Source organism: Dryobates pubescens, chromosome 11 (genome assembly GCF_014839835.1).
Source record: "Dryobates pubescens isolate bDryPub1 chromosome 11, bDryPub1.pri, whole genome shotgun sequence".
Lineage (NCBI taxonomy): Eukaryota > Metazoa > Chordata > Aves > Piciformes > Picidae > Dryobates > Dryobates pubescens.
Genome location: NC_071622.1, coordinates 25,194,556 through 25,338,734, shown reverse-complemented (window position 1 = coordinate 25,338,734; position 144,179 = coordinate 25,194,556). Strand labels below are relative to the sequence as shown.

The 144,179-nt window shown below is 40.5% G+C and overlaps 1 protein-coding gene across 3 annotated transcripts; it reads left to right on the top strand.

The window, feature by feature from the left end:
* Positions 1-41,833: 41,833 nt before the first annotated feature.
* Positions 41,834-137,101, top strand: NR5A2 (nuclear receptor subfamily 5 group A member 2). 3 transcript variants are annotated; one of them, XM_054165099.1, is made up of 8 exons: positions 41,834-41,905; positions 51,932-52,069; positions 54,435-54,553; positions 55,747-55,888; positions 58,513-59,159; positions 97,656-97,775; positions 110,855-111,002; positions 135,933-137,101. In XM_054165099.1, the coding sequence occupies exons 1-8, from the start codon at positions 41,842-41,844 to the stop codon at positions 136,178-136,180; spliced, it is 1,626 nt and encodes a 541-aa protein (XP_054021074.1). In that variant the 5' UTR covers positions 41,834-41,841; the 3' UTR covers positions 136,181-137,101. The 3 variants fall into 3 exon arrangements, with proteins under 3 accessions (XP_054021074.1, XP_009899185.2, XP_054021075.1); XM_054165100.1 differs by lacking the exon at positions 41,834-41,905 and adding an exon at positions 51,233-51,254; XM_009900883.2 differs by lacking the exon at positions 51,932-52,069.
* The last annotated feature ends 7,078 nt before the right edge of the window (positions 137,102-144,179 follow it).

Genomic DNA, 144,179 nt, shown 5'->3' with positions numbered 1-144,179 from the left:
AGGTTATCTTGACTCCACCTACCCTAACAGCTGTTCTACTGCTGTTCTAATTCCAGTCTATTCTACTGCCAGTCTTGAAGAAGTGAAAGACTGCATGGGATGGAGACAGCTCCACTACCGCCAGGAGTGGGTTAGGAGCTGCAGTCTGTAAGGGCTCTTCATAACACATTGCTTGCATCTGAGTGCTAAGCCTACAGCATAATGCTCCTCTCTGTATGCAAGCATGAAAATGCAATTTTTTTACTTTTGGGGGGGTTTGGGGTTGTCTGTTTGTTTGGGTTTTAGGGTTGGTTTGTTGGGTTTGGGGTTTGTTTTGTTTTTTGAATAGGGCTCATTCTTGTCATGAATTTCAGATACAGATTCCAGTACAACAAGTTCAAAATTGGCCATCTCTATCAATACTGTTCGTAACTTGTTTACATATAACAAGTGTTGTATATTGATATATTATTGATTTTCATGTAGTCATATTGTGATGTCAGTATGATTTCCTAGAAATGCTTCCTTACATGGGACCTAATGACTAGGCTCCACACAGAAATAAGGGGGAAAAAAGGTTTATTTCTTAAGCAAGGGATCTATGGTATGCAAACATAGCAATTTCTTTTTCCTTGCAGATCTGCACCAGAGCAATTTCTTTTCCCCTGCAGATCTGCACAACACTGGGATCGATTGTTTCGCTAATTACTGTGCTTGCCTCTTTCTGTTCCTGTGTCAATAATGAAGATAGAGTTGGTGTTGAAGTTTATCAACATGATTGACATTTTTATTAAAATCTGCTTGCATAATATTCCTCTTACAGACCTATGGATGTACCGAAAATGGTCAGAAAATGTGTTGAAAGTAACTCATGTGTACAATAGAAATCAATGCTTGGGAAAGAGCATCCCTCTATGGATACACATGAGTGAGTCTACCAGAAAGTGATTAATGCAGATTGCTTATTAGAACAATGCATGGGCATCACTTCATCTCTTGTTAGGCAAGTTGCAGCCTTGTACTTCTGCTTTCCACTCTGCCCACTGCCTGGCCTCGGCAACTCCCAGGAATTTGTCCTGTTGACTTGTTAAAAACACCTAAACAACCAACCAACAAAAAAGAAAAGGAAAATAAAAAAAAGGGGGGGGAGTGCCAAAACACAACCAAAAGTAGTCCACACCCAAAACACACACATATGAAAGGGAATTTCTTCTAGCAGTACTTGTTCATTCCTAGGTATTAAAACAAATACAGTAGAAAGATTCATCTAGGTGTGATTTTTCCTGACCATTCTGTTCAGCATTTTGTGATACAAAACAGGAGTGAATCTGCTCTTCTGTCTCCATCATACACCATACCTGCCTATCCTCATCACAGAAAATACCTAGTGTCTTCTTATCTAGACTCCAAACAGCTTGAGACAAAATCATTCCTTCGCCTGCAAATGTTCCACTTCACATTTGTTCTGATAAATTTAGTGACATTTCTAAGATTAATTGTAAGACAAAAATATGGTGATTTTTTTAATTATAAATTTGATATTGCTATTAGGTAGAGTCAGAAGACCTTTAACCCATTACACAAATGACAGAGGTTTTCTTTAAAGAGGGTATAAATGTCTCTCATTAGAATAAAAACCCCACACCATCACTCAGGAAGAGTACCTGCTAGTTTTTGAAAGTTCAAACAGAAATCAGAAGCTTCTAGGGAAGATCACAAGCAAACTAACTCCATGAAAGCTGGACTTCTATTGCTTTAAGAGAACTGATCGTGTGCCAACCTGTGTCAGTTTTTCTCTCTCTTTCTAGGTTGCATTTCTCTAAGAGAGATATCAACAGATCACAGAGCTCCCTTTTTAAAAAAAAAAGTTTACTGAGTCATAATCCAATATATATATTCTGTACCTTCTAGTCATCAATAAAATCTTGAGAATGTTTTTCATATACATTATTCTAAATACACTGTTTCTATATTTGGAAGCAAATATAGCTATGAGCACTGAGCTCATGTAAGAGGAAGTATCTTTTTCACAATAAAAACTTTATTGTGAAATAACTTGGCCACAACTAGCATTTCCTATCATTCTCTGGTGATAGTGACACACATTTGCTTTATTAAAAGGAAATGCACCAGGCAACAAAGAAAGGTCTACAAAAAGTACCAACTGTGCTGCAATTTAAACATACCTTGTGTTAGTGAAAGCAGGCCTTGAATCCAGAAGCCCTCATCTGGACTTTAAACAGTGGTACACATTACAGTGCACACAGATGAAACAAGCAGTACCAATCATAACACATCTGTCACTGCTCCATGTTTGACAGCTATTTACTTTGGGGCCTAAGCCTTCAAATGACCCAGGTTTCACAGATCCTGGGACATCAGAGACATTTGGCTGCAACGGGACTAATTGAAATGAAGAAATACAATACAGGTTACAACTGCCTTTTTTTTTTCCCCTTCTTCCCCCTTTTTTTGTTCTTCACTTCTGTGGGCTGTAATCCAACTTACAATTTGCACCTCGTCTTGTCAAGAGACACCATCTGTCTAGAGGGATCCTTCTATCACCTCTCAGGGCAAAAGCAATCTTACCCTTTGCTATGAAAACTACTGGCTAGAACTACCTTACCCTTCCTGAATTTAACTCTCTCATGAGGTTAGAAAACTGCTCACATTACTTAAAATTACCTTCCCTGACAGCCTCTTTATGCCTATCTTCTTCTTGACTGCTTATATTTTTAACGCATAGTTTCCAAGATATTAAAACCAGAGGAAAGTGTGATGAGCATCCAGGGATGCCTTTACATACACACAGCTCTTAAGATAACATTCAGCAACTTCCACACCTTGCTGCAACCCTTCTCTTTTTGTGTTAAAGATTTCCTAAAGATTCAGAGGGGACAAATTCTTTTTTGTATTAATATTATTGTATGTCAGTTTGAAAGTGGTATTTTATCTTTAAAGATATTTTCATTATTATTATTAGTTGTTATTCCTACAGCAAGCTGAAGTTTAGTTCACTAAATTGTGGAGATTTCTTAGAATGAGCAGAATTTAAACCTGCTGCCCAGAGTTGAAGCATTGCTCCTGAGGGCAAAGTGGGAGTCTCTGCTGCTGTACCTCAGGACAGAGCAGGATGAGGAGCAAATGCACAACTCCTCACCTCTGCAGCACATCAGGGAAGTGGAGGAAAAGGAGAAGCCAGAGACAGAGTTCTGACAGATCCAAGCCCGTGTGCAGGCTAACACTGCGCAAAGAAGCAGTGGCAATGAGTTGAGCTTCCTGAGGCAAAGCTGCTCCCTAAGATGTCCTCTAAGAATGCCCAGGGTTTATTGCAGTCTTCAGTGCAAGGAAGAGAGCAGAGGAACATCAGCCCTATAAACAACTCTGCCAAAGCCAGCCCTGGGCTACAACAGGGAAGGTAAAACCCAAGAAACATGGCCAGAGGCCTGAGAAGCACTTGCAGCAAGAGCAAGACCCCGGTTATGGAGAACACACAGCAGCCTGCAGTGCTGCTGCAGCAAGGAAGACAGCAGTCATGCCAGTAAGCCAAAACCAGAATACCAATGGCTATAAGAAAAATAAAATAAAAAGGCAGTAACCATGCAGGAAGCGTAAGCTTCCCGAGTCCACCTGGTATGTGGGAAACTAATGATAGCTGATAAAGGAATGTGTCAGATTCCTTTATAAAAGCAATGGTGGTTGAAATTCTGCTTTCAGGCAATGCAGAAAATTGTTCTACATAGTTTAAAAGAGTGCTCTGGATAAGTATCAAGCTCTGCCTTGAATCTCTCATCAAAAGCTTTATTTCAAATACAAACTGGAAAGACTCAGTTAGTCTTAACCTAAGGCATTATCTGAACATGGGCATTTCCATTAGAAAAGGGAGGAGGAGCAGGGGCCAGTTTAGGCACACTGTTGTTCCAGAAATGTAAGACTGAATTTTATATTACATAGGCTGAACCCAGGCTACAAAAAGAAGACAAATATTAGTTATAGATGTGATCTCTCAAAAGAATTATGGAAAGTCCAAATGGCTGAGTGGTCACTCTCATATCTGTAGTTTTATTAGCAATCTTTCATTTCCTCTCCAACACACCAATTGGTTTATTTGTACCTGGAAACCGTGTCCAAACAACAAATGGGAATACCTTTGGAGAAATAGAGAAATCTTTCAGAATTACGTGAAGACAGATTTAACATCCACATCCCTTTAGCAACTTCTGAATTAGGCATTTCATTCATGCTACCAGCCAAACCCTTTCAATAGTTCTAGGGAGTCAGAAGTCCTATGCCTCAGTGATTCATCCCACCTATCTTAGTGAAGATCTGGATTACTATAATTCATTTCCTGGAGGTGCCCTTTCTTCTCCATTGGTTAGAGAGGGAGTGTAACTGCTGAGTGCAGACCACATGCTCAACTTGAAATTGCTAAAACTAGGCAAAATAGGTCTCTGCACATCCTTTAACCTACTAAATATACAAATATCTGAGGGATGTGAGTCAAGAAGGAAGGGACAGCCTCTGCTCGCTTGTGCCCTGAGATAGGACAAGGAGCAATGGATGTAAACACCTTCTTTGCCTCAATTTTTAACAGCAAGGCAGAAGTTCAGGACAAGTGGCCTCCTAAGCTGGGTGATGGGTTCAGGGAGCAGTGTAATGCCCCGGTAATCAATGAGGAATTAGTTAGGGACCTGCTGAGCCACTTGGACACTCACAAGTCCATGGGACCGGATGGGATCCATCCTAGGGTGCTGAGTGAGCTGGCAGATGAGCTGGCAAAGCGGGTCTCCATCATTTTCCTCCAGTCCTGGCTCACTGGTGAGGTCCCAGATGACTGGAAACTGGCTAATGTGGTCCCCATCCACAAGAAGGGTCAGATGGAGGAACCTGGAAACTCCAGGCCAGTCAGCCTGACCTCAGTGCCAGGGAAAGCGATGGAGCAGATTATCCTGGCGGCAATAACTGTGCACCTGAAGGATGGCCAAGGGCTCAGATCCAGCCAGCATGGATTTAGGAAGGGCAGGTCCTGCCTCTCCAACCTGATCTCCTTCTATGATCAGGTGACCCGTCTGGTGGATGTGGGGAGGATGTGGTCTACCTGGACTTCAGCAAGGCTTTTGACACTATCCCCACAGTAAATTACTGTCTAACCTGTCAGCTCATGGCTTGGACAGCAGCACTTTGTGCTGGGTTAGGAACTGGCTGGAGGGCCGAGCCCAGAGAGTGGTGGTGAATGGTGCCACATCCAGCTGGCGGCCAGTCACCGGTGGCATCCCCCAGGGATCAGTACTGAGCCCCGTCCTCTTTAACATCTTCATTGATGATCTGGATGAGGGGATGGAGTCAGTCATCAGCAAATTTGCAGATGACACCAAGTTAGGAGCAGATGTTGGTCAGTTAGAGGACAGAAGGGCTCTGCAGAGGGACCTTGACCGACTGGACAGATGGGCAGAGTCCAATGGGATGGCATTTAACAAGTCCAAGTGCCAGGTGCTGCACTTTGGCCACAGCAACCCCATGCAGAGCTACAGGCTGGGGTCAGAGTGGCTGGAGAGCTCCCAAACAGAGAGGGACCTGGGGGTGCTGATTGACACCCGCCTAAACATGAGCCAGCAGTGTGCCCAGGTGGCCAAGAGGGCTAATGGCACCCTGGCCTGCATTAGGAATAGTGTGGCCAGCAGGAGCAGGGAAGTCATTGTGCCCCTGTACTCTGCATTGGTTAGGCTGCACCTTGAGTATTGTGTCCAGTTCTGGGCCCCTCAGTTTAAGAAGAATGTTGAGACACTTGAATGTGTCCAGAGAAGGGCAACAAGGCTCGGGAGAGGCCTTAAGTACAAGCCCTATGAGGAGAGGCTGAGGGAGCTGGGATTGTTTAGCCTGGAGAAGAGGAGGCTCAGGGTTGACTTCATTGCCTTCTACAACTACCTGAAAGGTGGTTGTAGCCAGGAAGCGGTTGGTCTCTTCTCCCAGGCAACCAGCACCAGAACAAGGGGACACAGTCTCAAGCTGCACCAGGGGAAGTTTAGGCTCGAGGTGAGGAGGAAGTTCTTCACCGAGTGAGTCATTCATCATTGGAATGGGCTGCCCAGAGAGGTGGTGGAGTCACCATCCCTGGAGGTGTTCAAGAGGAGATTGGACATGGCACTTGGTGCCGTGGTCTAGTCATGAGGTCTGTGGAGACAGGTTGGACTCAATGATCCTCGAGGTCTCTTCCAACCTTAGTGATACTGTGATACTGTAACTTCTTTACTGTAAGGGTCATGGAGCACTGGAACAAGTTCCCCAGAGTTTGTGGAGTCTCCTTCTCCGGAGACATTCAAGACCTGTCTGGATGCATTCCTGTGCCACCTGTCATATATGGTCCTGCTCTAGGAGGGGGGTTGGACTTGAAGATTTCCATAAGTCCCTTCCAACTCCTAACATCCTGTGATCCTGTAAATTATGTGCAAGGTAGGCAACAAGAGAGCTTCTGCAGAACTGACATTCCCTGCTACAGGGGAAAGCCAACACACAAAGAAAATTAAGCTCACTTTTAAAAAATACAATAAAATTAATAACAGTACAAATTAATTGCACTTCACCTGATGAGCTTTAAACAGTAATGAACACAATTTAGAACATGAACTGGGTTTGTTCAACCTTGAGAAAAGAAAGTTCAGGGGAGACCTCATAACCATGCACAATTATATAAAGGGCAGCTATCACAAGGAAGGAGACTCCCATAGTAAAGACAAGGGGCAATAGGTACAAGTTGCTAACAGGGAGATTCAAAGTGGATGCCAGAAAAAAAGTTTCCACCGTTTGAACTATTAGACTTTGGAATAAACTCCCAGGGGAGATGGTAGATTCCCCATACATTAGACAATTTGAAGGCCCAGCTTGCCAGGGTGCTGGGCCAGCTCATTTAAACTATATTCTTACCCTGAAAGGTTGGACTAGATGACCTCCTCTCCAACTTGGTGTTCTATGAATACGAATCCAAAACTTAGCATTAACAGCAGTAAATACGTCTTAAGTACAGTTTCAACCATAGCAGTAAACCTCTACTAAAACTAACCCCACCAGAAAAGTTTTCCTCATCATCAGAGCTGCTCTTTCCATCTCATCTTCTCCCTTGTTGTGTAGAAGGAGGGGGGGAAAAAAAAAAAAAAAAAGAAAGAAAAAGTTTGTTTTCAACTTTCTGGTATCAGCAGGGAAACAAAGCCATGATAAAAAGGACAAACAGGAACCCCACACCTGACAACAATGAAGAATCTTGCTTTCAAACATCACACAATTGGCTGACACTAATTATTATTTTTTTTTATGGGCTAGCAGCTGCGTGACTCATTTATGTATGTTTTGCCTGCCTTAGCACTAAGTGGACTGATGTAAATAGGAAGTGATGAGGAAAATCAATTCAGGGCAAACACATTTTTTTCAAGGCTGTAACAGGAAGAGATAGGAAGCCCAGGAAGATACTTGATAGATATTCAACTCTGTAGAAAAGAGGAAGCAGCATGTTGAAGCACTAAGCTGGTTATTTTGAGTTGTTGAACGGAAACGGGATACGGCACAGAAAGGATGCAGATAGGATGCATTTTGTTGCGTAGCAACCCAGGGAATAGAAGCTCCTGCATATAACTGGAGACCATCTGCTAGTATGAGAGGGAGAGAAAAAACATGTGTTGAAAAGGGAAAAGGAAAAAAAAAAAAAAAAATGTGCAATACTGAAGAAGGAAGTTTAACTATGCTGCAGGAGTCCTGGCCAAATCACCCTTGGTAGAAGTTGAAGAGATAGAAGAACTTAAGTCATTGTGTGCAGTTTCCTACTATAGGATCTTTGTGTTGAGTCTCTTCTTACAGAACCAAATCAGGCTTTAGGGTAAAGGGGGCCAACTGCCAGGGAAGATACTGCCAGTTAGTTCATTTCCACTAAAGGCAGATTGCAACTTTTTTATTTTCCAACAATAGTTACAGTAAAACTGCATCAACTTTTAATGCCTGCATTTTCCACATTGTTTTAGTATACTAGCTACCCACAGAGTCATCAGCTTCCACAGGAATGTTATTCAGTATAACAGCTCCAGCTCTGTGCACATCACAATTTCATTCACGGGATTAAATGTGACACATAAATAAAACTGACATATATTCAAATAAATAAGTTCTAGACTGATTTTGCTAGTTTCCTGAGTTAAACTTGAGTCAGGATTTCCTTTCTTGTTGAACTGATGAAAAATTTAGAGGAAAGGATTTACTAAGAAAAGGAAGAAAAAAAAAAAATGGTCACCATTAATTTGTGAGTTTGAAGAGAACTAGGAAGCAAACAGGAGCCTGAGCCCTGCCAGATACTGTTGGAGCTACTTGTTTTACCTGAGACACCTCTGGTCCTGGAGCAGATGACACCCATAACTGTTGAACACTGGAGGAAGCCTGAAGGGGACAGGGTGCAGGACATAAAAGTGAGGCTCCATTGCAGAAGCATGACAGTTACCAAATGCACATGTGCCTGGCTAACCTGAAGCACCTCAGCATCCAGACTTTACTGTTGTGTTCTGTTCCTCTTGGCACACGCTTTGTGTATGTGTGGCTGCAGCCATGAGGAATGAAATTCTCACTTATGCCCCTCATTGTATGAGGTCATGGTTCACCCTCATATGTGGTTCTCTGACACTCCAAGAGAAGGCAAAATACAAAAAGCTCTCCTTGTTTTTCCTCATTCCCACTTTCTTTTTATAATATTTTATTATAAAGACATCTCAGATGGGCTTCCTGTCATTTTTGGAGTCAGAAAACATAACTATTGAGGTGAAAAGAGTTATAATGTTCATATTAAATTTCTGGCTGTATAAAAAGCTGCACTGAGTAACTTGTAGTAACATTGGCTTCCTTGGATTGCGTTGCTCCTTCTCCAATAGTTTTTCACATGGTACTAGCAGTGCTTTTTCATGAACACACAGGCTCTCTTCTGCTTATTGTGTACACCAGCCTGAAATTTCAGCATGCTCCCTGACCTGCTAGAAGCCTCTGATTCTCCAACAGAGGCAAATTTCTCTATCCTAAAGGAAAACATTCTCTTCTTGCTTGTGTGGTGACTATAAAGCACAAGGCACCTAGACCAGCACCTAATCTAGCAGTGAGAAGGAAGCAGAGGATCCTGAGTAACACTAGGCTTGTGTCAGGAAGCCTGTGCTGCTCTTCTGCTGCATTACAAATTGAGAGCTCTGCCCATTTCTCTCCTCACCCTTTCTTGGGTGACAGACTTGGGGCTTGACTTTCTAACACATGAGCTTTCCAAAGCAGAGAGAATTTCCCATTAAGGTTTGGTCTAGCAGCCCATGTCTTATATGTTCCTTAATATATGTCATCTCTATTTACAGCATGTGAGATTATGCTTCAGCATATGTCCAAGTAAGTGCTGCTGCTTATGTCACCAACAGAATTCATCCCTGAGGTTGCACAAGCTGATTATTGTATGCAGGTGGCAGCATAAGCATCTGCTTTTGAACAGAGACACAGCAGCACATACTAGCAAAGTGATCAAGTAACAGCAATTAAAAGTCAAAAGTACTCATTAAACTTAGCACCAAAACTCACACTGACTTTATTTGAAAAGTTTCTCTCTACTGCACATGCACCAGAAAACACAAGAAGTTCTGAAATGGGTTTATTGCTTTATTTCAGGAAAGAACACCCTGAAAGCATCCCAGAGCTGCTTGACAGGAAGGACAAACAAGCTCCCATTGGATGATTAGATTCCCATCAAGCCTTTAAACTGAATTGCTTTACTTCACAAAGGTTTTCTCCAACACACATAAAACAACAGAAGTCTTCTGATGCTTTCAGAGGCAGGATGACTTCACACCTCCTACCATACTGTAGTAGTTTTAGGCTGATGCCTAGGAAATTTTCCACAGATCTTGAGTAAAAGAGGTGGGATGTAAATAAAATTACCATTGCGCACAAAAGAAAAATAATGATAAGGTCTAAGTAATCCCATTGGTTTCTTGTGTTTATAAATTGTAAATAAATGTAAATAGTGTATATTTTGTACATACTCATTGCATTACATACTTCTCAATTTTAGTGTGCTTGTAAATAAAGCTTCATTTGCTTCCAACTAAGATAGTCTGGCAAAATTATATTTTGGGGGTAATTCTCTCAAATGAGTTGGGGTGTAACTTCAACCCACCACACATACTCTGAAATGCCAAGCCAAACCAAATCTGCAGTAAGGCTCCACATAGATGTATAACCTCTGCGAGCGCAAGCTGATCCTCAGACTTCTCCATAACAGAACGGCAGAAAAACCGTGACATGTTTCTATAGTATTATCAGATTCAAGCTGCTATTTCCAAGAGAAAGGTCTCCCCTGGGCTCATTCTTTCATTCATTTTTATTACTGCATTTGCATTGGTGGTCAGTTTATAAAATGCCTTTGTCCTACCTGCATGCAGCACAGCTAGGCTACAAAGTACAACTTCCCAGATGTGAGGCTGAGTTAGCAAAGAGGAAAGTTACACCAAAATTTGCACTGAAGCAACAAGAAAAATAAAGAGGTTTATTAACTTATTCAAAGAAATGTAGAAAAAAAAAATGTCAATAGTTCAATGCTTAAAATATCTGGGACTTGTCCTCCTGCAAGTGGTTTTTGTCAGACAGCACTACCCAAGAGCACTCACAGAAACCAGCTGGCAGGTCTAGAGACAGAAGCACCTACACTCAGCAAGCCTGAGCACTCTTGTAACATGCTGCTTTTCACTCTCCCACTACCTATCGCCCTACACTCACATCTCTCCCGCCCCCCACACACAAGCACTGCATGACAAGAGGAAATCGTTATATTCCTGATGATGCTCCCAGGGTTCACATTCAGTTGAGAAAATCTTTGGTAGAGCTCGGTAATGACTCTTTGTAATGCTCATCCGCCCTTGGGCAGTAAAATGTTTCCTAAGTAACTTCTCCTTGCCATGTGCTAATTATGTAATATCAGTATATATTTTTTCTTCTCTAGCACACCATCGGACTGCAAATTATTCTAGCATGACTAATAGTAGGAATCACCCTCTTGGCCAGCAGGGTATGCAATCCCTAGTGGCCCTCAAGAAAAACCTTTACCTGAAGCAGCAGAAACTCATAACTGGCCAGGGTAGAGTTTTTTGCAATTCTTTCAGGAGAAACAGGTCCTTCTCAAAAACCAACCAACCAACCAAACAAAAACACCCAACCAGCCAAAGCAAAACACACAACCCCCTCCCTCCCCAACAAAACACACACACACCAAACCCACCTACAGCTGAAAACTCACAGCAAACAAAGCAGTAACAGTGAAGAAAAGTGTTGTTCTGTCTGACATTTGAAAAACATGGGAAGTGAACTGTACCACTGATCAGGCAATGATATATCAGTCTTTCCATGTGCACTCTCCCATGACACTGGCCTGATAAAGGAGCTAATTTAGAGAAGAAGAAATTCATCAGTGCTGTAGCAACACACCAACACACTGGTCCTACAGAACGAATAGTTAGCTCGACTTGTAAGGAAAAGGTTTTTCTCCTTCAGAGCTCCCATAGGATGTACAGTGTGTTCAGAAAAGCTTTATTCATCATGAACCACTGCCATGTAGTCTCTATGCTACCAATCCCTAGTTCTGTACATTGCTCATCAGCGGAGGACTTCAGCTCTTCCCTGGAGGACCATGGAAAACCCTGCTGTATGAAGTTGTGGATAAAATTCTTTTACCTGAATAAAGACCATAAAGCAAGTAAAATGCTCACTGAAAATCAAGTCACACCAAAAGAGTGACAAGACTTTACAATGGGCGTGGAGATTTGATTAGCTTTAATTGCTTTGCATTTAAAGCATGGGCTCCTTGTACTCAAGACTTTTAAGGTTCAGCACAGGGTTAGTGCTTTTTTTTTATATATATCAACCATTTAAAAGAAGCAGATAGAAGTAACTTTCTTCTTAGAAACCACATCACAAGAGAACTCAAGCAGCCACAGGAAAATGATACCCTTCAAGCTACACTTCTTTGTGAGGTAGGTATTACTCCAAGCTGGCACAATAACAGTGCAGAAGGAACATATTTTTAAATAGAAAAGGTGGCACTTGAGTGATGAAAAGCCAATGAGTTTTAGTGAAGTTTAACAGAAAAAAAATTCCTCCTGAAAAAGAGTGAAATATTTAAGCTGTTGTGAAAAGGACTGCATTAAAATAAGACATGGCATGCTAATGGGGACAGTGTGGTAAACACATTCTGAGGAGCCTTCAGAGTTTAAATAAGGAGAATTCTCATCTCCAGCAATCTCCAAAGCACATCAAAGAAACAAGAATGTGTAATTATTTTTGTAGCATACACATAATAGCTTCATATGGGAACTCTGTGTGAAATCACTTGGAAATTGTGACCAGTTTTATGGTAGCAGCAAAACAGAACCTCAGTACAACTCAAGCAATGCCACCAACTCTGATCTCTCTCTAATCAGTTCCAATTAACACTTGATAACATCTTAGACTGATAGAGACATTTCAGCTTAAGAGTGCCCACGCTTCATGTCGCATTTTCATTAATAGGCAATGATTTAACATTCAGCCTGATCAGGGCAAGTCTCCTAATCCTCTGCAACAGCTACTAAGAGAATCACAGACTGTTAGGGGTTGGAAGGGACCTCAAAAGCTCATCCAGACCACCCCCATCCCCCCGCCAGAGCAGGATCACCTATACCAGATCACACAGGAACACATCCAGGCAGGTTTTGAATATCTCCAGAGAGGGAGACTCCACAACCCCCCTGGGCAGCCTGTTCCGGTGTTCCATCTCCCTCAGCGAAAATAAAGTTTTGTCATGTTTCCATAGAACTTCCTATGCTTCATCTTCCACCATTGCCCCTTGTGCTGTCATTGGCATCACCCAGCAGAGCCTGGCTCTATCCTCTCTGCACTCAGCCTTTACATATTTATAAACATTAATGAGGTCACCCCTTAGTCTCCTCTCCTCCAAGCTAGAGAGACCCAGCACTTCATAAGGAAGATGCTCCACTCCCCTAATCTCTGCATAACACAGGTGTCCACTACATTTTTTAAAACCTTTAGAATATTCCACATGTTGAGAGAATACAACTGCAAAAATTATTCCTCTTTTGGCTTAACGAGCAAATGCATTAAACACTTATCTGCTCAAAGTGCAGTTGGATGGGGGGGGGAAATCTAAAAAAGAAGAGAGTAGTATTCACAGCAGAAATGGGGCCTGGTGGATGATTGATGTTCCCTAGATTGTATTGCTTTTCCGTGTGTGTAGAATGAATAGGAAAAAACATAACCAGCCCTAGGATAGCTTGAAATATTTTCTTGCTACTACGAATCAATCTTAACTGGAAATTCAAATGCTTTGAGCGCAGCTGGTTTTGTGGGCTTTTGCTAACTGTTCTCTTGTAAGGAAAGTCCGAAAAGCTGCATCAGTTGCATCATAAACAATAAAAAAAAGTACATACTGCAGCTTTTGGTTGTTTTTAACTGAAAGCTGAAGCTCTGCTAATAATTTATTGCATCACAGGATAGGAACTTAGGCATCCTGTTCCATGCTTCTCTAAGGCAAAGCCTGAGCTAATTGTTGAGTACATCCATTTGATATGTGAGAACTACATTGCATGGATTCCAGCAAGAAAGTGCCAGGGTGGCTTTTGTTGGGGTTTTGTGTTGTTTTTTTGTTGGGTTTTGTTTGTTTGTTTGTGTTGGTTTCTTGATTTTGTTTTATTTGGGGCAGCAAGAGCGAGTGGGTTGTTGCTTTGGTTTCTGTTTGTTTGAGGTACGTTGTTTCTTGTTTTTTTAATTTGGGGGGTGGTGTTGATTGTTGGTTTTTTTATGTGGTTTTGTGTGTTTCTGGTTTTTTGGTGTTGTCATCATTTTTTTTTTGTCCTTTTAATATTTTTCAATACTATAACACTTTATCTTAGGAAAAACAAAAAAAGCCACATTATACATTTCTCCACCATAATTAGAAACATAATTAATTTAAAATATTCTCCCTGATTAATATTAAGAAAAATTAGTTCTCTGTCACAAACTGTGGTTTTCTGACATTGTTTTCTGTCAAACAAGTGCTATTTCTTGCAAAAAAAAAAAATCTGCACAACTGAATGACAAACTTCCCTTGAATTTTTTGATAGATCTCTTAATTGTTTCTGAACTCCCATTCTCTCAAAAGATCACTAACAAGTGGCTATAGCATTTGTACACTTTATACACATACATTTATAAGCACATAAAAATAGATGCATGCTCCTGAACTTTATAGGCATTAAATGCATTTTAATGTATATGCATACACAAATATGCACAGAGCAAATGGTCTCAGGCATTGCAATTTAGGTTATTTTATTCAGGACAAAATACAGTTAACAAAATTCCCTTTATTAAATTCTATGGCTATAAGAAGAGTAGGTAAATAAAGAAAATTAAACAGTTAAGATTTTACCTAAAGCTCATGACAAAGATTTCTTGAGTTAAAGAATGAGTAGGAGCAAGTCCTAAACTTGTTTTGAAACTGTCTCATGCAGATATTTATTGCCTATTTATCAAACATATTAAGCCTTACCAATATATATCAGGGATGAGAAGTACTTTTCTTTATTTTTTTATCCTATTAGCTTGAGGAGATAAGTCTTACACCTTCATTTTATGTAAGCTTGTCAAATGCATAAGAACAAGATCAGCTCCTTTATTAAAATGGACAACACTGGCCACATCCCTTTTAAAATAATGGGTGGCAGAGAGATCATTAGCTGCAGTAATTTCTCTTACATTGGTTTACTTGCACATTTAGGCTTTTGGATTTGGTCTCAAAAATGTGTGTGTGAATGGTTGGGATTGTCCAGCTTCCTTCCACCTCCTTCTTAATGGCCCCTCCTGTCGCAGGACATCCTGCATTTTAGGAATTTCAGTTTGTTATCTCAGTAGCTTTAAAAGCATTGTCTGAGTCAGGAGTTTTCTCTTTTGTCTTGAGCGTTTGGTATGCAGCTGTCATCTAACCTCATACATATGTGTCCTCTCCGATCTTTCAAGCTGGGATTTGACATGGGCACAGTGTGCACTAGAGAGCCAAACAGGACATTACTCCATAACATGCAGAGTGCCTAGGATGCTCCATGAGTTTTTCTTTTTCCTAGGAGCAGGAGCACTATAGATTTCTTCTCAGCATCTTCTAAAGGATTTGGAGCTGGGGCTAAAAAGGGAAATAAGAGAGACATTGCCTGGCAGCATGACCTTTTTTTGTCTTTAAATATATTGTCAAAAGACTGTCTACCTACCATGTCTCATAAAAGTTTTATGTTTGTTCATTGAGACTACAACAACAATGTTTCTAGGAACAGGTCAGTGGATCAGGAGCCAGTACTTCAGCTTTATTTTTGGCTCTGCCACAGGATCACTGTACTATCTTAGGAAAGTCATTAAAACACTTCACACCCTATTACACCATTATGTACATGACCTCCATACCACAGTAACTTGGGGGCTCTGTATGATAACTGCTCCTTTCATATTTACTTTAGAACAAACAAAGCTCTTTTTCTAAATTAATGAAGCCATAAGAAATATTTTATCCTCATTTTGAATAAATGGCAATTCCTAAATAACAATGTAGGTTTGCAAGTCAAGATCTTGCTCTGCAAAATGGTCCAAAAAAACTAGTGGGAGGCAGGAAAACACTAGATGATCACCAAGATACTTCCACTCATGTCCTTTCAAACCAGAGCTGCTATGACATGTGACAGCCCAAGTAAGCCATGACTATAAACTTTTGTTGAAGGAAACTAAAAGCCATGCATTTGCAGCATTCACAGATAGAGATGCAAGAGGAAACAGTGATTTGAAAGCTGAGCCTTCACAGCAAGAATCCCATGTGCTAGGAAGGAAGGCTGGAAATGACAAACTGATGTCTTAGACACCCTGAGGCTTGCCTCTTGAAAAATGTACAAAAACACTGGTTCTGGGCTATGACTTCCTGTGGATATAAGAGTGCTCGAAGTCTGTGGGAAGGACACAGGAAGACTGGCAGGACAAGAGTTCTACTAAGATTAAAATGTACTCCAGGATATTAAATATTCAAGTGGGTTGCCTCTGGTAAGTTTTAGGTATTGCTGAGCTCCATCCATGATTTTCAAAAAACCAGTGAGCATCTATGACCACCTTAGGCTGGCTCCACTGAAAATCAGGTCCCATTTAGGAGTCTTAAATGAATTGAAGCACATCAATTACTAATCTTTGCCATGAGGCAACAGATTAGAGAGAGATCTATGCACTTTTCTTCATTTTATTTCACTTATAGCATGCCTTGTGAGCATAACATTAATACAAGTTGGTGTTCCAGTACTTCTATTTTTGTAATGATCTTCATATCTGGAGAGTTGTTTTTGTTGGGGATTTTTGGGGGGTGGGTGGGAGGTGCTTGAGTTTTTTCTGTTGTTTTTTTAGAGGGAGGGGCGTTTAGGGCTTTTTCATCCTTGCAGGCTGCCTTGTTTGAGATGTCTGGGGGAAGCTAAACTGTAATAGTAGTTATTAGATCTCTACCTCTTCTCTAGTTCCCCATAATAGTTTGGTTAAAGTTTTGTTCCCCTCCTGAATAGGCACATCTCATCTTACTGATGACCCACACAGCAAACATCTCCACACCCTTCTGGTGATAGTTTTGCACCTGTGTAACATTTAAGTGCAGAGCTCCTGAGATCCAGGTAACAGAGATAGGATTGCCAACATTGTTTGTTGCTATAGTGTTTCTCTGCACTCCTTTATTTCAAAGTAATTATTACATTTATTTGAATATCTCCAAAATAAGACTTCTCTGGTTACTGTATAACCTCCCTTCCATGTAACATAACAAACAAGCAAGGGGAATATAGATAATTAGAACAAACATTTTTACAACATGAGCGAGCCAGCTCCAGAATGTCCTTCCAGAGAGGCACCAGGACCAGGACCAGCTAAAGAGCTCCTGCTTCACCACCACCATTACTGCACCCATCCCAGAGCTGGGGGCAAGATGCTCAACTAGCCAAGATACCACACAAAGGATACTGGAGGGAACATCAACCCTCTTCCTACCTAACAGGGGGGCCACTAGGCCCCCCAGCCTTTGTCACCACCACCACCACCCAGTGTGCACCACAGGGACTCACCAGTGATGAGAGGAGGATCCCTCAGCCCAAATGGACTCATCTTGGGACTTCTGCCTTTCCTGGGGGGGATTAAAAAGGAGAGTGGGCAGGGAAGGCAAAGTGGCCACACCTGGGGTGGGTGGAGACTCAAACAGAGCCCAGGTGCTTTGGGATTTGAGGGAAAATGGGGCCGGTGGGGTGGAAAAGGGGCAGACTGTGAACCCAGTGTTATTGAGAACGAATGGCTATTTAATTAATATTCAAACATAAATTATTGACTTTTAGTGATTAATAGATGCTTAATATGGCTAGTTTCAGGATGTTCCACTACTCTTGGATATTAGATAATTTATTGACAAGGTGGTGGGGTCAACGTCCCTGGAGGTGTTTAAGAAAAGCCTGGATGAGGCACTTAGCGCCATGGTCTAGTTGATTAGTTAGGTTTGGGTGATCGGTTGCACTTGATGATCTTGGAGGCCTCTTCCAACCTGGTTGATTCTGTGACCTTGTTTAGAAAGTTCTATCCCAGTTGTGGCTCTTCAACTTCAGAGTCCTAAGCACAGGGGTATGCAGTCTGAGACAGGAGAAGGAAATACTAGTTCATGTGTTAAAACGCAAAGGGTTTGAAAAGGAAGCATGCAGTATTACTCATAGACTCTTCTTTGGGGAATCAGGATACTGTTCCTCTCCACTACCCTGACCAGCCATGCCCTGCTGTAAATGTTATGTAATCAGAGCCATGTGAAACCAGGCACTGGGAGGCTGCAATCTATTTTGCTGAACATTATCAGTCTTTCTTAACAAAATATCAGAATTATGTTGCTTTTTAATAAAAAGGTCTCTGTTAGGAAGGATACTTTGCAGCTAAATCAGCACTGGTACAGGAAGATCAGAGTGACCATGCAAAACAACAGAAGGGCATCAGAATACCATGTCCACTGGTAGATTCCAGACAAAAACACTAGTCTATAGATAAGATTTTTTTCCATTGTGGTGCCTCCTCTGCATAGCACTGAGGAACACTTAGTTGTCTTCACTTTACATTGTAGTTTTCCTCAAGGATACAGCTAAAATGGCATTTAATTTTGACTGAAAGCTGCAGGCCAAGAAGCTTCCATTGTACCACTTGTAATGTCTTGGGTTTATGTTATCAGAGTAGTCACATCTTCTCAATCTATATTGTAGTTATAGGAAACTTGATCATGTCTTCCTTGTTCCCACATGCCTTTTGCCCTGATCACTCTAGCCCAAAGTGGAGTTTTCTACAGATTTTAACATCTTTCACTGCAATTGCCTCACTGGTGACTTCATGTTCTACACTGCCATCAAATGGCAGAGTACTTGCTTTAGTTATATTTTCATGAGTTTGCTAGAATCACTAAAACCCCTTTGATAAATGAGCTAGTGGCAAGAGCAGATTCCCAAGAGCACAGCCCTCTGTACCTATTTGCCTTTGAGAAACAGCCCAGTCAGGCTTCATACCCATTTGCATGTATCTTAAGAGTCATCTCGGAGGATACAGATCCCCTGGACAGTCTGAAAGACTCAACATCTAATCCTGGCAGGTAAAAAATAAAATCACAGAATCAATCCAGCTGGAAGGGATCTCAGAGCAACTCTGTCCAGCTTCCCATTCAAAGCAGCTTTAGCACTGAATGCAGAACACATTTTCTAGGACTTTTTCCAGTTCCAGAAAACCTCCATCTTCCGCAAAACCCCTGTTCCACTCATAGTTTCTTTTTCCTTTTTGCCCACCCTTCTTGATCCCATCAATGACCAGTCTTTTATTTTCCTGCTGTGCACCTAGTGGGAGTTTGGTTCCATCTTTCTTTCCTTCCAGGCAGAACAAGTGGGGACTCTCTCCCTCTTCACCGGGCCACAGATTCAGCCCCCTCAGCTAAGCTCACCTCAATTTAGTCCATTCTTTCCTGTACTGAGGGACCCAAAACTAGATGAAGTAATCAGTTGCTCATTGGCATAGCAATGTCTGCTATTATACTCAAACAGTGCACACTGCACACGCTTACCAGCAAGAATATCACCATTCAAAGACAGCCACATCTCAATATACCACCTGCAGTTATGCATTTCTTATTTCATCTCCACAGTAGTTTTCAAACCTTCAAATTGCATTGCAACTGAGTTATAGTATGGAACTGAAACACTTCAGGACCAGTGAAGCAGGCCAAAAATTAATTGAAGTGTCTTAGCTGAGTATTTCTTGATGCTTAATGGACAATGGCTCAAGACTCCATTGTGCTGAAGTTTATTCAGACTTTTAGATCAGCGTAACATGAGTACAAGCTGCCTGGTAAGTGCTGCCATTTTGACTTGATTCTATTTTTACATCCCTCTGTTGTAAATGACACTGCAAGGTGATGGTCAATAGCAATTCAGGCCCAGTGCCCCTTTTGTTTTAGAAGCATCTTTTGTTCATTGCACTTGATGGCATGCAGTCTGCATGCTCTCAAAATATGTACAAATTTAATCCAAGCGTTGATCGACAGCTTTAAAAGAAATATTGGCTTTGTGTTTGTGGCTTGGTCATAAAAACATTATTCAGTGACAAAGATTCTAAAAGCCCCATAAAAAACAATCCCCTTGTATAAATCAAAGAGGGTAAACCTTGCAAGGCAATATCACTGATGTCTATTATCCAGATATGATTGATTAGCTGCTTACTCCAACTTCATTTAAGTGCCAGTCTATGGTGCACAATACAAGCACACTTGTTTCTAAAAATAGCAAGAAAATAAGTAGGCCAGACAAAATCTGCCACCTTTGTACTAAGAATACATCACATTTGAATCAGGAAGTGTCCAAAAAGCAACATGGTGAAAATTAACATCTATGTTTCCTGCTGGGCACACCAAAGCCAAAAAGATGCAAGGAAAATTTAGAATTTGACTGGCAAGTAGGAACAAAACATCAATAGTGTGTTGTAGACATCATTAATTCCAGAGGAGGGCCATGAAAATGATCAGGAGGTTGGAGCACCTCTGCTACAAGGACAGGCTTAGGGAGCTGGTGTTGTTTAGCCTCGAGAAGAGGCTCAGGGAGACCTAATAGCAGCCTTCTAGTACCTGAAGGGGGCCTACATGAAGGATGGAGAGAGACTGTTTGCAAAGGCCTGCAGTGACAGGCTGAGGGGCAATGGCTTCAAACTAGAAAAGAGCAGATTTAGATTGGATGTTAGGAACAAGTTCCCTACAAGTGCAGTGGAACATTGGAACAGGTTGCCAAAGGAGGTGGTTTGGCCCCATAACCAGAGACATTTAAGGTGAGGCTCGACAGGGCAGTCTGATCTAATTGAGGATGTCCCTGCTGACTGCCTCAGATGACCTTTGGAGGCCCCTTCCAACCCACACCATTCTATGATTCTAAGGGACTTCTGTATTAACAGGATCTGGAGAAATCAGACCACTTGACATTTTATCTAGATAAGCAAAAAAGTTTCCAGTTAATAATTTTTTCATATGTATTAGTATTATGCATTAGGAAGAAGTTCTTCACCATGAGAGTAGTGAGACACTGGAACAGGTTGCCCAGGGAGGTGGTAGAAAAACCCTCAGGGATCAGGCTTGAGGCCAGGCTGGATGTGGCTCTAAGCAACCTCTGATCTAGTGTGAGGTGTCCCTGCCCATGGCAGGGAGGTTGGAACTAGATGATCCTTGAGGTCCCTTCCAACCCTAACAATTCTCTATTTCTATGACTCACCTATATATATATATTTGGAAGGAAGAAATTAGCCATACCTTTGACAATAATTTAATGTCCAAATTGTTTTGATCCTAGATTATGCATCAAAGTTGTCCATGCTCTCTTCATTCATAAATCCTGTATTTTATGCCTCCTCAATCTCAGCTATGATTCTCAGGGATGAGCAAGCCAAAAAGTGCATTATACTCTTAGATGAAAAGAGGCTTCAGCACTAAGTTTTATACTCTTATAAAAAATAGAAATGTTCCAACTTTCAGTGTGTAAAGATATATCTCCTTACAGTTGCTGCCTACTGCTGCTATAACCTCATGGCAAATTCAATATCTTGCCACTTTCTGAAATGTAAACTTTATGCTTAAGGAAAACTTGAAGCAGACAAAAGTGCAATAGATCTTTACTAAAACTGATACAAACTGCGTCTCACAGAGAGAACAATTTCTTAGAGGGTCTCATGTGACATTTCCAGACAAACCTTCCTCAAATCCATTCCAAACATCACAGAAAACAGCTGTATTTACAGTGAAAGCACAGAATCCTTTTTCACAGGTATCTTGTCTACTTGTGCATTTCTTCACTATTGCCATTTTTGCACATAGTTGTTTTTTTAATGATGTGATTAAAAAACAAATATTAAGGTTTTGAGAAGGGAAGCCATAGTTTCAGCACAGGAATAATTTTATGTCATAGATCTGTTTCCTTGGAAGTTGGCTTGGATTTTTTTCAGTCTTTCTGTTGGTCTTCCTGAATTTTTGTTTTGGTTTGTTTGGTTTTTTTGTTTGTTTTTTTTTAATAATTATTATTATATTTTAATAGAATCTAGTTTCAATTGAATTTGAAAGAGGGATGAAAACCTGAAAGATAATGAAATCAGTATCAAAGGAGGGAAGAAAACAGGCATTACTAGGTAAGTGGAGGGGTAAGGAAAGAGTAGAATAGAATAGAATAATAATAATAAAAAAACAGGTTGGAAGAGGCCTTCAAGATCATCGCATCCAACCCATCAACCAATCCAACCCACCTAAACAACTAACCCATGGCACCAAGCACCCCATCAAGTCTCCTCCTGAACACCTCCAATGATGGTGACTCCACTACCTCCCTGGGCAGCCCATTCCAATGGGCAATCACTCTCTCTGTATAGAACTTCTTCCTAACATCCAGCCTAAACCTCCCCTGGTACAGCCTGAGACTGCATCCTCTTGTTCTGGTACTGGCTGCCTGGGAGAAGAGACCAACATCCACCTGTCTACAACTTCCCTTCAGGTAGTTGTAAAGAGCAATAAGGTCACCCCTGAGTCTCCTCCTCTCCAGGCAAAGCAACCCCAGCTCCCTCAATCTCTCCTCATAGGGCTTGTGTTCCAAACCCCTCACCAACTTCGTTGCCCTTCTCTGGACTCGTTCCAGCAAGTCATAGAATAGAATAGGTCAGCTTTTTGCTGGAAAGGGGAGTAAAATACATAAAGAAACACTCTTACAGGACTCTATGTTCTTTCATAAAATAGCTTGATTTTTGTCCTAAACATATTTTTTTTTTAACTTTTGGCTTCTTGCTTCCATAGCCTAGCAAGTAGTCATTATCATGGTGGTTTACTGTGTTGCATGGTTTCTCTTGGTTAGAGTGAAGTAAGCTGTGAAAGCTGAATAGAGTCTCCCTTTGAGTGTGCTGAGAGGTGGACTAGATGCCTCACTCCTGGTAGCCTAGTCCTAAACCTCAAAGGAAATCAGAATGACCTAGTTCAAACACATGAAACCTACACTCACACTTTTTAGCATAATATTAAGGCTGGAAATAACAAAAAAGATGCCAGATTAAGTCCATATTTTTATATGCTATTACCCTTACACAAGAAATCTAACCTATGTGTTTACATCTTTACTCATCTTTAGCCATGTGCTAAATCAGATACAAATTTAAGGACCAGATTTAGGGAAAAAAGCCTTCATATATCTTCAGACTAATAAATTTCAGCCAGAATGTTTCATAATTTAGTTGAATGAGGTTTTTCTAGATTCAAAACCCAGAATTTGCCACCCAAACATTAAAAGAAACCTTTTAAAACTATTTATATATCTACAAAGGTTTTAACAAAAGTAAAAATAAAATATATATAAAATATAAAAATTGAAAATAGATTAAAGCTTTTCTGGAAATCTGACCTCAGTTCATTTATCACTAGACAGATTGTTATTTATTTTTTTTTAGGACTGAATTTCAGATGGAATAGAGTTAAATCAGTTTTTAACTGAATGTAAATCTGACATGGAGACTAATCTAGTTCATTGTGTGGGTATGCATCAAATACAAGAGCAACACATTTCTGAGCACAAGGGCACAAGCACACACTTGCAAAATTTGGTCCTAGGACTTAAAGTAGAAATTGAATAAAATATGTTTGTGACATATTAGTGACAGAACTTTTTTCTCATTTCCCTTTTGAAAAGGAGTAGGGGGAAAGTAATCATATGATCAGGACGAAAAAACGCTTTCAGCATTCTCAGGAAGGAGTGACATGAAAATGTTGCTATCTAGTATTTTCCAGGGTAATTTGGCTGACTTCTGATAGCAAAGGAATTGATGAATAAAATCCTAATCTTTCTGAATCATGAGTCATGAAACTTCAACTAAGTGCTTTCAGTCCAGTCATAGAACCACAGAAACATTCAGGTTGGAAAAGACCCTCAGGATCACCAAGTCCAACTGATAACCCTACTCTACAAGGTTCACCCCTAAACCATATCCCCAAGCATCACATCCAAACCACCTTTAAACACATCCAGGGTTGGTGACTCGACCACATCCCTGGCCAGCACATTCCAATGCCTGACCACTCTTGCTGGGAAACTTTGTTCCTAATGTCCAGTCTAAACCTACCCAGTTGTAGCTTGAGGCCATTCCCTCTTGTTCCACATCATTCATTACCTGTGAGAAGAGACCAGCACCACGCCCTCCATAGTGTCCTTTCAGATAGTTGTAGACAGCAATGAGGTCTCCCCACAGTCTCTTTTCCAAACTAAACATCCCCAGCTCCTTCAGTCACTTCTCATAAGATTTATTCTCCAGGCCCTTCACATCTTCCTTGCCCTCCTCTGCACTGGCTCCAGCACCTCCATATTGCTCTTGTATTGAGGTGTCCAAAACTGGACAGAATACTCAAGGCATGGCCTCCCCAGAGCTGAGTACATGGTCCTATGCAGGGGTAATATTGGACAGGCCACTTTGGTATGGAGTAACACCGGCTTTTGACACTGCCATGTATTAAAGTCTGAATAAATCAACAGAATTTATGGTTTAAATTGTGCAACAGTGATTTTCTTAATAAAGCCACAATGAACAAAGTATTATCAGTGTGCATTAAAAAGACAGCTTGTATTGTAAATTAATATTTTACCGTGGTCATGATTTTTATCTTATTGTCTTGATGATGCATTGAAAGGGTGAAGTACTGTAATCAGCCTTGATATATTAAAATGCCCTTGTAAATTGTATTAAAATAGCTTTGTTAAGCATTCCCAACGTAGTGCAGTACTGGTAATGTCTACTGGTAGGTGATAGCCTGAGTCATAAACGCTTCTCTAAACATGTTAGGATTGTTTTTTAGCATTGGATGTTCTCGTCTGATAAGACAATCCTGCACTAAGGCAATCAACAGAAATTAGCAATTGGCATGAAAATTACTGTGCAAGGAATTGTGCTGCTTTTCCATGTGCACACTCTCCTTTCATAATGCCCTTGCAAACTCTATAAAAACAGATTAAAGTGAAAATTCACAACTAGGAGAGACTGAATGGCAGGAAGAATATTTTCAGAATTAATGAGAAGTATTTTAAATTCTGAGAAAGAGTTCATACTTAAGAATAATGACATAAAAAGAACTCATCATTTCTGTTTTTTTCATTTCAAAACATGTTCAGCTGATATTCCATGCAAGTCAGACTTGAACTGACTTGAACATATCTTGTGCGATTAACGCAATCTCCGCCAGCCTCATTTGTGGTGCTGAACTTGTTCTGCTATTAATTTTTCCTTGTAAGACATATGGGAAAGTGAGTACATATAGGATAACGTGAAAATGGATGATGGCTGAGTAAGAAAGAAGTTTGGGAGTTTATTTTTTTTTAACCAAAACCAGTTTGGGACTACTACTTTCAATCAATGTAACTACATATCCCAAATGAGTTCTGAGACATTCTGATGTGCCACATGCAGTATTAGACAGTAATGCTACCGCCACAGCATTATGCTGTTCTTTATTTATTGTTTTCACCCTCCTGGGGAGTTTGGTTTGATACTTACTTTTGTACCACTGCAGAATGTATACAGGCTGCTAAAGTCATCTGTACTAAGATGCAGTTTTGAATTAAACCATGCCAAATCTAAAATGTATTTAATTTAAAGCTGCCAAATTAAACAAATTCTCTCTCATTCTCTTTTTAAGAGTAGATGTGCAGTGCACTTGCTCTGCATGCTGACAGGTTTTTGGCTGCTTGCAAATCCTGAAACTATTGATCAGTTAAAAATATTCGGATGCTTGCATCCCTCAATTCTGCTTACCACAGCCTTTCTTCCTGGTCAGCTAGGAGAGCACCAGCAATTTTGTTATAATGATAAATGACCCTCATAGACAGGTCACTCTTTTTTACCTAAAGCCACAATTTGCTCTTTCCTTTAGGTCACAACCTGATTTTTTCTGGGTGACAGATTTATTACTTTCTTTGTGTGCTAAAAAACAAATCACCAACAATTGCTCAAAATACAGTCCTGTCACAATAACTTTGAGCACTTCCCAGCCAGAATGATGCAACACAAGAGGGTTGGTTTTTTGGTGTTTTGTTGGTTTTTTTTTTTTCCTGTTTTCAAGGCAGCAAAATCACTTGTACGTTTACCACAGCTGTGGTGAAGAACCATTTGGCTCATTTTTTATACACATGTCCAGGCTACACCACAAAGAGTAAGATATTTAAAACATTATTAAAAGCACCATTAAGTCTTTCATAATAAGAGATGTCACTTTACGTGAGGATCATAAAAGAGTAAGTCAGATTGTTCTGAGTGTCTTGAAAAGGACACTTTTGGGTGGAAGTGGTAAAAACAGCATAAAATCAAGTGAGTTCTATGGGCACTGTATCATATACCAAATATCTGGACCACTGGGAAAACTCAAGATTATTCCCCAGTAAAAGCTGTATTTTTAGTTTCCTCATCTCTCCAGGAAGACTTTTTTGTTGTTGGGTTTGTTTGAGGTTTGGGGGGTTTTTTCTCTTCTTTTGTTTTTGGTGGTACTGTATAACACAATGGTCTCAGGATTCTGGTCCTCTACAATGCCACGGAAACTAAGATCTCCTTTGGATTTGAGTAAAATCCAAATTTTCATGCAGGAAGCAAACTATTTCATCTAGAAGCTAATGCATCCTTTGGAATAACTGCCAAATAACATCATTGAAGTAGCTGAAACTTATGTAAAAAGAGACTTTACAGGAACAAGTGATAAAAGACAGAAAGAAGCAAGCACTGAGAAGTCCAGAGATAAAGCAACAAAATGAGGACAATAAAATACATTAAATAAATAAAGGTAAGTTTCTTGGTCTGAGACACTTGTTTCTGTATGTCAATTTGAATGCTATTAAAGTCCAAATATACCGAGTCCCAATTTTCAGTGAATAATTGACATTATGCCTCAGCCTTCTGGGCACAAACACAGAAGACACTTTGGTCCTGTACATTTATTTTCTTTTTTTATCTATCTCTGCTTAAAATGCACATGGGGATCCCAAAGTGTCTCAGGAGATCTGGATATAGTACCCACTTTGTCCTAGTACTTCTTTAAAATGTAGTGGTATGCAAACATGATCCTTTTCTTGTAATTTCACAACAGATTTCCTTGCTCCTGAGCTTTACCTTGCACATAGTTTCCAATAAATGCAAGTACCATCTAGTTGCTTTTAAAGAATTTAGATTACCCTTCCAACTGCACTCTTGTACCTACATATGCCTGCCTCCAGCTGGCAGTCCTGTTTCAGAAGAGCCACATAAAGAACACAAGTTATTTCCATTTCTCCCTGATGTTTCTAATCAGTTTGTCTTCTCCAAGATGTCTTCAGTAAAAACAACACAATTACTCGATCCTAAGACAAGCAAGACTTCTACTACCTTCCATAGATCTGCATAAGAGATAGAAATACTCAGGAAAAGATCAAACTTTACATGAAAATACAGGTGGTAAGTAGCCTCAAAAATGGCTACTTATCTTTACTGATACGTAATGAAGACTATTTTCTCCCAGATGCTTTTTGTATTGTTGAGCCTATGCCCTGAAAGAAAAGGGCATAAAGCTGGTGATCATTAGCCAGCTTTATTCTATTTGCTGAGATAACCTTTATAGCTCTGATACAAGACAAAATTCTCTCAAGACAGCTCACACTAGCCTTTTAGCACAGAAGTACCAATATACTAAAAGATGCTTTCCTATCATGACAGCCTCTAGAGAGAGAGAGAGAGACTAACTTAATGCAGGATACAGACTGACCAAACAAGCAAAGAGTAACTGAATTGTGCTGTTGTATCAGGTTATTGTCACTGGGTCACAAAATACTCCACTTGGCAGACAGCTGTTTTGTAAGCCATAACAAGATGTGAAGTTAAATCTGCTGCTTTGCTTTAACCTCTCTTGCCCATATTTCTACAGGTCACATTCTGTCTGCCTTTCATTTCTCACAAACCAGAAAACTGGCTAAAAGGAAACAGTTTATTAAACTTCAGATTTGTCCTTTCCTTCTCATCAGGTTAATATGTGAACACACAGACAAGGTGCTTTAAACTAGTAAGTAAACAAGCTTTCCTGCATGGAGTTGCCAGAACGAGAAAAATCTGACTTACAAGCCAGTTTAAACACAAAACTGTAGGGAGTTTTGAAGGAGCATCTCAAAAGCTCATCTGCCAGACCCTGTCATGATTACAAGCCGGAACGTGCCCATTAGGCTCAGAGCAAAATAAAAATCATACTGTTGTACCAATACAGTGGGAAATGCTAAATTTCCTTGCATGGGTGCCAGCCAACACAGCTGCTAGAACAAAAGTTAACGTTCAGAACAAAATCACGGTGCTGTGACCTCATTCTGAACATTGCTGTTTCCGAGTTGCAGGGATAGACAGACAAGAAATAAGGAGAAGACTAGCCATGGGTGTCTACCCTGCTCCTACCTTTGCTCTACGTGAAGCAAAACTGTGCCTGCAAATCCAGATTAAAGAAATTAATGCTGCTACACATATGGACCAATTTTTAAACCAATTTCCTTCAGCTACACTTGTCTCTGTAAAATTTCAGGAGTAGCAAAATACTGTAAGTAGAAATAACCCTAAGGAATCACCTATACCAGTTTAACTTGCCTAGGTGGAAACCTTGGGAATTATTGAGGCATTTACCTAGAGACAAGAAAAATTCTGTTGGCACAATTGCATCTGTGTTTACTCCCAATGAGCCTCCCCCAATTTTGCAGTTTTTCTCCTGTTGACTCTCATTGAGATCACTCCCTTGTAAAGGTGGCTTTATGCCTTTTTTCCTTTAGGAACATAAGACAAGGAAATCACTGGTTAGGGAAATCTGGCAGACAGAATCATGAGCTTCCCTCCCTGACTTGACTTACACATTATTAAATTGATGATAGTCTTGCTCAGTGCTTCCCTTCCTATTACAAAGCTTTTTGCAGTTTAATTACATATTTACCAAGCTGTTTGCACTCTTCAAATCAAGACCCAGAGAATATTACTCAGTTAGCAACTCCTGAGACCGGATATGACAAGGATTTCTCTCACTTTATCCAATTCAACCAAAAATCAATACTGGTCATAAGAAAGATGAAGTTCTACTCACCTGGATGGAGCCATCATATTAATACCACGTTTCTAAAGCATGTTTGTAAGTACATGTTTTGTTGCAATTAAAATAGTCAGTTCTGTGTTTCTTCAACCGCCCTTAGAGCAGACTCAATCCTGAGTGATTTTCTCTCACATTCTCATTTTGTTTGTGTGCTCAGAGCTACTTAATGCTTGATTCACAACAGCTGTGATAATGCCCAAGAACAACAGCTCAGCTGCAGAGAATGAACTAAAGACATTTGAACCTATGAATATCAGCTGCTACTTTCACCTAAAGCACACGGTTTTGGCACTGTCAATCACCAGGACCAGGCAGAACACAGACACATTATCTGATTGCACAAGACACCTGCATATGCCCTGTGGAGCCTGAATAGTGAAATCCCAGCAGAGAGATAACCTACCAGATGGAAACAGTAGCAGATTTAAATGCCTGCATGCATAAGATGAGGCAACTTTATCAGGGAAGAGAAAGGTTTTGGCAGAACATTTCAGAGAACATTGCTTCCCCTCCTTCCATTTAACTTTTGGATGCCCACTCTAAGAACCACAGTAAAGGAAAAACAAAACAAATTGAACCAAAGCAAAACCACACATACAAAAAAACCCAAAGAAAACCACAAACCAAAAAAATAGTGTCAATAAACTTTGATGCAGAGAATAACTTTTCCACAGAAGATCAAATCTCACCAGCTATTGAACCATGCCATATTTGCTGTTGGCTTCTTGCACACATGAGACAGTTATCATGGGTCAGTAGCCACAGTTGCTTATTCATGGGAAATTGTAGTAATAGGGAGGTGGTAGAAACCCCATCCCTGGAGGTTTGTAAGGCCAGGCTGGATGTGGCTCTGAGCAACCTGATCTAGTGTGAGGTGTCCCTGCCCATGACAGTGGGCAGCAGGGTTGGAACTAGGTGATCCTTGAGGTCCCTTCCAACTCTAACAATTCTATGATTCTATGTATTAGAAATGCAAGTCTTGGCTTTTATTAAATAATCTAAAATTCAAGTTCTCTGCATATAACTATTTCCTGAGATGCAGCCCAACTAAATCAGCCTGCTCTTTCTGTACCTAAAGCACCAGTCTGGCACGGGCTCCTTTCACCTGAGCTCTTTCTGGCTTTCACTGTCTCCTCACGAGTTTCTGAGGGCTTGGCCTCCCTTTACCCAGGCAGCTGTAGCAGGCAATATTTACCCCTTCCAAAATAACCCTCTCAGCCTGCTCTTGCTATAGTGTGTGTGTTGATATAGATAATACAGCAAGCAAGCTTTACTGGAATTGCCAAACAGATAAAATGGACAAATTACTTAATTGAACAAAATATCCAGACAACACTTTTCCATACCTTGAGTAGCACTAGTTCAGATCACAATAATATGCCAGGTTTTAGTCTTGGGTCCTTCCCACCCTCCACATCAGACCAGTAAGCACTGATAAACTTCACTTTGGTAGCCCTCTTTATAAATTTTACCTCCTTAAATCTTCAGTTCTCATCCCTTGGCAAAATCCATTTAAACAGGGCTCACAAGTTAATGGTTAAACTTGTTGTTTGTAGTACCATTAATATAGGTCAAGCAGCACAATAGTTACAACTGCTGAGAGGGAAGGTACATAAAGACACAGTAAGCAGTTCAAGACCTTATTACAACACGTCTATCAAATGCAGGGGTACAAACAATGTGCCTGATTCATCAAAAAGATAACTTCTGCTGACAGTACAGAGTGTTCCCTGGAGTCTCTTACGCATGGCTCAAAAATTAAAATTGGAAATGTAAACTACACAGACATTCTTGCAACTGTGAGTATGTTTCAGCACAGTGAGCATTTCTATGCAAAATACCACATCTAGGCAGAGGGACAAATTCAGCCCTCATTTGCATTGCTGAGCGCTGAAGAAATCAGCAACAGCTAGGACTTTACTCTGCATTTTCTCTCATGTAACCAAGAGAAGCGTTTGTCCCATCAGGCCCAAGGACACACATTTTTCACTGTGGGATGCACATGCAGAACGCCTACAAGAAAGATTACCTTATACTATATTCAAGAATATTCAAAAGGACAGATATCTATGCCTCAGAAAGTTAGTATTTCAGAAACACTGACACTAAGTACTTTTTCGAAACTAATTGCAACTCAAAGCTTCACAACATGGATTACTTATGCTCAGCGCCAGTCACTCACTGTCTGCCAGTGAAAATAGACATCATTCCTGATTTGGCTCCCAAGTTCCCTGGCCAAGATTCCCAAACTAGAGTAAATTCCTAGATACACTGCTGGAGCAAAAGCAGAAAGAATAGCCAGACCTCAAGACCGACAGAACCTAGCACTGAAACACCTTCCTCTTGTATCATGAGAGCATGTAGAAACATCAATCAAGTTTGTGATGTGAAGTGGATCCCCCGCCTCCCCCTCTCCCAGTAGAACCAACCATGATAAAGCTGGCTTTTCTCACCAATCATTTTGAAGGTAAAAACAGCATTTCAGTTTCTCCTTCTTAAACTGAAATTCTTCCAAAATCTTTTACTTCAGACTATTTATAGACAACTCTGATCATGTCCAAGGATCTACCAACTTCTCCAATTCCAAGGAGAGCATTTTTGACTAGTGTTAATCTGGGATGAAGGGATGATGATGTTGAGTCAATCGGGATATTTTACTATGTATAACAAAATACAGAGTCGATACCAGAAAACCAGAAGTCATTGCAAATTGAAGTTATGATGTGTCCAAGACTTTATTTCAGACTTCTGTAGTTTCTAGTTGGTAAAAGTCAAAGACTGTTTTCTTCCACTGATATAATAGTTTGTATTTCTGTGGTACCCGTTAGCTCTTATTTCAATATGCTTTATGAACACTGGAATAGATCTTCAGCAAGTGTGAACTATCAAACTTAATAGTGACTTTAAGAAAAATCTTTTGAATCATAGTACCTGAAGAGTGACCAACTGATATTGCACAGTCCTGTAGACAGAGAAGTGACACATAACAGTAACATAACATTAAAATACAGTAGATCTCAGGAGTAACACTACTAATCTTTTCTGATAAAAACCATCCTGTGGAATCATGGGTTTAAACACTGCTTAGAGATCACTAAAAGCATTCTAACCACCTGTGCATTTTATACACCCCTATGCATGTCTCATTTGAGGTTTTCCAGTAAAACAAATCATGTCACAATTAAAATGCACTTTTGGCACTTCTCATATTAACTCCAGTGCACTTTCTATGTACTACATTATAATGACAGTAGAATACTCTGCCTTCTCATTGTCCTCATCCTGGAAGGGCAGACACTTGTGACAGCTCAGATTATAAAATAGCTACTTCAACACAAATACCAGCAAAATAAAGGGATTTTTATGCATTCATGTATCATTTTTCTCTTCCATATTACTGGTTGCATCCAATAGCTTCATATGTTGCACTTTCCTCACTAGGATGAGATGTACTCCACTTTAGCACAGATGTACAGGAAACCCTGGTACAGAATAGTTCCTCCCTGCTAACAGGGCTGAATCTTTTTTGACCATAAACTGCTTGTATCAATTATATCAGCATTGCCTTACACTGTTGGTTTTCATGAACATCCATAGATGTAATTCATTTGATAATTACAAAGAAGAAAGAGAAATAATGTAACAGTAAAAAAAATATATTAATAAGAAAAGCAGAGTCCAAGAATGTGATGTAATTGCCTGTAAAAGCACGTATGACAGTGAGAGTAAGGCTGCTTCCTTAGGTACTTGAGGGATCTCTCTGCCCAGTCAGCCAGGAAGCATGAGGTAGTGTTGTGCCCTGCTGATGATCAGGTTTCTAAAGAGAAGAGGAGTGGTCTTCTCTTACCCACCACCACCATTTCACCCTAAGAAGATCTCTGCTGACTTTCAGCTAATAACTCAGAATCATAGAATTGTTTGGGCTGGGTTTCCCTGTGCACACAGGTCTTGCAAGGAAGGCTCAGTTTTCTTGGAGGATTGATTTTAACATGTTTTACTTGTATTCTTTATTCATCTCATCTCAAAAATGGTTTAGCAGAATCACAAACATAGCTGTGGAAATTCTGGGATGTTTAGGTTTTGGACAGTTTGGCTAAACTGTAGGATCATAGTTGTTTTTACAGCAATCAAGGCATAGAAGCTCCTTCACAGATAAGATGGGATACCTTCTCATAAAGATTGCCTAGACCTCAGCCCATAGACTACTTCTAGACACGATAAACATGTATTCACTTTTGAAGTTATCAATACAATTACCTTCCATACATAAGGCAGTCAGACATATTGACATGGCTGTCAGATCTGAAGCCTTTCTCAACAAACAACCTTTTGCAACAGCATAAGAATTGGCTTCAAATCCCATAACAATCTACTATAAAGCCAGAGAACTAAAGCTTTTTAGCAATTTTCTGTGGTGTTTGAGGGCTTGTTTAGTTTTGTTTTAACAGAATAGGGTCTTTTTATGTGGCAGAACCACTGAGGTTATAGCTTCACAAACTTTTCTGCTTAGGGAAAAGTCGCTGAAGACAGATCTTCACTGTGCAGCTGCTTTCAGCATAGACCAAATCAGGAATGGGGTCCCAACAGCTCCCAGCATCCACTGTAGTCAGAGTGACTTGGGAATGGAACCAGCATTGTCTATTGCAATTTTCCAGCTAAACAAAACCACAAGTATCCAAATGGCATGCTGTAATTGAGGACAACACTATCAAAGAAGGTAAAAAAACTACAGTACAAGCTCAAAGGTTAAAAGCAGTCCTTATTCTTCCAAATATTGCCGTGCAAGAGTACAGCCTTAGGCTACTATTTTAATGTTCCACAGATAGAATGGTTACTGTAACCCTTTTTTTATATATAAAGGAAGAATTTCTAGTAACAGCAGCAGTACTATTACTCAGAGTAGCCCAAAAGCCTAACTTAGGAACATACTGAACATCTGCATTTCAGAAGGTTCACAGTGCAGGTACCAAGAGTTCAGATATACACGGGAAGCAGCAGCCAGAGGAATGCTGTCTACTACAGAAGACAGTGAAGGACCTGGCATAGAGAAACATGAGATCTAAAGTCAAAAGGGAGGAAGAATAAGATCAGACAGAAAGAGAAAGAAGAAGTAGATTTAAAAGTTTGTTTGAAAACAAAATGAGTTTTTATTCATGCTGTAGAAATATTTTCAGCTGCAAAAGTTTTACTTGAATTCTGCTAGTTTAAGTCTGCTGACACTATAGGAGAAATTACATAGAAGTGCTTCATTTCCTGCCAAAATCCTAGAGGTTGCTGAAAAATTACAGAACAATTTCCAAACTTCTGGAACTTCAAAATAAAATCTCATCTCTTCTCCCTTATAACTACAGTATCACTAACTTGACCAAAACAGTTCTCACCAAGATAAATTAAGAAAGAATTCTGTTTTGTTATTTCTTTGTAAAAAGAAAGTGCAAGAGCTGGTTGGAATCTCCACAAACTGAAATCAGTATCTCTCAACGTTTGCCTGAGCACTGATCTTGAATCAAAAAGAACTTCTGCCCCATTTCATCCCTCTTCTGTCATTCAGTGTTTGTTATTTGTCTCCATGTGCTTTGGGTAAATAATTTATACACTACATTTATTTTAATCAGATTCTTACAGATATTTGTCCCGAGACTGAAATTTAACACAAAACTGTATATATTTTTCACTTTGTGAAACTGATGCCTTGATGGGAGAATTCTATCAGCTTCTTGAGACACAAGGTAAGAATCCAGGAAAGGCAGGAGAGTTTTACAGCCAAATAAGAATGTCTACACTGGCATCCTACCCTTGTTATCAGATTCAGAAGTTGCCATGCTGTTAATATGAAAAGAAAAGTCAATAGCTATTGTTCAGTCATTACCTCTCATCAACAGACACAGGAGTGCCAAACATGGCAGCAAGTTATGGTAACACAAGGCACAAAGGTCTTTTTTTTTTTAAACAAAAAAAAAAAAAGGAGGCTTGAACCAATCATTCCTCATGTCCTGGACCAAAATTCTCACCTAGGCAAGCATTCTGTCCCCTCTCAAGGCACTAGTGGGCAAATTACAAGGGCTGTGTGACCATACAGCTAAAGCTGATTTGCATCCAATGCAAGGTTTTCACAAGCAAGATATTGTGAAAGTCCTACCCAGACACTACCAAAGGGAAAGATCAGGTTCATCTTAGATGCCCTTCATTGTGAACTGTATGAACAAAATTGCTCCCTGCTGTATATAAGAGAAAGAAAAGAAAAGGAAAAAAAAGGAAGAAAAAAAAATAAACAAAAAAAAAGCAGAACTATATACCTACAAGGAGAATCCCAAGACAATCAAACTTGATATTTGAAAAGTCTCCACATTCTAACTGAAAAGGACATACAAGGCCCCAGCAAGTCCCTATGCTTCATTATAGGAGTTAATACTCATTCTTCAGAAGGGATGAGGAAAATACAGAAGCTCTCAGGAAACAGTGAGGGCCATCTGCACTATAAAAGAAGGGAAATTGGGAGCTAAGAGAAGCAACAAGGTAGACTGGATAGGGAACTTGCTGAGAGTGCAGTCCCATACCACAGGAGCTAGTCAAGAGTAATGGTAAGTCCTACCAGTGCTCCAGTAATCATTAGGTAAAAGCAGTAAAATCAGATGGGTCTGAGGCCAAGACAAGAAATCCAAGGCCCTAGTTCAAGACAGCCTGATCTAGGCAAAATATGAACAGAATGGTTGAAGAGGAGCTAAAGATTTGGATGCAACTGCAGATGCATTAACAGTCTCATTAAAAGCTGCCCCTAGAAAGTCAGGACTCCTCAGACATCCCAGGTGCTACTGCTCTCCCCAGAAATATGGACACTCTAATTCCAGAGTCATCTGCATTTTTCACCATGGTCTAAGCATATAAAATAAAATAAGTAAGCTGTCTAACAAACTGTGGGCACATTGTATAAAAAGTTATAAAAATATTAATTAGCATGTTATACTAATCTATTATTCATGTAACTGCACTAGGGAGACTATGTTCTTGAAGGAATGAAGTTTTTCTCAGATCTTAAGTCTGCTTGTTCTGGTTTTTAAGAACTGCAATATTTGCCAGGAGTGGTGCCTAGATGACTTGGAAAAGAGTGAAAAAACCCTGTGTTTCTTCAGTGCTGTAAATGCTTATGAAATACATCCATTGAACCCCATATGAGGTTTTATTATGAGGCTTACGTCTAGACCAGTTACTGTTGATCACATTTCAGCATATACCTGCAGAAGACAGCCACCTTAAATTTTAAACTGCCAGGAGAAAGACTAGTGTTCTGTTTAATTATTAGTGCCATAAACCAGAGCAATATTTACCTGCTTATAACACAGCTTAGGAAAATCCACTTATCTCTCCTGCCAGGTGCTACATTTCTCACAGTTACTCATAAAATTATCAGAAATCCTTAGTTCTGAAAGGCTTTTACCCCACTTTTCTCTCCTCTCTAGTGTACTTCCCGATGAAAGTCATCTTTGAAATTGAAACAAATTCTACACTTGCTCATTGAGAAGACAGAAAGAAGTGGAAGCACTTGTCTGTACCAGATCTGGCCCATCACTTGAGCACTAAGCCTTGATTTCTCTCCTCCCTCTGGTTGGAAGATGGCCCATTAAATATACTTTACATGCAGTTCTGCAGTTAATCAGCCTCCAGACACAAATAAGCTTCAGTAAGGAGACATCTTCTGCTTACACATGAAACATCACTCTGAGCTGCTTTCTCTTATCAACTTATCACCTTACACTAGCATTTGTCTTGCACTTACTCCATGGTCTCAAGCAAAGCTGAGTCCAAGTGCAGTGTAGCACACATGCAGCTTCCTTCTGGAGGAGAAATTAGTCAAGAGACTCATCAGAGCACTCATAGTCTTTCAGGATTTCATTTTCTGAGGTAAGACTTGATATTTCTATTGTGCCCCAAGCTAAGGTGTTGACAGGGGTGATGTTGAAGGGGCAGGGACAGCAACAATATCATCCCTGCAAATATGTACATATCTTGAAGAGACAGAGAAGGTAGCTACCAAGTTCAAAAAGTTTTAAGTTCCACTTGAATTCCACTTTGTCTCTTTCTCCTCTCCTTCCTCCAAAGTAATATATTCCTGATATTTTATTAATAGTGCTCTAAGAAGAAACTGCTTTCTGCTCCTGAGTGCTATGTGAGATGATGGATGAGTTCACAACACCTGTTACTGCTACGTACATGGATGTAATTTGCCCCTGTCTGTTTCAGGGAAAGCTGTTATTTTCTCACAAAGGCAAACACTCTACTGTTATTTCTAGTAAATATCTCCTAGATAAGCTTTGAAAAGGTTCCACAAGTAACTGATTAATATCATTCCTCTTTGCATGCCAATAAATTAGATTATTGAAGAAAAAGGAGGTGTGCCAGAAATTAAAATTGAAGCTACTTATGTAGAGAGACAGGCAGAAAAAACTTCCCGGGTTAGCTCTTCTCACATGAAGAAAATGTTCTATTTCTCTACTGCAGAGAGCTAGCACTAAATCTGTGTCCCACCGTAGTTCATGCTATGGCAAAAGAAAGGACTTCTGTGATCCATAACTGTATGCTTCCTTCTACAAAGAACTGAGTTTTCCTTCTAAAGAATCCTAAAAGTTTCCTGATTGCTCATTTCACCTAAGAAAGTGCTTATCAATGTCCACATTTACTTTCTTCTCCAGATATTCATAGAAATATTCACAGAAAGAATTTTTTGTAAGCAATTATTTGGGGGGGGGGGGGGGGGGGGGAAGTCACAGGAAGGAATTTTAAAATTCCAACAAGTCCTTATTAATTTCCAAGTATGTTTTTATTAAACTGTGTTCATCCAAACAGAGACCATAAATACATGAGAGAGTAAAATATTAATCCTATTAATGTAATCAGGGAAAACAGTTTGCATTTTGATCACCCACAAAGAACTTGCCATGCTTCTGCTCATAAGAGTCGCATTTTAATATGCTGAAAATCACAAGTAAGAAGCATATGCTGAAGTGTATTTTAATGACAATACATTCTATTACTGAGGTGGTAAATATAATATGTTTCTTTTATATAATATGTGTGTGTGTGTGTGTGTGTGTGTGTGTGTGTGTGAGAAAAAAACTAAGCGGATGTTTAATAGTGCAGTCATACTGTGAGACCAAACAGGAATGGAGAATCCACTGGTGGAAACAACTTTAAAAGTTAGAACTTTACATTTCAGTACTGCAATTACTTCACTGGGGGGAAGAAAAAAAAAAAAAAAAAAAAAAAAAAAAAGGTGAAGATCACCAGATATATCAACTTCTCTTAATTTCTTTTACAGAACTACTGGGGGAAAGGCATAAAAACTGTATTTTTAATGCCTTGGGTTTGCACATGCAAAATAATATAAAATTCATGAAGGTGGAGAAAATACACTGAAGCATCCAAAAGAATTTTAAATGTCTGTGATAGATCAGGAGGAATGTTGGAATGACTGAAATGAATAAAAGTTTTTAAATAGTGATTTCCAGATCAAAGAGTAGAGTTTGCAAATCTCTTTCCACCTAAGCAAACCTCCAGCTGAAACCAACTGGAGTACTCTCAGGAGCAGACAACTCATGCCTGGTAGGCACCATGCCAGGGTCAATGCCACGTTCACCCTGGACTTTCAGTACAGAGAGGATGATGTCCCTCATTTGATGTGTGCTGTGCTGAATACTTGCCTTTTCTGAGATGTATTGATAATGAAAGTGACAATACCTTGAGATGACATAGAAAGACACTAAGCAATGTACTGGATTCAGAGGCGCAACATCCAAAATGTTACAGGAAAATTACAAAATCCTGACTGACCTAAGTAAATTTGCACCAACATATACAAGTCAGGGATTAAAACTCTTTGAAAATGTCACTGCTCATTCATCAGACTCTTTCTAGAGCTTGCTTCTTAACATCCTTGCATGCCCAAATGAAATATCACTTGTGAAAATGCCTATGAGAGGAGAAATTCTTTCTGACTCCATTTTTGTGGTAAATAGTTGCAAAATAATTTAATGTGCAAGAGTCAAAGGAGGGATTGTTGCCAAGCTTTTGAAATCAGGTACACGTTCTTTGAGGGACATTTGTCTGAGGGACAAACAAGGGACAATTTCATCATACAGGAACTGGTAACAAGGAGGGAGGGGGGAAAAAAGAATTTAAAAAAAAAAAAAAAAAAGGAAGACACTAAATGCTTTTCAATTAATTTTATTCCTGAAAGACCTGAGATAAGAAAGCATGTTTGAAATGATAAAATTATCTTTCAAAAGCCTTGCCTTACCTTCGCAGGCTGAAAAGAGAAGAAAAGAAGGGTGGGAAAAAACGATAGGAGAACTGAAAAGCACCAGGATACAAACTGAGTTTATGATGTTTCAATCACAGTTACTAAAAGCTGTTCTGCATAAGGTCAGTGGCTGCTTTATCAGAGACTTCCATGTGAAAAGATGCAATTCAAAATTCCTGATCAAGCAAGCTATTCAGCCACAAACTCAGGTACTTAGCCTCAGTGGTATAACTCACATGCCTCGTTACACACACCCTTACATACTTTTCTTCAGCTAGAGCCCAAACACAGGACTGCTAAACATATTGAGCTGTTGGATCACAGGGTGATATAGATTGTCCTGGAGTTTCCCTGTGAATTGCTTTTCCCTCGCTGGACTAGGTATAAAGAAAGGCAAAGAAAAGTCTGTCTGGTTATGCACCTGGCGTGCATTCCTCTATCCATGGAGACAAAGTATCAGAAAGCAAAAAAGAAAAAAAGGGGGAAAAAAAAAGAAAAGAACATTTTTCAGTGACCCTGACATTTGATACTGATGCAAAAAAGGAAAGGAATGACAGCCTTTGAAGCCAAAAGCATGAAAAAGCATGAAGTTTCTGTATATTTCCTATGATTTAGTATCTCTCTCCTCCACATACAGCAGATTCCTTTACAGAGACTCTTGTAGATGGGCCAAGAGTACTTCAGCAATGTCTCTGATGACACAGGGGAAACTTTCTAACCACAGGATCATTTGCAGCATTTCTCATTTATTTTAACTCCAGCCCCCAAAGATATTTTTTTCTGATCAAATACATTATTATTTTCTTTTTTTTTTTTTTATGAGTAGAATTGAAAATGGATTAGATGAATTAGAATAGACAGAGGATCAAATTCTTTAGGGTTGTACAAAATCTGTTGTAAAAACTGGCTTCCAGCTTTCACTCAATCTAAACAGATAAAATATATCAGTGACCCTGAAAAAACACTTGTCGTATGTTTGATCAGGCTTGTAGATTGGTAGCTTGGTACAGTTTGCTCACTTTACAGCTGTAATTACAACTATTTTTTAAAAAGAAGAAGAAGAAGAGGAGAAACCTGATTGCTGGAAGATTCTGATGTACAAATCTGTATGATTTAATTTGCTGCATGTACCATAGGCCAGATGACTATTTTTAAGGGTGACATTAATTGGATGAACAAATTTACAATCTATACACTCCAGCATAGTAAATAAAGCATACAAAATGCACACGCAGTTGTTTAATAAGAATTTGAAAAAGCCAGGTCTTTCCTCTACAGTCTGCTGTCCTTGCTATGAGGGGCTCTAGATGGGGACAGTGCCGCACAGACCAAGAGATAATTCAAGGTTCCTGCCTGTAAGGCCAAATCACTGCATGGTTTGCCACATCAACCTCATTTTTAGACTAGCTCTCTAACTCTCATCCTGGCCAACACAAGCTTGAAAAGCAGTTCAGTTTCAGCATGAGGTAACCTGTCCACCAATTCATCTTCAAAGTCTAACCATCATGACAAAGTATATAAAAGAGCATATGCTGCTTTACAGCCCTCTACAAATTTAAAGAGAAAAAAACTCCTGCTGACTTCAAGAGGCTTCAGATGTAGCCCACAGTGGAATAACTTCAGTCTATTTTTCACAAGACTTGAAATATCAAATATCTTATTATTCAGGCTTGAGCCTGATCTCACAAAGTGTATGCAGACTTAAGCTACAGCTGCAAAGGCTGCCAGTGGCACTGCAGTGCAAGAAGCCACACAGCCCTATGAAGGCTATAACTGCAGTATGGCATCACCCAGGGAGCCATTCTGCCCCTGGTTTTCCTCCAGTGGGTATGAAAGCAGAACCTGACCCACTCACAGCTGAAAATCTTCAGGGCATCTACACAGGTACCCACCATTGTGATGTTTCCATGAAAACATTTGACAGCCATCTGACATGCTGAGAATGGGTATTGTGCCTGGCAGCCTCCAAGGTGAGCACAATGCTGTCTGTGTATCACAATCCCAGGATATCAATGTTTAACCACGCTGCAAAGCCCTTAGCTGAGAAAGTATAGTGTGTGCTTTCAACTAAATTGCTACAACTCCAAGCTAGGCTCCAGCCTGAGGACTGAGGCAATAAAATGGCTCTGTCTGACAAACCACCACCACAGATTTACTGGTGCTGTTACTCAGAGTGCCAAAACCCAAGCACATTCAGAAGCCTCCTTTAAGGAATTAGCGCTTGCTTGTTTTGCCATCCAGAGAGTGTTGACAGAAGCCAAAGCAGCCATGCTTGCTGTCCACTGTGCAAAGAGATGATGACATCAAGAAGACAGGTCACAAGTCTGAGTTTATAGTCATTACACTTACGTTGGTATGTCTTTTCATCCACTCAGTATGATCTTATGACCCCACAACTTTACAACCTCCCACTCTCTAGGCTTCATAGCACCTCTCCACTCCAGGTTAATCATTTCTCTGCCATTATCTGCCAAGAGTTCTTATCTCTTTTGCTGTCACTTTATAACAGGCTCCTCTTATCAAGCTGTACAAAATCACGTGACAGTGCCAAGCCTATCACAAGTTCCAATCCTTCTGATTAGAGAGTATCATGAAATAGGATACATAGTTTACAGCAGGTCACTAAATGCTGGAAAAAGTACAGAGTCCACTCAAAGACATGCTTGTTACTTTCTGGATTCTTGGATATTTTTGTTGTTGTTGTTGTTCATCACGCTGACTTTCACTGAAGGTTATTATAGCCTGGGTCTCAAGGCCAGAAAAGTTTACAGGCTGCACCTCTTTTGTACTCAATGCTGTACACCTTGCACCTGAGAGTACTATATACTCACACCTAATAATGTCTTCCGGTTCCCACACAGCCATCATACAGGAATCTATAAAACATGGATTTACATCAGCTGGTAAGTAACAGTTCTCTGTTTTGAAGTCTGCATAAATATAATAGACTTGCAGCTGTCCAAACTGGACAAAATGCTACAGTTGGGCAAGGCAACAAAACTGATTAATTTACACCTGTAATTGGGTGGGGGGAAAAAAACCCTTTGTGATACAACATAAAAATGTAAGAAAACAGCTGGTGATTCAAGTGAATGACAATTTTGCCAGAGGTATTGTGATTATGAAATATGTAATCAGATAATTATTGATACCTACTGCATTTGTTAATGTGTGAAATTGTATATATGTTTTAAAACATTTGCCAAAAAATTAGATTTAAATTGCTTCTGTCCTAACTGTTCTTGTTGAAGAAAACCTCAGGAACGTTTTCAGATCTTTTCTGTAATACACATGCGAATGCAGATTCTTCTTTGTAGCTAAAAATGCAGACAGATCATCATCATGCAGTAGTGGGCTGGATAATACAAGTTGGTTGAGGCTTTAGAGCAGCAAAGAACTGCATACTTTCAGCACCATGTGGAAACAGCACCCACTCCCCACCAGAAATCTAGGAGGAGCAGGTTGCTCTGGCTGGCAGGTGTGAGGGGCACTGCACAGCCAGCTGCCCCAGGCTGCCAGGGCTGCAGTGGCTGTAATGGAGCCCCAGTAAGTGCCTCTCCCCACCACCTCCCTACCCTTCTCCTCACACTTCCTATCTCAGATCATTCTGCCTCTCACCAGACACTGGGAGCAAAGTACCTTTCTTTTGGTGGGGCGATAGCATACCCTGCCCCAATAGTCTGTGCCCAGGTCAGGGCCCAAGCCGAGGGGGTCTGGAGAAGGCTTGCCAAGGGAAATCTCTCCTTCATGAAGCAGAAGGCTCTTCTCAAGCTAGCCCAGCATCACCGCAGGTTCCATGGCCCAGGATTTTGCAAGGCTGTACCTCAGGCAGGAGTTTATGGCAAGGATGAAAGCAGAGAGCTTGGGCCCGCATGTGGGAACCAGGGCTCACTCTCCTCTCCTTGCCCACAAAGTGCGTCATCACATGGCAGGCGAGGCGCTCACCCCAGCACTGGGTGTGATATGGGCACCTTGCCATCATAGGATGGTGGGGATGGAGGGTGCAGCAACAGCAGCAGGCAACAGGCTCAAACATAGCTGAAACCTTATCTTCATCTCCTGGGTGTAGCTGGTGCTTCTCCCGTGGAAGGGGAGGGTGCCCACAGGAAGGTCTCCCACCTCAGACCTGGCTGTATCCCAAGCACCTGGCACTCAGGAGCTCCCTTCTCACCCTCTTCACCTGCTCTCCTACACAAGATCTGTATCCAATACTGTAGCAAAGTTTGCTGGGCTGCAAATAGATGGCTGAGGAGTAATGCCCCATGGACAACAGCACCAGATCCACAAATGCCTGACTCCTGGCCAGCTGTGCCTGGTGCCAGCTGAGCTCCGGAGTTGGGTCCTGGTGCCTCTGCTCAGAGGGAGCCATGTGGTCCCTCCAGCAGTGTTATCAGGGTATCCCATCCACAACAGCCAGAGGGCACAGAGTGCTCCCAGGCTATTGGACATGGCTGCTGGACCAGCATCAGGCCATATCTGGGCCAAGAGGGCTTACACTAACAAAGACCTCTAGTGTATCTCTACAGGTGTGAGATGCTCCTCCTCACAGCCACAGCCCTAGAAACACATGGAAAAGGAGGGCAAGATTGGCTTCCCAGATGGGCCTCCCTCTTTCAGGCCTTGCTCCGACCTTTCCTCTTTCTGTCTGCCTAGGGGGAGAGAAAACTGCTGGAGGAGCCTCTACTCCTCTCTTCTCATTATTCAGCATGGGGGTAGTAAAATATATCTCATGTATCTGAAGAGTGGTCACTCAGATGGTGAAAAAATACAACCCAAGGAAAATTAAAAAATAAGACACTCTCAGCCGTTATATTCAGACCACCTAAGTGCCATTTTCATGGTTTCCAAAGGACTGGCAGGTCCAGATTCCCTAAATCATGTGGATATGAAAAATAGTTTGATGGGAGACCTAAGTTAGTAGGTCTTGTCACCATATGTCCACAATGCAACTACATGTGTGCTGTATCGTGGATATATTGAAACAGACTTGCAAAGCATGGCCCAGAAAAAGCAGGTTTAAATCCTTTGTGCTCTGGGTCACAGGAGGATTCTGCATCAACATTGCATAGTCAGAGCCCATGGTGGCATCCCTGAAATGCACATTTAACTCAGTATTGTAAACTGATCACCACATACCTGTGAGGGTTAAATGTAAACAGAATCATCCTGTGAGCCTCTACTTGAAGGTGGGGGGGACCAAATAGAAAGGAGCTTGATTGTGTTCTTATTTCCACTTAGTCCCTCAGAAGAAAAAGTTGTCCTTTCAGGGTATAAAAACAATTAGCAGCAGGGCCAAGTGTTATCAAGAGTAAATCCCATTCCTGGACTCCCACTCTTGTCCAGTCCTTCCCAGTGCCTCCTATCAACTTTTTCTCTAAGACAGAGCAGGTGGGCTTGTGAGGACCTGCCACGGCCTCCACAAGCCACCAGCCCTTCAGGCCAGGGGCACTTGCTGCTGCCCACCACAGGACAAGAGTTACCCTTGTCAGGAAACACCTGCTTTGCAAAGATGGACCCAAGGCACTCACCCACCTGAGGATAAATTAGGTTTCAGTATAAACCATGTCATAGCAAGAGTAGCCTAACTTTCTCCCAGCAAGGAGGACCTCCTCTAGTTCCCATGCATGCAAATCAGACTCCACCAATTTAAACAGCAGTGGGTCTGTCCCAGAGAATAAACACCGCCAGCCTGAAGGTATAGTGTGAGTGGGCACTACCTGTTACTGACACCTGCTTTTAGGATTACAGTCATATAATCAAAGAAGCAGATGGAATTTACAAAATCTTAATATTACATCCTATCTTCCATAAAAGAACATCACATGGACTCCTAAAAACTTTTATGGAAGTGCAATCTTTTTCTTCTACCAGATTCTGGAACTATACAAAGCTATTTGATGAGCTTTATTTTTTTCCTCTAACCAGCCTCTTGTCTTAGTGTCCTCAGGGGCAATATGCAATTTTAATAAGAATTAGATATGATTATTTAACAGAAATAACTGCTTCAATAACTTGAAAATGGTTATATAAGAGGGAAAAGAATCCACTTCTAGTTTCTTACTGCAAAATTTTTCAGCTTGTGTAATTCTTACTGCCATCTTAACTTTAATGCATGTCCTCAGGCAGGTTACCATATTATAATTAGTGCTCTTGAGTTTGGTAATGTTTGGTTGGTTGGTGTATTGTTGTTGTTCTTGTTGTTGTTATTGTTACTGTTGCTATTATTATTATTATTACTACTATTATTGCTTTGACTACTATACTATTATGTACTAATACAGCAAACACCGTGTTTAAAATTTTGGATTAGGATATTGGATAGCAATGATGCAGGCAAAGCTCCCACAGGAGTGATCAGCTTCTGTTGTCTGAGGACTGTGACTGCAAGGCATGAACTTTTGCTGTTATTTTTCACTTCTATCAATTTTATTCCCATATTATTAAATACTTTTCCCGTAGTTATACTGCAAGTGAGCTCTATACAAAAGGGGATGTATTTGCATTTACACCCTCTTTTCCAATTAGTCTGATTTTAAATACCCAAATGCATGAGACAAAGTAACAATGACCATGCCTCCAGAGACAAACCTTCAATGCTGACAAAACGCCTCCAGCCACTCGTCCGTGTGGGTAATTTAAAGGTCAGCTCTCAAACTTGTCTTTATATAGGGTGAAAGAGAATTATTTGCAGCAGGAGTTGTGTTTGGCTGCTTTGTGGGTAAACCTGTTACAACTTCTTGAACCAGATTATCAATGTCTAAAGTTTACTCACATGTTACAGGAGTACATTATATATATTACATAGATAAGCAACCTTATATAATAATGTGTTCTTATATACAATGAACAGGCATGCAGATGTACACAATCCTTATAAAAATCTTTCAGTATGAGCTATGCCTGGTTTATCTTCTCAGGGTTTTTATGATCTTATGCTTATGTGTGAAGAAATCTTACATGATTTTACATGTGTGTGTGAGATCTTAAACTTTCTTCATTATAAAGATCAGCTATTACATTATTTTTAAAATAAAGTTTTCCAAGCTTCAAAATGTAATTACTGGGATGGAAAGAGGAAGAAGCAGACCTAAAACATTTGGCGTTTTTTCCACCAACAGATCAAGGTCAGTTGCCTCAGCAGAAGAAATTGCGTTTTTAAGCCTGTCTGTGCAGGACAGAAATCAATTATCTCTTATGGTACAGAGACGGGCGCTCAGCCCTGACAGGAACCTTGCTTCGTATATATTAGAAGTTCTATTTGCAGACCAAGTTCTAGCTTTCCTAACTAGGTGTTCTACACAAAAGGGCAGGACAGGCAGAAACAAAAGTGCTGCATCAGAAAAGTAAATAACTCTCAGAGTTGGGAATGGGCGGTGGGTTCACTGCGGCGGAGGCGAGCGCTGCCGCCCGCTCCCCGCAGCAGCGAGCCAAGGAAAGGGTACCCTGTGTTTCTCGTCTCCCGGCAAGGAGAACTCGCCATCCCCGCAGCGGGCAGGGGCGATCAGAGAGGGCAAGTTTTCCTGTCGTACTGTTATCGGCAACAGGTCCAAGCAGTGCGGGACTAGGCGGCGTTTTCCATGAGGAACTCATCTAACACAGCGGGCGGAAAAAAAAAAATCGCAGAGTTCCTGATGCAAAACTTGATCTTTAAGCAGCTGCTGCGCGGACAAGGCTGCTGCGGCTCGCTGCTGCTGCTGCTAATCCAGGAAACCCCTTCCACGGGCTGTGGGCAGGGCTCGCCGCCTTCCGAAGGACGCCAGGGGTGTCTCGGTTTTCGCACCTCCCCGCGGCCTCAGCCCTTCCACACCTTACGCTGCGTTCCGCAAATCTCCGCCGGAAAGCTGCCCTGCCGCACGAAATAACTCGCCGTCCCTGCCCGCACGCGTGCCGGCTCCCGGTGGGGCGGGAGCGGCCGCAGGTACTGGGGAACGGCGGCACCCCGCGCCCCGGCCCGTGCGGGCCGCAGCCGACAGCAGCAAGAGGAGGGGCAGGGTTAGGACACCTCACCGATGACTCACTGAGCAATAAAGACAGACAATCACGGCGATGCTCTGCCACCCATTGGCTCTGCTCGCTCCTCACTCCGGAGCCTTCCCCAGCTTCACACCCCGCTGCTGCCAGGTGTTCAGAAGCAGCAGGCCATTCCAGGGAGCTTGGCCGGACTTGAAGATTAGTTTCCCGGTCAATAATTGACTGTTTGTAAATGGTTCTCTTTTTCGGACCAGAGAGGATCGGCATCTCCGTAAGACAGCAGAGAATGGTTCGCAGCAGCAGGGGGAAAAAAAAAAAAAAAAAAAAACAACCAAGGCAATGGGGTTTGGAAAGCAATCCTCTGCCGTGTGCTGGTTACTGCAGAAAGTATTTCAGCCTGAAGCACCCACTCTGTTTCGCTAACAGTAGATCCAAAAAAAAGATACAAAACCCAAAAATTATATCTTTGGGTTTGGGTTTTCTGGGAGCTGGGGGTCTCCAGAGGAGACTTTCTAAACCCTGAGTTGGAGGCACTAACAGACTCCACTCAATTGAATTCCTACGAATGTAAAGTAGTATTTCCTCGGCAACGTGGTGAGAGGACCCACTTGCCTACGGGACTTGGAAGGTTCTGAGGCAGTGATCTCTTCGTTCTGTGGTGTTGATCTGTTTATTGTGGGGAAGAGAGAATGAAGACTCGAGGAGAGGAGACGGGAGAGGGAGAGGGAGAGGGAGAGGGAGAGGGAGAGGGAGAGGGAGAGGGAGAGGGAGAGGGAGAGGGAGAGGGAGAGGGAGAGGGAGAGGGAGAGGGAGAGGGAGAGGGAGAGGGAGAGGGAGAGGGAGAGGGAGAGGGAGAGGGAGAGGGAGAGGGAGAGGGAGAAGGGAGAAAAAAGGAGTACAGCAGAGCCGGTACTGGACACACTTTTCCTGTTGCAAAGAGTGTCGTAAAATTGGGCGTGAGATGGGTGTAAGGTGAAGCAGCAAACTGGGGTTATAAACTTTACCAGCTGCAGAGGAATCCTGTGCCTGCCGCGAGCTGCCTTCTCCAGGCCATTTCCCGGAGCCTTGCCAACCTATGCCCAGTGTTGTGCCTCTGCTCCGGGGACAGGCTGCCTGGCGGGGACTCTCGCCCCGCTCCTGGCTGAAACCACCGGTTTCCATGAATGGCTGCTCAGAGCGGTCTGGGCTGACGACAAGCGGGAGTGCTCGGCGGGAGAGAAAGGAAGGACAGGATGCAGATTTTGCTCCTGAAATACTTCCTTCTAAGACTTGATCGCGTTTGGATTTAGACTTCCCAGTTCTAGTCCTCCATTTATTTATTTATTTCATTTACTTCTGCGAAGTTTGTCTTGAACATTCCACCGAAAAAGTTCTCTTTCTCTAGTTTGCTGGAAAGTGCCCTTCTCCAGGACACTTTCCAACTTCGAAGTAGAAGGGAGCATGCTGTTTGTTGTTCAGCCAGCAGACTCGCAAAGTTAGAAATGCCCAGCTTAGGGGAAAATGTTTTGAAATATACTCAGGTTCTGTGGCCTCTTTGAACCTGTAAGAAATAGAAGCTTTCCTCGAAACATCATCACACAAGAACCTTGAAAACAAAGAGGCGGAAGAAGCTTCAGATTATTTAAAATTAGGTGTGGGATTTTTTAATGTAAATGTACATACATTTAAATAGGGAAGTATAAAGTATTCCAGGTCTTGCTCCTCGTACTAATCAAGGCTGCTGGAGGCTCCCCGAGCCATCATCTTTTATAATTATAATTACGCGCGTCAATCAAGACCTTCAGGCAAAGTCAGAACAAGGCAGGCAAACTCAGGAGAGAAATCACATTTAAAAAAAAAAAAAAGTTTGGAGAACTTGGTAAGGAATGGAGAAGAGATTAGAAGAAAGGGTAATTAAGGTTGCTCAAGGCAATAGTGAGAGCTAGAACTCCATGTTAAATTAAATGTAGCCACAAGGGACCAGGTATCATTTATAATATGTACTGCCCTAAACTGTTATTTCGGAGAGATATGAATGTGTAATAACCACTCCAAAGTATTTTCATCCACGCCGAAAGCTCGTGGAGTGGCTTTGCGGTGTACAGTTTGAACTCGCTCCAAACCCCCCCCCAGTGCCATGACATTAAGCCCACAAGTAGGAGCGAAGAGCTCTAGGATCGGTGCTAGGGCCGTACCCGAGCGTTGGTGGAGGTAAGCTGGTCCGGCGGGGTTCGTAGCCCGCCTGGCCCTGACTGCACTCAGGCCGGTTTCTCCTGCCCTCTCTGGATGCGGGTTTCTTTCCCTGGTTTTCGTATAGAACCCGGGTGCCCTTCCCGGAGCAGCAATAACGAGAGCGGTGGCACAGAACGCCCCGGCGGGGAATCGCCAAACGGCGTGACCCACGCGGTGGTGAGAGGGAAGGAAAGGGACCTGGTTCTGTCCCCGACGGAGTCCAGTGGGCTGCAGGACCCAGGTCTGGCAGTGTCCTGCCGATGTGTACTGAACTTCCCACGGTCTGGTGCAAAGGCAACCGGAACGGCCCCGCTTCTTTTGCGGGGAAGAGCTGTGAGGAGGCGAAGCTCTCGAGAGCCTCCCCTAGGATCCTCTGACCACACGTCGGGCCAGCAGCAGGGTGAAGCGGCCCGGCTTCAGGCTGTCAAGGCCGGAGAGCCGTGGCCCTGCCACGCCGCGCAGACCCCTGTCCCGGGCCCGGGAGCCCTTCTCATCATGCGCCCCGGGCAGCGGAGAGGATTCGCCGTTGCACCGCGGCCGTCGCCGGTGCTGAGCCCCTCCGGGCGCAGAGCAGCGCGATGCTACACGGCGCGCCTGGGAGAGGGGATGTTCGTAATTAATGTATCTGGGAGTAACTTCGCAAGGGCACGGACGAGGTCTCAGCCCAGGCTACTTCTGCCTAGAGACGAAGACATTCCCTAGGAATGGTTTTGAGCCCCCCTGTCGTAGCCGCTCCCGCCGCTCGTAATATTGCTATGCTAAAAGTTACGTCGTCAGCGAACCGCTAAACTGTGAAATTATAACTTGAGAAATAACGTGTTGCTGCAGATCAAGACTTCGCCCTCCTGCCCAGAGGAGAATGGTGAAAAGTGGAGAATTTGAAGTAGCCTGGGAGGTCCGAGCGCTGAGTTCATCCCCAGAATGTTAAAACTGCCCACAGAGGAGGAAGGAAAGAGGCATTTCCTACTCCAGTGCTGTTGGTGTTGGGTTGGCTCGGGACCTGCACTGAATTTAGCAAAGGTCTCTTCTTATAGTTACCAAACGCGAAAAAATGGAATGGTCTAGGAAAGACTACGGCCAAGTCCTCTCCCTGCACCTGGAGGGGCTGTTCCACTGCTCGTCATTTTGCGACCATCATAAGTGTTTAATAAGTTACAACAAGGGTCAGTTTTCACAAACTGTCTCCCAGCTATACCCTGCACCGGCGAGAGTTCCACGCCTCACTTTCAATCGGAAGCAGTTTTCATCGTCAAGTATTTTCAGCTCTTGCTATACACAAACGGAGATTAAAGTGTTAGGGGAGTAGGGGTAGCCGAGCGCTCAGGCTGGGGGCTCGGATGCTTTCGAAGGTGCGAATATCATTCATCCTACACCGTCAACTCTACGCGCCGCTGCGGGAGCGGCGCGGACTCTTTCGGACGCTCCCGGCGTGGGAGGGTCAGAAAAGACACGGTGGGTGGGCGGGCAGACCCCCGGCCCAGCTCGCTGAGGCGGCTCCGCTCCCCGCCGTTCCCGGGCCCCCCACCGCTCCGCGGGGCAGCCTGGCTCTCGCCACGGAAGCACCCGCCTGCGAGAAACGAGATCTCTGGGACAACTTGAAAATGAGAACTGCTCTCTGCACCGTGATCCGGGAACGGGAGGTTCTCGTCCAAAGGATGGTTCTGCCAGGGCATTGGCTTTTGTGCAAACGATGCAACTAGCACCGACAGATTTCGCAAGAAGTTTAGGGGAGGGAGACCGAAAGAGCCTGAATAGGTACAGCGAGCTCCCGCCCGCTTTTCTCAGGCTCTAGGGCTGCGTGGCGGCAATGTGGACCCCAGAGGTGGGGTTGTCCAAGCGCAGGGGGTTCTGCTGCCTATCCTGCCAGCCCGGAAGGAAGGCGAGGGTCGAGGGTCCCGCAATCGCAGCTGGCGGAGAGGAGGGACTGCGCTGTCCGCTCTAAGGGAGCCGTAACGGGGCTGCCCGCTGGCGAGGAGGCACACTACGGGAGGCACACGTCGGGCTCAGCTGGGGCAGGGAGGGGTGACAGCAGCCTAGACCTCGCAGCACGGCTTAACAACTGGGCAGTGGGTGAGAGCGCTGGCCAAGTGTATGCTCCCGTCCGCCTCTGTGTATGGTGCGTGAGTGTGTACGGGGGGTGTTGCTCATCCCGCCTCTGCTTTATTGGCTGCAAGGGCGATGTCGGGGCCCCCCTTCGCCGGAGCCCACCGCGCCCTGCAGTCCCCGGGCTCCAGGAGCGCCTCCCCGCGGACCCGGGGCTAGAGGTCCCGACTCGGCACCTCCGCACTTGTAGCGGGGGGTTGAGAGGGAGGAGGAGGAGGAGGAGGGAGGGAGGAGGGGGCGGGGGTGGGAACCCTGTCCAGCAGCACCAGCGGCGGCAGAGCGCTCCTGTGCACTGTGCCGCTCCGCATGGATCGGGGCGCTGGGCTGCCGCCGCGCTGAGCCCCGAGCGGAGCTGCTGCGGGCTCGCGGGCTTCCACCTTCCTCCCCGGCACCCTCCGGTCTTCCTCCTCCTCCCCTCCTCTCCGCCCCCGTCGCCTGCAACCCGACTATCGCTCCGCGGCTCCCCCAAGCCGCGGGCACCCGGCGGCGCTTCCCGGCGGCCGGGTACGCTCGGTGCTCCTACTGCAACCGGGCAAGGGCTGGCGTGGAGGAGAGGGAGGGAAGAAGAGGAGGAGGAGGAGGAGGAAGAGGCAGCGGTCGCCGAGCGCCCCTTGCTCCAGCTAAATCTGTGCTGCCGTGTTCAGGTGCTGGTGTCGCGGACGGACACGGAGCCCCCTGCCCGGCCCGCAGCCGCCTTGTCATGCTGCCCAAAGTGGAGACGGAGGCCCTGGGACTCGCCCGGTCGAATGGGGAACAGGGGCAGATGCCGGAAAACATGCAAGGTAAGGGGGGAAAGGCACGGCGCTCCCCCTCCGCGCATACTCGGCCCCCTCTCGGCAAACTGCCCCTTCGTCCTGCCAAAAAAAGTTTACGGTTGCTGCCTGCGAGCTCACCGCGCCGCCGCCCGCTCCGCGCCCCTGCCTTCGCGGGCCGACTTCCAGCGTGGCTCAGGCGGGCACCGTGGACCGGGGAACCAGCGCCGAGGCAACGGCAGGGCCTCGGCCAAGAGGTGCAGCTACGATTGGGGAACCATCAAGCATCTGACCGGCGGGAGCTTTCCCCGGCATGCAAACGCCTCGCCGATTGCTGCTCGGGGACACTGGTCCCGCTGCAGATCCGAGAGAGCTCCGTCTCTTCCCCGATCCGGGGAAAAAAAAAAAAAAAAAAAAAAAAAAGACAGACTAAAGTTTATGACAGGGCGAGTAATGCAGAGCAGTCCTGCCAAACACCCTGTGTGCCACACTGCGTTCCGAAATGGGCCCCCTAGGCTCTGTCCCGCGGGTGGGGCAGCAGGCACAGCGCCTGCGGCAGTGCTGCGTAACTTCGCAGAGAGCCCCGACGAATTTGCACCTTTGTGAGGTACCCACGAAGGCAGCGGGATGCCCGAGCTGGGGTGGCGCTGGAAATGCCTTTTTGGGCCGTTCCCGATGCTCCACTCAGGGCCGCAGCACTACGGGAGGTAGCTAAGATTGTCTGACTGCCACCGCGGGAGGGTCGGCTCCCTGCTTCGGAGCCGGCAGCCCCACCCTGAGCGCCTCTCCCGGAGCAGAAACTCCCGTCCCGGCTGCTCTTTTGAAATTATCGCCGCTCCTCCTGGGAGTCTGCGGAGAAGCAGGGGCGGGGTGGGCCGCCGGCTTCGGAGGTGCTGAGGGCGGCCAGCATGCCCTATTCCTCGCCCGCGGATGAGGCTCCGTGCCAGGGCACGACGCTTGGAAAAACCCCTGCTTTCCCACTTAGAGTTTCCTGGGAGGAAGGGGAACTTCGTCCCAGCGTCGGGCTCTGGAACCTCGGGAGCAGAGGGGAGGGCCGGGCCCTCCTCCTCCGCCTGAGGCCGCCCCGTGTCCGCCCCACGCCTCTGGCAGGCGGTGTTCTCCAGCCGTGCTGAAGTCGCTCGGGAGACGTTTATCTGAGTGTGTTTCGGTGGGTCAGTCGCCGCTGCACTCCCGGGCAGCTCTCTCGAGCCCCAGGGCACAACCGCCTTGGCCTGGCGGAGAGGCGCACATCTACCGGGCCACGATGCCCCCGAACTGTAGCAGCCGCGGGATTACCGGCAAAGAGGCGGAATCTTAAGAGGTGCCGCTGCCGCGCCCGGCGCTTCTCGCCTGGCTCGGGAGCCCTCCGGTGCTGCTGTGCTTGCCGAGCGGATTGGAGGTTTAGCAGCAGGGAAGGCGAAGGAAACCGTCCCCGCCGAGAGCGGCGAGGTTTCTTTTGGGAAATAAGCAGAGCGGCTGATTGGGCTGTTTCCCGGGTTAAGTGATCGTGCTCTATGCCTTCATTCCGCTTGCTTTACACCCTATCCCACACCCCCCAAGCCCCATCGTCGTCCCCTCCTGTCAGCCGACTCCTCCCCGCTTTCTCCCCGAGGGGCAGAAACTTCACTTGGTCCCGCAGCGCAGATTTCCAGCCCAACTCCCGGTACCGGTGGGTGCCTGCTGGGCAGGCCGGGACCGCATCCCTCGAGGACGGCGGTGCCGGCTGCCGACCCACGGGCAGCTACGCTGAAAGCGTCTATCCCGTAGCCGTGGGACCGCACGCTGCGAAACGGGCTGCGGGCATGCAGACCTCACCCCGTCAGCTGGGACAGGGCAGGAGAGCGAGCTGGCTCGGAGAGGTGGAGGTCACCTCTTAGACAACGAGTTTGGGGGGCGCGGCGGACCTCGTTTTAGGTTGGTTTTGCAAGTAGCGCGACGCAGAAGTGCTGGTTCTATGAGATACAAGTTTGGGTTTAGTAAATATTTGCAGGCTGATGTTGAAAGAAGGCGTTAAAGGAAACTAACTGAGTTACTTGAAATACACAATTGACACTTCGCTTTTTTAAAAGGTTGTGCCTGATAATTTTCGGGTTTAAAATTAATTTACTTTCCAATTCTCTAAACTAAGAACTAGGTTAAGGGCATTCTGAAAGTGGAAATACTTAAAAGGCAAAACAGGAGCTGATGGGGTTTTGTTCCACTCGCAGATTTGTTGTGGATGAAAAGTTGCAAATCTCAATGCAAGCTGTGTTTTTGAAACTATAACTTCTACCCATCCCCCAGTTTGCAGTGGCGTGTGCTTAAGTGAGCTTTCTCTATAGACTGAGAACAACTGCAGGAAATTGGAGTTATTAATGTAAATTCTAATTGACTGTGCTGTTTCTCCTTTCCCCAGTGTCTCAGTTTAAAATGGTGAATTACTCTTACGATGAAGACCTTGAGGAGCTGTGTCCAGTCTGTGGAGATAAAGTATCTGGGTACCATTACGGACTTCTCACTTGTGAAAGCTGCAAGGTTCTGTACTAATTACTTCATATACAAGTACAGTAAAACTATGATAATTAAACATACATATAATGATTTGGCTTATTTCTAATACGTTTCTTATTACATTCTTGCAAAAAACAATTAACCCCCAAAAAGCTTTAGAAGTCTCTTGGAGAGATCTCATCTGCACAAATGGAAACAGCTTGGACTGTTTTGGAGTTAGTTGTTTCTTTTAATTGTTTAGCTGTTTAGAACTTCCATTCCTGACTGGCCTAAGTACTGATTTTATTGGATTTATGTACATTCAAAGTCTTTTTGTTCCTGGAGGATAAAGTAGGAAAAATGTCCTCAATACAGATCAGTTTTGCAAAATCTGATACAGCTTTCTTAAGATTTTTTCCATCCTTCAACCTTACAGTATATGACCATGCACTTTTTTTGTATATACAAGCTATAACTGTCAGAGCTCACTTGACACACAGTCAAGTAACTAACATGTGCTTTGATTGCAATAATTTGGTAATTTCCAGAATAAAAATAGTTGTAAGTGCAACTTATTGTCTTGCAAGATAAAATGTATATGCACTGTACTACAGGATTTAAATACTTAAGAATTTATGAAATGGCAAATTTATCATGTAAAAATTTTTAGAAAGTTTTTATGGTTATTCAAGTAATGCCCTTGTAAAGGAAACTCCTTTGCTAGAACAGTGCCATTTAAAACATTCAGTTACAGGGGAAAATCAACTTAGCACATTATATTTTCATTAAAAAATAATCAATGAGGAAGAAACAAGCACTTACTGTTCTTCTAGCCTGCACCACGGGGATGTATAGTAGTTAGAGGTACTCTGTATTTCTGTTGTCTTTGCAACAGTGTCCCTATTTACTTCTTGTAAAAACTACTCTGAAAGGGAGGCTTAAATAATTCTGTGATGATTCAAGAACGTAGAAGCAACTGGTCAGTCTCACTGTTTTTGCCACCACTGTTAGGGGTACAGGAGATTGTTCTCTTACCGAGCTTTGACATAAGTCTATAAAACAGTGTCTGATGATTTTCTCCTGAGTACATCTCAGTGTAATTTAAAGCAAACTATGTAACTTCAAGTGCTTGAATGGTGTCTGAAGAAAAAAATAAATGTTGCAATGATTTCCATAAAATAAAGTGCTGAAACTCGCTGTTCAAACAAAACAGGCTAACTTTTGTATCTGTCACACAGGGATTCTTTAAGAGAACGGTCCAGAATAACAAAAGGTACACATGTATAGAAAATCAGAATTGCCAGATTGACAAAACACAGAGAAAACGATGCCCTTACTGTCGATTTCAAAAATGCCTAAGTGTTGGAATGAAATTGGAAGGTAAGAGCTGTGGTCTTGTTGATATTGTCAACTATGCTATTGAAAATGAGGATTCCATGTTACTACATGCTATTTGAGTTTAAAAATGCTACTTTTTCTTTTTTTTTTTTTTGGTGGTTTTGAAATGGTAGTAAAAGGTGATTCTATACACTCAATGAAATTGGTGCTTTATTAAAAAAAAAAAAAGAAAAGAGTAAATGGTAAATTACTATCAACTGGTCAAAACCATAGTCCATGTTTTCATATATGTATGTAATCCGATATTTCAGTATTTTAGGGTTTGTGTATGAATCTATATGGAAGTTTTGCAGCTCTTTAAAAGGCTTAGATTAGGGGGAAAAAGTCATTCCTATGGAGAGTGATTGGGCTTTCTTTCTCTATTTTATCTAGGATTTATATATATATATATAATTTATAAATATATATGGGTATTCTGATACTAAAGCAGAAAAGAGAAACAGATAAGAGTGTTTTTCACATTGACTTGCCTTTAAGATTAAGGAACTGCATAATCTCTAAAGTTATGTCCTATATTTATGTGATGTTACACCTGAGATGCTATTACAAATGAAAGAGAATAAGGCATTTTGAAGTACACTTTCTGACTTCATTTCACTTTCTCAAGTACAGAGAACAATGAAAAGTGTACCATACCCTTTGAGATAGCTGAATGCAAATTATCACTGACTCCAGTTTGAGAGTTGTACACAGTTCATTCTGACTTGGATATATAAAACATGAAAATTCATATTTCACAGCAAATGACATTTCTGCTTGACCAAGGACAAGCTCCTAAATTCCTCATTCTTGCAATTGTACTGAAGTGACATTCACCCTTGACACTTAACTAGGAAAAATCAGGCCAAGGAGGGAAACCATAAACCATTAAGGGAACCATTAAGGATAAGACCCAATCACCTGAGTCTGGTAAAGGAAAGCTGTTGTTATAGCTGAAGATAAAGAGAACAATCATCCTCCTGCATTTTGATGGATTCAGTACTGTTCTGTTTGCTAGCACCATCACACTGCACTGCACTGAATCATGGCATGGTCCTCCAAATTTGCATAGTACCATAGCAGAACATTTGGAGTCCTTTTCTCATTGTCCATGTAAAGAATAAGGACAAAATACATTTTCAGTCCTCTCAATTGCTGACAATGGTACCAAACCAAATATCGCCTTCTGCAGTTACATGCAATTCACCCTGATTTCTGTAGGAGTTAGACAAAGCATTTGCTAATCCAATTTGGCTTACAGTTCCTAATCATAGAGTACCTGAAAGGATACTATGTATACAGATTCAAAGTTACATTTACCACCACGGTGATTTAATTGTTTTAAATTTCACGCATTTTGCTTAAAATCAATGTCCAATGGCAATATCAGCAGCAGTATTTTTTAAGCAAAGTGCCTGTAGTTTTAAAGGTACTCTAGAAAATGTAGTTCAGCTTCCTTATCCACACATGCATGCAACTTCTTTTCCTTTGTTTAGGAAACTGAAAGAACAGGTGCTTCCATGATTGTAAATACTTGTGACATTTGTATGTGTATTTCCCTGGTAATAATATATATATAGCCTTCCAGTCTAGTTAATAAATTACCATGGACCAAAAAAACCCAAACCATTAAATGTTGAAGTCCTTATGATAATGTACAGTATTATGCGTATCTAGCATTCATAATAAATTTTTAATGTTCTGCTAATCCCTAAGATAAAAAGCTCAAGAACTTAACCTCCAGCAATCTCAGCAGTCTCAACATGTCACCAGGCTGTCAAAGGTTCCTTTTTCAATCTAATTGCCGTTGGGCAAGGTGGGCTTGGTGAAAGCTCCTCACTAGTCCATTACACATATACCATGGTGACAGACACTGCTGTGACAGAGACCACCAGAATGACTCCCAAGGCAGCTGTTGAGGTGGATTTGTTTTAATTATTTCTAATTCCAGAGATACTACAAGCCAGAACAGTGTCAATAGTTTCTGTTTCACTTCTGCCTTCTGTGTGGAAGGCAGCAAGCTGACAGCTTTCTCTCTGCGCATTCCAACTGCAGCTAAGCATTTCTGTAGAGCTGTTCAGCTAACTAGAAATCTCTCAGTTCTTTACAACCACCTGAACAGAATCATCAAAAGGAAATAACTTCCTTTTGGCCAAGAAAAATATATTCCCCTTTGTAACTACTGAACATTTTACAACATACGTTTCAGACACTTTGCTGGGGTGCAAGGCAGTAATGGAATGATTATAATAATCCAATGTGGTCCGCTGGATACATCTCAGACAAATTCTGGACATCAGTCCCCATTTCTTAATGATACAGTAGCCTGACATAAACCCAATATACACTGAGCTCTCCAAGTGATCCCATAGCAGGTGTGAAAGTCCTGTAACCAACTGCTGTGTTTGTCCCTGTGTCCTAATGAACATAAAAGCAAGTCTTTCAATATTAGTAATGCACGCATGTGATATTTGCTTAGTAAAATAATTTTTTTCTTTAGGAATAGTACTTTGAATTTGGGGGGAAAAAAAAGCAGTTGTACTTTTCTGCTGTCTTAATGTATGTTTTGGTACAGAATGCTGATTTCAAGTTTTTACTATAATTTCCTTTCTCCTTACTTCTGACAGCTGTGCGAGCGGATCGAATGCGCGGCGGTCGAAACAAGTTTGGACCAATGTACAAGAGAGACAGGGCACTGAAGCAGCAGAAGAAAGCTCTTATCCGAGCAAATGGACTTAAACTGGAAGCAATGACTCAGGTGATCCAAGCAATGCCAACTGACCTGACAATATCCTCTGCAATCCAGAACATCCATTCTGCCTCCAAGGGCCTACCTCTGAACCATACTGCCTTGCCTCCTACAGACTATGACAGAAGTCCCTTTGTAACTTCTCCAATTAGTATGACAATGCCACCCCATGGCAGTTTGCAAGGTTACCAGACCTACAGCCATTTTCCAAACCGTGCTATCAAGTCTGAGTACCCTGACCCTTACACTAGTTCACCAGAGTCAATAATGGGCTACTCCTATATGGATAGTTATCAAACGAGCTCACCAGCAAGTATTCCACACCTGATACTGGAACTCCTGAAATGTGAGCCAGATGAGCCACAAGTCCAAGCTAAGATCATGGCATATCTGCAGCAAGAGCAAGCCAACAGAAGCAAACATGAGAAGCTCAACACATTTGGACTTATGTGCAAAATGGCTGACCAAACCCTCTTCTCCATTGTTGAGTGGGCTAGGAGTAGCATCTTTTTTAGAGAACTTAAGGTAGGTAACAATCTTACATTATTTTATAATTATTGAAGGAAAAACATCCCAGAAATTGTGGTTTATTGGTTTTCATTGTTTTGTTATGTTGTATTTTTCTCCCAAGCATCTCATTCTTAATTTATCTGGCTTGAAGTAGACAGACTATTATGAGGTGAAACCTGTAGCTGCCTTCCACCTAATAGGTCATTACTGTGGTAAAGGGATTAAAGTTTGAGTTCAGCTCTTCTGTACTTTACTGTTTATCACAACTGTTGTTAACCTCCACAGGGCCTCGCATAAATTATACTCCTATCTTGTCACTATTGCTTACTGTTGGGCTTGTATTCAGAGTTGTAAGCACATCTGTTACACCGTTGTCCATTCAGTTATGTAATTACTTTATTACCTCATTTAACATATGGGGGAGTGCCACTTCTTGTCCATCTCTGGACTCTCCTTATATAAGTCTATATTTAGAATATTAACTTTTCTACAGGGTTACTATTTTGTGCATTCTCATGTATTTAGTTAACCATGAAGGCTGAATCTTAAGCAGGACATAGACAGAACAGAAAACAAGGAGGAAGGTACCTTAAGGACTCCTTTTGGGTCTTCTTGTCACTGATACATGGGGGATTCCTTTAATCTAGGCTGGTTACAGTGACCTTTAAGCTTTTACTTTTGTCGGAGCACTCAATAAATCTTCATGCACAGCTCTCCAGTGGCTGGAAATTCCCCAGTGTATGTTCCTCAGACTTTCTGTTAAGGCAGTTTTGTGGGGTGTGGTGGTCAGGTCTGAAATGTTAACCCCAAAATTGGGAATCGGACAGTAGAGAGAAACTGTCAGCTTTTAACCACTCTCCTGATACAAGTGTTAGCTCTGGCATGAATAAAACATCTCTTATCTCAAACCAAAAAAAAGAATCTGAAGATGACAAACTCAATTCGTGTCTGAATTTCCTATATTACGTTGCTAGTTGCTGAATCTCTGCCTGCTACACAGATGTTTTTGCCACAACTGTTTAATGCTGAAATCCATAAATAATTTCTTTCTAACTAGCAAGTTAAGGGAAAATAATAAATAAATAAAATCCAAGTACAATAGTTATTGTAGAAGTTCACTTAGAATTGAATCTACATGAATCAAGAGCACAGAAAGGAGGTCCCATTAAAAAACTGTAGTTAGGATGCTTGCCACAACAGTATTAGTTGTAACTGTGATGATGTGGACACATAAAGTAAAGCCTGATTAGAAGAAAGCAAGCTTTATGTTGTATATATAACTCCAACTTCTCCAGTTTTTCATGGGAATGGTTGCAGGAGCGTTAAAAACTCAGTCTATGTAAAGGGAAATAAGGGACAAGGGTTTACTCAAAGGAGAAGAGGAAAATGGATGAAGAGAGGAAAAGACTGTCACATCTTTCTTTGCTAAGTTACTTACACTTTATAGTAAGCCATAAGCCATGCTACCCATCGTAAACGATTTTAAAAGTCAAATTGCAAATATATTACATTTCCAACAGATGATGTTCTAAATATCAGGGAGCAGAGATTTCTACCCACAATCTGATGATTACTTTAGTGTAGAGCATGTACATTGTTTTCTTAGGAAAAAAAAAAAAAAAGAAGAAGTAAAATTTAAAAAATAATAAATCACTGAGACTTGGAGAATCAGTTACTCTTCAGTGTAAGAACATTTACATTATGATCTACCTTAAAATTCCCAATTATGATTCAAGTGCAAATATGAAGAGATACTCAAACAACATTTGCTTTTCATGGTTCCATGGCTTCATCAACAGGCAGATTTATGAAACAGTATTCAGCATGCTATACTGGAAATCTTCACATCCAACCCCAGTCAGTATAATGCTCTTCAACCAATATATCTTTACCAGTATGGACACAAAAGGTGCAGAAACTTGTTTCATAAAAAGTCAGACCAACTGCGTCCAGCTCTGGATTTAGATACATGCTACCACGTCTATATAGACTTCCAGCAATACAGACATTCCAGAAATTCACTACTACATACAGCTTTTGGCTAGTGAACTGACTTTCACATATCTCTAGAAGGCATCAGTTTCTTCTTTAGTATTTGTGCTCTTTACATCTTAGAATCTGAGCTGTTTAGACAATTTCATTCCTTCTGGTGTATTTGTTCTTTCAATTAGGCAAGATCAGCTAACTGTACAGCATTCCAGAATCTTAACAACACACTTAAAAAGCTTTCCACAGCCAATATTTAGGGACCACACTACAATGGGGACTACACCACAATGCCACTACACCACTACACTACAATATTTAGGGACTACACCACAATGCTAAAAACTTTAAGCCTCAACTTCAAAAACCAGAGGTACTCAAAATATCTAGATCAGACTTTACACTGTTAACAACACCAGGTGACACCATCTCTTTGCATCTGAGAGAAGAGAATCAGAATTAAGCAAAAAATATAAGTCTCTCAACTTCAAAAACCAGAGGTACTCAAAATTTTTAGATCAGAGTCTATCCTGTTAACACCAGGTGACACCATCTCTTTGCAGCTGAGAGAAGAGGATCAGAATTAAACAAAGGGTTTCCAAACCTTTTCTTGTCACAGTTCTATTCCTCCATGGTGTCAGATCCTTCTGATAAAGGTAGCAGAAGCAGCTGTTTAAGGTTGCTCTTGGATATCTGTGGGGAAGGGGGAAAAATGAACACCTGAGGATATGACAGCAATTTCTAAATTAATCAAGTAGCTAAACAGTATAAAATTATAAATGTGGTTTGCATGAAGTTCATCATGATTTTGTCATAAGCGATGCCTTGTACAACTAGGGGTTATTTAACAGCATATTTCCAGTTCTTTACTGTATACTTTCCCTTTGTTCTAAATTTAGTCTTACACATTTGTCTCTTCAGTTCATATAAGAGGGTGTTAAACATAGAGCTACATAGCTGGTAGAGTTCCGAAGGGACTGAAAGGGAGGAGGACATGATAAAAAAAAAATGCTGTTCCAATCCATCAGTGCTTTAGGCCACATTTACCCTAGAGACAACGATAAACCCACAAGTTTTAAAGTATTTTTGTTTCTGTTTCTTTTTTCTTTCCATTTGTCTGAAAATGTGATTTTTTTGAAGAGAGATTTTAAGTGTTAAAAACCATGTTTTTAAACTATTTCATTAAGTATTTATCAGCTTACACTTACCACAATCATCTCACTTGCTTTACAAATTGTCCCACCCACTCCCCCCTGCCTTTTGGAGTGTAATACTTGTGTGAGCATGTAAAAGGTGAAAGTGGTGGCTGGGTAGAACTGCTCTCAACATGCACTACATTTTACTGGATGTGATCTGTATATGAGTTTGGGTATGTAATTCAAAGCTGATGCCCATACTTTCTAACAAGCAAATCCTCCCATCTTCATGTTGAGTATCAGAAATTAGTGAAAATATTAATAGAACAAACTAGTTTGGTTTAGTAATAACATCAGAGGAAGATTCAAAGCAGCCAGCTGCAATCCAGTAACTGACTTAAACACCTGCTAAAGTTTCAAATGTACCTATCTGTCCTGTGAAGTCAGAATACTTTGTAATTAATAATTACATTATAAATTCTGGGATTTGACATTGCTTATTACTTGCTTATTCATAATGAGAAGTGTTTCTGTGTAGCTCTTTATATGCAGATGAAACAAGAATACTGAGATAGCCTCCCAGTAAAGTCACGGTGGTACTAAGAGTAATAGTAAAGAAGGCCTTTGTTTGCTATTCTGGAGTTGTTGAAAGCTCAGTAAATATAAAACTAAGATATATCCATCTTATCCTCAGCTAAGAAAACTCAGGAATGCCCTGGGGATGCTAGATTTGTAGCCAGTTGTCTTAGTCAGGTGAAAGGTCTTTGTACAAAGCTAAAAAGAAAATATTGCAAGAGTTTCTAGAGTCCAAAGGTTACCTGGCCCTAACAAAGGATGCAGACAGTTCCACTGGACTGGTCTTTCCTCATCAGCCTACATCAGGGAAAATTCAACAACTACTTCCATAGCTAGGTGCTCCTGAACCTATAAAAGAACGCAGCCTCTGTTGGGGACAGGAAGAAAGCAGAGCCTGCGCTGTAGAATAATCCTGAGGATACTTTATCCTGGCTGAAGATCCAGCAATTAACTAAATATTGATAGTTAGCAAAAGGGCACTAAAGGACTTGTGACTTAGAGAAAAATACTCCCTTGACTTATTTGGCTATTTAGTGAGGATGTCAGAGGTCAAAGTACTATGTGAGCAGAAACCGATTTAGTGAATCATTGCAGGAAGAGTCGATGTACTTCATGTTAAAGAAGCTCATCCTAGAACAGTTCACTGAGTTTGCAAATTTTGGCCATCCATTGATGTCACTCTGTATGGCTTCTGGGACAGAATTTTTGCTGTAGTTGTAAAGGTGTCCATGCTTACACTAGATGGAAACATAGGCTTCAGAGACGCAGTGATTTAACCACATATCTCAAAAGGACCCTATCTGTAGAAATTCAACTGTATGTGGCAAAACATGTTTTGGCAGCTAATGAGCTAGCGGAGGCCTTATTTTGTATTACATATTTCCCAAAAGCACAACTGCATTAACAGAGTTCCAAATTATTTCTTAAAGCTGTGCCAACTTGCTGTGAATAAGATTAACAGAACTCCTGGACCGTCTTAATATTCTTCTGTTAAACCTATTTAGCTAGACGTAGTAATATAATACTCAACACATCAGCTTTAATGTCAGAGTTCAGTCTCTACCTAATTAAGTGTTAAAAAATGCAAAGAAAAATAGCTAGCTACGGTACTAAAATCCAATTATTAAACTCAATTAACAAAGAACAGGAAAATAGTAGGTGTTTGCTTTTTTGGTTTGGTTTATTATTTTTTAAAATGTTGTTTGTTTTCTGGGGAAAAAAAAAATAACAGCAGTGGAATACCTTAAAAGTTCTTCCTCAGGGTGATGAAAGGTTGATAAGTTATTTAGAGTTAAGTAATCAAAATCAATTTGATAACTTGAAGTGCTTTTGGACTTTGTAGTATGTATTTATCAGGACAGGAAATGTAACTAACATAGCTGATGAAATAAAACTTCTGCAATGTTCTTTCAGTCACGGAAGCTGCCAGAAATTGAGGGCCAGGATTTCCCTTGATATTAGTAATCAGATTAGTTAGCATTTTCATGTGTAGCTGTTGGTTTTTAGTCTGCCTTAAGTGTATCTGGATCTGAAGAAAAATATTTCTCAAAAAAGAAAGCATTGGGGGAAAGTATTTATCTTACCCAAATAAGTAATTCTTTGCTTTAGAATCATTAGTGTAATTTCACAAATAGTGCAGTCATGACTATAGAAAGAAGTCTCAGCAGAGAAACCAGGGTTGAATGAAGTGGGGGATTATACCTGCCACACAGCTCAGTCTTATTGGGGAACGCTATTAGAAGTTAACTTCATAATCTTCTGGCTCTCCTCTGAACAAAGGATGTGACTAAATGCTCTATTTCAGCATGAGGGCATGATGTTTTGCAGCCTTTATAAACATTTTGTTCAGTGCTAAGCCTCTGGCACTTTCTCTAGGGGTAAGAAGAAAGATGAATTCTCCTACGCACTTTACAAGTTGAAGCTGTATACTTCACTTTCACTCCGCTGTGGAGTATTATCATCTCTGATAGCAGGAGACTGAGTCCAGTCACTGCGGATTTGGTCATTTTTTCATTTCAATACTCAGTACTCAACATCATTATGAGACTAAGAACCATGCTCTGTGTAGGTGCTTTTTTAAAAACGCTGGCACTTTACACACAAATGGATCTGTAGTCACCAGTTCACTGTAGCAAAACTCACCCTGGTTGCTATTAATAGCCACCATGTTATAATAATATTTTGTTACTTAGAGAAAATTTGAGCAAGTAACAGTTTTAAGCTATCCAGCCCATCCTAATGCTAGCGACAAGCAGAGGATACTAGGCTGCAGTATGAACATGAGAAATTGGATAGCTATAGCCACTCCTGCCACATGGCCTGAAGCAGACACTACAACCTTGATGGGAAGCAAGAGCTACACTTGCATATTCATTTGTGAGTTGGAGGCATATGTTACACAAACCAGAAGTTTAACATTACAGTTTGGGTTTGTTGGTTGGTTGGTGGTTTTTTGTTTGTGGTTTGGTTTTGTTTTATACTTTGGGGGGGGGGGGGAACCCAAGTTTCCAATTTAAGTTTGAAAATGATCAGCAGTGACAGTAAAAAATTACTTGGGTAGATTACAAAAAAAGTGTATCATGTTGCTGTAGAGAAAGATGGAGGGAAAAAATAGTGCTCTTGCATGATCTTGCATGCTGTCACTAGTCCAAAGATATATTAAAGTGAATTTTAATAATGACTTCTGTACTGGCTAAGAAGCTGAACAGTGAATGCTCAGCCATGTTAGCATAATCTGTTTTGTTTCCAGACCATTGCTTTTACCTATCAAATTTTCACTGCAGTAAATAACATTTTTTGTTCTTACCAAATGATGGAAAGAGCTTTGTGCCTTAAAATTTAAACAATTCCATTTTCTTGGAAAATCATAGCTGTATTTCCTAGTTTTGCTTAAGAATGTCACAGTTTCATTGATAGAATGACAAATCTTCACTTGCAAAGAACTCCATTTTTTTGCAAGTTTCTGCCACAAGAATGCACCATTTTCACTCCTGCAAACTATGACATTTCTTACAGCCAGGCAGTAAATCTTACCACAGGAGGAGAACTTGTTTCATAAAGATGTAGAGTATTTGTATGATACCTGTACCACTTGTATATACCAGTATGATATTTCTGTTGTATACAGTGGTTCCTAGTTGCACTAAAAGTTTGCCTATATAAATCTATCAAGGTTTTTCAGATTCAGGGACATCCTTTTGTTAACCTGTAGTCTTCAGGATCACCTACAATAAGGATGAATCCCAACCACACTGAAGTTTCCTAAAGACATCCTATCAGCCCTGCTGAAGCTCTAGAATATAAACATGTTATTCTATAATCTCATAGAGATTAACATCTTTGTATATACAACATTGTGGAGCTCATGTAATCCACTCAGTTCTAGGGATGAAAAATGCTGACAAATTGTAAGAAAGGCAGAGGAAAGTGTGATTTGTGAATAAAGATTGAGAGCTGAATATTCATAGCTTAATGAAACAACCAGTATAACCATGTGGCAGTTGTGTAGAAGGACATCGTCTGAGCAAAACAAAGACCATGGAGTGAGTGACTGCATACTGCCTGTAGAGTAGCACCAACGCAATGCTTTGCACAAGATTCAGTCATCAGATTCATCACTGCAGAAAAGGCAGAACCTGAAAGCTTTCAAATCATGCTGGTAATTGTAAGACTACTCAGAAACAGGCTGGGTACACCATACAGATGTACAAACACAGGAAAAGAGAATTTAGGTCTCTTCCATTTCAAAAACTATTATAAGAAGAAGTTTCAAACAGAGTAAAAGAGGCAGACTGCACTTAAATATCTGTCTTGGATCTCTCTACTTCCAAACTTTGGCCAGGATGCATTAACAAGTAGTTTTCAGACTTCTGAAACAGAACAACCTATTTATTGACAAAGAGTTTTGGGACACAAGCAAATAACATTTAAAAAAATCAGCTTAAACTTGATTGCAATTCAAGAATCACCACAATAAGTAACAAATATTTGGTCTGAACTCTGATACAGCCAGCATAAAGGCAATGGCAATGTCCAAAATGTGGTACTCTGTTTACAGATCTTTTAGTAAAGTGACGTGTAAAGTAACAAATCGCTCTCACTTTCTCCCATCTGACTGGGAAGAGCAGTTAAAAGCAAACTGAAATCTAACAGCCTTGAACTGTTTTCTGATTTATTTTTTTTTTCTAATAAGAAAACTCTTAATTAGGAAGTTTCATTCCACCTCTGAATAAAAAGCATAGTTTATTCAGTTAGGGTTGGCTGAATCACAAGACATTGTCTTACCACATTATGAAACTGATCTGAAACATTTGCTCTCTACATGCCAGAGAAACAGGCAGGCACTGCAGCCCCTGTCACCTCGACGCAGCTCCCCAAACCACAACAGACCCTAAGGGGTGTCAGCAGGATTGGCCCACCTCACCACCTGCTCATGAGCCCCAGGGACCAAGGACAGTTTGAAAGAGGGACAAGACAAGGACACATACAAACAGCAAAGAGACCTTACCGGTGGAGCAGACTAGGGGAGGCTGAGGCTGGGGATTAAGTGGTGTTATGGGTGGGGGCCAGGTTGGGCCATTAGCATATTAGTGCCTGCAGGTGCTTTCAGGGCTCTGCATTAAGATAAGGTGCTGGGCCCTGCATGCTCTGGGAGCAAACCTTAAAAGAGCAGCTAACTAAAGGGTTGGGGGTCTGCCTTGCACATGTACCTTCTCCCTGACCTGAGACTGACCCTGCTGTGTAAAAGAGATGTGGGTGGACAGTTTGAGGTGAAACACAAGGCTAGATGCTGTCTCCTGGACAGCTACTCTGCTGCCCCTGTTTCTGCACTCACACAGCACTCAAACCCTGCTGGAGAGCAGGTTGACATGTGCCCAACCCTGGGGTCCAGAAGTGTACAGCCTGGGTGGCAACAGGGCTGAATCACTCACTCTTGGGAGTGGGCTGAAATGGGTGGCTCTGCTCTTCACTGGTCCTGCTAGGCAGCAGTGTTTGTGTGTAAAATGGAGATATACACACAGGCATGGCGACACCACTGTGCTGAATGGGCCATCGCTGCTTGGGTTTGTCCTACACAGAGGTTCGGTGCCCTCACTTCTGCCTGAGTGTGCCTGAATAGATGGCAGCTGGCAGGGAAACAGGGCCTCTGCAGAAAGGGGAGCCACCATGCTTTCCTTGAACATTCCCCCCAAATCCATCTACTTTCAGTAGAGTTGAAAGACGTGTACCAAATTTTTCCTTAACGTGTTCTCTATTTGCTGTTTCAAGGTAGTGACTTGAAAGTTGTTGCTATTGGCATCACTACAGATGCATTTGAAGAGCAACTGCAGAAGAAATAGAAGGGTAGATTTATGAGCAGTTAAGGAAAACTAAGTAGATAAAATATCGTGCCACTGGGAAAGTGAAGCTGTAGTTTTAGGTGGACATCCTTAATGTCATTTTTTTCCTCTTTTGTAACTGGTAGAAGTTCAGTTGTAGGTGGTTAGGTAAATGTCAGGGCAGTCTTGGAAAAGAAATATTAGACACTGTGTCTTGGAATCACCCCAGTTGTTAGAGCAATCATTAAAGGGAAAAAAAAAAAAAAAGATAAAATAGTAAAGTAAGATACCAAATAATCACATGGTGGTGAATAAAGAAATTTCCTTTTGTCCAATTCTGGAATCTCCTGTCATACTCATCACTTGGAGTGGGAAAGAACCCAAAAATCTGTTTTCAGAAATAGAAAAATTATTTTTTTACATCTAAATATGGCTCTTGTATTTGTTGAAAGAAGAGTTACTTTGATATTTGTTGCTAAATAAAATCTTGGATCAGGTAAATTTAATTTTAAAAAAATTAGTTAAGGCAACAATAAACACAGGAAATATACATGAATAAAGTGTTCCAAAAGTTAGGCAAGTCTTTTGAGGCTATAAATATCACCTAAGCAAGGCCACTATAATTAGCAAAGGGTGAACAAAAGAAGACATCCAGAAATAGATGGGGAGGGGGAGGTTGGGAGGGTGAAATGTCTTGGTTAACCTTATTCAAATGTTCTTTCCATAGCATAGGAAATGGTTCCAGCTAGCTCATGAGTCCTGTTGGTATTAACTGATTTTTAAAAGGACATTTCCAGGTTGTCTGTGTGCCAAGGAAATTCTTTTACTGGCATGTTTGCTGAATACAGGAAACATCACCCTGACTAAGTGACACTGGATGTGACGAAGAATTTTATCGTTATTCTGGTGTTACAGTCAGCACTGGCTGTTTGTTTCATCTGGATACCTTTTGGTATTTATTGGGGAATACTTACTGCAGGCTTGCAATTTGTCTTGAATAATGAGCAGAAACAGTGACGGGTGGTGCTGAGTCATAATCCCTCATGACTCCAGAAGCAGCTTGCTGCAGCCCTTGTGTACCAACTTCTTATTTAGTCTGAGGGCTAATCTGGCACTTCAGGGGAGATAGAGACAGAGCTGTCTGGTCATCCCCTAATCTATTTCATCCCTCTTCAAGGTATGAGGAGAAAAGAGTAACAGAGTACTGGGAACCATCCTTATCTCCATGCTATGACCAGAATTCCCTGTAAAAGAAAATACATGTGTGCCTACAACTATGTGCTGTCCTTAAATAGAGAGCTAAACAAGCAGGCTTCCACATAGTAAGTTTCATCATAAGTTGTTCTCATGGGCCCACTCTTGTACTGCTGATAAGACAAAAAAAAAAAGGTACCAAAGCAAATGAAAATATTGTCTGAATTAGAAGTGCAAGTTCATCTCTTCAATACAGTATTTCTGGTTTCACTCACAACATCTGTCAGTTTGCTGTTTGCTTCTGCAAAGCTGTCTCTGTCAAGTTCTTTCATTTCATTTGCTACAAGCTCTTTCTAAATGCCTTTGCTGTTATTTATTTCCTCTCTTTTCCTTTCTCTTAGGAATAGTGTGAGTACCACAGCCACTGTATAGCAGGCAGTAGCTACAGATGTTTCTGTCTCTGGGCTCCACTGACGTATCCCACAGAGATCTTCAAAAACAGGCAGTGTGTTTCAGTGCCAACCCCTTAAACATCTTGTGCACCCTCTTGGGAAAATGTGTAAATCTTTGAGAAAAAGGATCAGAGTGATGAGTTGGATAAGCCAGCAGTCTCATTTCATAGAATCATAGAATCAATAAGGTTGGAAAAGACCTCAGAGATCATCAAGTCCAACCTATCACCCAACACCTCATGGCTAACTAAAACATGGTTCCAAGTACCACGTCCAATCCTCTTTTGAACACCTTCAGGGACAGGGACTCCACCACCTCCCTGGGCAGCACATTCCAATGACCAATAACTCCTTCTGTGAAAAACTTTCTCCTCACCTCAAGCCTAAAATTCCCTGGTGCGGCTTGAGACTGTGTCCTCTTGTTCTGGTGCTGGTTGCCTGGGAAAAGAGACTAAGCCCCACCTGGCTACAGCCTCCCTTCAGGTAGTTGTAGGCAGCAATAAGGTCACCCTCTTCTCCCCACCTCCCTCAGCCTCTCCTCACAGGGCTTGTGTTCAAGTCCTCTCACCAGCCTCATTACCCTTCTCAGGACATGTTCCAGCAACTCAACAGCTTTCCTAAATTGAGGGGCCCAGAATTAGACACAGTACTCAAGGTGCGGCCTAACCAATGCAGAGTACAGGGGCACAATGACTTCCCTGCTCCTGCTGGCCACACTATTCCTAATACAGACCAGCATGCCATTGGCCTTCTTGGCCACCTGGGTACACTGCTGGCTCATGTTCAGCCAGCTGTCAACCGGTACCCCCAGGTCCTTTTCTGCTTGGCTGCTCTCCAGCCACTCCAACCCCAGCCTGTGGTGCTACATGGGGTTGTCATGACCAAAGTGCCGCACTCGGCATTTGGACTTGTTAAACATCATTATGTTGGACTCTGCCCATCTGTCCAGCCTGTCAAGGTCCCTCTGCAGAGCTCTCCTACCCTCTAACAGATTAACACCTGCTCCCAACCTGGTGTCACCTGCAAACTTACTAATGGTGGACTCAATCCCCTCATCTAGATCAATAAAGATATTGAATAGGACTTGGCCCAGCACTGATCCCTGGGGGACACCACTAGTGACTGGCTGCCAGCTGGATGTGGCACCATTCACCACCACTCTCTGGGCTCGGCCCTCCAGCCAGTTCCTAACCCAGTACAGAGTGCTGCTGTCCAAGCCACAGGTTGACAGCTTGGCCAGGAGTTTGCTGTGGGGGACAGTGTCAAAGGCCTTGCTGAAGTCCAGGTAGACCACATCCACAGCATTCCCCACATCCACCAGGCGGGTCACCTGATCATAGAAGGAGATCAGATTGGTGAGGCAGGACCTGCCCTTCCTAAATCCATGTTGGCTGGGCCTGATCCCTTGGCCATCCTGCAGGTGTGCAGTGATTGCCCCCAGGATGATCTGCTCTTTAATCTTTCCAGGCATTGAGGTCAGGCTGATTGGCCTGTAGTTTCCAGGTTCATCCATCTGACCCTTCTTGTGGATGGGCATCACACTGGCCAGTTTCCAGTCATCTGGGACCTCTCCAGAGAGTGAGGACTGGTGGTAAATGACGGAGAACAGCTTGGCAAGCTCATCTGCCAGCTCTCTCAGCACCCTAGGATGGATCCCATCTGGTCCCATGGACTTGTGAGTATCCAAGTGGCTCAGCAAGTCCCTGACTACTTCCTCATGGATTTCAGGGGGATTATACTGCTCCCTGACCCCATCTACCAGTTCAGGAGGGCAGTTATCCTGAAGTCCTCCTGCCTTACTGTTGAAAATGGAGGCAAAGAAGGTGTTTAGTACCTCAGCCTTTTCCTCATCCTTAGTTTCCCTCCAGGTCCAATAAAGAGTGGAGGTTTTTCTTGCCCCTCTTTTTAGCATTAATATATTTATAAAAATGCTTTTTATTGTCTTTCACAGCAGTGACCAGCTTGAGTTCTAACTGGGCTTTTGCCTCTCTAATTTTTCTCCTACGTGATCTAACAACGTCCTTCAACTTATCACAAGTTGCCTCCCCCACTTTCCAAAGGCAATACACCCTTTTTTCCCCCCCTTAATTCCTTCAAGAGCTGCTTGCCCATCCAGGCCGGTTGCCTTCCCCACCAGCTCATCTTTTAGCACATGGGCACAGCCTGTTCTGTGCCTTCAAGAGTTCTGTTTGAAGTAGATCCAACTGTCCTGGACCCCTTTGTTTTTAAGGGCTGCTACCCAGGGTACTCTCCAAATTAGTTGCTTAAATAAGCTGAAGTCTGCCCTCCGGAAGTCCAAAGTGAGGATTCTGCAATTGTTCCTCCTTATTTCCCTGCATGTTAAAAACTCCACTATCTCATGGTCACTGCACCCTAGACAGCCTCTTACCATCACATCTCCCTCCAGCCCTCCTCTATTTCAGAACAACAGGTCAAGCAGGGCCTGACCCCTGGTAGGCTCACTTGACAGCTGTGTCAAGAAGCTGTTCTCCATACACTCTTAAGAACCTTCTGGACTGCCTCCTCTCTGTTAAGTCCCATCTAGCTACTCCTGAAAAGTTAGAGTAAACCTGAAAAGATAGTTAAACCATACTGTTAACTGTCCTTCAGGTAAGAGCAAAAACATGTAGGGAGAGTAACAGGTGAAAAGTCTCTGATTCTACTCCCATTTGTCTGTGCAGTAGTATTAGAGCATTACAACACTGACATTAGAAAGAATTGTGGGAGATGATAGGGATGTAGTAGACAGGCTGCTGGGAGGCACAAAATCTAAATTAGGTGGTGCAAACCATCTGGTATGCAAGTGGAAGCCAAGTCTAACGTATAGCTCATACACAGGTCATCAGAACATGGCTTCTTTTGTAACCACCTCCACAATCACATCTGTTAGCATACGGAGAGGAGAGGGAAATAGAAGGCACACTACTCGCAGACAATTACTATTGTAGTATTACTTAGGTTAGTCCATATATAAGTACATATTACACTCATGACAAGCAAGATCAGGTGGTTTTCTACATTTGAGGCTGAGATTTAGAATCTCCCAGCAGTATTTTGAATATTGTCTATGTTGCAAAGACTCTACTCAGACTTTCTAAGTCTTTGAGAAATCCAGAATCGCTTAAAACTACCTTTCTGATGCAGGACTTGGAAAACACTGAACCTTGTTTGTAATGCAGTGAATAAACAACAAGACTATTAGCAATAGCAACAATAACACTGACAATTTCAAGTAGAAATAAACATGTGGAAATTACTTTGCTTTGTTTTGGACCTGTTATTCACAAGATAGGTTCTCATTCTACAAGTGTGGTCAAAGACAACACCTTCTCCCGACTAAGAATGAACTTTCAGGGTCAGTATTCCCAATAGGAAGGGTTACACCTCAGTGTCAGTGTTTACATGGCTAGCTCATTTGGTAAGGCTGAGCAGCTTATATTTTTAATTTGCATACTTGTCCTTTAAGGCATATCCTTCTCCTTTTGACTTCAGTGGGGGCTCTACATGTTTTGCCTTTGATTCCTCTGCATGCTGGCAACTCTAATTAGTGTTAATTGGAGTTTCAGTAGAGTTTCTCTCTCTCCCTCTTTCTCTGCAAAAGAGGATAGTTTTCAGGAGTTTATCCCAGCACTGGCTGGTGTATTTACAGATCAGGAGTTGGAGCTTTATCAAAGTGGCATACAGAGCCTATCAAGAATGCATCTTCATTTCTTCCCTGTCCCTGCCAAAGTGGAACTTTTACCTTTTTCTCCAGACTGAATAACAAATGATGGCATAACTCGGGGCGCAGGGGGAGGAATGGCATAGATCATTCTCACAAACTCCCCAGAGTTTTTAAAAGGCTGCTTAGTCTTGTCTTCAGGTTTTCTAACAGTTATAATTTTAGCTAGTTAACATGGCCTTTCTTTATAAGTTAGGGCTAGATCCTGCAACTTGTACTAAACCTGAGCCTTTTCTGCCCTATCAAAACTGCTTTGAATTTCAGAGATATTTTGTACAGCGACATGGTACTACATCTTGAGCAAGATTAGGAGAATCTGGTCCTTTTCTGCAGTGCCACTGATTTTATTGAAAATACCACTCCCACCCAAATCCTCACCATCAAACCTTTCCTCTTGAAAACAGAGACATTGTTCCATTTCAAGACTTTCATCTCAGACTTGCATGCCCACATAGACTGGAAGATACAATGACCAGGAGCCACTTCCCTTCTTCTTCCTAAGAATCACTGCAAGAGGGTTTCTGCGCTAACATAACCCTCCTTCCAATATTTCAAAACACACAGAACTTCCCAGCATGATGATAAAGTTTTCCTGTGTTCCAATAATAAAAGTTGAACGTACCAGTAATTTCCAGTTCCTCTGTAGTCGGTCAGCCTGTGAAGACTAAATCAAAAGTATCCAACCTGTAATATCAGTGTGGGAGTCGGAAACAGATGTTCACCGGACAATACAATTTGTTGTCACTGTCGATACTATGTGGCACTTTTCCCAACAGAAATTGTCTGTAGCTGGAAAAGAATGTAAGGAATTATTCATGCTCCAAAATCATTCTTTTAAAATGTTAAATACTCTTGGTTTTCTTTTGTTTTACATGACTGAATCAGGGAGGCATAAGCATTCAAAAATACAATTAACCAGATTTGTAGCGACTGTGTGATATGTCAACCAATTAATTTAAGGCTTTTTCCTCAAGACAAGATATTGTGCTGTAACCTTTAATCTTATAAAATATTTGGTGTTCAGTAGGTGTTTACATAGAAGGCACATGGTGGCACGCAAAGGAGGAAAATAATTTCCTGTGTATTTGAGTGTATATTTGTAAAGTTTATATTTATTTGAGTGTATTGCATGTATTTGAGTATATATTTATAAAATTTATATTTATTTGAGTGTATTAAATATATTTGAGTGTATATCATAAAGTTTATAATTTATATTTATGCAAACACAACAGTATTTTTATACATGCAATAAGATTTTAAAGTAGCTTCTTTATGTCTTGGAAATTCTGTGATTCTATTTGGGCATTCAAAACCGATCAAACACTCAAATAAGCAAAATCCTCTATTACAGTAGCATGCGATACCTGGACTTGACTCCCAGATTTCACTAATGTTACAAAAACAGATGCACTAGATCATAGTTACTGTAAAAGGCAATGGATTGGGCTAGGTGCTCTTTACATTAAATATTAATTTTTTTTTCAGGAATACATCAAATACATGTATTTTTTAAAGGGAAATTCAGAAAGCCTAAGTGAAATCAGGCATAAATACAGATTAATATATTCAGTAGGAGTGTCAAAGAGAGCTACAGGTCTGACTGCCAGAACTCTTGGATTTCTCACCTATATTTTACATGAAAAAGTAACATGCCAGGTAGAATAGAATAGAATAGAATTAACCAGGTTGGAAGAGACCTTCGAGATCATCATGTCCAACATATCCTCCAACACTACCCAATCAACTAAACCATACAACCAAGCATCCTGTCAAGCCTCACCCTGAACACCCCCAGTGACAGCGACCCCACCACCTCCTCAGGCAGCCCATTCCAGTGGGCAATCACTCTCTCTGTGTAAAACTTCCTCCTAACCTCCAGCCTAAACCTCCCCTGATGCAGCCTGAGACTGTGTCCTCTTGTTCTGGTACTGGTTGCCTGGGACAAGAGACCAACCTCCGCCTCACTACAGCCCCCCTTCAGGTAGTTGTAGATATTTGTAGGTAGTTTTAGATATTTGTAGGTAGTTGTAGATATATTGTAGGTATTTCAAAAAATTAAGACAACTGGGATCTGAATTGGAGTTCACTGAAACCAGTGACAAAACTTGCATGTAGTTGCTTGCTGCTGGTATCTTTGCCAGGATTTCTTTAGAGACATTAAGAAAATACCATGAGCCCGAACAAGAACAAAATATTTTAGCACTGTAAAATCAAACCGCTGTCTTATTTTTACAAATGCATGTGGCAACATTGCAGAGTAATGTTTTTGTAGTACTAATTTTGCATTTATTGAGTTTACCATTGCAGTCCTCTGCAACAGAGTCATTTACTGTTCATCAGGCTTCAGTCAATGGGAAACATAAAATGGTTTTCAGCTGTGCACTTCCTTATAACTGCTACATGATTTAGTCTCAAGTCCTATCCATAGTTCAACTTTCTGTAGTTTTAGATGTAGTGAATTTAGATGTATTGCCATAGTGGAACAGTACCCCTTCAGATGATTTTGGGTGAGAGCTTGAACTCTGCAAAATTTTCCAGCATGTCGTAAGACAGAATAAAGGAGCTGATGAGATAATGCTTAGGACACTTGTAAGCAATATGATGAATTCTTATGTGTATGTCCATATATGCATATTTTTATATACATTCGTGGCTTAAACTGAGTTTTTCATCAACTAGATGTTGGCAAGTGCCAAAGTGATTTAGGATTAGAATGGCATTTAGGCTGATCTAGCTACAGTAGTATTTCTCATTTCATCATCATGCCAGGAATACTGTGACAGTTGTGGTGGTTGTTTTTTAATTTATGAAATAGACAAAATTAAATGTCCATACCAAACATACCATTAGGTTACAAGGAATAAAAGAAAACCATTGCCTTAGGCCTTGTTCTTTTGTCTGCACCTAGCAGAGAAGTCCTGCATGTACAAAACAGCTGGAAAACTTCCTATGTAACACAAAGCTTGAATAATTGAATTCAAGATTTTTGAAGAAATCAATCTTATTAGGCTTTGTTTGAAATTATTCTGGTTCTGTAGTATATCTCTTTTTAAAATATGGATTAGTACAGATCTGTGTTATCTGGGTGCATTATGTCATTTTTAATACTAACTTTACTTTTAATTTAACCATAATGGCAAATATTTTGGACTGGAAAGACTTCTCATTGCAACACTGGAGATAGCAGGTGCTCATACAAAATTATTAGCATTACTTAGATTAGAACAGAGACACATTTCAAAAAGTGATAGTCCACCTTTTTCCATGATACTGCTTTTTGTGTGTTAATTTTTGTATGCTGAATGGCATTTTGCGGTCGCTCCTTATCGATTTTACTATCTTTCTTGAAAAAGAGATGCTTCAGAAGTAGGGAAATGTTGATGTTCAGGTTATGGGAAATATTTCCAAAGAGGTGAGAGAAAAAGAGGTTACTGAAATTAGCAGGGGCATGGCCTGCCTGCCTGCTAGTGAGCAGAGCGGGCAGTATTCCTAAGAGAGGAAACTCTTGGCCACTGCGTAGCTGGGCTGTGTACAGCAGAGTTAGTTAGAGTGCTCTGAATCTCATCTTTTGATCTCGGGCGATATTTTTCTCTGTTATGTCACAGAGGTCACCTGGCTCATGTGTGACAAACTGCCTGCATAAGTCACAGTGCCAGTGGCAGAGATTTGTAACCATGTCCCTGGTCCATTGCCTTTGAATTATTTCGCAGGCCCTCTGCTTTACATTTACACTCTGTCGGAAGATGAACAGGGGAAGGGAGTAAAATCAAGGGCAGGGTCTCATCCTGAAGGACAAGGGGAAACAGGTGGAAGGTTAATGGCCCTGGAGCGTATCCACAAGCCTCTCAGGCTTGATATATGGGCCTCAGGCCTAAAACGGGCATTGGCTTTCAAAGATATATTATTTCATTTGAGGAGAGACATTCTGGAGTTCCTGCATTTGTCTGCTGATAGATGATCCTCTGTCCACAATTGGTTATGGCGTGTGAGTTTTCCTTGGGCCTGCTCCCGTACATAAAATTTTTGCTGAGCTCTCCAACCTTTCAGATGCCTGTGAGAATGGGACGTGTGCAGGCCTTTTGGCAGGCGGCTGGATTTTTGTGGCTGCTATTTTGGGTAGTTTCTTTTGAAGCACCGGGCAAGTGGGGGATGAAAGGCGGCTTCTGCTCATTCATAGGCGGCTGGGCAGGGGCAGTCTGGTGGCGATGAAAATGGGGGAGAAGAAGATGTCAGGGATCCATTACGCATCCATGCGTCTGCAGCCCGGGCAGAAGGCGCTCTATCTAACCCTGTGGTTTTAAGTAGCACATGCCTGTGGAAAGAGAAAAACAGGGAAAGCGTTTGCATAATTCTTACAATCTCTCTTACTGTGTTTCGGTTCTGTTAGGGCCTTTGCTGGGGTCCCATCCAGAACAACTACCTCAGGTAGTTTGTCAAAATGAGATGCAACTGCCCACATGCTAGTAAAGTGTCAGAGGACCCACAGCCAAACCATGCTTTCGCATGCATTAGAAAATCCTGTTGGCTTTAAATGTAGCTAGTTACAGAGGTCTTGCTTTGCTAAGGATGATAGGACTGCAGTGAAGGCAGGGCAGAGCACTGGCAGGATCTGGCCCTGCTCCATCCATTGTGCCTGGCTGAAGACCGCTCCTGGGTGTGCATGGAGAAGCCTGGGGGCAAAAGCCGTGGTTCGGAAAGGGAGCAAATCCTGGATTCATTGCCACATTGACATTCCCACAGCATCTTCTGTCATTGCATAACTGTAGTAAATCATGGCAAAATCCATTTAAAAACCAAAGAGGTAAACCAATTAAACTCCCCTTAACATATCTTATAGTTTAATGTAGTCTATGTAACAGTTTAAGTCCCCTTGGTTTTAAAAATATACCTATAGTAACTTACAGGGTTGTGTTTCTAAGACCTGTTACTCTATGACAGCATGATTTACAGAAAATGCAATGTATATTTTTATTAAAGTGTATTCATTTAGATTCAATAACAAATAGCTGCTCAGTTTCAGTGGGTAGACTTTGCTTGAAAGAATTCTTATTAATTATATATTTCCAAGTTCTACATTTTAAAAATTCTTCCTATGCTACTAAAAATGCAAAGTAGAGTATATATGTCAGAAATTTCAATGTAATTTGCTTTGCTTTTGTTACAGTCAAAATTTGTACTTTATGTAAGCAGATTGGTAGGCTAGTAGGCTAAATTTACACCTAACTCATGTCTCAGTCTGGAATTGTAATCAAAGTGTTATATTGGTATCAAGTTGAGTAGTTAGGATTTGATTTTCCCGTCACTGAAATAAATGGCTAAACTCTCAGCACTCTAATGTGAGCAGGATCAGGCTCACGTCCTGTTGTAATGCAATTATTCTCTTATCCTTTAGTGTCCTGCAGAGTTTTAGTTAGACAAGAGAGCTAAAGACTTGAGAGACATATTTAGTGTCTCCTGCAGCAGTAGGAAGGAAATCTGAGGACTTGTTAAAAGGAAAGATTTAGAAGCAGAAATTCTACAGAGAGAACTGAGCAGAGTGTTAGCAGGCAGGAGGATCTGCTTTTCCACTTGTTGCTTTGATAACGGATAAAAGGCTGTCATGAACTGCAGGCTACCAGCTGGGAGCAGATAGAGTAATCCCGGCAGAGGGCTGGCTCCAGACTGCACAGGCATTCCTTTAAGTCTTCAAGACCATAGGAAATTTGTTTTTTCCCCTACCATTGCGATCATTATTCATGATGATGTTTTTCACTTCGGTTTAACTTGTTGGTCCAGTAAATCTACTTTACGATACTTTTCTGTTTGAAACACAAGCAGATATGCAGACACAGGTATTTCAGCTATTTCATAATTCAACTGCCTAAATAAATTCCAGATAATTGGATCATGGATAAAATAGCACTGCCATAAGAAATCTCTGTTGTCTGATTACAAAGGTATATGGTGCCCTATGATTATGCAGACATTCATAGGAACTGTCTGTAATGTATGTCTCCCTTGTAATCAACACGCTTGACAAATGAAATCTAGAGGGTGTGTTACTTGTAAGAGAATAGCAACAGAATGTCATTTGTTAGAAAATGAGCTGAAGTGACCCCTGCATGGTACAGAACATATGCAAACATGATGGACAGCCCAGCAAACCCGTGCATATCTGGCCTTACTGGTGTGCATTGTGCCACCGAGGTCATGTTGCCAATATGCTTAAACCCATGCAGGATTTGGACAACAGCATTTGTTAGCAGATGTGTGCAGGTGCTTGACGAGTTGTGTTGTTTCAATCTGCATCATTGCAGAGAAAGGCAGAAAGTACTTAAAACTGAGACTGTAATTTGATACTGTTAATTTTAATGACTTATTTAGGGGCCTAACTTACTTTGTATTCTTATGTGTAATTACCCATATAAAAACCCACCACTCATTAGTGTTCTGTTCCACTGACTTAATTATACCCCTTAATTAAATCTTGACTTACTGGGGGTCACTGAAGTGTCAGTGGGATTTGTCACTGTTTATCAGCAGGTGTCTGGTCACATCTATTTCTAGTTTCGCTGTTGCTGTATTCGGTTTAAGAGCATGGTCTTTTCTAAATGCAAGCGGTGATTATGCATTACCTTACTGTGCTTTGCACCTCACAAATTAAAATAAACACCAGCAATTCTGTTCTGTAATACTCTCCCAATCTTTACATACAGGGGGCGGGGAATGAAGCAATACAAACATTTTCAAACCACAGTTCGTTACCTCACTCGTGCTCCTTTCCAAAGCCTTATTCTTCCTGAACTCAAAAGCCATGTTCTTATTAATTTATCAGATAATCTTGTGTTCAACAGGCATAAAAATATCTTGCAAATATCAACCCAGGGATACTTTCTCCTCTCCTCTGCTTCCTAAACATGAAATGAATTTGAAATGCAACCAGCATGAACAAGCTAAATCAATATTATGTGCATAACAAATACAACATGGCATGTACTGCTACTCTTGTATTGCTCAGTTGGAGCATCCAGGCTCCTGATTCCATGTTCCCTTACAAATTCAGTGGGAGTTCTGAATATGCAATAAGAGTATAACAGTGCCATTCCTTTCTGTTTCAAATTTACAAGTTTTGGGCTTAGAAAGTAATTTAGGGAAAGTATATTTCCTATGTTTATGCATATAATAGGCACATAATGTTTATCTAGTAACTGATGAATCAAGTCAGGCTTTCACAATTAGCTACTGGCAGTCCATGTAAGCCCACAAAATACTTGTCAATCAACAGACATTTTAAATTTATTAATACATATGTTATCAAAAGAGCTGCAGCAGTTACCTAGAATGCATTTATTATTTATTCTGTTGAGGCTGAGGTAGCATTTCAATTCCAGACATGTGTTTTGAATCTATTGTTACTTTCCCAGAAGATTATCTTTTTGTTCTGAAAGTTTTCATGAACGTTCTCTGCCTGTAAGCGCTTGCTTGCAGGCAGAGAAATTCACAGAATCACAGAGTCACAGAATGTTAGGGGTTGGAAGGAGCCTTGAAAAATCATCTAGTCCAACCCAAATTGAAAAGAGGGTTTTTAACAAAAAAAGATCCTTTCAGACATTCCTTTGTTACACAGAAGCTAGTGAGAGGTTTCATTGGTTATAAAATAATGTGAATAATTTGTTTGTACTCAGAAATATAACACCCATGTAAATAGATGCCACTAGCAGATATCCCTAATGCAGCTGTAGTTTCTGTGACCAGACAGATGTGGCTGTTCGTAGATTATGTGTAATAGTGATACTTGCAGTCCTGAGTTGTGGAGCTATGTAGTAAATTGCAGAATTATAAGATAAATTGTATTTATCATGAACTTCAGGATTTCATTTGAACTTTACCACTAATCCATTTTCTCTTTCTCATATTCCTGACTAGTTTTCAAGTAGCTGTTAAAGGGGAAAATTTCTTCCTTACACCAGAAACTGCATTCTGCAGTTCGCAAAACAGAACATTTGATTGTGAAATCCATAATGAAGATTGCTCAGTTCTTATGAAGAAGTGAGTTAAAAACCAAACATCTGATGAAACAACAGGAGTAGAAATTTTGTGGTTTCTTTTATTGGGAAACAAACTTCACATTTCCATTGGGAGGCAGCATTTACTTCTAGTACTTGTTGAGTGTGAGGCACTGAATTTTAAAAAGGTTTATGGAAAGGGCGTTTCAGTTCTGTATATGCTCCAAGTTTACTTTCCCTTGCACCTGCTCAAAAGAATCATCTTAATTTTAGTGAAAACACATAAGCATCTGCTTCCTGTCAGTAAGAATGCGTCAATAAATGTGTAAGGTGCTTTTCTGAATTAAAGCTGTTACGAGGTCTGTGCTACTGGATGATTACTAAGTTCCTAGCTTTATGATACAGGTAGAATAGCAGAATTCCAAAACCTTTTTTAAACATAAACAACTTAGATTATAGTATAGCTTTTTCATTTATTTGGAGAGGACATGATGATAAAACCACAACGTATGTACATTTTGGCGGCGTGAGTTATTTAATTGTGTCACCACTATGAATTATGTGGTCTCTCAAAATTCACGCTAGTCCTTGAGCAATACTACAGCATCCTGTGTACCATACTCCTGTATGGATTATGCATAAACTCCCTCTCAATTTCTGCTTAAAGACAGAAGAGTCTTTCTTTTTAAAAGTAGTTTGATGACATACCTCTCACTGAAAAGCTCAAATACATTTTTAAGAATGTCATTATAGATTGTACTAATGTAAAACTTCATTATCTATTTTTGTATCCATTACAAAATAATAGAAAGTTAAATGCTACATTGCAAAGAAGCCATGATCTTCTGTAGGAGTCAGAGCCAGGTTTGCAACTCCTGTTTTCATCTTTTTGTATGACATTTTGTGCTGTGTTAAAATTTCAATCAGTGTTATACTAATGTAAGAGTTTCCTGTTGGAGTACTTCTAAGAATAGCAGTTTCTACCTGGGAAGTATTTATAATTTAGGCTGCTGGGCTAATTGAGGATTCAAACTATGCAAGCATTGAAAGCCCCACATTCTCACTATTAATCTACAAAGCGCTCACTAGTTCTCCTGTCTATTAAACTAGGAATTCAGAAATGTTTCCCAGGGGTTTTGTATGGCTCGTTTGGTTCTTCCATCTAGACTTTGAAAGAGCATTGTTTTTCAAGAAGCCTTTTACAACTGGAAATAGAGGCATCTGCTAAACAGATTCATATTTTCATGATTAGACAGGTGATCTGATCACAGACTGGAAGAGAGATAACATATATAAACAATGAATTAAAACAGTGAGCAGGATGACTAAATCTGTTTTTCTAGGCCTCGGCTAATTGAGAGCCATTATATGGGCTTTCAGATAAAGTCACAAAGCTCTTATCTGTTTAAACCTAATAGATCTGCCATTATTCTTAGTGATATAACAGTTTCATTAAAAATGCATCAATCCTTTTTTAGTAACCTTCTTCTAATTCATTGATTCAATTATACAATGAACAATAAAAATGTTGGGTATCATAAAAACACTATTAAAATGTGTTACATACATAAATATTTCATTGCAATGAGATTATTCGAGGTTTTAAAAATATTAACAATATTAATATCATGCTTTGAGGCAGCAAAGTGTACATTTTTTCAGTATCTCTGAAACTATCAAAAAGATGAGTCTTTAAAATGAGAGGTCTGACATAGTTGTCCTTAAATATTAGTCGTGGTCATTTCATGTGCAGGCTTCCTGTGAAGCTGGTGACACTTACCAGGATAGGTTGATTAAGGAGCAGGAAACTCTTCCAGCTTTGTATGTACATACTGTTCCCAAATATTGCAAAGCCAGGCTCCTCTGATCAGGCCAATTCCTCTTGAAGTTACTGGCCTTTGGCCTATGTCTGAAAAAAGACTGACTCCCAGAACTGAACCTTGTGTTGGAACTGTTTTGCTTAGTGGGCAGCATGCTCAGTGATGTGATCAGCTCTCACAACAGTGGCAGATACTGTGATCCCACTTAGACCAGCTAAATAATTCAGACTGCCAGGCTTCCAGTACAGCTCTTGATCTGATAGCTGACATAAACCAGTTGGAGTAATTCACCTAAGACTGCAATCGATTTTGACACAGCTAGTGCTTTTGATCATTTTGTATTCAGTGTCTTTTAATACTTTTTGTGGCCAGATACCATTGGTGTATGATAGCTGCTATCTCAAATGCTGATAGCCAGGTGTGGCTGAGCAGGTTTCTGTGCAAGACAGTTGGAGATGCTGGTTGCTGTGAAAAGCAGGCAAGATTTCTGCAAATATTCCAAGACCAGAGAAGAAGAGGGTGCTTCATATTTTCATTAGTCGTCCCTTTACAGATTTACTTTTAATTCCTTCAGCCAAGCAGATTATTAAAAGCAATGACCTGAGGTCTTCATTCAGATATCAGACTTGCAATCCTGTATAATGTGCGCCGCAGGGCAGAGGTCACACTGACAAGTCTGTTAATGTAGTCACTCTGGGATAAGATCAATCTCCATACTTCACCATATTGATCTAATAGCTCATTGGCACTTCCCTCTTTGAATTGATTAGCTCATGTGTGAAAAGAGATTGATGGGTTTCTGACCCTGAGGAGTCTGTCAGGGGCACACCCATAGCAGGGAAAGTGGATGTTTTCACTGCTTCATTTTGGTGGCTCATTATGTGGATGTCTCACAGGGAATAAGTCTCATAACATTGTTTTATGAATTATTTACAACAAAATACCAGGATTTTGCTTCATTTGATGCTCTGGCTGTACTGAACTCATTCTGAACAGAGCATGAAGAAATACACATGAATGGCCAAATGTACCAAACATTTGTGTAAAGGGAACCACCACATGTAAGTGACCTTAAAAAGCAGTTTTACTAATACAAGGTAATCATAATAGATATGAGGGTAGAAATAGACTTCATGGGTCATCTAGTCCATTCCCCTTATGCAATGACAGAATATTGATGATATCTAGAAATGAATTACATTTTAATTGCCTATTCTGGGTAAGTTCACAGTGAATCTAGTTCAGACATCTCAGGGAACTACATATGCACATGGCACTATAGAAGGAAGCAATTTGCATGCAACATGTGAGATAAAAAATAAACCATGCACATTTCTCAGTTGTTAAAAGTAACCTAAAAAACTCAGATTCAACTCCATTTATCAGGTAGTCATATATTTGCAAAATGCATATATTTGACACAGTAGATTGGATTTTGGTGCTATGTGTGCTCATGCAAGAGGAAATATAAAAGGAGCTGTCGCCAGAAGCTGAATTTAGAAGCTGGCTTATGTTAGGTTGTACTTAAAAAATGTGTGCATCATCAGAGCCTTCGCAGATACAAAGCAATAAAACTAAGGATCAGCTCCTTGGAGTCGTCTGCTGAAACCCAGGCGTTTTTGTACTTCTGTCTGCATATGAATTGTAAAATCATTCTCAAAGACATTTATAATGAAATAATATCTTGTATACCATCCAAGTTCAGCATACTTTTTAATACCATATCTATGATGGTGTTACAGAGATTGTCAGGTTACATCCTAATGGCACAGTACAGAAAAATACTGCGCAAAATATTCTGATAGCAGTGTTAAGATGATGTTTATATTAATGTAACAAGGCAGTGTGCCTCACTAATTATATCTTATTTAACTGGACGTTCTGGGTTTATCAGGGGGGGCTGGCAGTTGAAATTGAAAGACAGATACGAGGCACATGGAAAAGCGTGCATGTATGCTGTACGCAGGCAAGCCGCCCTTTCCTACTGTTAGATAACATAAACAGCTACTGCATAAAAACAGCAATAGGCAGCCCCTTCCCTGAAGACAGTATATGCTAAAAGAAACAGACCCTCAGGCAAATCAGTTGGGGAAAAAAAAAAAAAAAAGGAAAAAAAAAGAAGAGAACCAAAGAGAGAATTCAGTCCATTACCTGTCAGCGAAATGATGGTGAATATTTGTATAATCTCACATTCACTTATACTTTTAAATTACTCAGGCTATTTTATGTATCAGGAGAATTGTCCTGGTATAGACCTATGTAGCCACATTAAAAAAAGTTCTAATACACCTCAGAAATGCTTACTAGAGACAGAGTCATTCTGCACTTTTCTTTGATAAGTCCGCAATAAATCTGGGATTAATCAATAAATCTTCTTACATTTGGGTATCAAAGTAGTCATGGTAAATCTTCAAAAGCAAAACTCATATTAAGTTTAATTACAAACCTAAGAAACTGGTATTCATCTCTAGATTAGTAGTGGGTTGCGAGACACTTGAACACAAACTATGCAAAAAATCATGTTTTGAAGAAAACGTTGCCATTTTGTTACAAGTTCCATTGACTGAGTTTCTCCCAGTCTGGTTAAAACTTAGCACCCACAGCTGTGGTGCATGGCACACTGGTGGGTGAACAGGAAGTAATCAGAGCAACCTGATTTTATTGTTTATTGCCCCTGCAGTCATCTAGAAATGAGCTAAGGAAAAAAAATAAATCAGATGTTCAGGCTGCTGCCTCCCTTTTTCCTGACCTCACTGCTAATCTTCTGTTGCAGGCAGGTAGGAAACCAATTTAAAGTCTCAACATTTTGATAGTTGCATCTTGCTATGACAGCAGAGAAAGTCAGAGGCTGGCTGAGTTGCGTCACGGTCTGCACTCTAAGGGTGCGCTTAGCTGTAAGGGTCCTGCTCATTCTGTATTTTATACTGCAAAAGTTTCACCAACATAAGTAGACTAAATAAAAATGGTTTCTTCAAGGATGTTTTTAAACATTAATATTAATCCTAACTGCAGTGGTAATGTCTGCATGGGACCTGGGTACCATTACGACAACCTCATTTTAATGATACTTCAGAGAGTTCCAAATTAGAATACAGGAAACAGGAAGTGGGGATAACTGAAACAAAGCCAAAAGAAAGGATAAATGGAAAAATATTTTAATACTCACTTGCCTATTCCTAAAGCGTTCATTCAGTCAACACTTCCTGTGATTTTTAACAGCATGGCTCTGTCTGCTCTTTTACACTTGACTTTGTCAGGAAAGGAGCTAAAATTTTTTGAAGATGATGTTCCCAGATGAAAGGATTTAGCTAGATAGTAGTAGCTGCATACCAAGAGCCTCCTGCAATGTTCTTAAGGTGTAAAGAGAAGTAGTAAGTATTTTGGATCATTCCCATGTACAGTAGCTTGTTGGATTATGCATCTCTGGTTCTCACTACCTCTCCACAACCTTCTTGTATGACTTCAGCTTCCTTTGGTGACATCTTTAAGCAATATTTTTCTAACAAGTCAGATGGATACTGGTTTAATACATGACAACTCCCATTCATAATGCTGAATTCTCTTTCTCCCTTATCATTGGCTCTTCTTCATTGCTTAATTTCTGCTCCAATGATTTACTTACTACCACAGCCTTTGGGATGTAAGATGACCTTTATTTCTTCCTTCATCTCCTTTCACATCTTGAATGAAGAGACTGTTTCTCATGATTTCTTGCTGCTTTTGCCGTGGCTTTTTTTCTTGGCTGTTCTACTACAAAACAGAGGAAAACACAGTGGAATACATCTGTATGTTGAGTGCAGTGTTCAACAATAACACCAGCTTATATTGACAAAGGTGTATTACAGGTGGCTTTCTGCCCTGTTTAGAACACAACAGTCTTTAGACTTCAGATCCACCTGTTTCAGTGATTCAAGTATGGGCAGAAGGAAACATCTACCTTTAGTTGGATATTTGTCAGAACTATGAAAAGAAAAACATAAACCAACATATATTAATTCTTGAAAAGAGCATGTAAAATACAAACTTCTGATTTGTTGATAGCTAGAAATGGTATAGAACATCCAATGTGTTAGATTTTTATGTGGTTTATCAGTGTCCAAACCCTGGATATCGCCAGTGCTTACCTGGAAAATTATTTTTCTCTCATTTACGCTGCTGTAATGCTAAAGTAACTCCTTTTCAGTCATGATATCAGAAGATGGTTTGCCTGTTCCCATTGGTATAACTGTGAATACAGTCCTGCACTGTACACACAAAGCAACTTTTGTAAGTGTGACCTTTTAAATTCGGAAGGTTACACTTCTCTTACAGCTTGCCCCTTTCCACACTCTCCTGAATAGCTGTGCTGGAAATAAACACAAACCATATTAAAAAGAAGAGTAACCATGAAGTGTAATTTAAACAAGAGCAAATTTAAGTAACTCTTGTATTAATGTATGCAAACCCCAGTGTTCTGGGGTATACAGCACTTGAAAGAACAGGACCCTAAGTGTGTTGAGAGATTGCTCTGACTGACTCTTACCATATTAAAAAGTCTTTCTGAAATTAGCATCTCTCTTGTGTCACAAGTTAAAAATATTTTCCATGTTATACTTAGCTGATTGAGTTTTAATAGAATATTTATTTTGTAGAAAATATGTTTAGTTCTTACTAGGACTTTGTCTTTAATGTCCTGTGTGTTGTGTTGATCTCTGTCAAAATTTGATGTTGCTGAATTTCAAAAGAAATTTTACAAATACGAGCTTATGTAGGAGGTAAAGTTTACCTGCAGACTTCCAGTAAGCATCAGCTGGCAAAATGAGGTAGGTGTAAGAAAAATTAAATAATAATTTATCCAGGAAATCATCCAACAGGAAAGGAGAAATATTAGAAATCCTTTCAGATAATGCAAAAATATGTGTGACTTGGAGAAGACCACAGAGACAATACAATAAACTGTACAATAAACTGGTGATTAAATCTATTAAGAATAAATGCACCAGCCATACCATAAAATTTACTAGATTCAGTCTTGTCTTCTAATTCCCCAGAGGACATCATGTGCATCCAAAAAAGCAAATCAGACCCACAAGGCTGACAATTAATCAAGTGGGCCTAATTTCTACTTTTTAAAATGGAAGTCAAAGGACTTATGCTTATGCAAGTTAAGAATATAGCCCAGCATATTTTTGCAGTTACTTTGTTGACAGTGGAAAAACACAGTTGTAATTCAAGGGAACAAAATAGCTTTAGTACCAAAATTGCTGCACAAACTACATAGCCTTACCTGATTTTTTTTTTCTATAATTCTAGACCCAGCTATGCATAAACTTATGCTGTACTACCATCAGTAGAGATACTCACAGGAGTAGGACTTTGAAGGTCATTTCTATGGGTCCAGTCCTGAAGAAGGCACCACCTTCTTCACCCTTTGAAACAGATGCTGAGAAGAAAATTTAATTTTCCTCTTTCCTTATCTTTGCAGTCACTTTGACAGTGAAGAAACACTGCATTGTAAGCAAAATTTTCAGTTGGGACTAAAAAGAAATCTTTCTCTTATTGTCAGGGTTTGTGGTTTTGGTTTTTTTTAAAAAAAAAAAAAAAACACCCCCCAAAAAGAACCTAAGAAAAACACATTTATAATTCATCAGAAATAATGCTGACTGCGAAATACCAACTTATTTTCATGCAGTTTGCACAGAGATAAATGTGAGGAAAAGGAGAAAAAAATAGGAGTCTTATATGTTGCATTTAGCACATTATATTACATATATATACACACAAAGTATATGCACATATATATATTGAAACACAAAGTTTATTATAACAGCCCTTGCATCTGATCTTTGAAGAACTGAGATTTGTTTTTTACCTTCTCCTTAATGGGGGTGGGGAGGTGGGGGGAATAAATGAAGTCCAAAGATCCATAAGAGAAGTGAGGTACTATTCTTTAGTAGGATCACCATCTGCTTCTTGCTTATACTCCCTTCAGTAATCTGAGGCCCTTCGACTCAGCACTTTGTGTTATAGTCCTGCAAGAAAACACGAGTGCAAGTTCTCCTTCCCCTCTGCTCTGCCCTGGTGAGACCTCACCTGGAATATTGCATCTAGTTTGGGGCTCCCGAGTTCAAGAGGGACAGGGACCTACTTGAGATAGTCCAGCAGACAGCTACGAGGATTATTAAGGGACTGGCACACTGCTGATAAGGAGAAGCTGAGAGACCTGAGGCTGTTCAGTCTGGAGAAGACATAGAGAGCATCTAATAAATGTATATAAATATATGAGGGCTGGTTGTGAAAAGAGAGGGGACAGGCTCTTTTCTGTTGCACCCTGCAATAGGACAAGGGGCAAAGGATATAAACTACAGCACAGGAGGTTCTATCTCAACATGAGGAAAAACTTCATTACTGTGAAGCTCCCCACAGAGGTTGTGGAGTGTCCTTCCCTGGAGACTTTCAAGACCCATCTAGATGCATTCATGTCTGACATGCAGTAGATTCTATGGTCCTGCTCTGGCAGCAGGGTTGGATTTGCTGATCTCTGGAGGTCCCTTCCAGAAAAGAAAAGAAAATAATAGAAAAGAAAATAAAAGAAAAGACAAGGAAAAGAGGGGGAAAAAATAAAAGAAAAGAAAAGGGGGGGGGAGGGGGAGGGGAGCGGGGGAAGAAAAGAGAAAGGAAAAAAGAAAAGAAAATACAAGGAAAAGAGAAAAAAAAAAGACAAGAAAGGAAAAGAAAAGAAAAGAAAGGAAAAGAAAAGAAAGGAAAAGAAAAGAAAGGAAAAGAAAAAAGAAAAGAAAGGAAAAGAAAAGAAAAGAAAAGAAGAAAAGAAAAGAAAAGAAGAAAAGAAAAGAAAAGAAAAGAAAAGAAAAGAAAAGAAAAGAAAAGAAAAGAAAAGAAAAGAAAAGAAAAGAAAAGAAAAGAAAAGAAAAGAAAAGAAAAGAAAAGAAAAGAAAAGAAAAGAAAAGAAAAGAAAAGAAAAGAAAAAGTGGATGGGTACTCCAAATACTAATGGTTCCATGAGCAGGGAGTTAATGAAGCATTTTAGTGCTGCTCTCTTCCTCTGTCAGTTCTCTGCTGTTGAATAAAGGGTAAGCATGTTAACATTTCTTCCTTTCTTTTATCTATATACTTATTCACACTATAAATACAAAAAATTAATATGCTGGACAGATGAACTCGTTGGAATAATCTGACTGATAGATTCAGAAGTTATTGAAGGAAGAGGTATACACACACACACACACAGAGGCACACACCAAGTATAACTTCACCTTTATTACTTCCTCCTTACATGCTGTAAAGGAGCAGGAAAAGCCACACACTAAAGTATATCTGTATTTCCTTTCATTTTTACAATCACACAAAAGGTAAAATGCTACCATGTTTGGACAGATTCTACACTTACTTCACACTGGAGCAGCAACAGGACATTTGTCTAACCCAGCACAAGCTTGTAAAGAGGGTTCCCTGCCTTTACCTACAAACTTCATAATGCACAGGTTTATAGTGAAAAGCTGGAACAATCATAGTTAATATTAAATCATATTTTCTTGACCTTTGTAGCATTTTATTGCTGAGTTTATACATAGTGATCATGTTTTATTAGGGCATTTGCTGATTCTCAAAGTTATGATGTGGGTTTATTTTTAAAACAGTGTTGCCTCTTAACTGCTGGGTTTTGACAGCAACCTTGCACAGGATGTATCCCACTGTTAGCAGTAACCCAGCTGAAGAGTCCAAATCCTTCTTTTACCTGTGTAACGATTTGGAAACCATGTGTGCATCCAGGAGTAAAAATTAGTCTCTAGAGTGCGCTTGTCTTATAAAACTTTGATTTGGAGCGATTTGCTTCACTATAGCATAAGAAGATGGAGGAACAACTCGAGCTATATGTCTGTAATGACTTGTCTGTGATCTCCTAACTACATTTGAGAGGAAGTTCAACCATCCCTTGAACCTGTATGCTTCAGGCTGAACAAATCAGACAGATGTTTAATCACTTCATATTCACTAGGAAATGGCTATTCAATGGCCGTAGAATTTAAAAGTGGCACTGTGAGATGCATGCTTCATGTTATTTCTATATTGGCATTCCCTCCTAGAAGCAGAAGTAAAAACAATTCAGCTGAATCCAACATGGTTTTGTCACATAAATTTCAATCCTTCCTTTTCTTTCTTTTTTTTTTCAATCATTAGATACCCTTTTAAATTTTTAGTAGCAGAAAAGCCCAAAGCTATAGTGCAAGTTGATGCAGATGAAACGAGATAGAAAAGGATTCTGCAACTTCTCAGAATGGGAGGTGCAGACTGGGTAAAAGGTGAGTGCATTGTTTAACAGAATCTGCAGCGGTAATTATAAAGAAAATATTTAACTTAGAGCAACATACTAAAAAAACCCAACCAAACCATGACCCTAAAAATTTTAACAGGTAATTCATCAAATGTCAGGCTGAAAATAACCTCTTTGGAAGAAAAACTGTAATAAATCTGCAGTTGTTGGTTACAGTATGCTAAATATTGTGAAACCCTTTCCTAAAAGAAAGACGCAGTGTGGTTTTGATAAGATTAAGGTGCATTTCAGCAGAGCATACACATTATTCTTCATTTTACTGTTTGGCAGTTTCAGTGTTCTTCAGAGAAAACAAAAGTTCATAATGATTAACGTTTTGTGCTGTGGGAAGCATACACTCTGCAACAATACTACTCTTGTGTCATACAAGCCTTCCTCATCTATAACATCAGCACAAATAGTTTTTCAGATGAGTAACCAGCATTTCTGAGATAAGTCCTTCCTTTAACTACAATTGATAATGCCTGTGTATTGCAGTGTCAACAGAGGCCTCAGTGAGCCTGATAAAGTCCCACTGAGTCCCATATGAAAAGCACTGGTTGCACATGACTGTGAGTTTGGGGTTTAGCAGACAAATGTGACACCGCCATCCCTAACCCCAGACCATCTTTTTGCCCTGCTGAGACATAGTGTGTCACCACAGTGCTCAGGATCAGACCTTTACACTTCAAACTGAGTCTGTTTCCTCCACTCCTAGAAATGTCCTACATGGCTTGCATTACATTGCTAAAACAGATTATGCAAAATAATAGTTGCATCTAAGTGGATTCTCCTGCATACCTGTTTTCTAATCCTTGTTAGCAGAGAACTCAGAACCAAATTCTGTCTAATTTCTCTCTTTCAGTTACAAGATGTTCACATTCTTTTCTGAGTCAAAGACTAAACATAGCCTTCTCTAATTTGAGCAAAGGCAAATCTTCCCTGTAGCCTTCCAAAGCTATCCCAAACCAACCTTCTCCTACAAGGAAAGTGATCTAAAGTCACCTTATAATTTGTGATTGTAATGGAGAAACTTGCCAGGGAATTCTGTGTGCAAACCTATATTCAGATATTTAACAGTATGAAGTTCACTGTGCAGATTAGCAATACCATATACATCTTTCCTTTCACAGTGGACAACAAGAAGTGCCATGGTTCCACCAGCATTCATGGTTCTGTTAAACCTCCAGGGGGAAAAAAAAGGTCAATGGGCTTGGCTTAAGTCTTTCTCTTTTCACAAATCTGATTTTTAAAAGGTTTTAAATGGGGAGCACTATTTTGTATTTAAATTGACTAATAAGCTAAAGTAGGGAGCACAGTGATCCTCCCATACTTGGAGCATAGACTCTCCTGCTGCACTGTGACCCACCTTCACCAGCCCTTCTCCTGACCCTGCCATGGTGGTGGAGTCGCCATCGCTGGAGGTTTTTAGGAGAAGACTTGACGGGGTGCTTGATGCCGTGGGTTAGTTGCTTGGGCGGAGTTGGATTGGTTGATGGGTTGGACGCGATGATCTTGAAGGTCTCTTCCAACCTGGTTTATTCTATGTATTCTATGTATTCTATGCAGAAATTCTGCTCTGGTGCTCTGTGGAGAAGAGCTGGAATGGCCAATGGCTGAGACAAGGAGGGGAGAGTGCAGGCTGCAGCCGAGTGCTGTGGCAAGGAGGCCGTGCGAGTAAACATTCCCTCCTGGGGAGGGGGAGAAAAAGGGAGAGTTCATCAAAGGCTTCTTTCACAGAGGTCACAATACTGAAATATTGTCAATTAATACTGATACTGTGCATATTTCTACCATGAAGTCACCAAAGATACTTTTCCAAGTCAACACAGGAAGGACAAATCTTAAAGCCTTATCAGAATATAGTGCATTGCATCCTGCCATGCACCTGTACACAAAATACCTGTCAGCGAATACTGCACAAACTGACTGTGCAATATCTTGTCCACCATCTCTACCTGTTTACCTATCAGGATTCCAGATGCTGGAGGACCCTTTTGGCAAATTGAGTTACACTTTGACACCTTAGTTTATTCTTAGTGTGCTGCAAGTAGTCCAAGCAGCATGAGATACAAGGTTACAGATTACTCCAAATTCTGACATGCTTCCTGGTCCTTCCTGTAAGCAAAAGTAAGTAGGATTATGGTACAGGAAATGGGATTTACCTATTGCCATGTAATAATGCTATCAGAAATCTACCCCTTGTTGCACCTTGCTGTTTGAGCTGTTTCACCTCTGGGGACTTCTGCCTGTGCTGGCAACAACCACCATTCTTTGCTTCTCTGCCACAAAATAATTGTTCCTTCTCTGGCCCAGCAGCATCGTACACTGTCACATAAACCCCTTAAGTCTGCATTTTGCCCAGCCTCATTATCCTCACCTTTAAGGATTTACCCTGTCTTCTCTCCTCACTGTTTCAGCTGAAGTTACATGTCATGAAGTTCATTCTAACATTAGAAGCGATGTTACTGGTTTTGTTCAATGTGATCAGAGTTGTTTTTCTATTTTCCATTTTATACACATTAGCAGAGATAAATTATCTGTTTTTCTTCATCTACATGACTGGAATTGATCACTTGCCCTACATTTTCATAATTCATGACCCTCCTTAAAGTCTTCTCTCTTCCTTCTTAGAGCAAACTTGGAAACATTCTACTACCCTACCAGCTTTTTAAAATGGGAAAAGCAGCTGGATCTAGAATCTTCAGAAGGCAGTACTGTGTTTCACAGAATCACAGAAACATTCAGATGGAAAAGATCCTCATCAAGTCCAACCGATAACTCTACTCTAAAGTTCACCACCTAAACCATACCCCCAAGCACCACATCCAAACAACTTTTAGACACATCCAGGGTTGGTGACTCAACCACCTCCCTGGACAGCACATTCCAATAGCTGACCACTCTTGTGTCTTGTGCTTTTTATGCTATCAATTTTATAGGCTTTTACTTGTTAAATTACAGTGAATATGGAGGAGCAGATTTTGCGAAACATTAGCAGATGTTTGCTGTTGCTATTTTTGTGAGTCTTGTAGAACAGCAGGGAGAGACTATGTGCAAAACATTTTTGTCTGTGTGATTTTGCCATCTCATACTGTTCTCACAGCACTAGCTTGGTAATGATATGATGAAACTTGGGAGGTAAGCTTTGATTGCAAACTAGCTGCTGTTGAGGTCTTCAGAAAGCCAAACCTGTACAGAGAAGTTTGTTTTCAAAACCCTGTGGCTGAGACAGATGGGTTAGCTGGAAATTTGTCATTTAAAATATAATCAAATGCTTGACCTCTTATTCAGGCATTAGCTGTTATGACATGGATGCTGAATATTTTAAGTGTCTCACAGTTTGTTTTGTTCAGATGTAAGCTTTGAGAGCTGTGTGTGAAATGCTAATTTTTGACTAAATTACCATGTTAGCATGATTTGTTTAATTTCTGTAGCACCTTGTAGTACAGAGGAGATCACACAACAGTTTCACATTAAAAAAAGCAAGAGTACTAGAAGCTGTACATTTCAAACATTCTCTTCAAATAATGACTAATTTTAAACCTGGCCCAAGTTTTGAGAGGGAGTGTGTCAGTGTGGTCCTTTACCATCCTCTCGAGCTAACAAGTCACTTGGTTCAAATGGTTTTGTAGCCAAGTACACATTGTGGGCAGAGGAAAAGATCTTTAATACAGAATCAGCCTTTCTTTGTGATCATACAGAAGTGAATTGTCATGGGCACAGGCAGCATAGGGACAGAGCAAGACTGAGCTGGTGAAAGCACTACTTTTACTTTGACTTAGTAATATATCCATCTACAAAGTCCACACCTCTTTCTTTCCTCCCGCTCTACTGCCAATGGATGTGTAGCTTATAGGAGTTACCTGTTAACTGGAACTATAGGTAGAAGAGCCACTGTGCTAAAAGATTATTCTTAATACTGGAAAGCCAAAGTACACAAAACATTTGAAATATCAGAACTGAGAGTGTGTTTGCACAATATTAATTCATCCCTTTTGTATCTTCATTAAATTCTAACACAAACATAGACTGAAGATAAAATATAAATAAGACAGATAGTCTTAATATGAGCATTAGCTAATTCTGCAGTGCTCGATTTTGCAGCCTTATGATACTATCATGGCACAGATATTTGGTTATAGTTTTCCTTATGTATTCTGTTCTTGTTATTGTTTGGTTTGGGTTGTTGTTTTTTTTAAGATCTAGGGGCGGAGGAATAAGAATTATTATTATTTTTTAGGGAAAAAGAAAATCATCCCCTAGGTAAAGCAGTATTGGAGGGAATGAGTGGTGCAGTTTTCTGGCACAGATACCTGCTGCAGTCATGGAGCTGACAAAAGCAAAATCCAGCGGTCCTAGTATAGGCTGTGCAGGAGAGCATGATCTGCTGCATGGGTTCTTCTGTCCTTTCCTCACTACTGGCTTTGTACTAATCTGCTTCCTTTATCACCTGATTTCATTTAATTGCACAGTCCAACTTGAGACAGATACCTAAGGGGAAGAAACAGGGGCAAGAACAGTTGGGAGAAGATTGTGAGTGGGGAGAAGGGAAGTTAAAATGAATAAAGACAAGTTATACAGCAAGTGACTTGAAAGAGACAATACTAGTAACCTCCACAGGTGACACTAAAAAAATTATTAGCAACAAAGGCTGCATCCTTCTCTATCGCACAACCCTAAACAAGCTTGAAAGAATAAAGATGAGAAATTCAGTAGGTCATAGCTGATAAAATTTGGAAACGTCCATTTCTTTATCTAATTCAACTTGTGCAATACTGCTCCTTATAATGCATTCTGAAACCTAGTTCTAAAGTGATTGAAATCGGAACTCCTGAAAGAGAATTTTAAGAATTCAAGGTCTCATAAATCCTAGGCATTTCTCTACTTTAACTATTTTCTTTGTTAATTTCTTGCTTACTCCTCCTAATTTATGGCATTTTTAATAATGAAATTATTGAAATGATTGCAGTTGCTATCTGAGCAGGTTCTTAGAGTCCTTTTAACTATGTAGATGCTAATATCACATCCACACCAGATATTTAATTACAGCAAGGCTAATGCACGCTAATGTAACATTTTTAGGACACATGTCTAGGTCAAAGACTGTTTGATTTTAGGAAAAAATAGGTAAGTTCAGTAAGAATAGCTCCAGAGGATACTGTTGCTTTCCATGAATTAAATTCATAGTCTGCCTTCCCTTAATTTGTGTTGTTTTGGTTTTTTTATTTTTCTCCCCTTTCCATGGGAGTGTTAATTATTTTTCAGTCTCTAAAATGAATAAATATGAATGCAATCCAGTTGCAATAGGAGCCAGTTTAGCAATAGACTATTTTGTCTTATAATGTGTACATCCCAAATAACACTGCAGAAAAACTTAATGTAGGTTGTGTGTGCTGAGTTCCAAGTATGTCCTTTCTGTTGCCAAATAAGGGCTCAGTGCTCACTACCACCTTGTGCATAGCCCTTTCTTGCCCTCCTAGTGCCACCCTTTAATTGTTAAGCTCCTACTTATGAAGTGGGTTTTTTTCATAGGACCACAGCTGTTCTTAGAGGGACTACTTACCTTACTCTTCACATTTCCCTTTGCCTTGGGCTCATGCTCTTGAATCTGCAGATTTCTTAGTATTTACAGAAGCTGAGGTTCTGGGATGGGGAATACGGGAGAGTTCACATTAGCATTATTTTTTGCTATTCTTGTTTTGGGGAAAAAATAATACTCCATTTCCACAACCATTTCATAAATATACTCTTATTATTACTCTGCATAATAGTGCCACTGCTCTGCTTTCTTAGGATATAATCAATTGTAAATAGTCTACACATTTTGTGAATAAGGGCTTCAGCAGTGCTCTATTTATTAGTTAAGAATATAAATTTTGTGGACGAATAATTCTTGGTACTATTCTGTTCTCATAGCACTAACCAGAGGTTTAAGGAAGGGCTGACTCCATAGTGTGATGAAAGACTCCTAGAGTGATGCCACCACTGTTTGTGTTTGCTTTACAGGTTGATGACCAAATGAAGTTGCTTCAGAACTGCTGGAGCGAACTCTTAATTCTAGATCACATTTACCGGCAAGTGGTACATGGGAAAGAAGGCTCCATCCTTCTGGTTACTGGGCAACAAGTGAGTATGTGGGCTCAGGGAAGTATTGATGGCATTTTAATAATCATTTTCAAATAGCAGGAGTTTAACTAGGTCAGAAGCACTCCTATGTTCTCAGAGATTCTCCACAATTAATGTAGATAAAATGACTTGTGTGCTCTGTTCCTAGTCTGCTGATTACAGTGAAACTTACAATCACAAGCACTTTGTTTTTCAAATATATTTGTAGACTTCAGTGATTGAAAACTAGCAGATGAGAAGTGTTTATCAAAAAGTTGTATTTCCTTGGGTTAAAATGCTTTCTGGCAGCAACAACGCTCCCAGAATGAATATTTTAGGTCTAAGCAATTATAGCTTATTTTCCCTTCAGAATTGTGATTTACTTGAAAGAATCACTAGCCTAGAGAACTTGCAGCTACTACCACAGAAATACCTTGCGTTTAGAGAATTATGGCAGCATGTGGGAAACTGGGCAGCCAAGACATCTAATCCCAAGGAAATATTCAGTCCAAAGGATATAAACTCATAGACTCATAGAATGGTTTAGATTGGAAGGGATGTTGAAGATCATCTAGTTCCAACCCCCTGCCATGGGCAGGGACACCTTCCACTACAGGGGGTCACTCAAGGCCTCATCCAGCCTTGAACACCTCCAGGGAGGGGGCATACAAGACCTCCCTGGAAAATCTGTTCCAGTGTCATCACCCTCACTGTAAAGAATTTATTCCTAATCTCCAGTCTAAATCTACCCTTAAGATTCAATCAATTTCCACTTGTCCTATCACTGCAAGCCCCTGTCAAAAGTCCCTTCCCCAGCTTTCTTGTAGGCTCCCTTCAGGTACTGAAAGGCTGCTCTAAGGTCTCCCCAGAACTGCCTTTTCTCCAGGCTGAACAGCCGCAACTCTTGCAGTCTGTCCCCATAGGGAAGGTGCTCCAGCCCTCTGATCATCTTTGTGTCCCTCCTCTGGACCCACTGCAGCAATTCCATGCCCCTCCTATGCTGGGGGCACCAGAACTGGACACAGTGGGGTCTCATGATGGGGGGAATCACCTCCCTCAACCTGCTGGTCACACTTCTTTTGATGCAGCCCAGGACACAGTTGGCCTTCTGGGTTGCAGACACACATTGCTAGCTCATGATGAGGTACTGTCTCAGGAGCTGTCCCAGGTATGCACCCTGCAGTTTCTGCACAGCTTTCCAAAGGTTAATTTTCTTCAGGTGTTAGATACATAGGTCTCCCGAAATACAAAATCAATAGTGTGGCAAATAATAGCAAAACTCTGAGAAACCCAAAGAAAAAAGAAAAAAACAAACCGAAACAAAACCAGAAAATTTTGTCTCCTTTGTGCTTTCCAAAGCATAAAGAACTTCACAATAAAATAAGAAACTTATTCCTGAGTTTCTGGTTCTGGTTTTAAAAGAAAACAAAACAACAACAACAAAAAACACAGTATCAAAGAGAAGATGAAGAGTGCTTCTTTTTCTAAGACACATCATTTGTGTCTGCATGTTGTGGAATCTGCTTACAGCTTTAGTTACAATTTTTTAACCATAGGTATTACTTAACACTAAGAACAAGTACTTACAAGAATGAGGAGGAGTAACTGTTTGCATTTATAATTAAAAGGTGTACAGGAGAAGGGAGAAATTATTGACTTGTCCAGGAAAAGATGTGAGAAAATTCAAATCCCATCTATGGAATTGACTCCTGCACCTTTGTGGAAAGTCACTGACCTATCTGAGATAAAGTTGTACTCACTTATTATATTTATTAGATATTATAATTAGTTGTGTTATTCTTGATTTATATTGGTGCTATTGAGAAAATGATTGATCTCTTTTCCATTTCACCATCTGCAAACCATGGACAATTGTACCAGCAATTATTTTATTTACCACACAGGGTGCTTGCTTATTCCTTTGTTTATAAAGCTATAAGTATACTGACAGTTTTCTGTTCCTGAGAGAACTCTTAAATTAGAATCTCACTTGTTAGATGATTAGCTAGTTTTTGAAGGTAATGAGTGCTGAAGTCCCACAGAAATCATCAGAGACATCTTCTAAATACCCTTAAATTCTAGCCATTGTCCCCATTTTTCCACAGTAATAATTCTTACCTCATTAGCCACTTTTATGTTTTCTTGCAAAAAAAACGAACCCAGTTGTACAAGATCTCAAGGCAAAGCAGAGTATTTCATCACTGCTGGACAACAGGTAGCAGGATGCCTATTAAATATACTGCTTGCAAATAATCAGCTGGTTTCAGAAGTTGAATATGTCTAGGCAGAATTATAGTCTCCAGCTAAATTGAAAACTTGGCTAAATTGGACTGTATACATCCATTTTTGCCCTGAGTTTGTCAAATAGGTTTACTACATCCTCTTTCCAATGCAGTATCACACTCCTGTGCCAAGGTTTGGAATTTCGAGGTCGATGCAATTAAAAATAGAACAAATAGAACAAAATAGAACAAAACCAGGTTGGAAGAGAATTACTCCCAGATTACCCTGTAGTCTTCTGGACATTCCTCTCTGCACTTGGGCTGCTAGGACATGAAGGAGCCAAGGAGCCATATTACAACAGCAAACAGTCCATTTCCTTGTGGATGGACTCCTTCCCATTTCACAACTGCTGACAGCTGGAGAACATACTCTACCACAGATTCTCCTTGAAAAATAAGGACACTAGACCTGAAATAACTACGCAGCCTTTGTCTGCTGCTTTTGAAACTGAAACAAGTCTGAAATCTACACATAATGCCACCATCACCCCAGATTAAAAACCAGACTGCTTCCAGGGGCAGGCAGAGCTACACTGATTGTGACTACCCTCACTGGGTAGTACATGGCACATATGCTCACAGAAAGCCCACTGGTAGTTGAGTTATTGCAGAAGTGCTGCTACAATGCCAGTGTGCATGTTGGATACAACTTGTTACTCAAAAGCATTTGCTTCAAAACATATGTATTTAAATTATTTTCATGAGTGAAAATAATTCATAGCAGAACCTCTTTAATTTAGATGGACAAAGCTGGGTGAGCTAACCAGTAGTTTTAAAATATCTAGAATTGCCATAGCCATAAATCTTAAAATCACAGAATCCAGGCTGGAAGGAATTTTGAGGAATCTCTAGCCCAACCCCCTGCTCAAACAAGTTTTCTCAGAACTTTATCAAGTACACCTTTGAAAACCCCCAAGGATGGAAACTGTACAACCTCCCAGCACCACTGCCTGACCATCCGTACAGGGAGAAAGTTTTTCCTTAGTTCAAGTCCAAATCTGTTTATCTCTCTTTTTTTTTTTTTAACCTTATACTAAATACTGGTCATTCTTTTACTCCTTGAGCCCTGCTTCAAAGCACAAAGGCTGTGGGAACATTTTAGTAAATACCAGTACAAGGGTGGCACAGAGTACCTCATCCTGTGCCCTGTGTTTGCAGCCACTATGTCACCAGCTGAATCCAGTAGCAGTCTAACATTTGCCTTGTTCTTCCCCTAACTAGCAATTTGACATACCTCTGCAAGTCCCAGCTCTAGGTGAACACAAATGTTTTTAACATCCCCTACATGCTTGGACAGTGCTTCTAAGTCACTTGTTCTTAGCCATTCTTGGCTTCAGCTGCTGTAGACTGCCTTTTTGCATTGTAGCTCAGCTGTGAGTTGTTCAGTCATGCTGATCCAATACAACTTCTTATCTGAAGTGTCAGGTTGGACCACCCTGGTAGCATCATCTCATCCTGTTGTCATTCTAAGAAACAAAGCTAGCTAAAATGTCTTTATGAAAGGACAATCACAACTGTGTCTGTCTCCTCTGTGCTAACTAACTAACATAAAATAATTGGGGAAAGCCACGCTTCCAGAACTAGGCATTATGAGACTTTTCTGTTGCACTGAATGCTGGATACTTTCTGGTTGCTGCCCTGATCCCTTCAATTCTTTCAGCAGAGAAAGGGAAATAACCATGCCACTATCTTGTAAAAATTAGTTGATTAAGGTGTAGAAAGCACTCTGACAATTATGATGAAAAGTGCTGTAGATATTTTTATTTACTGCTACCAGCAAAGCACTGTGAACAAAATGGCAGTCAATCATCTGGCTTTCAAATATATTAGCTTCAAACTGAGGACCTGAGCCAGATAGCCTACTTTATTACTTGAGAGATCATGATTATTGTCACAAGTTAGAAAATTTAAGACCTCAGAAGCCTCACTTCTTGCTTTCCTTAATATATACCTCCATAAAAGCTACTCATAAACACAGTCCTTTTTACAGTCACAATCAAGGGGGAAGCTGCAAGTGGGGAGCTTGCCACCACTTAATTAGAACATACCTGCTTTCTTCATTTAGGCTGCACAGCCTCTGCTCCTCAGACACAAAAGTCAAACTTCATCCAGCTCCCAGGGGCCATACTGCTCTCAGTTCTACACTAAGTATGTGAAATTGGCTAGTAGGTAGGAGCACGCTCAATAGTTTTCAAACGCATTGGCTCAAAACCTGTTACCTTAGGGCATCCTATGGCATTTCCATACATCTGCATTTCCCTCAAGCCATTGGCTTATGAGTTTTACCCAGTGTCAATCCACTGCTCCCACTTTGATGGGGAAAAAAAGTGCAGTCAGCAACAAAGTGTTAAGCATTGGTCCTTGCACAAAAGAAAAAGACTATGGTTTATTTTGTTTTGTTATTTATTTGGTTGGAGTTTCATAAATTAAGCTCTTTTGTGTCTGCATGTTTCAAGAAAGCACTTTTTTTCAGATCATTACAATTCCTCAGCAGTTCCTCAGAAACAAGTTCCTCCCTATGTTGTACACTTCATTTTCTGCACTAAGTACTGCCCCTCAGCAGTAGCAATTACCATTTCAAAAGGAAATAAAGTAGCACAAATGCATTTTACAACTCTCCAAATTTCATAATAGAAAACAGCTAAGGAGTGATTTGCAGTGTGGTGGTTAATTGTAAATCATTGTCAATATGCTCTCCGCACGCCAAGTTTTGTAGGCTTGCCGTGTGGCATGTAATTTAACAGACCATTTCTAATTACAGCACTTCAGTTCCTCCAACTTTAGCACTTGCCTTTTGTATCCTCTGCATCAGCAACGCACTGCTAGCTTCCAGGATCCAGCACACACAGGGCAGATACTAAAGTTCTGCACAGAAGATGATTGTTTATGTGTTTTCATGCAGCAGTCAACACACAACACAAGAATTGTAGTCTTGTTTGCCCAGGCACAAGCTGCTCATTTTGTTCATACCTACACTTACTGTTGTCAGTTCTTCTGTCTGCTGAGCTTGGTCACAGCTTTTCAGATTAAAAAGGCTACCCAAAACTATGCCTAAATCTCTGATTTTTTATTATTATTATTATTTTTTTGAGATTTTTGTAACTACTGATTTAAAGTTACCACCAAATACATCTTTTCATCTGGATTTTGTATTCTAACGCATAGCACCAGAGAAGGGCATGAGAGATAACCAAGGTCTTGACAACATTGTGTTTTGAAGCAAATAAAAGTTTCACTTCAGTTTAGATCAGAATTTTGTGCTCGAACTTCTCTCTAGATGGGCTGCATTGTAGACCTTTCAGCTGTACTATATTAAAAAGGAGGTGGTATGCAGCGGGGGAATTTTCTGTGGCAATATAATCTGTTTCACTTACCCACTTCCAAAGAAGGTTTTCACTATCCCAATGTAGCTGTATTTGATGAGGTCTTTGGACAATCTGTTTGTCTAGGGAACAGACTTGCAAGTTCAAAGATGACCTTGCCTTCAAACTCTGGGCTACAGATGACTGTATCACAAAGATGCTCCTTTCAGGAGCATTGCTGTTGCAAAGTTACAAGAGCGTTAGAGGAAGGAATGTCTCCAAGGGACAGAGGAAAGGAGCTGGCATCGTAAGAAATTACTAAGAATACATATGCTAGTCATAGGTATAAAAAGCTAGCAGGTATTTAATGGAAAGCTATTATGTCTTATATTCTTGGAAATTAGTAATTTAATTACAGCAGAAGTAGGCAGAAAAAAGGTATTGGCGTTTGGGGGTCAAGTCTAGAGGGCATTAAAACACTTTGGTAGATAAATGGATTCCATTGTACTCTAGGTTAGCTATGTTCTGAATATAACTTTTAGTATCTTGATACTAACAATCTGAAGAACACAATAGTCACTACTACTACAGTGGAGAAATCAGCAGTTCCGATTACAAATCTATCTAGATGAAACTTAACAACACTTTTGTTATTACATGTTTTGTAACATAATTATGTCTAATATAAATTAGTCTCTATATGGTCAGCTACAGGGCATAGATAAACCAGCTTTTATGAAACTTAAATTAGACAAAGGAAATGCAGTACTTGGGAGTATGACTATTTGCATATTACAGCTAATTAGCAAGCACAATAACATCATCCTGGGGGACAGGTCCACTGGCAGCTTAATTCATTATCTTCTATTATTGTGCATCATGTTAAAATGACAAGCATCCTACGCTGTATAAGTCATCACAAATTTAATTAATACACCCAAACCTGACACAAGCATATCTGCTGGGTTTGTCCATGCTGAGTCCTTCTCAATTTCTGTACATGGCCTCCTCTTCAAAGTGCTTTTCCATCTTCATTTGCTTTGAAACATAATACAAATACAGCTTTGAATGTTTCTTAATGAAAGTGTTAGTTACGTGAAACACTCAAAATTAGTTTAATATCCACTGTAGTTGCCACTGAAATAATACAGTTCAGGAAACAGTGGAAGAGTAACTGTGATTTTGACAGTAAATTAAATTCCTTGCTACATATCATGCTGAATGCATCCTTCTGAGAGAGAGGCTCATCCACTCACATAACCTTAGACTAGAGCCAACCCACAGGCTCTCACAGAGTCAGGATTTCAACCCCCAGGGCAGACTACTGCAGGCCACTCCCCAGGCTTTCCATCCAATGTGTTACCAAGGAGGGACTGGTAAGGGAGTTGTGCTGGCCAGGGTTGAATGTAGCAGGGCAAGAAGCAGAAGGATGCTCTTTTTACTGCACATAGGCCCCTACAGCCTCCTTTGCCTTTGTGCCTCAAACACACAGTGACCTAATTTACTAATATATGAAATCAGTCTCTCACTAGCTTGAGTTACCTTTGTCTGCTAGAACATTTGCACAGCATACAGGCATTGTATACAGCCACAGCAGAGGCTTTATCCCTTACTTGCACAATTCCTGTCCTGGGTGTAATGAATGGCATCCAGTGATAGCTGGTACTTGGTAACAGCCATAAACAAGTAAAATCAAGCTAATCCTATGCTCCAGGGACTGTTTCAAGCTTGCTGAAACATTGAAAAGGGATGATGCAGTTTCATACAACATTTCCACATGCCATTTGACCATACAATCATGTCTTAGAAATCAAATACACCTTAATTTTAGAAGAAGGAAGGAATCTAACTCCACCATTAAATGTTAGGCTTAATTTTGTGGGCATAGAGAGGAGTTGAGTTGATACCACAAGCCATCATCTGAGTCCCCCAGAAAGTTTCCATCTGAGCCTGGTGAAAACAGGGATTTGGCTTCCAGAATCATTAATTAACATAATAAATCATTTGCAAAACAAAAAAGCACAAGTGCTTCCTGGGTTCCTGGCCTTCAGCCTCAGTAGTTATTTAGCCCAGGGTATAGTTTCATATTGTAAAAAAAGATCTGTCTTTTATTCTGCCTTGGACAATATCTCACTGTGTTAAATAAGGCCTTCATGTGAGAAAAACCCCACAGAGTTAGTCACTTCCACCTCTCGTACTTCTCTGTTTTTCAGTTGAGAAATCATGTGATAGCTGAATATGTAAATGCTGCTGAACTCCAAGGATTGTTTTCAAAAACACTCAGCACCAGCCTAACTTGCTTTCACTGACCTTGAAGTCATTCTCAACTGTACCAACAAAACGATTTAGAACAAATAGGAAAAAAGGATTTAGAAAAAAATTGCCATGTATTTCAGCAGTCCCATTTAAGTTACAGCCCTCTTACTAACAGTAAGAGGGAGAGGTAGAGTCACCATCCCTGGAATTGTTTAAAATAAGACTGGATGAGGCACTTAGTACCATGGTTTAGTTGATTAGATGGTGTTGGGTGATAGGTTGGACTTGATGATCTCAAAGGTCTTTTCCAACTTGGATAATTCTGTGTGAAATCCTCTTCTGATGAGTGGAGGACAGCTCCAGAATTGCCAGCATGAGTATCATCTTTTTAACTCTTTTTCCTTTGCTGCTACTGCCTCTGTACTGCCCTACCCACTCACAGAGCATGCAGCTGACTGGCCCTTACCTCTGCAACACAGGCCAGTGACAAACTAGGTGGTAACTGCAAGAGGTGACCATGAGAAATGCTCTGGGAGCACACCTAGAGTAATTTCTTTCCTCAGAGGTATGACACAAATGTTGCGTGCCCAAGGGACGCACATTTTTCTACTTGGGATTTCCAGCTGGAAGTTTCCTCCTAGAGTTAAACACCAAGCAAATCCTTCTTCCCCAAATTAAGCCAAAAGTCCCCTTCTTTCTACCCAATACTCAGAAGATATCCACAAGATGTTCTAGGTTTACCTGATCAAACTTCCATCTTTCTCACTTTCAGGAAGATATATTGATTGCCTGACTATAGCCTTAATATTTTAGACTGGAGATTTGATGCCCAATTTCCTGTACCTCATTGGCTCCAGCCACTGGCCTGCTGAAGAAATCCTGCCTTTGGCATTTTTGCTGCCTTAGGTAGATGAAAGCCCATAAAGCTAAGAAGAGCTGTATCATGAGTCAGACACACAGTTACTTAGCACTCATGACTTGGGTAGTTCCAGGCACACATAGGAGCGATTTAGCATCCAAAAGGCTAGCAGAAGATGAAGCTGAGAACTTTAAGCACAAAGTTAGGTGGCAGCACAGCAGAGGGTTTGAACATCTAATTTGAGATTTAGGTACTTTAGTTAGCAAATGGTACGCTACAGCACAGTATGCAGTATAACATAGATATTGAACCCCATACTAACCTTAAACATGCCAGTTTAAGCCCCTGAAGCAGTGAAAATTATTTGATGCTGTTCAGTCTGCATTGCTTTGGTATCAAGCTAATCCAATTAAGCCTCTCTCATTACTTCATCATAACTATATTACTTGTGGAAGACAGCACTGTATAATGGTGCATGAGGAATTCACACTTCCACTTCTCTATGCAGACATAACTTGATGCCTGTCCTTTAATTTCCAAATTAGGTTATGTGGAAGCTTCACCAAAGCTTCTGCCTTCAAAGATGCCAGTCAACATACCAACATCAAAATCAACTGTGAAATGTAATAGCATTAATTGAGAAGTAACAATAATTCATTTTGCTTGTGGATTTTGTTTCATTTTTCCAGATGAAATTAATAGTACAATATAAAGTCAATGCTAAGCCTTCAGTATGCAATTAAACATTTTGCCCCAGGCAGTTTTAATCTTTGTCATTTAAAAGCATTTTTAATCATGAACAGGAAGGTAAAATAAGATACCAGTTTCTGCATGCAGGACCAAGCAAGCAGGACGGAATACTCTTTAATGTGACCACTTTTTCAGAACAGACCTTAAGTGAGGCTTTTTCATGCACAGTTGATTTTGTATAAACTGATTGACACCTTTGGGGGTCGTCTTTCCACTGACTTATAATTTTGCTCACTCTTGAAAAAAAGCCTTCTGCACACCCAGTATTCTCTAGTTAAGGCTGAAAATTCAACTCATCATATTTACACAATTAAAAAAAAAATCCATTCTGCGTTGTTTTTAATTGCAAATCCTACTCAAGGGACCAATCCTCCTGCTTAGGAGGCAGCCCTGTGCCTTCTACTAGAGAACCAACTGCAGTCAATTATGGTAATGAAATGTCAATAAATATAAAAATTTAATACAGCCTGTTCTTGGTGAGTGGCAGATGAGGACTTGCCTCCCAGACAAATTTGCTGGTGCTGCAAATATTAAATGCACCTGAAAGAGTAGCAGGTTGCCTGAGAGCTCTCCAGTAGAGGGATGGAGGGAGATCCAGGCATCTACTGGGCTTTTCCATTATGGCATAATCGCTGCACTAAGGCCACGGATATTCTTGACATCCAGACAACTTCTTATTATGAAGTGAATATTGCATTTTCCCTACAAACTGGAACCTCAGTGAGGGATTTTGAGCTTTTATTTCCCCCCTACCCCTTTACAATTACAAAAGGGAGATTGAGTTGTTAAAGTTGATATTTATGTGACCAGTTTCTTAATATGAAATAGATGAATCATGTCACTGTGTCAGACTGTTATTCAAGTTAAAAGCAGCTGAAATAGGTTACTTTTTTCTGTCTTATTTATATATAAGTACATATATACTTATAAGTATACATACTTATATATAAAGAAACATGTATATGTGTAGTATAGAAAGAGAGAGAAATAACAGATGAACTATAAAGCAGTTTATGAAAGATGGTTTGGTTGAGATTTTGAAAGACTAGATCCTAGTTTTGTCACAGATATCTTTGTCCCTGAATAAGCGATTTAATGGCACTACTTCAGTTTTCCCAGGTGTAAAAGGATGCAATAAAACCTACCTCACTGGATACTTAAGCTTAATCCATTGACTTTAACTGAAGTATAAGCGCAGCTTCAAATGCTTTGCAGAGTTGAAGCAGTGTTATTCTTGACATTCATACACAAACAGTGTAACTTCATCTTTCTTGTACATTGCCTTCAGTCAATGCCTTGGGAGCACTAAGAGTACATATAAATAAAACGTCTTACTAAAAGCTAGTAACTTATTGATTACATTAAGGTCATAGCTAGGAGGAGTTATTTTTAATTCCTTTCAGTCGTCTCTCTATCTTGGCTGAAATTTTGTCAGGTTTAAAGTTTTTTTCTGTTTTTATTTTTCTTGCCTTACTGCTGTTTAAACTTGAACAAAGTCAGTTCAATGGTTTCAAAGTCAAATGACACATTTAAAAATACAAATTCCTTAACAGTTTTTTTAAAAATAAATTTTAAGTGATCAGTGCCTGGAAAAACAAAATTGTGCAGTATTGCTGTGTTTCCATTGGTGATACATGACTGCTCTTCACAAACTACTTCATTATGGGAGACCTTAAAGGTGGCACTGGAGTACTGGTACCATAAAGCAAATCATTAACTCTAAGTGTGCACATAGGATTGCGCTTAGTCTTATTTTAGAGGCAGACTTTACATATGCATGCTTACATGAAGTGTGGATGGCAGTTTCCCTGTTGTTAAGGAGGCTCCCAAAAGAGAACAGTATTGGTAATATTAAAGCATTTTGAAAACATGTCAATGATCTGTTTAAGGCTCAGCCACTTGATCAGGAGTGGTTTGTCACAGGAGTAAACTATGCATATGGCCATTTCCATGGAACAGTGGCACTTGCAGGGGATACCTAGCACTCTGGTGATAACAGAGCTAAGCTAAAGGCATTTCAGCTGAAGTAGTTGCTCAAATGACCCAGGTTCCTGATACACCAGTTGCACCCTGCCCCGTGCTGCTTTGGCTGCGCTGGAACTCACTGGTCAAACAGCTGCCAGCCCTGTCTCAGAGCCAGTTCACCCGAGCCCTGAGCTTCAACTCCCCATCACAGCATTCCTGTAGGCTGTGAAACCAGAGCACTTCTCCACTGGTCACCGTCCCATGACTTCTCATGAGTGGCAGAGGCTGATACAGCCATCTGCATGAAAACTTCTCTTAATGGGACTGACATTAGCCAGAAAAGTTTCAGTCTGCAAGCAGTGGGGAGGCTGCCCGAGATTCAAGGATTGCCCAGGGGTGTGTCAGCTATGACAAGCTTGAGAATGTTCCTTTTTTTAATGCAGTGCATTAGTTTCAGCTTTCTGTGACATCTATGTGTACAAGTGTCACTTTGGAAAGCTCAGAGAGAGGTTAGCCTTCCTAGAGGACAAGTGGGCAGCATGACAAGGAGCCCCAGACCAGTCCTGCTTTTTTCTTGCCCCAGGGAAAGTGGTTTTGTGTGCTGTGGCTGCTGTTTGGGAGAATGCAAGTGCAGCTGGCCCATGTCACACATCTGCCTGCTCCTCCTTCACTAGCAGGGGAGGACTCTCCAAAATAAATCTCCAACAAATACCAGGATTTTGTGTAGCTAAGGAGAACAAAACCCACCCACACACTATCTCTGTTTCCTGTGGGAACACACTGATATTTCTAGGCTTGAATAGGTGCTTCTGGCCAAGTTACAGACATTGGACCATTTCCCATGAGTACTGTGGTGTCTCTCTGGGGTGCAACACCCAGTATAGGCACAGAGCTCACTTTATCAGTCTTTCTTTCCAAGGTCGTGCAATTACAATGAGAACTAGAGACACCAAATGAATAAAGCAGGCTGATATGGGGACAGCTACCAGTGCAGTTTTCATATATAAAGCTTCTTAAATAAGCTAATAGAGACAAACTAGTACTCAGTGATATGACATACCAGGCAGATTTGTGGTCTAATAATAGAATCACAGAATCACAGAATGTTAGGGGTTGGAAGGGAACTCCAGAGGTTGTTGAGTCCAACCCCCCTGCCAAAGCAGGATCACATAGGGCAGGCTGCACAGGAGTGCATCCAGGCAGGCTTTGAAAGTCTCCAGAGAAAGAGACTTCACAACCTCTATGGGCAGCCTGCTCCAGTGCTCCTTCACCCTCACTGTGAAGAAGTTTCTCCTCATGTTGAGGTGAAACCTTCCATGTTCGTGTCTATCGTTCCTTGTTTTATTAGTGTGCACCACCAAAAAGAGATTGGCCCCCTCCACTTGACATCCATCCTTCAGAGAGTTTTAAACATTGATCAAATCCGTCCTCAGTCTTCTCAAGACTAAACAGCCCCAGGTCTCTCAGTCTCTCTTCATAGAGGAGATGCTCCAGTCTCCTAATTATACCTTCTCAATATAGACCACTGTTAAAATTGGTTTAGATATAAAATCACCTTGACTTGCTAATGTCACTAAAAGTGATCCTTTTATCCAGCTGTATCCCAGTTGTGTGTGATTGCTTGAAAGGTGCTGAAGTGTTTCTGCAGGTGTGACAACCAGACAGCAATACAATTCTCTTTCACAGGTGGATTATTCCATAATAGCATCCCAAGCTGGAGCCACCCTCAACAATCTGATGAGCCATGCACAAGAGCTAGTAGCAAAGCTTCGTTCCCTGCAGTTTGATCTACGAGAGTTTGTATGCCTCAAATTCCTGGTGCTGTTTAGTTTAGGTAAGTACACTCCACTCTTCATGCTGAATAGTGTGGTGTTTTTTTCTCTAAAAATATTGAAATATTTTGCCTTTTTTTTTCTTCTGAAAAGCATGATTTTGAGATACATTTAATGAGGTTCACAGTAATCTGGGTTTGTTTTGGTTGGGGTTTTTTGTTGGGGTTTTTTTTAATTAGCCCTTGCAAGAAAACTATGTATAAGGATTAAAAGTGTTTTTCTATGGAAATTATTCCTGAAACCTATGCAGTTTAATAGACTGTTACAAGCTTTCTGCATTTCTCTATGTGATTTTTTAATATTTCAGAATAAAATGCTATTAGAAAGTCTAGAGAACAGTGGGAAACACAGGTTGCCTTGTTTTCCTGTGATAATTAATACAGTTATATAAAGCAGGTGGAGTGGGGATATGATTGAAATATCCCTCCTTTTCAAAGGCATTTGTGGTAAGTATAAACAATCTTCTTTGCATATGATGGTTGCCATGTCATAACCCATAAATCAGGAATGTATCTTACAGTTTTTAAAGTGAAAGGAACTCTTAAAGTGCAAGTTAGTGATAACAGCTTTCTGACAGATCTGTCTAGGAAGTAAACTTTAAAGGGAAGATTGTTTTACACTAGTGGAGATGACACATAATGGCAAAAAATACCTATGCAAGACAAATTGGTTAAACCAGTGCCCTCCAATGAATCAGTCAAGAAGAATCTCTAGTGCTAGGGATAAAAAAGGGCTTGGGGAGATGGATTCTTGTTGACTTCATAAGAACAGATTTTTGTGTTTCAGGTTTGCACTTTGTTGACTTAACAAAGCTGGTCTAAATAAACTTTGGACAAGTGAATTTTTATTTACTGGCAGACAGTTGAAAGGAGAGACTTGAAAACATAAACAATGTCAGACCCAATCATACCTCCACAGCCAATTGTTTTGCCGAAAAGCAGTTGAGCCAAGTGCAACAATGAAAGAAATATGTGCAGTGGTGACATTTAGTAAAGTTTTTCTTTCATTCTCAGCTGCAAAAGAAATCTTTTGTAGAGGAATAAAATTCTACAAGTAAATTATTATAATACAATTGCAATTAGACTAAACCAGTTTTGATTACACTCTTACTGTCTTAAATATGTCCCTCCATGTGGTGTTCATAGAATTTGAACCAGCTTTGGAAAATTTTAGATGAAGCTGTCTTTAAATACAGGGAGCATAAAAGGCCAGTACTTCAGAGGTATAGGACTCAGAACATGGGACTGGGGGGGGTGGGCAGAGAGAAAAAGATTATTCTTAAAATTAGAGCAATGCTATCAGAATTGACTGTTGAGAAGTATGTACATTCTAAATCCTAGGTAGAGATGTTGGATGCTCCTAGTAACTGTTAGCATTTTGTATTCAGAGCCTCATTGCTTTCCATGTCTTACATTCAAAGAAGACAAAGCAAGCTGTCTGAGATTCTTTTCTGAATTAATATGAGGAATAACAAGAATTCGGATTTCCTAATTCCTAATAAGTAGGTTTTTCAGTCATTAGACAGCAGGACCGAAACATCTAAAGAACATAGCTTTCCTCTGAGAAAATATTTAGAGAATTCATCTCAATTCAGCGATATTTTAAATTAGCCAAATCACTCAATTACATTCGGAAAATTCTCACATTTATGTGACTTTTTTTTTATCGCTTTCAAGGCTTTTCTAGTCTTTAGCATTGATTTAGGAATTATTCTTCCACATCTAGCTCTTCTAATTCTCCCAGGTAGTGTTCTCAGCATCTAAAGCTGTCGGTCAGGAATACCTTGCAAGATTGTACCAATCCAGGTTATCCAGTTTTTCTCTTATTTATGCTACAATAACAAACAAAACTAACTCTGCTGTTGATAGGAGTCTTGTAGACACATTACTTGCATATATAAAGCTAGCTAAGCATCAGATACTACATGAATAAGTGGAAGGAATTACTGTACTTAAGTATGTGAATTTGACACATACCTGTGTCTTATAGGCATCTCTTCAGAGAAAAGGTTTGAATGCCAAAACCACATCATTTGGTCAAATATTTAAAAAAACTCAGCTGGCTCTTGTTGAAAATCTGGCCCTGTAACCTTTAATAGAAAGAAAAGCACTTAAAGACATACCAGCCTTTTCAACTTATGAGGATATTCACACCACAGTGTTTTCCAAACCCAATAAAACCTTATGCTATTGCTTGGCTGAAAAAACAAACATCTAATCTAAACCCTCTCAAAGGCAACACAAAGTCAATAATCCACAGAGTTAATTTATCGAGAAGAAGCTGTTTGGGTTCCTTAACTGTTTAGTTACTAGGCTGCCTTCTAAAACTATTGGTTATTCATGCCTGTACTGGATTGTCTGTCTCTTCAGGAGATGGCAGTCTCCTTCAGGGCAAAGAACTTTGCCTTTTTGCCTAACATTTCAGAAGTGATTATCTTGGTAAAGTAAGAGTAAAATAACATTCGAAACCCAAACCACTTAAAAATTTTTCAAAACGCAACTAAACCATATCAGTTTTGCTTGCTAGGTTTTAAACAAGAGAGGTGCTTGTTCTTTATCTACTTGTTAAAGGTTCCAAAGGCCTTATACAAGAAAATGCTTTGGATGACAGCATTTAAAAAGATGCTGTTGAAATTTAGAAAGATACATATTTATTGTAGTCTTTGCAGTGCACAACTCTTCCTGCAGTCAAACTGCATATACTCACTCCAGTGAGGGGCGCACCCAGGCACAGGAGCTCAACTTCTTTCTCCAGTGGGCCATTTAGTCTGTCTGGGCCCATCTGTCCAACACTGCCAATTATATGATAGTACAGTTGATTCAGCGATTAATCAGTAAGAATAGTTTGGTATCTAGTTTCTTAAGTGTGGCATCTCTGGTTTAATTCTGTATAGTAATAATGCATGTATTTGACCTTATTACTCTCTACAACTACCTGAAGGGAGGTTGTAGACAGACGGATGTTGGTCTCTTCTCCCAGGTGGCCAGTACCAGAACAAGAGGACACAGTCTCAGGCTGTGCCAGGGGAGGTTCAGGCTAGATGTTAGGAAGAAGTTCTATACAGAAAGAGTGATTGCACATTGGAATGGGCTGCCTGGGGAGGTGGTGGAGTCGCCATCACTGGAGGTTTTCAGGAGAAGACTTGATGGGGTGCTTGATGCCGTGGGTTAGTTGTTTGGGTGGTGTTGGATTGGTTGATGGGTTGGACGCGATGATCTTGAAGGTCTCTTCCAACCTGGTTTATTCTATGTATTCTATGTATTCTATGTAGAGTTAAAGTAAATTCTAAATTCCCTCCCTCAGTTATAAAAAGCAAAAGTCTTTAAAGCTAGGTAGTTCTTACCTCTTTGTACATAAAAGCTTTTCATGTCTCTAGATCTTCATACTTCAGTGACTGTTTACCCTCAGTGGTTCCTCATGCCATCCTGCAGTCCAGTCAATGCCAATCTCTGGAGAGGAGCATGTCCATCACACCTGGACTATTGTTCTCGGCAAATAACCAGTTCAGCTGAATCAGTCCTTCAGCTCTCGGGCTCCCCCAGGTTAAAAAGTCAGACAACAAACCAGTCACTCAAGCCAAACAGAATTTCACATTATTTTTACTGGAGCCAAAATGTGTTTCACTCTTTTCTTTCTTTTCCTGTTTTCTGGGGCATCATTCCTGTGTTTTCATATATAGAGATTCTCCTCTTAATTCCAGCTCAGGGAGTGAAGGTAAACATACCAAACCACAACTTAACTCAGGTATATCAGCCAAGTTTTTGTCCACAGCCTGAAGATATGTGGATTCAAAAAAAGATCAGTGGCCCAAGAGATACTGAAACCTAGATTTCCTTGACTACTTAGTTGCATTTGACAGGTTTCCTTCAAGCAAAAAGGGCCAAGATAGAGCCACAACAATTCAGCAACTGTAATCTCACAAGCAATAGAAAGTTAGTTGCCAGAGACACATTACAAAACAGAAATCTTTGACAGACTTGAGTCTTAAACCTAGTTTTAACAACTCCTTTATGAACTCCTATCCAAAACACAGGAACCACACACCTGAAAAAGATGCTCACATAGTTGTGTGTTTATCAAAAGACCTGTAAATGAGAATAAATATATCTGGCTTTACCCTTATCCCACAGTAATAATGTACCTAATTTTTCTATAGCATATAACCAGTATAGCCTGTGGTACACATTATCAAATATTACACCTAAAAATAAGTACAAGTTGTTTGTCTTTATTAATCAATGCTTTGAATTAAGATACACTCTCTAGGCAGAAAAAGCAGATGTGTCAGTTTTTTAATCTGTTTTACTTTTCATCACGAAATTTGTCATTAGTTTGGAAACTCCCTCCTTTCTTTGTCATAAATCAGAATTCAAAAATTAAAACAAGATAAAGCAACTTCGCATTTGCTGCTGAATTCTCTGATTCTGGGGCTGAAATAGATTGGCATGCTCCACTGAGATGCAATCTTGGCACCACTAAAGCCAAATAGAATTTCATATTGTTTCTACTGGAGCCAAAATCTGTCTCAGCCTTTTCTTCAATGTGCTTCCTATCACAGAATAAAGTTCAGATATTTTTTTTAGCAATTGCATTTAAAAATTAAAGATACTTGAAGAACCAAATGAGTGTCTTAAATGGGATACTTTCCATCTTCTTCTGATGCAACAGATCCCTTCATTTTACCATCTGGTAGCTCTATAGACTGGTCACTTAACCTGAAATCAGACATTGTTTTCTCTTTTCCAAAACTTCCCATTTGTCCTGCTAGTTTTTATTATCTGAACTCAGCAAGGATGATTTGTCAAACCTCCCATTAGAGCAGTTTGTAAAGTGAAATGCCAATAGGAAGAAAGTTAGACATCATTTGACCCATGTCCAGGCACTTGTCTGCCTGTGGAGGTAAATGCTAGACTAGGCAGCAGCTGACTGCTACTGCTCCCTTATCATTGTCAGGACACAGATAAATGTAGTTCATTTAAGAAATGAAGGCTTTATCAATGGACAAATAATTGCAGAGCTGCTATTGATCTCACATCTCACTTAACATGAGACAAGAGGAATCCTGTAGAAATGGCAAACATTTAATCGCTGTGGAGGGCAAACAATGGGCCTTGGCTTAAACAACAACAAAAGCCCAACAGAAAGAGAACTCCATTTTCAAACAAACCACAGCTTACTTAAGGGTTCAGCAGAAATCCATCTGGATCTGCAACGCTCCATTCCTGTTTCTGTTAAATAAGAAGAATATCAAGAAATTGATCTTTCCTTCCTTTTATTCTACCTGAAATGTCAGAGTTGAGATGGGAGGAGGTATTGGAGGTACTGGGCTCCACCATTTACAGTTTTGGAAAAGAAATGTTAAGATCTTCATGCAAATGAAGCAGGGTGAAATGAAGCATTTTCAGGGCAGATTGTACCCTCACCAATCACAGGACTAGAAGGAGCTTCCTGCAAATATGCACCCAAGGAGCAGCAGCACAAAACCTGCCTGTGCTGTGCTTCACCTAGTTCTAGTAACTCACATTGATGCAGTTATGCAACATTCTGAAGCTGAAAAACAAAACAGAACTAATGCTTAACAGCACAGAAAGAATAGGAGAATGAAATAAAGGAATTAGTGAGGTAGAAGACTTTATCAGAACAAAAGAATGTTTTGGCACTTACATCTATATTGCAGCCTTCCTAATAATCAAATTATACCTTCAACAAATATAGATCTGCCTTTTACACCCTCCTGTAGGACTACACTAGCTTTTCAAAGCACAGCCCATGAAATGTGAACTTACTGAGAACAGGAATTAGCCAGAAAGCTTCTTCTTCATCCAGAAAGCTTCTTCTTCCTTCCACCATTCTGGTATGTTAGTAGTAGAACAGAACTCATTAAACTACAAGGTGAGTGTCTCAGAATGCAGGAATTCATTCTTCAGCACAGTGTATTACTCGGCTCTGGCACTCCTTGCTCCAAGATGTAGAAGATGATGAAAGTTTCTGAGGTTACCAAAGTCACCTGGAGAACATAATGGAAGAAAATCCATTGAAATATGTAAACTTGCTAGGCTGTAACTGCTGCAGTCTGAGCGTCCACTCCTGGGTGATACTGCTCCATGCTTCTCTTCTTCTTACACTGTTCCCTGACTCCTGGGCACTGCCGGGGATCTAGATGATCCTGAGTGCCACCTCATCCATTCTCATGCTTGCATTGGGAAGATGTGAGCCATTTGTAGTTTTCAGGGACTCTTGAAGAAGTGGTGGTGGCTTGTCAGGATACCAAGCTCACAACAACTTTGTCTTCACAAAGTGCTGTTCAAGCAGGATCTGAAGTAGGTGTTGTGAATTTGAAGCAAAATGCATCATATGGCAGCCTTTCTTGGCAAGCCAGTGCAAGCTGGTGTCAGAGCTGTACAGGTCCAGGGACAAACTTGATATCACAAATATGTTCATTTCTTACTCACATTGATAAAGGGTACTACTAGGGTGTAAAGCAGTCTTCTAAGTGGTCACTCTAGTCATTTTTACTTGTGGTAGTTTCTAAATACACAACTAATTTTACAGCTGATTTTATATACTTATTTATTCATAATACACACGTATCACTGGGTAGTTATTATGAAATGGTTTCATTAAATCCCTTCACAGTTTTCTTACATTCCTCCATTCTGCTATCCAGGTGTACTTGCAAGATTGCACCTGGCAAACACCAGTAAGTGAGCAGTTGAGGGGTCCTGTACAATTAGCATTCAACCAGGGGTTTCAGGCTTCCCCACATTATATTTCAATTTAGAAAAATACTTACTGCACACTTCTCAAATCCAGGCTCATATCTCCACTCTAACATCTAACCACAGTGAGCATCAGAGGATAATAGTGGCAAAGAAACATCTCCTAAACTTTATGTAATCATTTGTAAGTCAGGAAGGATCGATTAGTATTCAGGAGACGTGACTGCTCAATATTTATACCATAGAGACTTGGCAGAAGCAAATAACAGTACATAAAGCCGCTGCTTGTCTTAATTAAATGCAGTATAATAGGTGTTAGGGGTTTTTTTTTTCTTAGTGAAATGACCAGATATAACTCATTCTGAAGTTGAGAGTTTAAAACTAATCAATATGTATTTATAACAAGGGAGGGACTGAATATCATTATTAGCTGACAGATGGCTAATAGATAAAACCAAGATTGATTTAAGGACATTTTTCTACATGCTATTTTCTAACAAACTATTTGCCCCCTTGGATTCTTGATTATTTTATGCTGCACTAACAGGATTTCAAGTAGACTTTTTGAAAAGAAATCTCATCTGCAGATGGGTCACAAATGTACAATGAGACAACTGGCTAGGATGATCCCTTCCCTGCATGAAACTTATTGATAGTTACATTTCCTAATGTTATAATTAGGAATCCTTAATGGCAGGTGATATTTTAACATGCTTCCTTAAAATGTACAATCTACATATGTGATGATGAACAGCTATTGATTGGCAGACAGTGCAAGGATGACAGGTACAATTCCAGGACACTTAACAGCCCAGGCTTGTCTCAAATTTCACAGCAAAAAGTTTTGAGAAGGAATATGAAGAAGGTATGTAAATAGATCTGGCATACTAAGTGTGAGAGGAAGAGCAGAGAAAGCAAAGTACTTGCTCTGGAAAGGTGATGGAAATGGACATAAAATTGCAGGCAAGTCAGAGGGAAGACATGGCTTCATGATGCTGAATAACTAGTGATAGGTAAGGAAGGAACAGCTACAAGACTTTGAAAGTGAACACAGCTTGTCAGATGTAGCCTAGATAAGGGAAGATGCAAAATCATGAGGTACCTTGGCAGCACTATTTGCTGTGGTGGCTGAGATGAGGCAACGTGGTATTTGTTAAAAGTTTAATGTAGTAAACAATGGCTCCTGTGCATATGCCATGGAAGCCAATGAGAACACATGTTCAGGATAAGATATGTAATATTAGTTTAGGAGTAATTGTATTAGAAACAGACAAATTCAAGGGTGAAGATCACTGTCTTTTGGAAGACCACATCTCAGAGTATAATGGAGACTCTGTTTCTTGAAATCTGAAATCAAGATGACCACTTTTCTAAAGTTATTATTATATAAGCTCAATCAAAAGTTACTGACTTGATGTCCAGCTTCTAGATGATCTACAGCTTGCACTGAGCATATAGCTAAAGGAGTAGCAATGATGATTAAATAGGTCCTTTCTTCTCCCTACATCCATGAGGATGAATTTGATAGGCAAGAAGTTTAAATACCACAGTTTTTACAAACCTTTCTCTATTTGCCAAGTTCAAATTTGGTAATTTCTGATGTGAGCAGTTGTCAGCCATCTTATACAGTCTCTTGGTGCTGCATATCCCATATTGTCTTGGAAAGTAGGAATAAATCTCTTTGAGATGATGAGGGCCAGGAGAATAGTGAAATAACCACATTGCTCCTGGAACATTTAACTCTTCTCTGGTTCTTAAGCAAAGCAGCCAGGCTACTCCATTCTGCCACAAGAAGAGCTAAACTATTCTACTTTAATCCTCTGAGAGAGTAAAGCAAATGAATATGGACAAAACCTCATTTCAGAATCATCTCATGAGGGGTGTTCTCCTTTCATGGTGCCAGCATTGCCCAACAGAGAAATCAACCCTCTTGTCTTTAATTTGGCTTCTGACTATTACTGACTATGAAGCTTTGAAGTCTCTTAAATGGTATCTCAACCACGGTATCTGGTAAATGGAAACAATAGTTATCTACCTTTGTAAATAGTGGTGAAATCCAGAGTATTAAAGATACTCTCTAAGGTACAACCAAATTGAAACAACATTGTTTGAAATATCTATAGATACAATGAGAAAGACCATGGTTAAAAAGAATCAGATTTAAAATATGCTGAATAGAACGTGAGAAAATTTGATCCTTTTCTTTATAAATTGCTCAATATGAAAGTAGTTCTTTGCTGTGTTTTCATGTCAGGGTCTAAAACTTTGCAAATCCAGAGAGACTATTTTCAGAAGCTGGCTTTAGCATATGGACAAAGTGGATTTTCTTTTGCCCTGTTCTTTTGTTTCTCTGGGGTTTTTTATTCCTTCATAAAGAAACAAAACCAAAGACACACTCCTTTACCTTTAATGTGTGAAAACTTGTAGCAAAGCCAAACAAAAATCAGATCAATCCTTAAACTTCTTACAGATGTTAAATGATGATGTTTGAAATGACAACTTTGGTAAACAACCATTTGCTCCCCAAGAACACTTGCCCAGTGAGCTGAGAGGTTTTAGTCCAGCCTCCCATGCAGGCTCCACACATCATGTAGGCAATATGAAAGAAGGTAGGACAGTGTCTATCTTACAAATGCTGGGATTATAAAGTATAGTTAAGAATTAAACTAGTAGTTTTCATTAATAATCTTTAATCATTCATCTTAGCCCTGAGTGTAGGAGTCATGAATGATAAAATTCTTGCAGAAATTGCAGAGGTAGCCTTCTGTTTCATGGCCGAGGTTTTTTTAATAAACTCCATTAAATATAGGGGAACTGTAATAATCACTCTTGATTTGTCCTGATTTGATCTGGTAAAATGCAGTACATGTTGCAAATTCATTTCTCATGTAACTACTGAGTACAGTGGCATTATTTGAGGCATGAATTTGATTCAATCTGATCATTACTGGTTTATGTTGTCTGGTTGTCTGACAGCTGCAAGCCATGGGGGCGGAAAAATTAGGGGGGGAAGAAAAAAACCCTGTCCTCAGCAAGCACTTTTCATGGGGTTTTGGGTTTGTGGTGGTTTTTTTTCTTTTCTTTTCTAAAATGCATGGTTTACAAGGTTTTGAAAGAACAATAGGATTAGATACTTGAGAGAAAATTAGGTCATATATTTGTTAGATACAAATCTCACAAGTAATTAGAAACATGAGTACCAAGCAATATTTGTATTCTGCGCTGCTGCCTTTGTGTGGAGACGCTGGGGATTTCAGAATAACCCAATCAGCGTGCCCTGCACTTTTCCCCTCTCTGTTTATAGAATACTAGTAAGTATGGCTTTTAAACACCTCCTGTGAGGGGCAACAGTTACCTGCATATAACCTACATTTACATTTGTCCCCACTTTTGCAATTTCTGTCTCATTTTTAATATACATTTTAGATGTTTAAGGTGCAAGTTTGAATGTGTTATATATGTAACAGAGGAAATATGGGATTATATAGAGCCTTTTTAGCTGCTATTCATAAAAGTGTTTAACATCAGTGTCTATTTTTGTTAGCCAAGTTAACCAGCATAATATGGGAATAAATAGCTCTATATTAAGATGTAGACATGAATGAATATCCTTAACCTTGTAGGCAGTAAGACCACCCTATTGTCTTAATTTGAACATGTGTTTAAATGCTTCACTGAACACACTAAAGGAATATAATGGCTAGATTCACTTTGCACTCATAATAGACAACTTACTAAATACTTTCCAAATGAGAATGTATAGGCTAAAACCTGCTCTGCATGCGTTTCTAGCTGAAAATACACATCACAGAGGCTCTTACCTGAAGGTTTTATGTGGGTGACTGTTGGCCATTTATTGGAGGCTCACTGCAGACTACCCCAAAATCACTTCTTTTTCTTACACCTTTGCTGCTTGTGCAAGATCAGACACTGGAAGAGAAATTAAAGCAATGGCTGTCTCTGAGGGAGTTAAAATAGAGAGGTGAAGTATTGTAAAGACAATATGAACAGAAGTAGCAGGAGAATTAAACAGGAAGCCAGGCAGAAAGAAAGAATCTGCAGGAGTGATGGGAGAAGACTGGCAGAGAAGAGGATATCTGGGCAGAGCAGAAGCCAGAGAAGCCAGACACAGTTGATGAAAATGAGGGACAGCAGTAATGTGGATCAGAGAGACAGAGAACAGAGGGTTTGAGATAGGGAAGGAATCAAGAAAAATGGGGGGGTAAGCCAGGAAGGAAAGAGAAACTATGGAACTGTGATCAAAGTCAAGCCAGAGGTGGAGAGAGAGGAAACAGAAGCAAACAGGAAAGAAACAGTGAAAGAAACTTCAGAAACAAACTTTATGGTCCAGCCTTGATTGCATCTGTGATCATGAACTGGGAAGCAGAAGGGGGCTGTGCAGAAATACAACATGTTCTGATGTGCCAGTGTGTGTCTCAATGACTTCTGCTGGCAGGAAAGGGGAGGGGGAGTGAAAAATTGCAATTCCCTAGGCTCTGGCAAAGCTGCTGCCAAGGCTGGATGATCCTCTCAGAGTAGGAGTCCCCCGTATTGCTCCTGTGCGTGGTCACCAAGCATGGGACAAACTGAAAGACTGAGTCCCCAAACAGTCTGCATGGCTTGAAGTTTAATCTGCACATGTCCATCTTCCTAAGGATATTTTAGGAGTTGTTATTTATAAGATTATTCAAAGATTAATCAGGAAAATAATACATTTAATGTCATCTTCAGTACTGGGAGGGTTTGATGTGTATTTTAAACCTTGCTTACAAGTGAAGGAAAGTCTCATCTCAAGAAAGAGAAAGAGTTCAACATCAGAATAGGGAATGACACTACAACAATATCTTTCCTCTCTCCCAACACCAGAATTGTAATATAGATCACTGAACTGTTCAGGATAAGATAGACAATGCTATCCAGTCTTTCACTGGGGGAAAGTCCATAGACTACACAAAATAAATGGGACAGACTGTTCTGCAAGTCCAGTCTGAGGCAGGCTGGATGGCTGGTAGCTTCAGAAAGACCTTTCCTCTTGTCTAAGTAGCCCTCTTCCAGAAGGGATTTGGATTTAGAAATTGCAGTCAGCAGCAGGGTTGAAAAGGACAGATTTCAGGCTCATGTCCCCTAAAGAAGTGCTGGAAAAAAAGCACTGCACACTGAAAATATTCTGTCAGAGAGGAACATTGCTCAGAGTTTGCCAGTGTCATCCAGACTGCACACTGTGCTCCAGCTGGCCAGCTCTTAGCTCCATTTCCTCTTCCTTTTTTGTTTTGAGACAGGGAAAAAAGACCCCCACAATTAATGAAAAACATAGATAAAAATACCAGAGATGAAGTAGGGAACAAAGGGGGAACAAAGCAATTAAGAATATTCCTACTAAAAATTCACTAGTTATACTGTAAAATTCAGAGATCGTTGTGCCACTCAAAAAGGCAGCAGAGAGATGCAGACACTTTAAAGAGCTTTCAATTACTTACGTGCCTTTGGCTGCCTTTCATGATTCTGTGGCACTGGAAACAGCTATGGTAAATGTATTTTCTCTGCATTTGCCTTTCTTGACAAAATAGCTTCAATATTTTGATCTCAAGAATAATCAGCTCTTTTCCGTTTCCTTTTCAACTAACTGCAGACTTTTGCAAGTTAAAAATTAATGACAGTTTCTCTTGCTTTTTGGGGCTTGTTTTTTTTTTTTTGTGGTTGTGTTTTTGTGCTGGTTTTTTTTCCCCACAGAAAGCTTCTGTGCTCTTTACTTAAAAAAAGAAAAAGGAAAAAAAAAGGGAAAAAAATTCTTTTTCATACAACCTTTAAGTATTAGCCTAAACAGCATTCAAAACATTCTCTCCCTGCTTCTGCAACACCACACAAACCAAATTCCACCACAACAAAACAGCCTAGCTCTTGGAAACCATTATTCTGAGGATGAAACATTGTGTTGTGTCCTTTACCACTATTACAGGCAGTCAGTCTGCTAGAACATATTGGGCGATTATAGGTTAGTCTTTTCAGAGAAAGCCATGGGTTTCAACTTAGCAGTAACCATCTATCAATTCTTGAGATTATGCCATGATTTACTGTCACAGCATCATGTATTCTCTGATTTTCTGCCTCCTGTGAAACATTGTGCTTTCCTTTTCTATTGATGTATCAACTATAATAGTTACAAGCAGCTACAGAAAAATCAATAGCAAACTTTCATTACTGTGCACATGAAGAGTACCATGCTGTGAGAGCACCTAGCTGTTAAATAGTTACCAGCAGTAAGGTAGACTGTAAATGTCTGTTATTTTGCACTAAATGAAGAATGTCTGAATTTGAGACAACAAATACCTAGGGTTTTTGACACCACTGGATTCTGTGCAGGGAACTGTGTTAGGGATAGCTCCAGCCAGAGGCTAGCAGGGGTCTGGAGGTCTTTAATTCCTGCTCCTGATGTTAAATCCATGAATGGGTTGTCTATGGAAACATCACATCCACATCTGACCAAACATTTGAGCCTCAGCTGAGCAGTGAACAGAAATCCGGAGTTTACCAGACTTATTTCTGCTGAAATGTTAAAAAATGTGCTGAGGCACTGCCTTACCTAAGAGCCTTCAGTCCTTCCAGATGAGAGCATCTTGTCTGGAAATCAGAGATAACTGAGAAATACCTTCTAAGAATCTCATATTTGAAATGCAAGTGTAAGAGTATTTCCGCTGTCCCACATTTCTCTACCCTAACTGATGAGTAACCCTGTTGCCAGAGGAACTTTGAGGTAGGCTTTCCTCCATCTTTCATATTACTCTGTTTAAAACTGGAAGCAATGAGAATGAAGAAGAGTGGTATACACATCAAAGTCCAAAAGCTGACAGTCCTCTGGGTGCCTTTCCAGTGTTCCCTGAATGTGAGCACTGACACTTGCAGTTGCAGATGTCCCCATGTGGGCTTTTGTCACTCTTGTTTGCCAGACTACTTCCACACCTTAGCACAGATGTGTGTCAGAGTAAAAAATGAAACTTGCAGCTTCCCCTCAGATCAATAGGCAATGTCAGAAACAATATGCTTTGAAATACTGCAGCAGAAAAATTACTTACCTTAGTTGTGTTTGTTGTCCATGAAAGCAAGACAGAAAGTACAGGAGAGCAAAGCGCTGCTATTTTCTACCACCTAGCAGGGAGCCCAGCAAGGGAGACAGAGACGATGGGACAGGAGCCCTGTCTCAGGGCTACTAGTTCTGCTGTCACTCAGTGAGGAGCACCACTGCATGGTACATTGCATTTGAACAAATTAAGCGTTGTCAACATCTGATGACTGACACACACATGTAGATGATGGAACCAAACTCGTTGGCACTTCTCATCTAAGACAGAAAATGTTTGTCAATGCTAATTTGGTATTTGAGAGACAACAGCTTCACTGTAGCATCAAGGGTCTTGTGAGCTTAAGTTATATTTACACAGTAAATAATAGTAACTGCCCAAAGTGGGGTCTAGCTCTTCTAAATAATAATGGTAGAATCCAAATGTTTAGCTGATAAGAGTCATGAAATTGGATCTACTGCAGTGCTTTCAGAACTGAGAAATTAATGCATTTTGCTTCCTGTTATTAAAAAAAAAAACAACAAAAAAACCCCTAAGAAAACAGTTCTTTACTGATTCCCACTTCCCATATCTTACACAGGCAGAGGTGATTCTCTTTTCCCTGTTTTCCCTAAACTAGAATCAGCTTCTACTGATAATGACTTTGTTCAGTGAAAAAAAGCCTTGCTAGTGCAAATATTGGCACATAAAACTAGTTATATCATGTCTTTAAAAGTCTCAGGAGGAAAAATAAGGTTTTGAAATCAGTGTGTCTGAAATAGTATTGGTTAATTGTGTCACACACTAAGCCTTGTCTCAAAACAGTGCAAAAAACCTGCTGATTTACTTGTCAGTTACATTGACAGAAAGTCATAGTATGGTGCTGTACCTCTTAGATCAGCACATCACTGAAACACCTTTTTTTTTTTCCTGTATTTTCTTCTTTTAGAGAGAATGCAATTTAATAATTTTTTTCTCCCGTGGGACTTCAGATCTAAACAAAAAGATAAAGTCAAATAAAATTCACTAATTAGGAAAAAAAAAGAGTAGCATGAAATTCAACCCTTATTTGGAAACCACTCTAATGATATAACAGGCTGGCCTAATATTTTAACCAAGTTCAAAAAAGTTTGAAACACAGTAATTAAATGCAAATACAGTCCTGATCCCAAAGACCAGAAGAATGCCTCTAAGCTAGTATTTATAACAAGAGCTATTCGACTGAGCTCTCTTGTAAATTTTATCATACCTGAGGCAGTTTTCCTCAGTCGATTAGCTGGAAAGCTGAATATATCCTGAGGCAAACCAGACATCTAGTACAGGCTAAATTCAACTACTGGAGCTTAAATTTGGCTTAATATATCCCCACTTGGATCTGCCTGTTTAATTCTCTTTCATATGATAACGTTGGTTTATTCATAGTCTGGACTTGCCACCTGAACAAACTGTACCTCATATCTTATTCTAATGGAATAAGAAAACTTTGTAAAAACCACAGAAGTTCCTGACTGAAAATCAAATGCAAATTTGGGATTAAAAACTGTTTTGTAAAGTGACTACAAGATTAGTACAGAGAGATTTTTTCCCCTAAGGAGTACTGCTTTTTATGATCATGCATTTTTTATACTCTGCAGAGACAGATGGGCTTTATAAAAGGATACAGCCTGCTTCTCAAAAGGCTTTCAGTGGCAGCTGCACTTCTGTGTTTTAACCTCAGTTGAAATTTACATTCAATATTTTTCAAGAAAATATTTATATTTCTGCTTTTAGGACTGTATCAGCCCTTGGTGGCAGCAGTAGAAATACCTCTGAGATTAATCAGGTCCATTATTCCTATTTTTAAACAGTACTTGAGTAGTAGGAGAAGGATGGAGAAGGAAAGGATAGGTAATGTGCAAGTTTCTTGTGAATGTGATGAACCCAATCATTCAGAAAAGTTGCCAGTGACTAAGCAGAGCAGATATCTTCAAGCAAATATTTCTTAACATTTTAATTCCTTTTGTGTCTAAATGCTGTTCTTCTCAGATCATTTCTTGCTCCTCTCTACATCAGTATTATGTACTATAATTACAAGTCTCATAAAACACCCTTTTGGCTTCAGCTCATAACTTCAAGGATTTTGTATGATGTCCCTATCACCATTCACAGGAACTTCATAAATATTTATGGCATCTTAAACTATTCACACCCTACAAATTGTAGACACTGACAGATAGTTCCCTTAAAATACCAACAATCTTGTATTGTTCATGTGCTACTGAAGCTTAAAATGATGGTTCAGAAATTAACTGGGGAAACCATTTGGTTCAGTAAATTTGCTATTTCTCCTAATTTTTCAAACTTTTACCAGAAGCTTAGTTTTTGCTTTTATCAACTGTGATAACTTTTTTTTTTTCCCCTGGTAACTGCATGATATAACTAGTGCTATGGCTGTATATCTGCACTTAAGCAAGCATATTTTTTTATATATATATATATATAAGCCAGCTGATAGTATGATGATTAACACACTAGTTGTCTTATCTATGCTTATTCCAAGTGAATAATTCCAATTGAATATTCCAACAATGCTAGCCCAGACATATAATATGAACATGAGATTAGGTGAGGAGTTAGGAAAAATTAGTTTCAAGTCATATTCTTTCTCAGTTTATCTGTGAGACCTTCACTAAATCACTTCTGCCCCCGTTTATCAACAGGTGCCAGCATACAAGTGTGACCAGGGCTCCTCAGGATAGTGGATACACATTTTTTCCCTGGAAAAGACTTTGAATGAGACATTTTTTCTAGGATTGATCTATTGTTTACCTGAAGTGGTCACTAGGTCAAATATGCAAACAAACCTGGAAGCAGAAACCAGACACATGTCAGCCCCAGCAGGTTGCCTCACCACCTGCCTACAAAGGCAGGCTATAAATTTGGGGTTACATCACCTAGGATTATATTTTACAGAGCTTCAACCTGAAGACTGAAGCTTAATTTCATTGAGAACAGCAGTAGCTAAGACCAGCCATTGGCGTGGTTGTTTGGGGAATTTCCTTGAAGAGAAAACAGAACAAGTGCTGTTCAAATTCCTGTGTCTCAGTCATGTCTTCAAAGAAAGCAGCATCTTCTCTTTCATGTGGGACCTAATCCTGTCAGTGAATGCCTAGATGTGGATTAAAGTACCTACATAACAATCCTTCAGGCAATAGACAGGCTACTCTTGGACCCAGATGAGCAAGAGACCCAAAGCAGGAGTAAGTCTGGGACATCAGCAGGGGAATAACTGCAGGCATGGAGAAAGCTTTAGAAAGTGAGGAAAAAAGTGTGAGGTGGTAGTGGAGGTTAGGCATCATTAGAATGAAGTACCAGCAACGGAACCACTGCTTGGAATGCCTGCGGTCTTGCAGTCTGTCCCCAGCATCTGTCCATCAGCCTTGTATGCCAACTAGCTATTCACATCCCTGGCTATGCTTTTCTTGTATGCCAACTGGCTATTCACATCCCTGGCTGTGCTTTTCCCTCATTAGTCTCAGTGGGAACGAGTGGACTTTGTTGAAGGGTGTAGCTGGCTGTGGACTTTGGGCCAGGACTTGTGTGCAGTTGTTCCTCCAAAGAGGCCTGGCAGGATCTTGGTTTATTGTTTCAATGACTGTGGTATCACATATACCTCATTTGCAAGTAATAAGGATGTTGATTCCTGGGATGCCAGGATGAGAAGCAGGTGAAGATTTTGTTTGTTTGTTTAACTTTCAAGTCTGAAATTCAGCCTGAGCTGTTGAAAGTCAAGCTGTTTATTTTCCTGAGTGATGACTCAGTAATTACATGAGAGATTCCAGAGGTCAAGTTAGGTTTTGCCCTTTGTCTTCACTGAGACTACAAGAAGAGAAACAATTAAAATGTACTAAAATAATTTTACAGTTGCACAAGAATGGAATACAGCTTACTTCCCCATATCTCCCTTTCCATTGCAGAGCTAAAAGCAGCAAAAGCAGTTATAACATTCTTCATAGAAGTCAATAAGCATGGCTCCTAGCAGACAGTAGGATAGTGTATTCTTGGTGGGAATCTGTCATTTTGCAGTCTCTTTGGAATAGAAGAATATACTTCAGTATTTTAAATAACATTGGAAAGATGTCTACCACTGTAAAACAGCACCAAAATATGTTTTCATTGAGCCTGAGTTGTTCTGAAACAAACCAAAGGTACATCAAGATTGAATACTGAGCAGATGAAATAGGTTTCCAATTACAAATTCTCTTATAAGCATCGTAATCTTCAGAAAATATAAATCATTTTGCCCAGTACTTAAGTGTGAAGTACATTGGTATAGAAGAATTTAATCAAGGTTTTCAAAACAGTGTGCTCTTAATCTGATTTTATGTTAAACTGAAAATGAAAATTAATTCATGATCCTAATAAACCAGAGGATCAATCCAGAGACAGCTTAACTACTGCCAAAAAGAAAAAAAAAAAAAGAGAATCCTTCTAAAGAATGGGGAAAGTTTTCTATGTGTTTGGTTTGGATCTGGGAATCTTAAGAAAACAAAAGCAGTTTCTGTTGTTACAGTGTAAAGGTTTTTTGAGGTGTGGGAAGTGCTAATATAGCACCTTGCCACTGATTACCAAACACATCTATAAAAAATTGTTTCCCATGACTTCCAACATTCAGATAATATTCAGCAGAAGTCTGCTGTAATAAAGCTGAGGAGAATTTTGCAGTAAGGATCTTATCGTTACCATGAATCTTCCTTCATTATAGTATGTTGTCTGTCAAGAAGGCTTAGCTATAGAATGGCATACATCTGCCTTTGTGACAGATGTGCTGTGTGGAATCACTGTTGTTGCCATTAGCTTCAGTGAAGGCGAATTGTGGGTAATTTCCAGAGATTGGCACTTTATCACCGATTACTACTCTTGCCTTCAAAATTTTTTTAGTACCTGTCAAAATCTACCTGTCTTTAAAGTTCTGGAGCTCAGAAGGTTTGCAAGGCTGGCAGAAAGTGGGCAAAGAAGCTGTGTTTTAAATAGAGGAAGGTTTAGTAACATCACCTTCCTCCTGGGTAGTCCCTCTTATGTGAAATATTCTGGAGAAGAAAAGGCTCCGTAAAAATTAACATATTCCGCCTTAAAAGGTTAAACAGGAATTGACCTCACAACAAAGCCCCTGATGGGATCCCAGCTTCAGGCTGAGGAGGAACATACTGTATCTTTCACTAAATGCAACAATGTCTTTCTAAGCAAAGGCAATGCTGCTTATTAGCCATGCAGACTGGCTGAAAAGAAAAAGGCAAACCTTTTGGAGGATGAACCTGAGGCAATCTTGGCCAAAAATACCATCACTAGAGTTTGGAAGACTCTGTGGAAACCTTGTGGCCTTCCAGTATCTGAAGGTGGCCTATGAGAAGCCTTTTTAGGTTGTCAGGTAGTGACAGGACTAGGGGGGATGGATCCAAGCTAGAGGAGGGCAGATTTAGATTAGACGTTAGGAAGAAGTTCTTTGCCATAAGGGTGGTGAGACACTGGAACAGGTTCCCCAGAGGTAGTGGAAGATCCATCCCTGGAGATTTTTAACACCAGGCTGGATGTGGCACTGAGCAACCTGATCTAGTTGAATGTGTCCCTGCCCATATCAGGGGGATTGGCACTAGATGATCCTTGAGGTCCCTCCCAACCCTCACAATTCTAAGACATATTTTACCTGCATGTTTAACAGTCATTCCAAAGAGCTATAAAGCTTTGGGATTGGTTGGGTTTTAATGAAGTCCTTCAATGATGGGACTCCTCAGCCCATTCAGGGTGAGGAAGCTCAACCCTGGGCTGGTATTGAGTCCTGTTGCCTGGAGTGTCTGTAAGACTGTTTCCAGTGAGACATTTTTCCCCATAGAGAAGCCTGAACGTAACCTTGTTTCATCCTTTCAATACCAGCACTGACAATGGTGCAAAAGGCAGAGAGGCAGCTGAGCTGCGTGCACACCTCCTCACCCTTTTATGTACAGAGCAGCTGATAAAAGGCGTGAGCGGCAGAATTTCAGTGCCTTTCCTTGGGAAATATTTACGCTGCTCCTAAGGAGTTACTGCTTTTCAAATTTAAATCTCTCATTCTGTTTCATTTTCCTTTTCAAAATTCCCAGACCATGGGAAGCTCTCTACAGATTAGCAGACCACCATATCTTCAGTATTTCATGTCTGGAATATGAGACGAAGAAAATCTCTCTGAAACCTAAATATCTTCCCCCTCTAAAGACCAGACCCATTTTGGGGGAAAATATGCAAAAGTGTTCTCCTCAGGCTGAATGTTGTGTGCAATTTCAGCTTCATGCACAGCTTAATAGCAGATGGAGAAAATAATCAAAATGGGGGGATTTCTGGGAATACTGGCAGATTTTTACTCTGACTGCAGAGCAGATCTTGACACACTATAATACTGTTTTTGTCTTAATCGTCAGAAATAAGCTAAAAATTCTTTGTTTGACAGAAAAGCAATTGCTATTTCTTGTAAAACATATAATATATTCTAGAAGACCTAAGGGTTTACTTTCCAATAAGGATAGAAAAAGATATGTGCCCCACTGTGAGCTCACAGTAAGGCTGTTTCATGTAAAAAGTTGGTAATTAGTCCCTGAGTGAATAAAGTAGAAGAGATAAGAGACTGATACTTACTGTAGCAACACAAAACACTTTTTCTAGCTGCTAGGATTTAAAGGGTGGGTGGGTGGGAGGGGGAGGCCTATTCCTGCTCATTTAATTTACAAGTGTTTAAACCTTGGAAAATTATTTCTTGCATTAAGCTTAAACATGTGTACTTTAAATTGTTACTAACCGATGTAAAGATTGATAAGAGACATTCCAGTTCTGGAAGAGCAGACAGGAAGGAAGAGTTGTATGAATGTGTAAAAGACTGTTGTGCTGTACGCATCAGCAGCAGATTTCATGCTCATTGTATACCACTGCCTTCAGACTTACACCAAGTAAACTGATTAGAATAGAATAGAATAAACCAGGTTGGAAGAGACCTTCAAGATCATCATGTCCAACCTATCATCCAACACCACCTAATCAACTAAACCATGCAACCAAGCATCCTGTCAAGCCTCGCCCTGAACACCCCCAGCAATCGCGACCCCACCACCTCCTCGCGCAGGCCATTCCAATGGGCAATCACTCTCTCTGGGTAAAACTTCCTCCTAACCTCCAGCCTAAACGTCCCCTGGAATTACTCAGAAAACTAAATCACGTACCTTTAGCCAGAGTTATATAATAAATAGCAGGAACAAAAACAAACCCAAAGCACAGGAAAACCATCCACTTACAAACCAGTTATTAAACAACATTTGTATTGCTACCAGCTAACTACTAAGTACCAGGAGTGAAAACTGTATTGTATTTTTTTCTTCTACCTGCAGAAATTAGAACTACTGGAAATAACTTAATATTCACATTTATTCCTTTGTTGTTGTTAATCTTCGTTAGAGCAAGAGTTTGTGATTTTCTCTCTCTCAAAAATAGCTATGCAATTTATACTGCAACTATGTGCTTGGCAAACCACTTTTTTAACAATACAAAAAAATACAAGAGAGCTCAAGACACTACAGTGGAGCTTTGCACAGTGGTCTCAGCACAATCCTTTGCCTTCTTTCTCTGTTCAGTTTGTCAGGTTTGCTTTACTTCAGCATTTATTGTTCATATATGTGAGATGAGAGCACTTACCAAAAGTCGTATCCAAAACTCTTGTTTGTTTCAGAAAGACTCACTCCAAAATGACAGAACTGGTCATAAGGTTGCCTCTACATCCCCACTGTTACGATTGCACTCCTGGAGAGATTTACACACAAATTATATGTGTAGCAATGTCCTAACCTGTAATCATATGAGTATTTGATTCGGTATAGAAACAGTCAGGAAAAGTGTATTGTCACTGCTTAACTAGTAACATCTTGTTTACAAGGGCTGAGGCTCACCACAACTGTCAAGAATTTGTGCAGAGGAAAGACATTAAACCTATTTTCTCAGGCTGGATGTGGTATAGAAGGCAAAAGCTACTTTTTTTGTACTGTTAGTCTTAATTGTATTCATTTTTATATCTGTCTTCAGTGCTTATGCTGCCTATACACAAGTACTTAAACAACTGTCTACTGTGACGAGGAAAAAAACCCAACACTGACCATCTTCCCACATAGTTCTGCAGCTTCCATGCCATTCATCTAGGCCACATAGCAGATGAGCCTATAGGAACACCCACATGATGCACAGGTACACCTACTACTGCCAGAAGCCAGTGAGACTTGAAATATGATACATAGAATACATAGAATACATAGAATAAACCAGGTTGGAAGAGACCTTCAAGATCACCGCGTCCAACCCATCAACCAATCAAACACCACCCAAACAACTAGCCCACGGCACCAAGCACCCCATCAAGTCTTCTCCTGAAAACCTCCAGTGATGGCGACTCCACCACCTCCCCAGGCAGCCCATTCCAATGGGCAATCACTCTTTCTGTATAGAACTTTTTCCTAACATCTAGCCTGAACCTGATAGAAATACAGCTAAAGACAGAATGCATTAAACATACATTGAATTAATCACTTTTGCAAGGAAACAAAAACTGAAACAAACAAAACCAAACAACAACAAAAATACAAAGAAAATTTGCAATTCTTAGATTGTTTCTTCTTAATTTTTGTTTAAAAAAAAGTTTTGATGTTACCAACGAATAGATACTCCATGCAGTAGCACTTACAGAGCGAAAATAAGCATGAGGCTGCTTTTCCAGGAAGTCAGCACAATTTAATCTCACAGTCTGATTCAAAACAGGCAGACAGCAACAGAAAGATACCCTTTTATTTTAAAAAAGGTTGAATCAGCTAACAGTTGGTTGTTTTTGTTTTTTTTTAAATGTGACATTTAAAGTAATTTTTAACAGGAAAAAAGGTTTCTGATTCTGAATCTGAAACCATAAATTTTTGTCTTGCTATTTAAGACAGTTTAATCTCCAGCATAGTCCTTGTTTTCTGCGGGAAGTTCTTACATTCTAACAATTCATTCACAATTGCATTTTGCATCTGAAATCAGCCCATTTAAAATAATTGTGATAGTTGATACTGTTCCTTTCCTAACCCTATAAAAATATGCTTAGGACACCCATTTTTTAAGCCAGGTTATACTCAGCATAAAAATACCTTGGGAGTTTTATGTAGGTACATAAAGTAATAAACAGCTGTAATTTGTGTGAGAAAATGTCCAGTGTAATGCAGGAAAACATGATTATCCAAAGATCTCCAGAGACACTGGCAAAAAGACTTTGGATAAATGCATTTGAATAGCTAAGGGACCAGACATAGCAGCTTTGAAGTTTCCAGTTCTCTTCACTGTGTATAATGCAAAGTTCAGATGATCCTTGTTGGACAGCCATCATAATTCAAGTATTGCTAGCAAGTTCCTTAAGCCAGCCAGCAAAATTTGGACAGAGGTGATGTCCCCAGTTCCCAAACAAGCAGCTTAAATCTGGAAGCCACTTGCTTCATTTTCAGAGTGAAACTGGGACAGGAAAGAGGCAGGCAGCAACGGCCACAGCAGGAAGCACTCAGTCCGCCTCGTGCAAGAGTGAACCTGAAGTGCAGCTGGCAGCCAGCACATTCCAGAGAAGCTTCTGCTCAAAGCCTATCACTCAAGCCCTGGAGGTTGTGTGCGCTACCCTGGGCTGCCACTGGGATCCTTGGCATTCTTGCTGTCCTAAAGAAAATGTTTGCCTCCTCCATGCATTTCCCTCGTGTTCCAGCAGTGGTTATGTGCAGGAACCAATATTAGCTATATTTAAAGCACTTCTAGGAAAAGGTGCAGTGAGACCAAATTTACACAGCCTCCCAGGCTGCTGATGGACTTGGGGACCAATGTGTGTTCCTGTTTTGCAAAGGAAAATACTCATTTCCCCTACAATCAAAGGTTGGCATTTACAATGAACCAAATTCTGCCAATTTCCCCTTCTCCTGTGCTCCAAGAACATCCATAGAAGGGCAGATTTGTCTTTTTTCAACATGAATTACAGCATAATTACGCTTAGTATCACCGTGTTTTAGCATTACTGGAAACTGTGTTGCAGCACTCTACTCATGGTATAAATGATCAAACACGAGCCAAAACAAGTTCTCCCAGCAAGAGCACTTTGATCACCTCATCCTTTCTGCATTATAGCAACACTCTAATTTGCAAGCTTTAGAATAACTTCTGCATTCTTCAGACATGTTGAAAGACTATGCCATCAGAGAATTTTTTACACAGGGAAGTAAAAAATGAGGAGTTAATAGACTGGCATTTATTTCTCTCCAGCATTTCCAGAGCTTGAACTTACTGTTTAGAAACAGAATATAATCAAACAGAGGCAGAGAGAACTGTACCTGCCTTACCAATGTAAATGCCCCCCTTGTCCAATACCAAAAAAAAAAATAAAAATCAGTGTTGGATTTCAGACACCATATTGAGGTTAAAGGGCATTATTCTTATCTGTTATTCCACCCAAAGGACAATGATTTCATTTTATAAAGGTCATTAGTCAGTGAAATATATATTTTAGAGAGTTTCCAGTAGGGAAGATTATTTTGGCAGTCACTGGAGTGTACCAGATGGTTCATTAACATAGGCTAGACAAGTCAAAGGCTTTCAGAATCATTTAGAAAATGTCAAACAGAAACAAGAACCCTGTCACTTTTTATTAGAATTAACTACATCATACCCTGGACACAGATTTCACCTTGGGTCAGAAAAATTAATACAGAATTATATGAATTGTGTAACATACTAGGTTAAAGATAGGGTTTCCCCTTGGGACTCATTTGCTAGCAATATATTATGGTCTTCTACTTAAGGAATCCTCAACCTTTCTTTTTGTAAGCTATGAAAAGAGCTGACCTTGCTTAGACTCCATTGGTGTCTAATTGATTTGAGGTATATGCAGAATTTCAACAAGACACTCCGCTAAAGCTCTTCTGTAATCATTTTCCCAGGAAAGTTGGCAAAAGGGTTCACTGAATATTCAACAGCTTGTAAAGTATGCTTTTGTCAGGAGGAAAAAAAAAATACATCCATTTAGTGAAACACTGCTTTCGGAAACAGGAATTCAGATGCAACTGAATTGTTGTTTACTTTCTTTTTTATTTATTTTATTATCATGCAGATGTTAAAAACCTTGAGAACTTCCAGCTTGTGGAAGGTGTTCAGGAGCAAGTGAATGCTGCTCTGCTGGACTACACAATGTGTAATTACCCACAGCAAACAGACAAATTTGGGCAGCTTCTCCTGCGACTACCAGAAATCCGGGCCATCAGTATGCAGGCCGAAGAATACCTCTACTACAAACACCTGAACGGGGACGTGCCATGTAATAACCTACTCATTGAAATGCTGCATGCAAAGAGAGCATAAATTATACCTATTAGAGCTTCTGCTTTCAAGGAAAAAAAAAAAAAAAAAAGGAAAAAAAAAAACATATTCTGAACTGCTCCAAGCAACACTAATTAAACCGTGGTTTTAAGACTTTGCAAAATGGTATAATAATCAAATACTAATAGTAAATAAGTGATGTATCAGGGTATTTGTATTGCAAACTGTGAATCATATGCTACACAGCCCCAAAGGAATCTACATGGGACTTTATACTGGAGGGAAGTGAACTTACCAAGGATACTATCACCAATATCAACATGAAAAAGGACAGAATGATACTTGTATATTTAACTCTGCTGATTGCCAATATGAAGAAACTTAGGAGAAAAAAAGAACCTGATCCATATTACCAACGAGGATAGTGGGGAATTTGCGTGCACTGAATTCCTTCACTGTACAGCAGGACTTGTAAAACAGTTCTAACAGATGCAAAATTGCGTCTGTAGCATCTTCTGTCATCCTTCCAAGGACCCAATGCTTACTTTTTCTGTGATAAAAAATGTGGCATCCATTCAACAATCTGTAAGAGAGAGCTGTCACAGGCCCCGTGCTCTGTAGTATCGCCACCAAATCCTAAGAGGCTGGTTTTAACTGTTGGTCTCTCAGGTCTGCAAAGAACTACTATGAAGAGTCTGTTATCCAGTTAGCTTGGCATTCTTACTATATTCTGAAGTTCATTTTGTCACATGTTCATGTTGTTCTACCAGGCAGTATCCCTCTTCTACTGCTGTTACTGGATAGCTATTAAATAGCTAAGATACCAAATGACCCAATTCAACTATATACCTAACTAGGGCAGGGGATAAAAGATGGCCCTGCTGTATATTCACAGCCATTTCCAAATCATGGAAATGGAGATACTTTAGCCATCAGAAACAAGAGTTTCTTTGACCAAGAAAAAAAAAATTCTTTGGACAACAAGTACTGGTCTTACAACACTAAAGGAAAAGATGCACTTAAAGATGCAAGAGTAGACAAACTAATTGCATGACATGATGATGCCATGGAGTTGATTAAGAATTGTCTTTCAAATAGCCAATAAATAAAAAGCTAAATTTTAAGTCAAACATCCAATATCTAATGAGACTATTTTTCCTTTCTGAAACTAGGTAATACAGATCTTTCATGCAAAGAAAGAAGAGTGATACTGCTAGGTCTATGTAGGACAAAGTCTGCTGCAGAACAAATATTAGAGAGCAAACAATTCTCTCTCTGTCCAAATGAAGATATCAGTATTAACATGTAGTGCCACAGTTATGAGTCTTGCCTTATTTTCATTACACTTAAAGGTAACTGTGCAAGTGTGGATCAACATAGGTTTAAAATAAAGTATTAATCTCTAACATTAACAAAAACATAGTGTTTACATTCTTTAGGTCCTGTGGGGAAAAAACTGTGATAAAATTGCAGAGCAGTGATTTCCTTGTTGTTTCTTTTAAATTGGTAATTATTTTACCAGTACTTAATTACTGTATGTCGTGAGACACTAAAATCAATAGGGTTGTTTCATTTTGACTTTAATTTTTGAGATTATCAGCTGCACAATCACTTGTAGAAACTGTATAAAATCCCAATCCTTTAATTTTTTTTTTCATGAAGATTGCTGGCTTTTGAATAGTTTATTTATATTGTATATGATAGTTTTCACTGTAGACAATTATGATGCTAATTTATTGTTCTTTGGTTTCATTTTTATATAAGACATAGCCAGAATGAAGAAGCCAAATATATGTGTTTACTGTAGCATGTCTTCAGGTTAGTGGAACATAGTTCAGAGAAACAAAAAGGTCTTTACCAATGATCATTCACTTGATTAAATGTCTGTAAATCTTCATAATCCTTAATGTAGTTTTCTTAAATCTATTGTAAATTATGTGAGTTACAGCTTTTTCTGTTTCATGTGAACTTGAAAAGGTGCATTTCTCCTACTTTTTTTTTTCCCAACTATTCATACATTGTAAACCAAAGACATCGGTAATTACATCTGCATCAGTACAAAGCACACTGTTTTAGTTGCCTGTATTAATCAGCTCTAGGATTCTGTCCATGCATAGGGTACAAACACAGCAGAGCTGAGTGTCTGGGGCTCCTGGATGCCTGTCTCATATCCCAGAACATCACTGCCATACGGACCAAAAGCAAACCACACACAGCTCCTTAGCCATCCCACACACAGCAGACATGCCAGCACTATTTAATAGTGGCCCCCTCCCTCAAACGAAATTAACGGATGCAGGTGGCAACTGATGGTGGCTGTGAAATATGTTTGCCCACATGTACAAGTGTCATCCTTCTTTCCTTTCTGAAAGAAAAACAGTCACAGAATCACCAAATTGTCAGGGTTGGAAGGGACCTCAAGGATCATCTAGTTCCAACCCCCCCTGCCATGGGCAGGGTCACCTTCCACTAGATCATGTGGAAGGCAACAAAGCACATTTTAAGTGTTTGCATTCTGTATTTTCTCTCTTTCTTTTTTCTTTTTTCCCTGTTGAAATGCTACAGTGGGTCTCACTGAATACAGAGGGAAAAAAGGCTTTTAAAAACTGTTGCTAATTGTAGTTACAGCACCATTATCTACCTATGGGACAAGGGAATTAAGGAAGTAGAAGAAAAGAACAAGTTGTCATACTGTTTAATGGAAATAATTTCAAATAAACTAACATCTATTTGCCCACATCTGTGGTTCCAAGAACCCCAGCAGATTGCCCAAAGTATGAGAGCAAAACAAAGCAAAAATCATCCCCCCAAAAAAGAAAAAAAAACACAATCCCAAACCCCTTATGTTAATTGTTAACTGCTTTGTAACCAGACATTTACTTCTGACTGCCTTACTGATTACAGGACATATTAGTAAAAGCAGACTAAAATTCAAAGGGTTTGGCTTTGGCTGGTTTATTATAGTTGTTCTGTGTTTGTAAACAGACAATCTGTAAAGTCTGACTATTTGTATTACAGATGTTCTGCAGCTGCCTTGGATTTAAATCCATGCAACTCTTAGAATGTGCAGTGAATTACTTGTTGAAGTTGAAGTTCTCTTACTGTATCGGTGAAATACATATTGTCATGTCAGTTCTTGCCAGGAGTTTCTCATCATCAATGGAATATTCCCCCCCACCCCCAGTATTTCAATAAATATTGATATGCCCGTGCCAATTACTTTACAATTGTCTTTATAATAACATCATTCCACTGAAATGAAGCACCAGCCAAAAATCACTTAACTGGGAGAGGAAAATACAAGAGTGATGCTCACATTGCCTAGGCAGAAGCGAAATAAATCCAGCTAAACAGATAAGGAAAAAAGCTGAATCTCCTATCAAAAAGGAATTTTCCAGTTAATACTTTCAAATTAATACCTTCCATCTCATACTGCACACTTAATTTTCACTTTATGTTACCCATAAAGAGTTAAGCAGCCAAAGCTTCACTGAGGGAAAATGACAGAACAAAAGAAAATCAGGTAACAGGATCCAGTGGAGCTCAGGATAACCTCTCAGCAATGTAAATAGGCGGCAGGGCCAGGGGCAAACCCACAGCTTCCAACACAACTGCCAGCAGAGGCTGCCAAGGAGGCAGATGTTACTGCTACTAGAGAAAAACATTTTCCTAAAGTTGCCCTCTGGCTCATCTGATTGCTGCTTGAGAGCAGGAGGTGAAGTGGTCCAAGAGAGCTTGTCAGCAGTACCCTACTGTTCTGAGACCGAGTCCACCACTTCCCCTGAACTCTCTGGTAGTTGAAAAAGGGTTGTTCTCTGAGGTGCCAAATGTTAATGCTTCAAGGGGAAAAAACAGGGCTATAATTAGTTATTTACAAATCCTGCGCTTGAACAAAACAAAGCTGGTTCAGTGTTGCAATAAGAACAGAGTAAATCAAATAGGATTAGGTGGCTTACAAGTGAGGAAGGATTATTTTAACTTTCAGGAATTGTAGCCAAAAACCATGATTTTGCGTAAGACCCAGGGGAAATTTCAGGGCTGATATATTTTAGATAGTTTTCCTTATGAGAGTTATCTTTTTTGGGTGATATATTTAGTGTATCCACTACACATCTGAATTATCAGAGGGATTTATTTTTAACCGAGTTTGACACTGGTTCTGGAACAATCTGCTGTGTTTTTATTGGAAACATGGAAAGAGTGAGTTCAATGTAACACAGGTCAAGTCAGTACAATACTTAGTGATCTTGAGTTTCCTGGAATACTGAATAACACTTTTTATTAACCCCTAATTTGAAGACCATAATCTATATATATCACCAAAGTCCTAATAATATGTCTACTTTCCCCAATATAGTTGCTGATTTTTTTCCAAGGAATTTCTATATAGGTGCATTTGCTGGAATTTGCAAGGGCAGGCAGAGAGCATTAAACTAATAGCAAGCCAAGAAAATAACAGATAAACATTCAGAGGCATATGGTACTATAGCTATATAACCCTGTGATGCTGGCATAAGCCCAGATACGTATGTGCCAGTCCAGCAGGTTTAGTTACATGCAAGCCTGTAGAGAAAAGGTTCATTCTCTAAGGGCAATTTACCAATGATATGAGAAACCTTTGCTAAATGATAAAGGCCTGACCCTCAGATGGAATACAGGCATGCCTACCCTGAGGTCCGTAGACATAAGCTGAAGAGAGCAACAGTAGCAACTAGACTTGGGTCTGGTCCAGCACACATCAGTGGGATGAGAGAGAGTTTCCCTTCATCAAACACAGTTTCTAAACCTCTTATTTTTGCTCCTCGGCAGAAAAATAAAATCCTCATCAAGACTTGGACTTGCAATGCTAGGTGAGTTTTCACCACTGCCCCAAGAAAATACTGGCTGCTATTTCCTATTCACTGTACCTCCCTTTAGTCCTAGATTAACTATCAGGCTGATGGTAGTTTCTGCCGTGCTTGTGCTGTGCACACCCAAGTGGGTAATTCAGGCACAAAGTAAAGCAAGATAGTGCAATGCAAATTCCTGATGCCACTCCTGGTGGCCCCTCTGCAGTAGCCTGCTCAGACCACTGGCCCCCTGTCTTGGTAGGTTTGCCCTGCCAGGTTTTAACACTGGTTAGTAATAAAGCACTGGCCTAACATTGGAGTCACAGTTTTGTACATCTACATCTTGCTCTTCCTGTGCTTTAGGATCAGTAAATTCCCTGTAAAAGGGTGCAATTACTCTCAGTTTGAGACTCAGGATGTTAGGACTCTTCAGTAATGCCAATTGTTTATCATGCTGCTGCAAACCAAAACCTTCACAGAGCAAGAGCCTCCCTGTGCGGCATTCACGTCAATCACCCTGCAAGTGATGCTGCTGAATGTTAGCTGGATACTACCAATCCAGGCTGTCACTTGCAATTATACAGTAAAACAGGGACTCTGCACCAGAGGGAATAAAGTGTGTTTGTGGGAAAGACCCCAAACAAGTCACTGTTTGTACAACAGAAAGTGCTGGAGGCCATTCAGTAGCTGCTGGCATGCCTACAGACGCATGCACACATGCCACATGTCACCTATGGGAATTCCTGAAGCACATCCAAACGTGCAGTACTTCTGTGCCTACATAAAATATTTCATGAGGCACCACTCCCTGGGGACACCAAGCTTCAGTCATCTGTGCCACTTGATCCCTGTTTCACAGTGGTGCCCTTCCACTTGTGTAAGCAGAGTAAGAGGGAAGTGTGGGAGGCCTTTCTATGGTGTTTATGTCTTACACTACATCAGTAGAGCTGTCCTGCTCTTTACTAGTTGATATCAACCTACATGTATCAAAGAAGGGAAGTTCTTCAAAGTTCTTCCTATAGCAAAGCTCTATGTTAAGAAAAGGTCTGTAGGATGCCCTGCCTTTGAATTCCACAGTGAGAAATACAGAGTATTGCAAGTGTCCATCAGCTACAGCAGAAAGCAATACAGATAAGAGGGGAGGAATAGCTCCAAAAGAGAAGAAAGTCAAAAGGAAGCACACAGACATGGTGGAAACACAAGGATATTTATGTTTCATAAATATTTAATCTTTCTTCACGTTAAATGTAAAGAATAAATAAATAAATAAAACCTGCTGGATTATTATCATTGCTTTGAAGTATTAACAAGGCCTGAATAAATTATCATTTATGTATTTTAGGGACGTGTCACACTAAGTGATACTGGGTTTAATTTTCATTTAATAAACATAGTTTTATTTTACAATGTATATAAATTTCAGAGGAAAAAAACATGGCATGGAATAATTGATTGAATATGTCGAATCAATTCATTCAACTCACGCTGTGAAAACAGAAGCTTATTACTGGAATGTGCTTTTATTTAAAAATCAAACACTACTGCTGCCTCACAAACTGTGTCAAATTGTTTTTTCACTTAGCAAATTCAGCTGAAATATTCTACAGCAATGCCCTACACTTCCTAAGAAGGTATGCCTGTGCGTCCCACACCACCCAGATTTGCAGTTGCAACCTCTCCACCAAATCCTGCATGTTGTGGAGTGCAGAACCTCAGATGCTGAAGCTGAGGGAGGTGCTGACCCTGGAGAAAGTGATGCTGGACTGCATCTCACAATTGTTGTTTCTTTCTTTTTTTTCAGTCTCCCTTCTCTGCTCACTCACATTACTGAAAACCCAGCTGATCCTTCCCACTTGCTCCCAGTGACAGCACCCCTCATTCTTCACCTGAGTCTCTTGCTGCCTTTCCACTCCTTCTGTACCACTCAAATTCCTTCCACCCCAATTCATGCAACACATTTCTACTTTATTTTTCTTTGTATCACAAATCTCACAAGTCACTGCATGAAAATTTTCAGAACAGTTACCTATATGTTGGGAAGGGGGAAAAGTGAAGGACACAAGATTGTCTACATGTATTGAAGCAGCAAAGTGACCACAAGTGTCAAAACAGGAAAGCATCTGCTGGACCAGTTGCTTCAGATCAGACTGAAGAAACCCCAGGCAAAAGCAAGACAAGGTCACCAGTCAGTCCATGTCTTGGTATACAATGACGAACTGTACAGCCCCAAATAATCAACAACTCTTACCAAACATTGTTTTAAGAGGGAAATAGGAAACATCCAAGCATTTTAGTTCACAAACAACACATCAACATTTATAGTGCAATCTAAACAGAGGATCAGCATCGGGACTAGGATTAAATTATTTTAAGACAGACTTTTTTTTGTTTTCCTCCAGCAACACATTTAGCAATTTTCAACAGTAGAGAAAAAAAGCTCTTGCTAAAAAGAGGAAAGGGAACACAATTTTTCTTTCTTTTTTTTTTTTTTTTTTTTAAATATATACCAAACTTTGATATAACTTTACCTCTTGGTCATCCTGCAGGGGAAAAATAAATAAATAAATAAAATAGGGAAACTAAAAAGGAAACCCACTGTACTTTCGGGGGTAACAGAATAAAGACACCTTTCCCTGCCATCAGAAAAAAATGCCTGGTGCCTCACCTGGTGTGCCAGGGTGCTGAGGAAGTCTTGTGGACCAGCATCAACAGCATCTTGCATTTTTTCAGGATGGAGCAACAACATCAAGGAGGCACCTTCATGAGGCACTCACTGCAAGTGAGCACGGCACAGCCTAACCGCTCCATGTGTGATGGCACAGCCTGTGAATGGACAGGTAGATGGAGTGAGGTTACCTGCTGCTCTACAACTATGCTCCCCCATTTTTGCACTTGGAAGTAATCCATAATGCAAAGTCATTGTCCATTTACTGGGCGTGAGAGTTGCGAAGAAAATAGCAGAATTTGAACAGCAGATATTTTCAAATGTTGTCATAGGTTGAGGACTAAGTGTCCCCCATAGAGATAAAACGTCCTCCAGGAGTTAGGTGGTGCAAGGCGGGGCACAGGGTATTGTAATTTTTGTTATTCCAACCCATAATCCTGCAGTCCCTATACAAGCAGACCTCACAGCCCATTCTTTCTCTTTCTCCCTCCTCTCTGCTGCTGGTGTGCATCTCCTGTTATCTCTTTGGTTTGTGGGGGAGGGTGGC

Coding starts and splice junctions, on each gene's coding strand:
- NR5A2 (XM_054165099.1), top strand. CDS start 41,842: ATGTCTTCCGGTTCCCACACAGCCATCATACAGGAATCTATAAAACAT. Junction 41,906..51,931: donor ACATGGATTTACATCAGCTG/GTAAGTAACAGT, acceptor TGCCGTGTTCAG/GTGCTGGTGTCGCGGACGGA. Junction 59,160..97,655: donor TCTTTTTTAGAGAACTTAAG/GTAGGTAACAAT, acceptor TTTGCTTTACAG/GTTGATGACCAAATGAAGTT.